We start from the raw sequence: 143,885 nt of genomic DNA, 5'->3' as shown, positions 1-143,885 counted from the left end.
GCTATTTTGAGATCTGAGAATTTTAGCCTCGAAATTTCTTTGCTTATTTTTTAAAATCTTTTTTTATTACTTGTATTTATTCCTGTTTCTTTTTATTAATTATTTTATTTATTTACATTTCAAGTGTTGTTCCCTTTCCAGGTCCCTCTTCCACAAGATCCCCAACCCCATCTCCCCTCCCCTTTGCCTGTAAGAGGGTACTCACCCACCCACCCATCCACTCCCACCTCACCTCTCTAGCATCTCCCTTCTCTAGGGCATAAAGCCTCCACAGTACCAAGCACATCCCCTCCTACTTAAGCCAGGAAAGACAGTCTTCTGCTACATATGTAGTGGGGACCACGGACCAGCCCATATATGATCTTTGGTTGGTAGCTTAGTCTCTGGGAGCCCTGAGGGGGTCCAGTTAGTTGATACTGATTCTTCCTATGGGGTTGCAATCCCCTTCAGCTCCTTCAATCCTTCCCCTAACTCTTCCATAGGAGTCCTGGAGCTCAGTCCAGTTGGCTGTAAGTATCTGCATCTGTCTCAATCAGGTGCTGGTAGAGCCTCTCAAAGAACAGCCATACCAAGCTCCTGTCTGCAAGCACAACATAGCATCAGCAGCAGTGTTGGGGTTTGGTGCCTGGATATGGGATGGATCCTGGGTTGGGATTGTCTCTGCATGGTCTTTCCTTTAGTCTCTGCTCTGTTTTTGTCCCTGCATTTTCTTTAAACAGCAACAATTCTGGGTCAAAAATTTTGAGATGGGTAGGTGGCCCCATTCCTCAACAGGGGGTCATGTCTACTTACTGGAGGTAGTCTCTTCAGGTTCCATCTCCCCACTGTTGTACGTACCATGTATGTCCTCACTCAGGATGATCTTTTCTAGTTCCATCTATTTGCCTGCAAAATTCATGATGTCCTCGTTTTTAATAGCTGAGTAGTATACTGTTGTGTAAGTAAAACACATTTTTTGTATCCATTCTTCAGTTGAAGGACCTCTGGGTTGTTTCCAGCTTCTGGCTATTAGAAATAAGACTGTTATGAACATAGTGGAGCAAGTGTCCTTGTGATATGGAAGAGAATCTCTTGGGTATATGCTCAGGAGCAGTAGGGCTGGGTCTTCAGGTAGAACTATTTCCAATTTTCTGAGGAGCCATTAGATTGATTTCCAGAGCGGTTGTACCAGTTTGCAATCCCACCAGCAATGGAGAGGTGTTCCTCTTTCTCCACATCCTCACCAGCATCTGCTGTTATCTGAGTTTTTTAATTTTATTTAATTTTATTTATGTATGTATTTATTTATTTACACTCCAGATTTTATTCCTCTCCCAGTCCACTCTCTGACTCTTCCACATCCCATACCCCTTCCCCTCCCCCTGTCTCCACGAGGATGTCCCACCACCCACCCAACCAGACCTCTGAACTCTCTGGGCCTCCAGTCTCTTGAGGATTAAGTGCATCTTCTCTGACTGAACCCAGACACCGCAGTCCTCTGCCGTATATGTGTTGGGGGCCTCATATCAGCTGGTGTATGCTGCCTGGTTGGTGGTCCAGTGTTTGAGAGATCTCAGGGGTCCAGGTTAATTGAGACTGCTGGTCCTCCTACAGGGTCACCTTACTCCTCAGCTTTCTTCAGCTTTTTCCTGATTCAAACACAGGGATCATCAGCTTCTGTCCATTGATTGGGTGTAAATATCTGCATCTGACTCTTTCAGCTGCTTGTTGAGTCTTTCAGAGGGCAGTCATGATAGGTCCTTTTGTGAAAGTTCGTAGCCTCAGTAATAGTGTTATGTCTTGTGGCCTCCCCTTGAGCTGGATCCCACTTTGGACCTGTTGCTGAACCTTCTTTTCCTCAGGCTTCTCTCCATTTCCATCCCTGAAGTTCTTTAATCTTAAACATTCTGATTCGTGTAAGGTGGCATCTTAAGGTTGTTTTGAGTTGCATTTCTCTGATGACTAAGCATATTGACCATTTCTTTAAGTGTTTCTCGGTCATTTGAGATTCCTCAGTTGAGAATTCTCTGTTTAGCTCTGTAGCCCACTTTTTAATTGTGTTGTTTGGTTTTCTGGAGTCTACCTTCTTGAGTTCTCAGTATATTTTGGATATTAGCCCTCTATTGGATGGCACATTAGGCTTTAACTTTATTTCTTCTGTCTCTATATCAATTTTATTAAATTTTCTATCTTTGCATGATCTGCAGTGGGTGAGCTCTGAGAAGCAAGGCTCCAAGAGACTTCATCCCAGGATTGCTTCTTGCAGCTGATATACCTTTCCTGTTACCATTACATACCCTAATGATTCCTGGGCATTAGCCTGCCCTGTTTATTATGTAGCCTTTAATTACTATAACAAGGAGTGGGCTAATTCTATTCTTTAGTCTAACTTTGTTATATTTTTCTAGTAAAACACCTCTTAAAACTTTTTTCCTAAGGTTGTTTGCATCAAATCAGAAATTCTATGAAATCATTAATTCATTTAAAGAGCATAAATTCACAAAAGATCATCTTTATGTTGATCTGTAGGAAGTCTGCTCAACAGGGCAGATCATGCAAAGATAGTGGGCTACCTTCAGGAAGGTTGCCTGCTAACCTTAGCCTTTCCTAGATGGCTCCTGACAGATACTAAAATAGCCAGAAATACAAGAAAAAGAAAATAATAAAAATGGAGGCCTTAAAGAAAAAATAGAAAAGATTATAATTGAAAAAATAGAAAATTTAATAAAATTGAGACAGAGACAGAAGAAATAAAGTTAAAGCCTAATGTGCCACCATATAATGAAAATCAGAAAATTCAGCTCAAGAATGTTAGAAAACCAACCTTAGCTTATGTGGTTATTGTACAACAAATGCCAACAGACAGTGGCAACCCTCAGAAAGAATTTATATGGCATGCCATAAAAAGGCTAGATTTCAAAAGTTACTATGTTGCAATTTTAATAGGAAAAATCTCTAAATTTTTTTTAAGCTGAACTGTCAAGTGTTTCACTTGTGACAAACAAGGTCATTGGAAAAGAGATTGTAGGCAAGGAGTTCCTAGAAGCATTTTTTTTTTCCTAGAGAAAATTAAAAAAGAAGACCCCAACCTTCTGGAATATGCAGAAGGTATGGCAAAAGCTAGCAATGGATTAGTCAATGTAGATCACCAGGGGGCAAACAAGGTAAGTCCTTGTCAAAAACTGCCTCAACAGGACATCAACCCACCCACAAAACTTCCCACCTAAAATTTATCCTATCTACAAGAAATGTAGGCACAGGGGATAGAGCAGAAACTAAGGAAATAGCCAACCAATAACTGGCCCAACTTGAGACCCATCTGATGGGTAAACACCAAGCCCTAACACTATTAATGATGCTTTGTTATGCTTGCAGACAGGAGTCTAGCAAGGTTGTCTTCTGAGAGACTTCACCTAGCAGATGACTCAGACAGATACAGACAAGCCAAACAGTGGATGGAGCTTGGGGCCTCTCGTGGAAGAATAGAAAGAAGGATTGTGGGCCCCAAAGGGGATAGGAACTCCATAAGAAGACCAACAGAGTCAACTAACCTGGACTCGTGGGGCTCTCAGAGACAGAATCACCAACCAAAGAACATACAGGGGCTGGACCTAGGTCTCCCCACATCTATGTAGCAGATGTGCAGCTTGGTCTTCATATGGGTCCCAAACAACTAGAGCAGGGGGCTATCCCAAAAGCTGTTGCCTGTACATTGGATGTGTTCTTCTAGCGGGGTTGCCTTGTCTGGCCTCAGTGTGAGAGGATGTACCTAGCTTTGCAGAGACTTGATGTACCAGGGTTGTAGGATACCCAGAGGGGCCCCAGTCGCTCAGAGGAGCAGGGGATTAGAGCACGGGGAAAGAAATGTGGGAGGGGTGACTGGAAGGGGGCAATGATCAGGATGTAAAATGAATGAGTAAAAAAAAAATATATTAATTTACAAAAACAGTCCCCAATATTAAATTCAAGTCAGCCATCTCAGATCAACAGCAGAGAAATTCATTCACAAAACAATTAAACAACACTGCTCTGGATATAAACACTAATAGCTCAGATATCAAGGCCAGAGCAACTTCAATAGATAAAACAGAAAACTCAGGAAAGTCCAGAAATCAAGTACTTTGGAAAACTGTTAAAAATAAGAGGCCAAAGTTATAGTCACAGTTAAATGGGATTAAGATTGAAAGCTTAATGGATACTGGAACAGATGTAAGAAAGAAATGCTTAACTAACAGAAATGGGTAAGAAAGACCTCCAGAGATGGATAGCATAGTGCTCTGTTAATTTTTTTTTTTTACATGCTAAAATTTGTTAGATTTGCTGATTCCTTCACATGGCAACAGACCTGAGACTAGCTAAGACATGAAAATGTCTCCAGCCAGAACTTCAGCTATGTGTGGCTGCCCCATGCCCACTTCTCCTTTGGGGTAACCAAGCCCATTGTGCTCTGAGCTGAGCTGGAGGGAGGGAAGCTTAACCAGGTGGGTGGGTGTAGGCAAGATATTGGAGGACAGTGAGTCTGCCAGCAAAGAAGACACACCCAGGAACAGCTTTGGAGGACTGGTTCAATTTATTGGGGGGTGGGGGGGCAACGGCTATTTAAACCTTTGTGGAGTGAGTGGAGGTTACTACAGTGAGTATACACCACTGGCTGGGGTCAGGGTACTGGGATGTCTCAACTATATTTATTGGTTACTTATCTATAACTGTAATAGAATACACTGGGAGACAAAAGACAATTTAGGGGAGAAAGGGTTTGTTTGGGTTATAGTCATTTATGGTGGGTAAAACATGGCCATGGGAGCAGAGGAGTTTAAGGTTGGCCTGGAATTCAGGAAGCATACAGAGTACAGAAAGTGAGTCCCAGCTGTAAAACCTCAAAGCCTGCCCAGAGCAACACAGTGCTCTAGAAATGCTTCACCTCTTATAGGTTCCACAATCTCAAATATCACCACCAGCTGGAGACCAGGTGTTTAAACATATCAGCCTATGGGGGACACTTCGTTTCAAACCACAACATATCCCAAATCCCATCATTTGAGATTGTGGTGGTCTGAAAGAAAATGGCCCACATAGAGCCACAGGAAAAGGTACTGTTAGAAGGTGTGGCCTTGTCCAGAAAAGGACACACTTGCAGAATAGTCGACTGATTATATCTGCCTAGACAGAGTAATCAGCCCTTAATAATTCTGCATCACTAAGGTCTGTCAGATAATTCTGGGCCAGAAGGTTGAAGATTTGATGCTCCAACGTTCGGTAGTATAGGGGCTTTCCAGGTGTTCAGCGGTCTCTATAAATTGGCTAAGTATTAGAAGCTTAGTGCTTCCCATAATTTCAGTTAACTCAGTCATTCTGGATTTCTGATGAGGTTGAAGACCTATAGTCTCATAGCCAATCCTGGCTATTTACTTCGAGAGAAAAGATCTGAGTGGATGGTTTTCAGCTGACATTCATTCTAAAGCCAAGAAAATAGCCAGGTTCAAAACTAAGTGTTTTAGTTAGGAGAGATGACAGAGTTTCTGGTTAGTCAACAAAATGATGGACTGGGTATTAGGACTATCTTGTACCTCACTGGTACAATTAGGAATAATTATGCTCTAGTTGTATTTTGAGAGAAAAGTTTTATTTTAACAGGAAGGGTGATATGTAGGAGGAGCTAAGGGGGAAGGAGTACCAAGAGGAAGAGATGGAGTAAGGAGAGGAGAAGATGAAGGAAAGGAGAAGCTAGGTGATGAGAGAGAGAAAGAGAGAGAAAGAGGTGGGGCATGGAGGCATATGTTCATGTGTCTCCACCAGTCAAAGATAGTTTATATATCTAGGTTGGGTATTGGGTTACACTTCTGATTGAGCATTACCAAACTTATAAAGCCTTTGATTAACATTTTAAAAAATTGTATAAAAGCAAAAAGGAAAAGGGGGCATGGGATAGGGGTTTTCTAGGGAGGGGAAATGGGGAAAGGGGATGGCATCTGAAATGTAAATAAGATATAAAATAAAAATTTAAAAAATGAAGGTGTGGCCTTGTTGAAGTGGTATGGCTTTGTTGGAGGAGGTGTGGCACTAGAGGTTGGGCTTTGAGGTCTCAGATGCATAAACCAGGTCTACTGTGGTTCATTTGCTCTACCTGCTGCCTGCTGATCCAGATATAAAACTCTCAGCAACTTCTCCAGCACCGTGTCTATTTGTCTGCACACTACCATACTCCACACTGTGAAACATCTGGAACTGTAAACCACCCCTGATTCAATGTTTTTCTTCATAAGAATTGCCATGGTCACAGTGTCTTTTTTTTTTTTTTTTTTTTTTACCAGTAATAGAAACCCTAATTAAGACAAAGATAACATTTTTCCTGGGTTTTGATGTAAAGTAGTGAAAATGTTATGTAAAATAATTGTTCCTAATTCCAAATTTATCCTCAATTATATTAGTATCTCTCATTTTTTCCAGGGACCAGGAGGATTGGGAGAAGAAAAATGACCATGCAGTGACATTTAGAAAGAATCTGTTTTGTGACTGTTCTGGGACTGATGTCAAAGTTTTAATTCCCTCTTAGAAAATCCTTGTATATCGATTTTGCTTCTTGTGACAAAAATAAGGGGGAGGGAAGTATGTAACTCAAGTTGGCCTAAAATTCACAATCCTCTTATCTCAGCCTCCCAAATATTAGATTTAGCTCCTACTGACCTGTTGAATATGCTGTGGAGATTGATTGGGATCTGAAGGCAGGGTTTTTCCCTCTTCATGATATACACACATACATACATACATACACACACACACACACACACAGAGAGAGAGAGAGAGAGAGAGAGAGAGAGAGAGAGAGAGAGAGAGACAGACAGACAGACAGACAGACAGACAGAGACAGAGAGAGGGAGGGAGCACATACACTCAGAGTATTGATGCAGTCACAAATCTCTGTCCTTTCACCTTCCCAGCTACTGTTTTTAACAAAATTTCAGTCATTTGATTTTACCAATGAAGACTTAGGAGCAAGATACTGGAGTGAAAAGCCTACTAGCTCAGAGAGGCAAAGAAAGCACCCAGCTGACCCTCCTCCACACCCAATGTCCCAAAAGTCAAAAGAAGCTCTCCTTCTCCAAGCCATCTCAAAAATCCATCAAACTGAATGTCCCTCCCTTCTACTTCCTGTGCATCTCTCTATTCATCCTCCTGACTCTCTCTTACTATCTATGTTTTTTTTCCTATGTTCACTCCCTCTCTACTGGTTGCTTCTCCACCTCTTGACCTATGGTTGACCTATGTTTTTTTTCCTATGTTCACTCTCTCTCTACTGGTTGCTTCTCCACCTCTTGACCTATGGTTGACTTTATTTAATCCCATTTACAATAAACAGAAAGCTCTTGAATTAAAGGTTTATGCTAGGGTTGAGCTACACTGCAATTAGAAACAGGCTTTTCCAGTAAACAACAAATTTTGAAGTTCAAAATGTGATCAAATATCCTACAACACCCAACTGTGTATAAAGCTGCCATTACACTTTGCCTCCCAGGCCCAAGCCCTTGGGTAGTAAGTAACTGCCAAGTCTTGCCCATGCATTTATTAAATGGATCCTTTTCACTACTGGCCATATTAGAGACCTAAGAGATCTCAACTTCAAATCACATAACAGAACTTTAATTTCATAATAATCTTTAGCTCCCTTAAGGATAAGGACCTGTTATACACGCTCTCTGCCCCTGCTAAACAACTGAGAGCCTTCTTCCTTTGAAGGGAATAATCTCAATCAGCTTCAGAGAGCTTAAGAGTCATGTTCATTTGTTTGCGCCTTCGATATCATAATAGTTCTGAACTATTATTCACATGTTTTAGAGTCAGGAACTCAGATGTATGAACAATTGTTTCCAAATTCACTCTGTCACAAACAGTAGCACAGAAGTTCATCCCCAGGTCTTTGGACTTGACTGCATGTTCCCTCTGTTCTTCCAAAATGACCTAATAGGGCCAAAAGTCAACATATACTTCTAAAAACCAGAAAATTCTGAAAACCAAAAGCCCTTTGACAAATCATTTTGTAGAAAAGCCTTATTTTTCACTTAGGTCACTTGTAACATTATTTTTTATTTTTAAAGTTTGCTGTAAACTGACATATGGTATTTATAACCCTTTAGCTCATTTTATATGCATAGTCACTTCTGTAGTTGAAATGTGGTTGGCATTATTACTCTAAAAAAAACTGACTTGGTCTTTATATACTTGGTCTCAGAAAAAAATTGAATCTAACAGTCCTGTGCTGATACCCTCAACAGATGCAGTGCAGCCCCTTAAGTCTCAGGTTGTAAACCAAAAGAGCAGGTGAGGTGAGAAAGAAAAGCAGCAGAAGAAACAGAAGGCTGGTGGTCATTAGGATCTATCCCAGAACCTACTAGCACACCTGGTAGTACTTGTTGACTTATCTGGTGACAATCCAAAGAGGAGGAAGAGGAGGAGGAGGAGGAGGAGGAGGAGGAGGAGGAGGAGGAGGAGGAGGAGGAGGAGGAGGAGGAGGAGGAGGAGGAGGAGGAGGAAGATACAGAAGCCACGCCCCTCCAAGCTTGATTCCCATTGACCCCTGATATTCTCCCTGATACTTGATCCCCTCAGTCTCTGACAATTTACTCCTGTGCTCTTCCTGGCAGCTCTGACTGGGGCTCTGGTCTGTACTCCTGAGTGTGGTACTGCTTAGCACTTCAATGTCCTCACAATACAGGGAGGCCTGGCCCCTGCCTGTCCAGCTTTCCTGCCTCCATGATTGCCTTCTGCTCATGGGTCTTCATATAAGGCCTCTTGGCTCCCACACAGGGAACCAACAACCCCTGGCCTCTGCCTGCTCCCTTGGCGTATGTTCCATCTTTCATCCTTTCATATCTATGTTCTAGCCACAAAGACTTGTTTTTGGTGCTTTGGTTCACAAACTATATCTGGGTAATTTGTTCCTACAGAAGGGTGTCCAGCCAAAGGATGGTGGAATCTAACCTATATTTTACTTGCAAAGCAGTTTATCTTTCCCCTTGTAGTAGTTTGAATAGGTGTGATCCTCCCCCCCCCCCCCAGTAGACTTATACATGTGAATGTTTGGCCCATAAAAAGTGGCACTATTAGGAGGTATGAACTTTTTGGAGAAAATGTGGAAGTAGGTTTTGTGGTCTCATGTATGCTCAAGCTCCACTTAACGTAAAACAGTCTCTCCTTCTGCTGCCTCCGAATCAGGGTACTCAGGAACTCTCAGTTCCTCCAGCACCATTTCTGACTGTATGCTACCATGCTTCCCACCTTAATGATAATGAACCTCTGAACTAAATAATGATACATAATGATAACTAAACCTCTGAAACTGTAAGCCAGCCACAACTAAGTGTTTTCCTTTATAAGAGTTTCCTTGGTCATGGCATCTTTTCAGAGCAATGGAAACATTAAGACACCTCCCAAGAGGAAAAGAGGCTTTCCTAACTGCACCCAGATTAGGTTAGTACCACCCTACTGGTCCTTAAACCCTAAAGCCTTGTTTCTTGCTCTTCTCTCTGCCTAGGACGTTCTTTCTCCCCCTGTTAGACCACCAATTCTTATTGTTACTTAGCCAATGATATTTTCATCTATCTGATCTCAGTTTATATATAACTGAAAACAAACCCTTCTATAAGAACACAGCTTATTTTATCATTGTCATGTTCTGCCTCATTTTTCCCTCATGACATCATCACACAAGTAACTGAATACTCTCCCTAATGAAATATGAGCACAATTAGAGGAAAGGGGCTCCCCATCCTTAGACACTGTATCTTCATCAACAAAAAAACAGATTTGCATAAACACTGTGTTGAAAGAATAGATATAATAAAAGTAGGGTCTCCGTTCCAGAAGCAACTTGGCACTGCCAATGGTCTCACACTGTCTATCTTCTGTCATAATGCTACAAAGGAGATTTAGCCTCTGGGAACAGGACTGAGCCCCAACAGAAATCTCAAAGAACCTTCACAAGCCAGAGAACTTGGGAAGAACAGTGTTTTAAGGAATACCTCCCTTCTCAGAGAGAAAGAGCCCACTTCAGAAAGCTACAGGCATTCAGTAGAAAACCTCAAAAAGTCATGGCAGACCCTCTGATGTCGCAGAAATGGATTGTTCAACCCTTTTCATCCATCAGCATCCTGAAAGCTACATCCTGGGAGGGGAGTAGATGGCAGCCTAAATGATCTGCATCAATCCTTCCTCTAACTTAATATCTATCTCTCTCTCTCTCTCTCTCTCTCTCTCTCTCTCTCTCTCTCTCTCTCTCTGTCGTTGCAAAAGATGTCCTCCTCAGACCTCACAGTGGCTGTTTCTGCCAAGGACTCAAGGCCTGAGAGTCCTCCTAGGCTCCTTGACCTCCATGCTAGGATGTGACAGTTGAAATGTATAAGAGAACCATCTGGGAAGGAGGCTGGGGTTCCACTCAGGATGATAATGGAGAAGCACAGGTAATAGAGTATAGCACAGATTGGAATTGAACAAGGATAAGGACAACACAAATAGGTAAAGCCAAGGAGAATCATAGCAGGTTTGCTGTGACAAAAAGAAAGAGAAGCATGAGATTAAATGATAACCGGTGGGCTAATGAGCCTGTTGGTATTAACACTTTCAATTGAAAACAACTCCCATAACTCCCAGTTCCTTCATGCAGTACCTAGAATCTAGCCTGTAGAGAACCACAGTATATAGAAATCCCATCCTCCTGAAGACAACAGAGTTTATGCCATATCACTTCTGTGTCAAACACCAAGCATATATCAGGTGTCTACGGGCCCTGATACTGCACCAAGAGCAAATAGAAGTTCTTAGAGTTTGTTAATATCAGTAACTTTGTGTGTTTATAGATAATGCTGATGAAGAGAGATTCAAACTCTAGCACTGTCTACTTCACCCCCGGAGGCAACTTAAGCAGTGACCTCCAGGGTGCAGAAAATGGAATCCTTAAGTAAGTCTCTGTCTTTACACCAGATCAAGAACTGAGGCAAATACTAGTAGTGGACCTACATAATACCACCACCCTGAGGGAAAAACCTAGAAGGATGTTTCACACTTATGGCCTTATTTGGATCACTGCAGATGTATTGGCTGTGATCATACTGGAGTAGGTCAGGCCCCTTATCCAATAGGACTAACCTTTCAAAAAGAGAGATTTGGAAACAACAACACCAAGAAGCTAATGTGAAAGTAAACAAAGTAAAAATCCATGTGACAACAAAGGCACAGGTAGAGCGGCACATCTCTAACTCAAGGAATTGCCAAAGCTTTCATACAGGTACTAGAGGTAAGAAGAAGAAAGAAAGATGCCTTCATTACAGAACTAAGGAATATAAAAAGGAGGTGCCTGGATTTTAGATATCTGTTCTTCAGACTTATGAAACAATAAATTTCTACTGTTTTAGGACAGTTAGTGGGTGGTACCTGTGGTGGTTAGAAGAAGAATGACCCCCATAGGTCCATAGGGAATGACAGTATCAGGAGGTGTAGCCTTTTGGGAATAGGTATGGCCTTGTTGGAGTTGTGTATCACTGTTGGGGCAGGCTTTGAGGTCTCAGTCAGTTCACTTCCTGCTGCCTGTGGATCAAGATGTAGGACTCTCAGCTCCTTCTCCAGCACCATGTTTGCCTGCATGCCACCATGCTTTCTGTCATGACAATAATAGACTAAACCTCCAAACTGCAAGTCATCCCCAGTTGAATGTTTATAAGAGTTGCCTTGGTAAGACAGCAGCTTTGAAGCAACCTGAACAAACTAGTAAACATTTTTATTTCAAAATTTATCCACTGCTTCTCCTAACTCCTGGTTAATGGGCACCCAAGGACTCCAACTCCCTTTAGCTTTAGCTCTGATGGAACGTTCTAAAACAGTAACTCCACTGAAAAGATGGCTTAAGAAAAAATTTTTCTGGGATGGGTCTCAGTCACTTTTGGAAAGTTCTCCCAACCCTCCAATTGATACACTTGACACGGGGCCTGCTCAGAGGCAAGAGAATGAAAAAGTTAACCTCAGGAAGTAGATATTCATACACATCATCAAAAACTATAGCCCTCTCATTCCACCTTACATTAGAACTATCTTGATGGTTGATACTGGGACATGGGAAGGAATAGGGAAACATGGTTGCCAATGCCAATCAGAGGATACCCTCACCTGCAGCTATTTGGCAATTGGCTGAAGTGTTGAGTTAGATCATCTTCTGGAATGGTGACATTCTAGTTTATGGTATAAGATGTTTCCTCTTTTGTGTAGATAACTTCCAGGACCCTACAAGGACTACTTCTGCCCAGGAGACTGTGGCCTGTTCATCTCTCAGATCATTCATGTCTGAACACAGAAAGAGTTAGCTGCAGGTAAGCCCAGAGATTAGAATAGGAGAAGGAAGTAAAAAGAAGGCAAATTATAGGAGGGAAAGCTTGAAGCTTTCCATAATGAAAGTAAAGCATTAAGGGGGCCTAATACTAGGGAATAAAGATTATTTCCAAGAGTAAATGCCTGGACTATGAGAAAGCCCATAGGAATAGTAGTAAGAAGACTTACAGTGTCTAAAATGAGTAGATAAAACAACTTAGAAGTTCTTGTCAATCCCCCTGCACATTAAAACATTATAGGCTTAAGGTAGACAGATACATAGTCGCACTACCATCGAAGATGAACCCTGACCTAGCTTCCTGATTGTATTTTTCATAGTCCCTTTCACATACCCTCTTCATAAGACACAGTGCAATGCCTACAATTTCACAAATGTTTCTGCTGGTCATTGTTCATCCATGGCCTGTCCCAGAATAACCTCCCTTGTTTTTTTTCCTCCATGAAGCACTATCCTTCCTGCTTTTTCTGTTACCAACCGATATAAGCCACAATCACCTTTCACCTGGATTTCTATAATTTTTTCTTAAATGGTCTCTAGTTTTCCATCTTTGCCTCTGCTCTGGACTACTAAACACAGCAGCCATTCTAAAATTACCACATATGTTGCCCTGAGAGCCCTCCACAAGGCCTTCCACATCACCTAGGAAAAAGACAGCTTTTCCAGTAACCTACCAAGTACATCAGAGCCCAGATGCCATTTCCTCGCTGGCTTGTAGCCGGTAGTGACCCCTTTCATTCTGCTCCATCTGCATTGTCTTCCTCACTCCTCCTAAGGCACATAGATCATGTTTCTGTCCCATGACTTGTTTTTTTCTTCTTCTTCCTAGAAAACTTCTCCCAGGTAGCTTGCTGGCTCACTCCTACGCGTCCCACAGATTCTGACTCACAAGTCACCTTTTAGTCAGAATCTTCTTGGTCAGCCTTTCAAAAATGTCAACTCTCCCGACATTTCCTACTTTATTTTTGTCCTTAGCATTTTCCCTGCCTATGCACTGTACAACTTACTCACTTTCTTTCTTTACTAGGAAGCAAGCATATGGAGACAGATATACCAGTCTGTTCTTTTACCATTGAATCCTCAGTGCTTAGAGCAGTGCCTGAAACATAATAGGCACTCAAGAAAGAAGGTGAGTATTGAATGATTCAGCCCATTCCACTCACCTCTCATCCCTTCCCTGATATGCAGCTCTTTAGAAGCAGGTCTGTGTGAAAGTCAGTCAATATGCCTAATGCCTGACAGTTGCAATATGCCTAATGCCTGCATTGAAAGAGACTCATGTAGATACCATCTACTGGTGTCACCTGAATTTCTCCCACCCAAATCCCTGTGCTGTCTCTACAATACCCCACACACTCCATGGACACTCCCTTCAAAAGAGAAAACTTCTAGGTAGGTGCCCACAAACCTCTTCTCTCTCTCTGTTCCCTCAGACCCAATGCCTTAGTCTCATCCCTTGCACTGCAACAAAACACACCAGCTACAATCTCTCTTCCACCTACCCAAATCTCCCATGGACTCCACAGACCATTCCCCCCCTAAACTCCTTCCCACAACGTCTCCCTGCATCTCCAACATCAGCAGGCATTACCTAAGAACACACCAGGGGACCTAGCCACACACAGCCATCACACACCTAAAATCCAGAAAGTAAACAGAGACCAAGAGCAAAAGAACCAAAAGACAAACCCAGAAACAGCACCTAGGACTATAATCATCCCAAACCCAGATACCATGATGCCAGCATAAAAACATAATCAATAGCAGTCAGAACAGTATGTTTCCACTAGAGCCCAGATATCCTACCACAGCAGGCCCTGAATATTCCAACACAGATAAGGCACAAAAAAAAAAAACGACCTTAAAACCAACTATATGAAGATGAGATAGGTCCTTAAGTAGGAAAAAAAAAAAAAAAAACCCTTAAAGAAATCCAGGAAAAGACAACAAAAAACTAGAGGAATAAATAAATCCCTTAAAGAAAGCCAAGAAAGAACAAACAAATAAAAGGAAACAAATAAAACTGTTCAAGACAGGAAAGTGGAAATAGACATAATAAAGAAAGCACAAACTAAGGGAATTCTGGAGATAAAGAAAATTTAGGAATTTGAACAGGAACTACAGAGGCAAGCTTCACCAACAGAATACACAAGATGGAAGAAAGAATCTCAGGCATTGAGAAGATACTATGGAACAAATGAATACATCACTCAAAGAAAATGTTAACTCTAAAACACTCTTGACACGAAACACCCAGGAAATCTGGCACACCAAACCTAAAGGAAAGACCAAACCTAACAGAAATAGGAGTAGAGAAAGGAGAAAATTCCAGCTGAAAAGCCCCAAAACTATTTTCAACAAAAATCACACACACACACACACACACACACACACACACACACACACACACACACAAATGTTCCTAACCTAAAGAAGAAGATGTTTATAAAGATACAAAAAGCATGCATAACACCAAATAGGTTGACTCAGAAAAGAAAGCCCCCTTGCCACACAATAATCTAAACATGCAATGTACAGAACAAAGAAAGAATATTAAACACTGCAAGGGAAAAGACTAAGTAACATATAAAGGGAGACCTATTGGAATTACATTATTTCTCAGTAGGGATTCTAAAGCCAAAAGGCTGGACATATGTGCTGCAGACTCTAAGAGACCACAGATACCAGCCCAGACTACCATCCCAGCAAAACTTTAGTCACTATAGGTGGAGGAAATAAGATATTCTATGATAAAGTCAAATTTAAACAATATCTACAAATCCATTTCTACAGAAAGAGCTAGAAAAAAAATTCCAACACAAGTAGGCTAACTACAACCATTAAAACACAGGAAATGAGCAATCTCACACTAGCAAAACCAAAACAACAGAAACACATACACACACTCACTCACTCATTCACACAAACACAACAACAAAATAACAAGAGTCAACAGTCATTGGTCACTGATATTTCTTAATATCAATGATCTCAATTCCCCAATATTTGCCCCGGCCCGCGGGGATTCGACGAGACCTTAGGGAAGGGGGCGAACGAATGAAAGGACAAGAGACACAAAGAATGAGAGCAAGTCTGGGTTCTGATCAAGCTCTGAAACTTTAATTTTGGGGGCAGGTTATAAAGACACAGCAAACCGGGAAGTTTGGGCGAGGGTCATTGCTTAGGGCTATCCTACTATGGAATCTTTATCGCCTTAGACCTTCCCACTGTCATAATCTTATCACCCTAGACCATCCCACTGTCATAATCAGCTCCAAGGAAATGCCAGACGTTCTTTAAGTTCCTGGGACCTGAGACCTGTGAATGTCCTTTCTTAACCTTGTACTGACTAGACTTTCTAAAACAGCAGGTAATTTCCTGGGTTTGGCTCCCGGCAAATATTAAAAAAAAAAAAAAGATTAACAGAATGAATGCAAAAATAAGAAACAATTCTTTGGCTGGATCCAAGAAACACACTGCAACATCAAGGAAAGATATTACCTCAGAGGAAAGAGTTGGGGGAAAGATATACCAACGAAACAGACCTAAGAAGCAAGCTGGCACTGCCTTTTTAATATCTAACAAAATAGGCTTCAAACCAAAATTAATCAAAAAAGATGGGGAAGGACACTATATACTCTGCAAAGGAAAAATGCACAAAGATAACATTTCAAATCTTAACATCTTTGCACCACATACAAAGGCACCCACTTTTATAAGAGAAATACTACTATAGCTTAAGTCATATATTGACCCTCACACACTGATAATGGGAAACTTAAGAACCTCATCTCATCATGGACAAGTCATCCAGACAAAAACTGAACAGAGAAATACTGAAGCTAACGGGTGCTATAAATCGATATTTTTACAGAACATTTTACCCAAACTCAAAATAATATACATTCTTCTCAGCACCTCATAGAACCCTTTCCAAAACTGACCATATACACAAAGCAAATCTCTAAAGGTAAAAGAAAATTAAAATAATCCCCTGCATCCTATCAGACCACCATGAATTAAAGCTGGATATCAACAACAGCAGAAACATCAGAAAGCTTACAAACTCATGGAAACTGAACAATTCTCTACTGACTGCATGAAAAATTTGTCAAGAAAGAAATAAAAAAAGAAATTAAAGACATTCTAGAATTCAATGAAAATGAATAAACAGCATACCCAAACTTGTGGAACAAAATGAAAGTGGTGCTAAGAAGAAAGTTTACAGCATTAAGTGCCTACATTCAAGGAGGAAAAAAGGAAACTGGGGAGATCTTACACTAGAAACTTAATAGCATACCTGAAAGTTCTAGAACAAAAAGAAGAAAATATACTCAAGAGGAGGAGACAGCAAGAAATAATCAAGATGAGGCTGAAATCAATAAAAATAGAAACAAAGAGAACAATACAAAGAATTAATGAAACCAATTCTCAAAGAATCACAATAGACAAATCCTTATCTAAACTAAAAGGTGGAGACAAAATATCCAAATTAACAAAATAAAAAATGAAAAGGGCGACATAACAGCAGACACCAAGGAAATCCAGAGAAATATAAGGACATACTTTAAAAACTTGTACTCCGCCAAATTGATAAATCTAAAAGAAATGGATACTTTGCTTGATAGGTACCGCTAACCAAAGTTAAATTACAATCAAATAAACAATTTAAGCCCATAAGCCTACGTGAAATAGAAAAGGTCATTAAAAGTCTACTAAGCAAAAAAACAAAAAACAAAAACAAACAAACAAACAAAAAAACAGGGCCAGATGGTTTTAAAGCAGAATTCTACCAGATTTTCAAAGAGCTAATGCCAATATTCTTCAATTTTTTTCCAGAGAACAGAAACAAAAGAAATATTTCCAATTCATTTTATAAGGCCACAGTCACCCTGATATTCAAACCACACAAAGACCCAACAAAGAAACAGAATCACAAACAATTTCCCTTATGAACATTGATACAAAGATACTCAGTAAAATACTTGCAAACCAAATCTAAGAACATGACAAAAAGAGCATCCACCATGATCAATTCAGCTTCATCCCAGAGATGCAAGGATGTTTCAATAACAAAAATCAGTCGATGTAATCTACCATCTAAACAAACTGAAAGAAAAAAATACATGTTCATCTCATTAGGTACAAAAAAGATCTTGGACAAAATCCAACACCCCTTCATGATAAAGGTCCTGGAGAGATTAGATATACAAAGGACATACCTAAACATAATAAAGGCAATTTATAGAAAGCCTATAGTCAACATCAAATCAAATGGAGAGAAGTTCAAAGCAATTCCATTAAAATCAACAAGACAAAGTGGTTTACCTTCTCCCTACCTATTCTTTTTTTTTTTTTTTTTCTGGTTTTTCAAGACAGGGTTTCTCTGTATAGCCCTGGCTGTCCTGGAACTCACTCTGTAGACCAGGCTGGCCTCGAACTCAGAAATCCACCTGCCTCTGCCTCCCAAGTTCTCCCTCCCTATTCAACACTGAAGTTTTAGCTAAAGCAATGAGAAAACTGGAAGAGATCAAGGAGAAACAAATTGGAAAGGAAGAGCAAAAGAATCATTTGCAGATTATATGATAATATACATAAATGACCTAAAAGTCAGGGAACTTTTACAGCTAATAAACAGTTTCAGTGAAGTGGCTGGATACCCCCTATGTACAAATGGCAAATGGGCTGAGAAAGAAATCAGTGAAGCTACACCTTTCACAATAGCCTCAGATAATATAAAATATCTTGTGGTAACTCTAGCCAAGCAAATGAAAAATTTGCATGGCGAAAATGTCCAGATTCAAAGAAAGAAATTGAAGAAGATATCAAAAGATGGGAAGATAGCTCAGGCTTATAGATAGACAGGATTAATATAATAAAAATGGCCATCCTACCAAAAGCAATCCACAGATTCAAGGCATTCTGCATCAAAATTTCAACACAATTCTTTATAGACCTTGAAAGGACAATTCTCAATTTCATATGTGTCTTAGTTAGAGTTTTACTGCTGTCAACAAACACCATGACCAAGGCAACTCTCATAAGGACAACATTTAATTGGGGCTGGTTTACAGGTTCAGAGGTTCAGTCTATTATCATCAAGGTAGAAACATGACAGCATCCAGGCAGGTATGGTGCAGGCAGAGCTGAGAGTTCACATCTTCATCTGAATGAAGGCTGTTAGCAGAATACTGACTTCCAGGCAGCTAGAATGAGGGTCTTAGGCCCACACTCACTTAGTAACACACCTACTCCAACAAGTCCACACCTCCTAACAGTGCCATTCCCTGGGCCAAGCGTATACAAACCTTCACAACATAGAAAAACAAAAAACTCAGGATAGCTAAAACAATCTTGAACAATAACAGAACTTCTGATTTCAGGTTGTGCTACAGAGCAATAGTAGTAGTCGTAGTTGTAGTCATAGTAGTAAAAAGACACACTGACCAAGGGAATGGAACCAAAGGCCCAGACATAAATCTACACACCTATGGACATCTGATTTTTAATAAAGAAGCCAGAAATACACAATGGAAAAAAAGAAAGCATCTTTAACAAATGGTGCTGATCTAACTGTATGTTATGGAGAAGAATGCAAACAGATCCATATTCATCACCCTGCACAAAACAGAAGCCAAAGTGGATCAAAGTTCACAACATAAAACAAGACACACTGAACTTGATAGAAAAGAAAGTTGAGAATAACCTTGAATGCATTGGCACAGAATACAACTTCCTGAACAGAACACTGATAGCACAGGCACTAAGATCAACAATTAATATATGAGACTTCATAAAACTGAAAATCTTCATAAGGCAAAGGAAAGCAGCAGCCTACAGAATATAAAAGGATTTTCACCAACTCCAGATCCAACTAGATAAGACTAGTATCAAAAATATAAAAAGAACTCCAGAACTAGATATCAAAAAAAACAAATAATCTAATATTAAAATGGGGTACAGATCTAAACAGAGAATTTTCAGTAGAGGAATCTCAAAAGTCTGAGAAACACTTAAGGAAATGTTCAACATCATTAGCCATCAGGAAAGTGCAGATCAAAACTACTTTGAGATTCCATCTTATACCTGTCAGAATGGCTAAGATCAATAACAGAAGTGGCAGCTCATGCTGGCAAGGATGTGGAACAAGGGGAACACTCCTCCATTGCTGGTTGGAATACAAACTTGTACAACCACTCTGAAAATCAATATGGCAGTTCCTCAGAAAACTGAGAATCAATCTACCTCAAAACTACCTTGGGTCATATACTCAAAGGATGCTGGATCCTACCACAAGGACACTTGTTCTGCCATGTTCATAGAGGCTTTATACACAATAGCCAGAAACTGGGAACAGCTTAAATGTCCCTCAACAGAGGAATGAATAAACAAAGTGTGGTACATTTACGTAATGGAGCATAACTCTGCTGTTTTTAAAAAAATAGCATCATGAAAATTGTAGGCAAATAGATGGAATTAGGGGAAAAAAATCATCCTAAATAGGTTACCTAGATCCCAAAAGACAAATATGGCTGGCGTGTATTCACTTATAAGTGGATAATAGCCACTGAGAAAATAATAACCAAGCTACAATCTGTAGACCCAGACAGTTTGTTTAAAAGGAGGAGGTCTACAGAAAGACAAACATAATTGGTCCCTAGCCCAGTTGTCATCAGAGAGGCTTCACCCAGCAACTGATAGAAACAGATGCAGAGACCCACAGCCAAACATTAGGTAGAGCTTGAGGAATCCTGAGGAAGAAGGGGAGGATAGAATGTAGGAGCCCGAGGAGTCAAGGACACCACAACACACACACACACAGAGAGAGAGAGAGAGAGAGAGAGAGAGAGAGAGAGAGAGAGAGAGACAGAGACAGAGACAGGGAGACAGGGAGACAGGGAGACAGGGAGACAGGGAGACAGGGAGACAGGGAGACAGGGAGACAGGGAGACAGGGAGACAGGGAGACAGGGAGACAGGGAGACAGGGAGACAGGGAGACAGGGAGACAGGGAGACAGGGAGACAGGGAGACAGGGAGACAGGGAGACAGGGAGACAGGGAGACAGGGAGACAGACAGGGAGACAGGGAGACAGGGAGACAGGGAGACAGGGAGACAGGGAGACAGGGAGACAGGGAGACGACAGGGAGACGGGAGACAGGGAGACAGGGAGACAGGGAGACAGGGAGACAGGGAGACAGGGAGACAGACAGAGAATATCAACCAAGCTGACCCTATAGGGGCTCCTTGGCTTGAATAAAAAATTTTAATGTGATGTAAAATAGTCAGGATTGTGGGTTGTTGTGTTTTCTCTTTACCCTCCAGCCATGCAGCAGATGCCCGATGAAGACAGGAAAACTGAAGCATCATTCCAAGTTCAGCACCTGCTTCTACAGCAGCCAACTTGCTAGTCTGTCCCCTGTGCTGACTTAACAGAAGAAAAACCATGATCTGAAAGATGCACAGCAGGACAGAGTCCGGGCAGAACTGATGAACTGATGACAAGCAGCCCTATGTCCCAATAGGACTGGAGAAAAGATAAGGGTTTCCAGGGTGAGCCAGGTGTCTTGCAGCTTCAGCTATCTTGTTAGATCCTGCCCTTCTCAGCAAAGGACCCCCAAGATGTGAAAGATACAAGATAGACTCACAGAGATAGTTATTGATAAGAGTGAATAAGAAAACTACATCTGAGAGTCCCCAGACCCTAAACTCAAATGCACCACTCCTAACAGTCCCTCAATTGGGCTCTTGCCACATAGAAAATATGGTCATTGAGTCTAGACCAGAGATTACAGGAATAATTGGGTAAAAGGATGTTCATCTCTTTATGTTTATCTAGTCCCTCTTCCTGACCTAAGCACACAGAAAAAGCAGAGGACCAGAAGGAAGAGATAAGAAGTAGGAAAGAGTGCCAAATTGAATATGATATTGAAGTTTTAAATAAAACTTAACTTAGTACATTCCTATGATATTATTGAAGACCAGAAATGGAGTTTCTAGGGAACAATTTTAAAGCCATGATTTGAGTAACATAAAACCAGTTCATACGTGGACCCATTGAATTCAAACTGTTAGATATATACACTAAATGCTTCTGACATTCATCCTTTCTGAGAATGACACCTCTCTGTAACTTTTTCAGAGAAAGCAAAATAGCAAGAGATGAATCACAAAGCCAATCAGAATGACCCATTCCCTGTAACAATAGCTGGTTAAAGTGTCACTCTAATGTGATGTGATTCTAGCTAATAAGACATAAACAAGTCACCATAAAACTTTTGAGAGCAGTATCTCTTGACTCTAAAAAGTTATACAGAGGCTGGGGATCTGTGGTGCTCACTAGTCAGCCAGTCTAGCCTAGCATATAAGCCTGAGATCTCAATGAGACACTGTCTCAAAAGAGAGCCTAAGTTTATTTGAGTGGCACAGCATATCTCTAGGATGGTTGAGGCCCGGGTTCAACCTCCAGTACAGGTAGAAAAATATAAAAGTAAAAGGTAGACCTGTTAGACAGCAGCCATAGCCCTCCCTAACTCACAGACCTCTGCAGTCTCCTATCTGCTTGTGAGAGCACTGGTTTGATGGGAGCATAAATGTTCCCATGCTCACAAGTAAGCACTAAAGAAACCAGGAATGTTAAACACATAGGGTCATCTCTTCCATGAAAGAGATGTATAACCTGTTCTCTGCACAGAAGGTTTGGAATGGAGGTAGCTAATAATTTAAGTGATTCTTGTGCTCTCTCTGTATAGTCAGGGACTTCGCCAGGCTCCCACAAGCAATGCTTGAGTCACTTAATAGACTAGGTGACCTCTGTGCTATCTGTATGGCCAGGGACTCCCCCCAAATTCCTACAACTAGGACTAGAAGTGGCTAACAATCTAAATGACATCTGTGCTCTCTGTATGATAACCATGAGACCACATCAGATCCTTCACCTGGCCCTTTATATAACACATGTAGCCTATCTTTAGAATTCATTTTCACAGAAGTAACATATACTTTGAGAAGGGGTTCGATATAATCATGTCTCCTTTTGCACATGGGATTGTGTTGCAACAGAAAACTTGATTCCAAATTGCACTGTACTTACTTACATGAGCCTAAAATAAACTGCCCAGTGTCATACTCTAGAAGTTTGAACCAACACCAGCTCTTGGATTTCCTTTTTGCCTCATGCAGATCATTACTCTGCTGGCAAACGCATTTGCAAAGACCTTCATACTGGCTGCTTGTTCTGAAGCTGTCCCTTCCAGATGTTGTGTCTTAGTTAGGGTTTTACTACTATGAACAGACACCATGACCAAGGCAACTCTTATAAAGGACAATATTTAATTGGAGCTAGCTTACAGGTTCGTTGATTCAATCCATTATTATTGGGAAAAAAAAAAAAAAAAAAAAAAAAACGGCAGTCCCGGGGCTGGTTCGCAGGGAAGTCCTCCATGGTCACAAGACAGCAGGCCACAATAGACACAAGGGAGTCCATGGGTTTCCAAGAGTTTATTGTTCATGGTGAATGTAGATAGCCTGGGTGTACCACCACCTTTCCCCTGACCCCTCCACCCTACCACCCACCCCCACCCTCACCCCACCCACCCCCCAACCCGTGTGAAACTCAGGGCAGACCTAAGTTAAATAGAGAGGGAGAGAGGGGGAAGGGTCTGGGGAAGAATGCTTAATTGTCTATGCCCTCTGGCCTTCAGGTATCTCATTAGTATGTAAATACTAATGAGATACCTGAAATACTAAATACTAATGAGGCTGAGGCCTGTAGCCACACCCTCTACCTGTGTCCTACATGACTGAACGGTGCAGGTTAAATGGAGATTAGACCCTGGGTTCTGGGGGCGTGGAGGAACACCTGCAATTTCTCACTTGGAGTCTCAGGGTTCCAGGCTCATGCCCACCCAAGAACCAAGATACCCTTCCATAGCCCGACACATTATCATCAAAAAAGGAGCATGGCAGTAACCAGGCAGGCATTGTGGGGGAGGAGTTTAGAATTCTGCATCTTGATCTGAAGACTACCAGAAAAAGACTTTGGATCACACTGGCCAGACTTAAGCATATATATGAGACCTCAAATCCCCACCTCCACAGTGACACACTTCCTCTAACAAGCCTATGTCTACTCTAATAAGGCCACATCTCCTAATTGTGCCACTTCTCATGGGCCAAGCATATTCAAACTACAACATGCTATTCCTCTTTATGCCCTTAGAGCTGCTTGTCTTTACCTACTGACACCAGGCATTGATGTCAACCATAGCCACTGAGACACATGATTCAGCCAGTGTGGTTTTGTCCTAATGCTAGTAATATTCAAGACAGCTTTCTTCCCATCACCTGCTCTAATCTCCATCCTGCTCCAACTTAACATCAGGACTAGGACAATATGTCAATACTTCCAACATTCTTTGTGTTCCTTTTTATCAGTAACATCCATGGAACTAACACTTATTTTTAACGTTTTGGTTAACTGGGTACCCTTATTTTAAGTCAACTTAACAAACTTTTATATATAATTTTTAACTATAATATCCCAGATTATCATATAAACAATTTCCCACACTTGAGAAGATTCCCTTATACTTCCTCCCATCAGAATTACAGCAAAGATACCCACTATTCTAACCTTAGTAACCATTAATTCTTTGTCTTTGAAGAACTCTGTATAAATTGAACCATATACAGTATGATCCTTGAGCCTAGCTTTGTTTCAATATTTTTCCTGTCACATTCTAAATAGCAATATTTGGAGCCAAATATTGTGCCAAATAACAATAGTTGGTTTTTTGTTTTGTTTTGTAATCTGTGTGGCATTCTATAGCTCTTTATTCTACTATTGGTAGATGTGTGGATTGTCTCCATTATAAGTAATTCTACTATAAACACTCTCATACCTATCTTCTTTATGTGTCATTTTCCTTGTGTCTATGTCCAGGAATATATACATAATTATAGAACAAAGGTATGTTTAGCTTTAATAGGTTTTTAATAGGTTTTCAAATTTTATAAAGTGTTCTACAATTCACACTCCCAGAAGCACACTAAGAACTCCAACTGCTCTACATCACCATGCTAACTTGATTTACTTGCTGGTCTTCATTCTGTCCATTCAGAATGATATGGTAGGCTCTAACTACAGGATTAGCATGATTTTTCCCCAATGTGCATTAATGTTAAGGAGCTGCAATGGGCTAAATGTTGAAATCTGAGCTCCTAGATGGTGACATCTGAAGCCTCTGGTAGATGGTGATTTGTACCTATTATCAAAGATACTCCACCCTGTTTCTACCATGGAAAAACAGTGAGAATCTGACTTTAAAATACACAATGGGAGCAATGGAGCATTTTCAGGACTTAGAAGACATCTAATCTACCTGCGTGTGATCCCCAACATACAGAACTGAGAGAGGTTTCTGTGTACAAGCCAGCTAATTGTGGTATTTTTGCTATAAAAATCTAATCAGACTAAGTGGGCAACTCTTGACATGTTATTAATGTTATTAATGACTTTATTTTTTTCCTTTGGCTGGGGTATAGCTCAGTGATAGAGTACTTGCTCAGCATACATGTGACTCTGGGTTTTAATTTTAGCAAGGGGGGCAAAACATACACACACACATATACATCATATACATCATATACATGTGCATATACATATATCCAGAATCGTCCCATCTCTCTCCTTTCCTCACCCTCTCTAACAGGTACTCTGAATCCCAAAATCATTGTCAGGAAAGAAATATTTACTGAGAAGCTACTCCTCCTCCCATCTTGGATAATATTCCTCAACACTTGCCATGGATGCTAAGTCTTAAATTCCTGGGCTACATCTAGGTGAAGAGAAAAAACGTTCAAATGCACAGTATGGCTAATTCTGATGTGTATTGTAGTGTGAGAATAGCCATTTTTGGCTGTGAAGTTTTTATTCCTGGCCCAGGGGATGTTAATCTTGGTAGAATCCTGAGAAACCATCTAGATCCCTTTCTCTTTGAAAAGAAGGAGACTGAGGCTCAGAGGCAGGAAGCAGTGGACCAAGACCAAACAGCACAGTAGTAGACCAGGGCCACATGGTGCAGTAGTAGCACAGCATGTGTGCCAAGCTGTCTGCTTCCTCCTTTCATTCCTTAGTGCTTTCACATCTCTGAGATTCTTCTCTCTTTATCTCTCAGTCTCAGAATTCATTGAGAGGGGCCTCACTGACTTAGTTAGAAACTAAGTAATATGCATCACCAGAAACAGGCAGCTCTGTTGTATGTTCTCCACAGAAGCCACTGGTCTTCCTCACATCTAGCCTCTTGATGGTCACCTTTGTAAAAAAAAAAAAAAAAAAAAAAAGCTCGTATTTATACAATATGAGAATTGTGAGGATAATGGGGGCCATCTGGCCAAAGTTGGCTATCTTGAATATAAAGAACTTCTGTGACCTCTTTTCTCAGAAACAAGTTACAGGAGTAGCTAACCGAGTTTCCCCGTATCTTACTCCTTAACCAAGCATACAGGGCTGATCCTGAGCTCTTGGAGGGACAGAGTAGGAAGTATGAACATAGAAGGACTTACTAGGAGTCTTAAGAGCAAAATTTAGCAAATAAATACAGAACACCAGTTAAATGTCATCTCAGACATATTTGAGACATACTTATGTCTTATGCAGTATTGAGATATTTACACTAAAAAATTCGTTGCCAATATTAAGTTTGCATCTAACTAGGTTTCTTACACTGTATTTGATATCCTATGTAGCACATAGAGACAGCTCTGCTGTGCCTGAGCTGCAGCTGCAGCACCTACTTTCAATATGTTCTAGTTGAAAAACTTATATGTTGAATGTCTTTCAGAGGTTCTGGACCAGGCACACACACACACATACTAAGGAGCTTCTTCCTTGGGGAATTATATTCCCAAAGGGAGAGCTTTAAATAAGCAAAATGATTCATTCAACAAATGCAGACTGGAATATCTAGCAAGTATTAAATTCTGTGCTAAATACATTGAGATGAAAGGATAAACTAACAATGGTTCCTGTACTGAAAACTGACCAACAAGGCCAGTAAGAGTCAAATCATATAATTATAGTAAAACTGGATAAGTGTTAGACAATAAAGGCTATAAAGCTAGGGCCCAAATGACTCTATTTGCCATTCTATCCTCCAAAGTTTGCAGATGGCTAGTACTCAATAAATAGTAGTGGGCCATGATAATGAAAAAGAAAGATACCACCAAGATACTGTGGGGTCAGATGACTCGCTAAGGAAGACAAAATGATGAGGGGAATGGTTAAAAATCAGCAGAAAAGTCTATTCGAGGGCAGGATGTAGAAATACCCCAGGCAGATAGACAGGAGAGCCTTCTTGACAAAGCAATAGCATGAACCTAGCACTAAAAGGAAGAGGGACTATCTCGCAGAAGTCGGGGATAGAGTAGAAAATATAGAGGGCCAAGATGTCTAAACTTTATCTCTAGAGGCTTTCACACAAAAAAGTGACATGACCTCCAGGAGATCTCTCCAGCATTAATGTGGAAGATAGACTATCATGTAGGACAGAAGAGAAGAAACTACTACCATAGCCTAGCTTGGCAATGATAGATTTTTAAATGTATTAGGGAATATGTCTGTGGATGCCCCATGGACTCTCTATGAATGTCTTCACCTGTCCCCTTCTGTTTGTAACTTCCATAGTCCATGGTATGATTAATGCTGGTGAGAAGGAGAAATCAGGCAGGAAAGGGAGGTGAGAGGCAGCCCAAAACAAACTTCCTTCACTACCTCATCTTACCTAAGGAAACCTCAGATGTAGCAAGAGGAGGACAAGAATGAGGCCCTGGAGCTTCCTCTCCAAAGAGGGAAAACGCATGCTGGTTGGCACAGCCCAAGCTCTCCTTGCTCTGAAGGCTGGACTTTATCCTGTGCCAGCAAGCATGCACCTGAGAGATGTCTTGGGATACAGCAGACTTTTCTTGTCTGGAGATGATCCAGAGGCAGGTTTCACAGACATCATCAAAACCTCTGATGAAGAAAGAAACTAGTTCAATTCCTAAGCCAGAATGGGACATTAATCCTAGGTTTATCCCCCATCTCCTTTCCAGAGGCTTCCTCAGACATCCTACTAGTCTATTTAGGGTCATTAGACTCTGAAGGCAGAATTAAAGTGGTCTACTTTAAATAGACTTTTTAAAACTTACACACACACACACACACACACACACATGTCAGAGCATTAGTGGTGCATTTTCAAGATGTGTTCAGGATCAGGCAGATCTCTGTGGGCCAGAAACCAGCCTGGTCTACCTAGTGAGTTCCAAGCCAAGGCAATTTGATAAACCCTGTTTCAAAAAAAGAAAAATACAAATATATAATAGATAGATGGATAGATAGATAGATAGATAGATAGATAGATAGATAGATAGATGATGGAAAATTAATTGGAAAGAGAAAAGGAACCCTCAGGAAGAAAAGGAACCAAAGAAGGTAATATGTAGTATCATAATAAAGCCCTTTATTTTTCGGAGTAAATCTACACTAATGAAGGAAAACACACATACAAATATGTGCTTGGTAGAAGCCACCTCCTGGCTGAAATATGAATTTCTTGATTAATAAGCAACTTCTCAAATATTATTAATCAAATGAGACATCCTATGTAAGCAAACCCAGAACACAACCTAGCAGGTGGAATTCCTGTACCTGCCTCACTCCTTCATTCCTGAACTGATGAGGAGGTTTGTCTGCACCCTGGAGGATCATCTGGTCTTTCCTTAATTCAGTCACATGAGCAATATTATCTGGACCCAAAAATGAGCCAGCTGCTAGAGAGGTGCTGGAGAAACCATGGCAAGAAAAGCAAGAATAATCCCAGCATCACAGACAATTCACTTTTCTGAAGGAAACAGATAACAATTAAATAATCAGATGGGAAACTGTAAAAATAATACCAGTAATAAGTAACATTAAGGAAAAGAGACCACTCAGGAAGTTATCCCAAAGGTACAAAGAGATGGCACCTGGGGCTGGCACACCATGGCAGTAGCTAGGCCAAAGGGAAGGCTGAGGGCCTTACTTTCTTGCCAACTCATTTCCCAGAAACACCAATTCCCAAAACCCAATGTAGTCTGAATGGAAATTGGAGGGGAAGCCTGGCTTGTTTCCTGGTCTAATCTCCAACTATTGTCCAGCATCCTTACCCCAAAATAAATAAAGCCCCAGCCAGACTGCTACTCCAGCATTCTACACAGCTTCCCAGGGAAAGCTGACATTGCTCCAGTGCCACCATGAAATTCTTCACTGTCCTGCTATTTGCCAGCCTTGCTGCCACCTCTCTAGCTGTTCTGCCTGGTAAGTGTGCCTTTCTTTCTGCTCTTCTTAGTCTCCTACAGGCCATGGGGCCGTCAGATAAACAACATCACCACCATTATAGAGAGATGATAAGAAATGGAATGAAAAAGCCACAGAGCTGGAAGTGGGTGTGAAGACATATATCCCCTGAATTCAGGAACCTGGAAAACCAAGACTATGGTTTTCAAAGGCTAGATTGAACCCATAACAGGGCAGACTATCAGTCAACAGAGATTCTGTTAGATTCTATCACCAGAGGCTGGTTTAGCACAAGCCAAGTAAAGTCACTGCTTTAGACCTCCTTAACTCCCTTGGTACAATGAGAGCAAGATGCACACACCACATTTCATAACACTCACTCTGTACCATATAGTTCCAGGAACTTAGAATACACTAATAGGTTACATAAAAACCTCTGTCATCATTGAAATTTCATTAGAGGAAAAAGAAAAAAGTAAACATACTGAAAAGCTTACACGGTATTTTAGAAATACTGAGGGAAGTGTAGAGAAGAGAAGCATAAGGGACTAGCTAGGCAAGGTGGTGCACACTGCCATTTCTAAAACTCAGGAAGCAGAAGCAGGGGAGTCATGCACATTCCAGGCCAACTAGAACTACCAAGAAAAACACTATCTAAAGCAAACAAACAACAAAGAGGTTGAGGAAGCTGCAATGGGGTGACCACAAATGACCAGTTCACATGTTTACTATCTTGAGATCTCTGGAGATTTTATCTTCTCTCCTCAGGGTCCAAAGATGAACTCTACATGAAGACTCAGCCCACAGATGCCAGTAAGTCTCATGAGAGCATCTGCCAATTGTTGGTAGCAAAAGACTAGAAAGTAACTAATGTTAGGAGAAAGTAAGCAAACAGTCCTTCCTCCTGTTGGCCTTAATTCTTCCTGCTGTACTGATGTGCCATAGATCTGGGGGGCAGGAACCTTTTGTACAGCACTCATGCTATATAGTCATTAGAAATTGGAATGGGGACTCACACCCAAGTGCTGGCAGCTCACTCAGAGATGGGGGGGGTCTCTTCAGTTATAGGCACTGCACCACACAGCCCAAAAAACTTAAACATTGATGGATTCAGTTTTGTAGATTAACTGTAAACATGGTTTAATCATGAGCTAACTTCCCAGATTAACCCAGGAGAAGTCTGAGAAACTAAAGGAGAAAAACACTTGACATTCAGAAGGAAGAACCAAGGTTAAGAAGCTCCTCCTCATATAAACCAAGCAAAGGGAGAGGTGTTTGCAAATGTCTCTTAATTGAGAAGGGGGATTTTTTTTTTTTTTTTTTTTGGCATTAGAAATCTAATCCATGCCTTTGAGGAGCTCAGGGATATGAATGCTAGCATAGGACCCCAATGCCACTATAAATCAGTTAGGCAATAACTCAACACTAATGGACCAAGTGAAGGGACATTGTTTCTCCCAGATTTCTTTGCCCCCTCATTCCCTACATGTTCTTGGTTCCAGCTGCCCAGTCCACTCCCACCAGCCACACCAGCAAGGAGAGTAGTTCCAGTAAGGACCTTTCTAAGGAGCCTTCCATCTTTGGAGAAGAGCCAACTTCCAAAGATACTGTGGTGATAGAATCTACCAAACCAGAGAGTCAAGAGGCCCAGGACGGGCTCAGGAGTGGGTCATCTCTGTTGGAAGAGACCACAAGACCCACCACCTCAGCTGGTATGAGCCAGGGAAGAAGGGAAATGTCTAGGGTATAAGCAGAGGAAGGCAGACAGTAGCTTGTATAGATAGGAGCCTCTGCAAAGGAAAAAGAAGTCCTAGAAGGACAAATTTTAAGTATAAACCAACTGCCAGCACTGCAGGAAGCTATTGGGGTGGGAGTATGGAGGTGTGAATGGGAACGCACCATAACTGGACATTTCTATTTTCAAATTACAGCAACCACCTCAGAGGAAAAACTGATCAAGTCAAGCCAGACAGCAGAGAAAGAACTGGGTAAAATAATTAAAGGATTAATAAATGGTACGGAAGACATAATCCCTGATGCCAATGGTACTATGAAGCCATGAAGACAAAAAAAAAAATGCCTAACCACTAAGTCCCCTGCTAGGTGGTGCCTTCATCACCCACGTTCTGCTCATCTGACCACCACCTCTTGGTCTGCCCTTTAATGTATTACATTAAAGTATTGCAACCTAAACCCAGCTCTCTGGTGACTTTGTCAGGCCTGGGAAGGGAAGGGGAACACCTTCACTCTACTGGGATTCCTTTTTAGCTACCCTATCCTTTTAGATCCAAACGTCTCACCTCCTCAGCTTACAAGCCTGGTCAAGTCTCCCCATCCAAAACATCCTCTGCAAAAACTTGATCCTTGTCATCCTTCTGCTCCTCCAATATAGTCAACCTCCATTCCTACTCACCCACTGTAGTCTGCCTGCTCCCACACACCAGCCCATTATAGTTGCTCTCCCAAAGGCCACATACAACAACAGGCCTCATGGCTGTTTCTTAGTTCTGACTTTTCTACTCTATCCCTGAAAGGCAGGAAACAACTATCTCCTCTAGAATCTTCGCACTAATTTTCTTGGCATTGCCACTCTTGATTATTCAATCTCCCTGTTCTTTTTCTGAACTGTTTGGTATCTAATCCTAGGTCCCATCATGCACTCTCTTTGCCCTCACCTCTCTTCAGGATTCCCACAGCCTCATCTGTCAGGACTTCTCATTAACCCACACAGCTAACATCCACCAAGTGCCTGTCAGACCTGCCTACCTAATTTGTTCTGACTTCCCTGCAACCCTAAGCAGTTTCCACTGTGAATGCATATAAAGCATGGAGAAATGAAACACGGGAAAAGAAGACTGCCTATGAAAGACTAGGAAGGAGGGGCATCTCTACTCTTCAGCATCCTACCCCCAGCCCACAAGAAAGAAATCTCAGGAGATTAACGGAACAACTAAGCTGCTGCAATGCAGGGTTGGCACTCTTTTGACTGAGAAAGATCTGGAAGAAATCTGCTCAAATCTGAAACCCCATAAAAATCACCTCTTTCCCTTCTGGCTTTCCTCCAGAGTAGGAAGATCTTTCTTCTAGCTTCCTAATACTCCGAAGTATCTCAGCTGTAACTATCTACCAAATAAGACAGAAGGACCAACCCAGAGTCTTCCTGATGCCAAAGTTTATGATATGGCAACTGTGCCAATAAACCCGAAATGTGTAGCTTCCTGGATAAAAGACCTCAGGATAAGAGACTTTCCAATCTCTACAGTCCACTCACTGTATCCCCGCTGACTCCCTGAATCACAGAGTCAAAGCTGAAAAAGCTACTAACAAGCAAGACTTTATCTGGACCACTCCTTCCCCCTCTTGTACTCCTGTGAGGAAGGGATGCATAGAAGGAAAAGGCCCCCACACAGAGTAGCCTCTTCTTTTCCTGTAAGCCTGCAGGATGGATGAAAAGAATAGTGTCGCGGCCCGTACTGCCCGGCTTTGTGGGCCAAAATGTTGCGGCCTGCTCCACTCCACGCTTGGCAGCCACTGTGTCTTGGCCCAAGCTGCCGCTCCGGTCCGAGGGTCAGGGTCTAGCGAGAGAGAGAGAGAGAGAGAGAGAGAGAGAGAGAGAGAGAGAGAGAGGATAAAGGGGAAGAGATGCGAAGAATGGAGACAAGACAGAGATTCTGATCAAGTCTCAAGTCTCATACTAAGTCTCGTTTATTGAAGGGAATTCTGAGGTATTTATACACTTTTGCCACGTGCCTTGTAGGTGTTGATATGACATAAGCCTTACAGGCGTCTATAGCGTGGATAGCACGTGCACTGTGCACCTTGCAGGCGTGGATAGCACGTGTGCCTTACAGGCATATATGGCCTGGATAGCACGTGGACAGCACGTGAACTGCATGCCTTGCAGGCGTGGCTACCACGTGGGCCTTGAAGCTGGGAGCAGTAAACAGCAACACAAAATATGTGGGATATCAGAGTGTGCTTCAGCTGTTGTAGGCTATTGAAAACCAAATCTCTTATCAGGATATATGGTTCCAGATGGCTGCAAAGATAATCTAGCCGCTTTCTGCTAAAAGTCGGCTCCCAACAGAATAGCATCAGAGCAATGCCCACTTTCAATGTTTGGCAATTTGTGATCAAATATCTAAGAAAACGACCCATTGGTCTAGTTCTATTTCTGAATGCTTTGTGTGTATTTACTCATTTAATCTGTTTTTAAAATTAGTTGTTATCCCTACTTTCATTTGGAAAAAGTGAATAAAGATTCTTATCCCCATGCTTTGTATCCTCCTGGAATCATTTATAGAGCCAGGTAACTGTGAGCCCCAAGGCCTCTGAAATAGCTCTAAATAGGACAGGAATTGACTCCAGAAATGTACAGTGCTTTAGACTCTTCTGCCTCCGCCTCCGCCTCCGCCTCCGCCTCCGCCTCCGCCTCCGCCTCCGCCTCCGCCTCCGCCTCCGCCTCATCAGTTAGTAGCTTTACTCAACACTTATAAAACAAGCCCTATGTAGCAGAAATAAAACAGCAAACAGTTCAACACTAGTGACCCAAAAACCCCTAAAATTTAGTATAAGCCCCCTTTTAATTTCAAAAGAAACAAAGAACAGAATTCAAATATACCCTCTTTTAAACTAAAACACAGCTGCTCAACCAGAGGCCACACCAGCACTTAGAAGTCCAAAAAGGCCACCCACCCATGAACCTCCACAGCTCTCTCAGTGATTCCCACCCTATCCTCAGTCCCCTCTCCTCTTCACCCTGTCTCAGATCCCAGTTCAATCAGAGACCCTTTGTTCAACCAGAAGCCACTCTGGCTGCTAGAAGTCAGCCCCCAATTCAGGTTGAAAGCCCCTGCTCAGTAACAGGCCACACTTGTCAGAAGACCAGAGAAGAAACAAAACAACAACAAGAAAAACAGGAACGAACAAACAAAAAGAAACATCCAACAAAGACAAACTCAGAAATCAGCACCTAGACCTATAATCACCTGAAATCCAAATGCATAGACACCAGCATAGAAACACAATCAGCAACAGGCAAGGCAGTATATTACCACTATAGCCATCCTACTACCACAAGCCCTGAATATTCAAACATAGATGAGGCACACAAAAAAGACCTTAAAACTATCATATGAAGATGAGCTAGGTCCTTAAATAGGAAATTAATAAATCCCTTAAAGAAATCCAGGAAAAGACAAACAAAAAACTAGAGGAATAAATAAATCCCTTAAAGAAAGCCAAGAAAGAACAAACAAATAAAAGGAAACAAATAAAACTGTTCAAGACAGGAAAGTGGAAATAGACATAATAAAGAAAGCACAAACTAAGGGAATTCTGGAGATAAAGAAAATTTAGGAATTTGAACAGGAACTACAGAGGCAAGCTTCACCAACAGAATACACAAGATGGAAGAAAGAATCTCAGGCATTGAGAGGATACTATGGAACAAATGAATACATCACTCAAAGAAAATGTTAACTCTAAAACACTCTTGACACGAAACACCCAGGAAATCTGGCACACCAAACCTAAAGGAAAGACCAAACCTAACAGAAATAGGAGTAGAGAAAGGAGAAAATTCCAGCTGAAAAGCCCCAAAACTATTTTCAACAAAATCACACACAAAAAAAAGTTCCTAACCTAAAGATGTTTATAAAGGTACAAAAAGCATACACAACACCAAATAGGTTGACTCAGAAGAAAAAGTCCCCTTGCCACACAATAATCTAAACACAGATAATAATAATAATCTAAATGCACAGAATAATAATCTAAATGCACAGAACAAAGAAAGAATATTAAACACTGCAAGAGAAAAGACTATGTAACATATAAAGGAAGACGTAGTGGAATTACATCTGGTTTCTCAATGGAGACTCTAAAACCAAAAGGGCCTGAACATATGTGCTACAGACTCTAAGAGACCACAGATGCCAGCCCAGACTACTATCGCAGAAAAACTTTCAGTCACCATAGATGGAGAAAATAAGATATTTCATGATAAAGCCAAATTTAAACATTTATCTACAAAGCCAGCCCTACATAAGGTACTAAAAGAAAAACTTCAACCCAAGGAGGTTAACTAAACCCATGAAGACACAGGAAATAAATAATCTCACACCAACAAAACCAAAAGAAGAAAAGCATACACGCGCACACACACCAACAACAGTAGCAAAATAACAGGAATTAACAATCATTGATATATCTAAATACCAATGGACTCAGCTCCCCAATAAAAAGACATCGATTAACACAGTGGATGTGAAAACAGAATCTATCCCTCAGTTGCATACAAGAAACATAACTCAACATCAAAAATAGAAGTTACCTCAGACTAAAGGGCTAGAAAAAGATTTTCCAAGCAAATTAACCTAAGAAGTAAGCTGTTGCAGCCATTTAAAAAACTAACTAGATGGAGAAGGACAATTCATACTCCTCGAAGGAAAAATTCACAAAGATGACCTTTCAATTCTTACCCCAAATGCAATGGCACCTATGTTTGTAAAAGAAACATTACTAAAGCTTAAATCACATGCTAACCCTCACACACTGATAATAGAAAACTGAAATACCCTACTCTCATCATGGACAGGTCATCCCAGACAAAAAGTAAAAAAAGAAAAACTATAGCTAACAGGTGTTATAAATCAAATGGACCCAACATATTTTTACAGAACATTTCACCCAAACTCAAAAGAATATAACTTTCTCTCAGCACCTCATAGAACTTTCCCTAAAATTGACCACATACTCAGACACAAAACAAATTTCAACAGATCAAAGAAAGTAGAAATAACTCCCTGCATCCTATCAGACGACTATGAATTAATGCTGGATTTCAACAACAAAAAGCTTACAAACTCATAGAAACTGAATGACTACTGGGTAGGGTAGAAGTAAAGAAATTAAAGTATTCCTAGAATCCAATGAAAATGGATTCTAGTACCCCAAACAATGTAAGTAATAGTAGAAGTTGGGGTACACAAAGTACCCCAAACAATGTAAGTAATACTAGAAGGAAAATTTGTAGCATTAACATGCCTACATGAAAAAAACTGGAGAGATCTCATACTAGCAAATTAACACCACACTTGAAAGCTCTAGAACAGAAAGAAGCAACCACACCCAAGAGGAATAAACAGCAGGAAATAATCAAGCTGAGGCTGAAATCAATAAAGTAGAAACTAAGAGAATACAAAAAAATTAATGAACCAAAGAGTTGGTTAGAGTCTACTAACTCGAGGACAGAGAGCCGGGCAGTGGTGGTTCACACCTTTAATCCCAGCACTTGGGAGGCAGAGGCAGGAGGATTTCTGAGTTCAAGGCCAGCCTGGTCTACAGAGTGAGTTCCAGGACAGCCAGGGCTATACAGAGAAACCCTGTCTCGAAAAAAGAAAGGGGGAGGGGGAGTTGGAGAGATAACTCAGTGGATAAGAGCACTGACTGCTCTTCCAGAGGTCCTGAGTTCAATTCCCAACAACTACATGGTGACTCAAAACCATCTGTAATGGGATCTGATGCCTTCTTCTGGTGAGTCTGAAGACAGCGACAGTGACAGTGACAGTGTACTCATATAAATACAATAAATAAATCTTAAAAAAAAAGAAGAAGAAGAAAGAGAAATCCATATTAGCAAAATCAAAACTGAAAGGGGACATAACAAACAGTGAGGAAATCCAAAGACTCACTAGGTTATACTTCAAAAACCTATATTCCACCAAATTGGAAAATCTAAAAAAATGGATAATTTTTTTCTGTACCACTTACCAAAATAAAATCAAGATCAGATAAACAATTTTAAAAAGCCTATAACCCCTCAAAAAAATGGATGTCATTAAAAACAGCACAGAGCCAGACAGTTTTAGCACAGAATTCTACCAGACTTTCAGACTTTCAAAGAAAAGCTAATGCCAATACTCCTCAAATTATTCCACAAAATAGAAACAGAGGGAACATTGCCCAGTTCATTTTATGAGGCTACAGTCACTCTGATATCAAAACCATACAAAGACTCAACAAAGAATTACAAAGAATTCAACAAAGAATTTTCCTTATGAACATAGATGCAAAAATGCTCACAAACCAAATCCAAGAACACATCAAAAAGATAATCCACCATGATCAAGTAGGCTTCATTACAGAGATTCAGAGATGGTTAAACATATGAAAATAAGTCTGTGTAATCCATCATATAAACAAACTGAAAGAACACACAGGATCATCTTATCAGATGCAGAAAAGGCCTTTGACAAAATCCAACACCCCTTCATGATAAAAGACCTGGAGAGATTAGAGATGCAAGGGATATACCTAAACATAATAAAGGCAATTTACAGCCTATAGCCAACAGCAAATTAAATGAAGAGAAACTCAAAGCAATTCTACTAAAATCAGTAGAAAAACTAAGCTGTCTACTCCCTCCATAAGGAGATCAAGGAGATACAAATTGGAAAGGAACAAGTCAAAGTATCTTTATTTGCAGATGATATGGTAGTATACATAAATGACCCCAAAAATTCTACCAGGGAACTCCTACAGCTGATAAACACCTTCAGCAAAGTGCCTGCATTAAAGAGTAACTCAAAAAAAATCAGTAGTCATCCTGTATACAAATGGCAAACAGGCTAAGAAAGAAATCATGGAAACAACACTTTTCACAATAGCTACAAATAATATAAAATATATCTTAGGGTAACTCTAACCAAGAAAGTAAAAGATTTTGGCTTATGAGTCCAGATTAGAAAATAGAAATTGAAGAAGAGATCAGAAGATAGAAGGATCACCCGGGATCATGTATTAGTAGGATTAATATAATAAAAATGGCCATTCTACCAAAAGTAATTTACAGATTCAATACATTCTTCATCAAAATTTTCTGTTTTTGCTTTTTTATTCAATATTTTATTTATTTACATTTCAGATGTTATCACCTTTCCCCATTCCCTGCCCCCATCAATCCCCTATCCCATCCTTCTTGTTCCTTTTTTGCTTTTATACCATTTAAATTTCATGCAAGCATTAAGGTCAGTTCTAGGTTGAGGAACTAGCAATACAATGGATGCAAATAGTCAAGGAACAAGAAAGACAATAAATCCAGATAGTCAAAGAACACACAGGACAATAAACAGAGTCCCGTGATCACTATTTCTAAGGGTTTATCAGAATGACCAAAATATTGGAGCCTACTTTCCTGTCCTAGCCCAAAGTCATTTTTATGCCTGAAGCCTACTTCTTTGTTCTAGCTTAAGATTTAGATTCCTGCCTGTAATTACTTCTTCACTTGGAAGGCGGGATCTGGACATTTTCAGAGACATATTTGGAAGTTATCTGTAGTTCTCTATGATGTTATAATAGCAAGAGATAAAGTTGGGACAAGATCTGGATTTCAAACAAGGGTTAGTTCATGTGTTAAGGCTCTTATAATTGTCGAGCTAAAATTGGTTTTACCTATTCTACAGTATTTATTGTAAGTTGCACTGACCATATACTTTCTAATTGTATTAGTGTGTTAAAACCTAGCATGCCTGTATGGGGGTCTATCGACCAGCTTTTGTCTTACTGCCCTGAATATTAGAAAACTTTGATTCTCTGAAAAAAGCTTGAAAGTTCTGGAAGAACAACCTAAGACAGGCTCAGTCTTGTTAAGGAAATAAAAAAGGGAGAGAGGTGGAGAGCCTTTGGGGCTGCTCAGAAAGAAGCTGACATGGGCCAAGGACAAGGAAGTAGGCTTCAAGCAGGAATCTGACATTAGACTAGAACAAAGAAGTAATTTCAGGTAGGAGTCTAAATCATAGGCTACAACAAAGAAGTAATCTCAGGCAGGAATCTAAATATTAGGCCAGAACAAAGAAGTAATTTCAGACAGGATTCTAAATTTTAGACTAGAACAAGGAAGTAGGCTTCAGACATGAAAATGACCTTGGGCTAGGATAGGGAAGTAGGCTCAGATACTTTGGTCATCCTGATAAGCCCTTAGAAACAGTGATCACAGGAATGTTCACATAACTGGGTTTAATACCTTGCTTTTTCTTTGACTATTTGTATTTATTGTCTTGTTTGTTCCTTGACTATTTGCATCTATTGTATTGCTAAAACCTCAACCTAGAACTGACCTTATTATATGCATGTAATCAAAATGGTATAAAAGCATAAAGGGAGAGGGGGTATAGGTTAGGGGGTTCTAGGGAGGGAAAATGGGAAATGGGGATGACATCTGTATTGTAAATAAATAAAATATCCAATTAAAAAAAAACAAAAAAAGACACTTGCAGGGTATTTGGCATAATTCTAACACCTCTCTGGATGTTTTAACTTTGCATAGTGAGATTATAAACTTAAAGAATGCTGTTCTGCTGAGCTTTGATGCTGCAGATAATGCTGGTAAAATTATCTATGGCTTGAGGTCAGTATTTCCATTTTGGTCAAACCTCAAGAATGGCATATATAGCTTTATCAGGCTAGACCCTTTTGTCCTGGGAATACGTGTATTCCTGCCCATCATGTTAAAGCTTGTCTCTAACTACATCAACAGGTTGGCAGCCAAAGTAAAAGAATGACTTGAAACTGAAAATGGAACCCCAGAGCTATCAATTTAACAGGCTGGCAAGACAAGGACAGGTAAGATTCTATACAGAGCCTTACCAATCTAAGACAGAAGTGCATTGCTTTTGATAATGCATATTCCACAATGGGTAAGGAAGGCATTCTTGTCAGAACAACCTAAGACAGGTTCAGTCTGGTTTATGCAATAAAAAAGGAAGAGATGTGGAGAGCTTTCAGGGCTGCCTGGCAGGAATCTGACATTAGGCTAGAAAAAAGAAGTAATGTCAGGCAGAAATCTAAATCCTAGGATACATGAAAATTCTAACACAATTCTTTACAGACCTTGAAAGGACAATTCTTAACTTCATAAGGAGGTGAAAAGGATAGCTAAAACAATGTTGAACAATAACAAAACTTCTGGAGGTATCACCATCCCTGATTTCAAATTGTCCTACAGAGTTATAACAAGAAAAACCACATTGTATTGGCACAAAAACAGACATGTTGGCTAAAGAAATCAAATTGAAAACCCATACATAAATCCATACAGCAACAGACACCTGATTTGTGATAAAGAAGCCAGAAATACCCAATGGAAAAAAGAAATCACCAATAAATGGTGCTGATCTAACTGGATGTCTGCATGGAGAAGAGTGCAAATAGATCCGTATCATCACCCTGCACAAAACTCAAATGCAAGTGGATCAAAGACCTTAATATAAAACCATATACACTGATCCAACAGAAAGAGAAAGTGAAAGATAACCTTGAATGCATTGGCACAGGAGACAACTTCCTGAAGAAAAAAATGATAGCACAGGCACTAAGATCCACAATTAATAAGTGAAGACAAAGAACACTGTCAATATGGCAAAACAGCAGCCTATAGAAGGGAAAAGATTTTCATCAACTTCACATCTGATAGAGGACTAATATCCAAAATGATGGCACAAAACTTGTGGGAGAGGCCAACCAATGACTGGTCTAATTTGAGGCCCACATCACAAGCAGGAGCCCATGCCTCTGTCCAAATGACCAGGAGTGGATGGCCCAGAGACCTAGAGTAGAGCCAAATACAATTGGCTAGATAAATAAATATCAATAAAAAGACTCCTAGTGATGTCCTATACTCATAGATTAGTGTCTAGTCCAGTTGTCATCAGAAAGGGTTACTTCAGCAGCTGATGGTTGCAGATGCAGAGACCCACAGCCAAACATTAAGTGGAGACAGAGCCCAGATTGGAGGTCTCCATTGGCCTTCAGAGCTTGGAAACCCTGGTGTAAAAGGAGGGAGAAGAATTATGAGAACCAGAGAGGCAAAGGACACTTAGAGATCATGAAACCTGAACTCAACTAAGCAGCATCCATGGGGCTCACAGAGACAAACCAGCAATATGAAGCCTAAGTGAGTCTGTTCTAGGTCCCGCACATATATGTTATAGTTGTTAGCTTGGTATTTGGGGAGGGACTCCTGATACTAGGAATAGAGGTGCCTCTGATTCTTTTGCCTGCTCTTAGGACCCTTCTCCTTCTACTGGGTTGCTTCACCCAGCCTTGGTATGAGGTTTTGTGTTTGGTCTTATTATATCTTGTTGTGTCATGTTTAATAGATGTCCTTGAAGACCTGCTATTTTCCTGGGGAAGACCAGTGTAGAGTAGATCTGAGGGGGTGACTAGGAGGAGTGGAAGGAGGGGAAGCTGTGGTCGGGATGTATTATATAGAAGAATAAATTAATTTTTAATTAAAATATGCCAGGCAGTGGTAGTGCATTCATTTAATCCCAGCACTTGGGAGGCAGAGGCAGGTAGATCTCTATGAGATTTTAGGTCAGTCTGGTCTATAGAGCAAGTTCCAGGACAGCCAAAGCTACACAGAGAATCCTTGTCTTGAATAATTAACTAATTAATTAATTAATTAATTAAAATACAAGGAAATTAAATTACAAAATTTCCCCATCTCCTAATTTCTTATTCTCCTAACTGCTTATTCTTAGCTAAAGAGTTTTACTGTAGAGAGATTAGGTATGGCCAGTCTTTGAAACCTCTCCTTTCTTAAGAGCAGCTCACACATGCTCCAGCCCTCACCACTCCCAGGCTTATTTGCCCACTCAACTTGAAAGACTCTGTGATTTCCTTGTATGGGCATAAAAGAAAATTTCCACATTGTCATAGATGTTAAGTAGTCGGGATTCAAAGAAAAAGAGTAAATACACTCTCAAATTTAAGCTTCCAAAGGCAAAGTAGAGACAGATGCCCCAGCTTCTCCTCGTCCTACCTGAGACAGCATACCAGAATGCTAAGGTACTACTGGACCAGATGAGTTGAGACCTCACAGACCTGAGTTGAGAAAAAGAATTTGCTCAGGTAGAAGGCCTATCCCCAAAGACAGAAGACTGGCTTCACTTAATTCAAATAATCTATCAGTCCATCTTTCTTCCAAGTCAGAGCAGCAAGGGTACATGAGATACAGTGGCACCAACTCCACACCACAAAATTCAGTATGTTCTCATGTCCCAAGGTAACCACGTACCCTGAACTACCTTCAAGAGGTTTTGGGTATAAGGGCAGAGGTGTCAAGGAAATCTTTAATATACTTCAAGGTGCAAGATCACAATGTTTTAAAAGGAAGAGCCATAGCACCCCTTGAGTGGCTGCAAGGAAGCCTGAAGCCACACTTCTGTGAGGTTTGCATGCCTCTGCATGCTCCTCCTGCAGTTATCATGGCTGCTCAAGGGCTTAGGTTAGGAATCTGTCTTAATTAGCCTGGCAGTTAAAATGGGCAAGCCGATAGAAAGTATCTCAAGACCGCCTTCTCGTGTATATTAAACATGTGCAGAAGATCCAAGCTCAGCAAAAATCATCTTGCTTGTACCAGAAGCTATGGGGCAGAAATGAGGTAGTATGAGGGAAGAGAGAGCCTTGGCTTGCTCAGTGAGGGGCCCTCTCTCAGCTTTAACAGCTTTTAAGCATTTTTTTATCACGTGAACCAAACCTGTAGGGGTAAAATTCTTCTGAAGAGAGGCTGTTTGGGGTATGACTTTACACTGGGAAGGAAAAGCAAGCACATTGACTCATCTGTGTCCTCATGGTGTCTACAAGATTGAATGTTTCTTTCCCCTTAGTTCTAATGTAAGTATAACTTGATCTGTTTAGTGACAAATTCTCTTTAGAAGGAGTTTTATTTTCTTTATAACTATGTGGTATGTTTTCTCAGAGCATGGGCAATATCCCTTTAAAAATTTAACCGTCCTCTACAACTTATCCAATAATGGAGCTTGGTCACTAAGCCTCTCCATTTCCTCACTCTGTGCTAGTGACTGCCGGTTTTTTAGGTCCATGCTCCCTCTAGTGGCCTCCCTCGATGCTACATGGTTATTAAATCTGAATTCGTCTTCCTTAATTTAGTAAGGAATATCCTAATGGCTTCTAGTTTCACCCTTAAAAGTATCTAGGCATGAGTATCCTTCTTGTTGTTGTTGTTGTTGTTGTTGTTGTTGTTGTTGTTGTTGTTGCTGCTGCTGCTGCTGCTGCTGCTGCTGCTGCTGCTGCTGCTGCTGTTGTTGTTGTTGTTATTTTAGTCACCATCACAGGTATCTAAGAACTCAAACTCTCGCTCAAGAAAATATTGTCTTTTGTATCTGGACATGTAGCTCAGTGATAGCTCACCCACCTGACAAGGCCTTTAGCTATAGCCCTAGTACAAAGAGAAGGAAAGCAGAGAGTAAGGGAAGGCATGAAAGGGGAGAAGTAAAGAGGGGAAGGTATGAGAGCTAAAGTTAACCTATAAGCTCCACTTGCCCAAGAACAGATAACTTCCTGAAATGCTGAGAACATCCCTCCACAGTTCATTCTAAGGTCCTAAAAAGCAGTTCAAACTACAGTCTCAGTCTGCCACTGTGTCTCCACATGGAGTTGGGGCAATTGTATTTCAGCCTCAGCTTCATTTGTATAGCTGTACCTCAAAAACCTTTAGAGCCTTTGCTATCAAAATATACAGGAGTCCCAGGTCCTAAGTACTGTCTTTCACCATTGAGGCTACAGGGAGGCTCATGGCATATCATCTTCCACACTTGAGCCCAGCCAATGGAGAAACACTAGAGAATGATAGCAGAAAGAAGGCAAGGCATTCATTTTCTTAATGGCCAGAAGATTATCAACAAGCCACAGTGCCCCCAAACTCTCTGGTACTATAAAACTGGCAAATGCCACTGAGATCCAAAAGGACCTCTTTACTCTCCTCCTGCATAAGCCACTAATCAAAGAATCAAACAGCAGAGAGGAGGCAAAGAGAGGGGAGGGGACCCCCATCCAAGCCTTCACCCTCTTCACCAAAGGCAGAAAGACATGATGCAAAGCTATTGAGGGGTACAGCCGTTAAGGCACCAACTCCATCCCCCATGAAATGCAGCCTCATAAAGCTAACAACCATTCCTCTGCCCAGCTGTCATAGCACTGCAGCCTGCAGGAGGTGGCAGTCATCGGAGAAAAAAGCCTTTCATCTCATATTAGTTTCTAATTACCACAGACTTGTTGGCTTAAAACAACACATATTTATTATCTTTCAGCTCTACAGTTCCTAAGCCCCTGATGGGTCTCACTGGGGTGAAATCAGTGAGCTCCTACAGAACTACATCCCTGTTTCAAGGACCATCTGCTTCCTGGCACTTTCCAGCTCTGAGTGGCCACCCACAATGCTTGGCCCAAGGCTTCTATTGCCATCAATCCAGCTGTCTCCTGTCTCCTTCATGTACATTGAAGGACCCATGGGATTATTTCACCCATCTGGATGATAGAAGACAGTCTCCTTATTTATTTTTAAGAGCAGCTGATTGGCAACCTAGTTCCATCTGCAGTCTTGATTCCCCATTGCCCATGGAACCTAGCAGTCACAGGATCTGTAATGAAGACATCACACTGGGGCCACTGATTGTTCTGCTCACATATATCCTGCTCCTTTGAGATTTACCTGAGATGTCTGAGCCATCTATGCAGATGCTCAAAGTTACACAGTGTCCTGATGACTGAGTGAGGTACACTACTGTATCTTGCCTCTGATATTGACACCAGTCACCACCAGGAGGACAAAGTCAAAGCCTCAAGAAATACCTATTGTCCAGACTCTATCTGGTTCTGCCAGTCCTCAGACCCACCCAGTCTTCAGCCACATCCCTTCCACTTTCTTGTGCCCTCTTAAGATTGCTGGGGAAATGGCTTTAAGTTCCCAGATAACATTTTAGGATTCCCTGAGAATTCTACAACTCCTGCAGCTGCTCAAGTGAAAACTGCTTCCTCTTTTAACCACAGGATAACTCAGGGCACAAAGTTGGGAAGAGATGTTCTTTGTGCTCCCATTACTGTTTTAAACTAAGTCTTCTTCCTTCAAAGTCTCTCTTCCATGAAGCCTAGACCACAGCTTCTCCTCTTTGCTGATGGTCTCAGTACCTTGTCTTCTTCCCTGTGTTCCTGTCATTCTGGTAGCCTTCACCATTTGTACAGATGGCTTCTCCAGTGCCCAGGCTGCTCAAGTCTTTGACTTCTGTAGCTCCACCTGTGCTGCTGCAAAAACCCTCAGAACCTTAAATTCAAGGATCTTGCATTCTGTCCACAGCCTCCTGCCCTTCCATCACCATTACTCTGTCTGTCCACAATAAGTCTGACCTGATCCTGACCTCCAATACACTGGCCCTGCCATTTTTCCCATACAGCTGGTAACTGTATTTCCCCAGCTTTCTTGTAGTTCATTGTTGCCATGTTGCTAGGTGTTAGCCCATAGGAGATAAGCACATGTTAAGACAATGTAATAAATGTGAAATTTTCCCATCAGCTCATGTATTTGAATAGTTGGTTCCCAGCTGGTAGTGCTGTTTTGAACGATTTGTGGAGCCTTTAGGAAGTGGAAGCTGGCTGAAGGAGGTGATTCACTAGGAAATGGTATTAGGGTTTTATAGCCTGGCCCTGCTTCCTCTCTGCTCTCTGCTTCTTGTTCCACTAATATGAGAGGAAGTAGGGTTCTACTGCAAACCCCTGCCACCACTGACTCAGCTGTCCCCATGCTTCCCCCTCTGTGATGGACTGTATCCCCTTACATTCCAAGCCAACTTGGTATTAGGAAGTAGGGACAAAGAACTAAGATTAGGACCTGAGACTTGGTACTATGAACTAGGGACTTGGAACTTGGACTGGGAACTAGGGACTTGGAGAGAAGAGAGACTGAAGAATAAACAGGATTGAATCACACTCTGTGCATCTCCATTCTTCGCATCCGTCCTCACTCTCTCTCTTGCTGAACCCCGACCCACAGACCAGAGCAGCTTGGGGCAGTGTGGTCTCTAACAATTTAGCCCCCAAGGCTTTTGGCAGTGCAGGTTCCAACTTTGACAGAGCAGTCTGTGACATTTTGGCCCCCAAGCGTGGGGCAGAGTGGTTCTCAACAGCCAGTGAGCACAGGGATCCTCCTGTTTCATCTTCCCCTGTACTGAAATTACAAGTGTGCACCACCACACTCGGCCTCTTACACAGGTGCAGGGGATCAAATTCACATCTTCATGATTGCTCAACAAGCAGTTTACCCCTAAGTGATCTCCCCAGACCTCCTTAAGTTGTTCTCTTCTGTTATTTATTTGCTCACAGCAATAAGAAAAGTAACAGGCAGACTATAATTTGTTCCCTTGACAGATAAGGAACCTGTCTTCCTGTCCTTTCTAAACCATCCAACCACCTGAGTTGAAGAAAAGGTGAGATCTGGAGCAGCTATGTTGAGACACACAATGGAAGAGAAAAATTCATAACTGTATGACAGCATAAATTAGAATTGATGGGATTTTTTAATGAGAACACAAAGTTCAGAGCTTGGGGAGGTGGGCAGATCTGAGAGAAGTTAAGGGAGGAGTTGGAGTGGATAGTTAAAATACATAGTATGAAATTCTCAACAAATTAAAAATATTATTAAAGATTCGTAAGATAGAAAGTCCTGAACTTTATGGAGATGCCATCTTACCCTTGTCCAGCTTCTAGTCTTCTTGTGCTATAGTATGGTGACTCCATTGCTTCCTCTGAACTTCATATTCTTGTGCACCTCATCTTCCTATTTTACTATCACTACACCATCCTCAAGCTACACACTGAGGAATCATCATGATTTCTCCCTTTCTTCCAGTTCCACACCAGTGTTTGTTACCTAACCTAACGCTGGTACTTCCACTTTTCCTCTTCTGATCCATCCTCCATTCAGTATTGGACAGGCAATCTTTTCAAAGTGCATATAAGATCATATCAGCCAGACTACTGATTTAAAAGTGCTGCCCACTTGCAGTTCAGAATATGTAAACTCTTTACCAGGCATTGTCTGGTTCCCAGCCTCCTCTGTTACCACTCTCCTCAGAAATATATTCTACCTATTTCAGCATCCTTTGTGGGCTTTGGACACATCATCATTTTTCCAGCTCAAGTCTCCAGTTCATATAATTATTTTAATTATTTTTTTATTTTATGCATATAGGTATTTCCTGCATGTATGTCTGTGCATCATGTGCATGCAGTGCCCTTAGAGGCCAAAAGAGGGCATTGTATACCCTGAGTCTGAGTTATAGATAGTTGTGAACTACCATGTAGATGCTGGGGGTTGAATCCAGATCCTGTAGGAAGAGCAACCAGTGCTCTTAATTGCTAAGCCTCTCTCCAGCCCCATAAGTGAGGTTGATGGTATGATGGTGAGCATACGCCTTCCGAAACATTCTCACTGCTGTTTGCATAGCTGCCATCCTCTCATCCTTCCAGGCTCAGCTCAGATGCTCTGCTCTTGGAGAAAGCCTCCCTGGCTACCTTATTCTTCATCAACTCACAAGTTGTTTTTGTCACCACGTGTTTATCTACCACCCCTGAACTTGCTGTGCTTCGAATCATCTCATTTGTATATTTGTTACCTAGGTTGTACATGTTTTACCACAAAAAAACAAACAAACAAAAAAATCTCTGTTCTATGGAACCTGGGAATTAACCAATTGTCCCTACTCACTACTTTCCTCCTGTACCTTGAGTCCTGATTATATGGCGCAGCTGGAATTCAATGGATTGATTAGAATTGAATTATTGAGTGAAATGAGTAAGTGGAGAGACAGACGATGAATCAGCTGTTCCTTTCCCAACAAACAAGGAACAAAAAGAGGCTTTAAGTGTTCACTAGTTCACCAGTGATGAGGAAGAGATAAGGTTCTCTCCTTTAAAGTGACCATAAAGAAAGATGGCAGATAAGGGCCTCTCAGGGTAACTGGGAAGAATTGAGAAGGCCTCTGTACTTGACTCAAGCTTCTGAAGGGTTAGAGGAAAGATGAAAAAGAAAACTGCCTGCCCAGAGACTGCAGTGTCTGAAGTCCAGCCACAGTAAGAAAACCTGAAGTTATGTTTCAGGAGGGCTTCTCAATGTTTGTGTGTATGGGGTGGATTCGGGGTTTTATAAAGTCATGCAATCTTCCCCCACTTTCAAACTTTTGTTGTAGAATACAGAGTTCCATGTGGGGCAGGAGGAAGAGTGGGACACTCCCACAGACCTGCACAACAGCAGACCCTTCCCTGACAGGAGACAAGACAACTATTTATTCATATGACCTGGCCCTGGGCTCAAAAATTACTGATTCTACCCACTGCTGGCTCATTCTCTCCTTCAGTGGATTCAGGATCTTTTACCCATTCACCATAGTTTTCGAACCACTCGGGATCCCAAAGCAGGGTCCAAGTTAGAAGGAGCTACCCTCGCTGTCCTATCACCCAGCTTCTGCTTTGGCACTTCCAGCTAGAGGTCTCTTCAGCACAGGCAAGATGCTCCAGGCTGTGGTAGCTCCTGTGAGCAAGTCCCCTCTGAGCCATGCTGAAACTCTCTCCTTCTAACTTGTATCACTTCAGTCTCCTAGAAAGCACAAAAGATTTGGTTTGAAATACCTGAAAGTAATTATTATCTCTTGAATAATAAGTGCTCTGTTTGGCAAACTCTTAATAGGAACAGTGCTGAAATTTTTGTGAGCCTTATCTCATGTGATACCTGCAACAGTGCTAGGATGTAGGAATTATTATCCCATTCAACAGATAAAGAGATGAGCTCAGAAAAGCAAATCGCCGGCCCAAGGTCACTCAGCTACTAGAATAATCAGGATTGTCCTAGAGCCAGTCTGACTCCACAAAATGTCTACATTCATCCCATTCATTAAAATCCAGCCTCCTAAAGCTGAGTCTCCTTCTGTACCCGATAAACATCGTATCTAAGTGTCTCTGCTCCAAATTCAATAAAACCCTGTGACCACAGAGCCTTAGAGCCTCCTCCCTGGTACTGGAAAATGATCACTTTCCACAGCTTTCTGACTGTACCCCAGTCTCCCCTCAGCCTTCCACACAGCTCCAGAGGCCCCAGGTGTCTGTCTTCCCTTTTCCACCTTCCTTGCTATGGTTCATTTTCCTCATCTCCTAGGATTCTCTCAAACTACCTCCCTCTTATTCTCACATTCTTCTTCCCCCAAATCCTATTCATTTGAAAAAGAAGGAAGAAAGGAAACTACAATTTGTCCTCCTTTGAAAACTTAAGCAGGTTCTTCAGCTGCACTATCCTCAGTATTCTCAGACCTCTTGTTTCTTTCTACCCCGACACAGCAGTTGCTGTTGCAGATCTCATTGCCTGTTCTCAGGGCTCCCTCCTCAGACTGGATTCACCAGGGATATAAGGGTGGCTTCCACCTCTGCACCCCTCACAATGTGGGTGCTAAGTAAGCAGCTGTCAGTGTCAGATGTGGACTGATTCACTTTAGGTACTTTAAGTAGAAGTATGATTACACTTCAGAAATCAGGAAGCAACACCAGGGAACCCTCTGAGATTCCAAGAGTTGAGCCTACACCCACCCTTGAGACACCTGATTTCCTGAGACTGGATAAAACAACCCCCTCCCCAACCCAACAAGAGGGAGATCATGCCTAGCACTGGAAATCTAGCCAGATACCTAGGGTTAGGGAAGTCATGGATCTTAGAGGAGAATCTACAGCCATCACTTTACTAAACCAGCACAATCCATAACCACATTTTAATTATATATCTTTATACCGTCAGACAAGTGTAGTTCCCACCCCTGATCAGTGAAGTACTCTTAGCAACAAAGACCACTGTAGAAAATAACAACTGATTAAATGTGGAGTTGTGGAGCCGAGCCCTAACTTATACAACACATCTCCTACACCTAAGGTTCATGGTACATTTTGGAAGAAAGAGGGCACAGAATGATTTTAAGAGCCTGAGAAACAAAACTGTGCTGTGATGTCAGGGAAGCTACAACCACAAAGTCTCATCAACATAGCTGTCTAAACAAAGGCCTCGTTGATTCTGGGCCTGCAGTGAGGCACTGCACATTAGCAGGAGTATGTGGGCAGAACACAAGGGAAACTGTAATAGAAGGATCCAGAGCAAGATGTAGCCCCCAAGGGCATGTCACAGAGACCTACCCTGACCAGGCCTCACCTTCCAAGCTTCATCACTTCCCAAGAGTATATTCATATATTTTTAGACTTATGTGTATGGCTGTTGAGGTTTGGTCTTTTGCTATCTATTGTAATGTTAAGTGTGGGCCCCCACGACCTGGTTGTCCCAGATAGGAGAGAATCTAAGCATACACCTTGGCCCCAAGTTGTTTCTTGTTGGTAAACAAGGATGCCAACAGCCAATAGAGGAGAACAATGAGGAGAGGAGAAGCCACATGTATTAGGAGTCAAGAGAATGTGTCCCTGAGGACTAGCCAATTGGAGTTAGGAGCAGCCCAGATGAAACACAGTAAGTAATAACTCAGGGTATCGATAGGAAAGTAGATTCTAATAGCATAGAAGCTAGGCAGCTGCCCAGCTATTGGGCCGTTTAAGGCTTATTGTAAATATAGAGGTTGTGTGTGTTTTTTATCTGAGAATAAAATGGTATGAGGTGGGGTAGAAACCCTGGGCCAGGACTTAATCATTTCTACAACATATAGGTATTTGTCTGTGTACCACGCACATGCCTAATTCCCACAGAGACTAGAAGAGGGAATCATCCCTTGGAACTGACGTTACAGATGTCAGTAAGCTGTTCTGTGGGTGCTGGGAATCAACCCTAGCTCCTCTGCAAGAGCAACAGGTGCTCTTAACTGCTGAGTCATCTCTCTAGGCCCTCTGTTCACATTTTGAACACATCAGTGGATTAAACCATTGGTTAGTTCAGAGACCCCTCACAGATACACCCTGATGTGGTCACAACTCAGCCAAGGCAACAATCTAGATCAGCTATCACAGACAGCAAACTGCTGTAGAAGAGACATCAAAGAAAGGACCCAAATCATCACATGGAGAGATAAAGGGAATTTTAAAAATTAGTTCCCAGGTGCCTCAGCCAGATCAAGACTGTTGGGGTGAAGTGGGGTGTCTCAGTAGAAGAGAGGGGCATTTGTGAGAAAGAACAGCATTCCAGCCCCATCCCTTTCCTCACCCCTTACTCTAAATCTCATGAGACACTGGTACCCATTTTCCCCAGAGCTGAATATGTAGCCCCTGGGAAAGTGTTCTGGAGCCTGGGTGCTAACAGAAGCTTAGGAGAGAGAGGAGGAACTGCAGCCTGGGAAACAGCTACTGGCTCTCAGAGTTTGTCTAGCAAGGTGAGAATGAGATCGAGCCTCTAGTAGAGAGGCACAGGGCCCCTCATAGGTCTGTCTCAGGCCCATTGCAATAGGGGCTGCCTCTAGGGACAAGGGATCCTAGGCTGAAGCATCCTCTTTGAGACCTGAGACCTAGCCCAAGCCCATCAGGGTCCTGAGCACTTCTGGGTACAGAATAGAGACCCAGAGTCACTAGCCTCCTGGGCCATCCTGAGCACAGGTACAGCATATAAGATGGCTGTCCAGATGCTGGCCAGCCCATGTTCCATCAGGCCTTTCTTTGGCTGTGACAGGCTGAATGCATGTTCCCTTAGAACCTCAGAATGGGAACTAAGTTGCTGATGTTGTTATTGGTTGAGTGTCCAAGTAAAATTGCCTTGAATTTAAGGTGGGCTATGTCCCTATAAGAGGAGAGGACACATAGAGACACACAAGAGGGAAGCAGGCACATAAAGACAGTTGCAGTAACTGAAGCTGTACTGTCATAAGTCAAGAACATCTGGAAGTTGCTGGGAAAGGTAGGAGGTGCTCTTCTCTAGCACCAGGTACTTCTGACTCCTTGACCTGAAACCTCTAGACTCCAGAACTGAGGATGAATTCCCACCATTGTAAGCCCACCTCCCCCAGCTAGTTGTACACTGTCACAAATACTCTAGGAAACAATGAAGCCATGTCTCTTCAGCCACAGCAGAATGCAGGATGGCTAACCCTGGGAAAAATGCAGAGCTGGACTGGGCTTCAGAGCTCTCTGACATGCTTTAACTTTCAAATGACCCCTTCTACAGCCACTCTCCCCTGCTGAGAGCCCCAGGAGAAAAGCTGACATCTGCTTCCCTAGCCACCTACAACAACACACCAGAACCCAGGGGTGCCTTGGCCTCCCTACTCCTGGTAACCTACCCTCATTCTGTCCTATGGCTAGGGAATTTTCCATCATCCCATCTCTAAGTCAAAGTCATTATATTTAATCATTAACAGGGTGTGTGTTAATTAGTAGGGTAGGATGATCACCCATGTTGATGAGGACACAGCTGGACACTAAGAACAGCTGATCTGACAAGCATGGGGAGAAGCAGAACCTAACTGAAAGAGGCAGGGATGTCCTCCTGACATCCCTCTGAATTCTGAAAGCATCAATAGCCCCTTCCTCTGCCCTGCTTTGGCGAGCATGTAATGGATGTAACCCATTTGGGGACTCCATCAGCCCAATCCTTTCTATGTAACAGGATTGCCTGTTGTTAAGCCAGTTTTAACACTGAGGAAATTGAGAGTTTGAAAAGCTAAGCAACTTATTTAAGGTCACAGACACTAAAGGATAGAGCTAGCATTTGAGCCCAGATAGACCTTCAAGCTGAAGGGACCTGAGTATGGAAGGGAAAAGCATAGTAGCCATGAGAAGCCCAAGGTCATACTGACCTCTCTCTCTCTCTCTCTCTCTCTCTCTCTCTCTCTCTCTCTCTCTCTCTCTCTCTGTCTCTCTCTCTTTCTCCCTTCCCCCTCCCTCCTGTTACCCTCCTCCCCTGTGTGTGTCTCTTTCTCTCTCTCTCTTTTTCCCTTCTCCCTCCCTCCTGTTACCCTTCTCCCCCTCCCCTCTGTGTGTGTGTGTGTGTGTGTGTGTGTGTGTGTGTGTGTGTGTGTGTGTGTCCCCTCTGGGCATTACAGCATCTTGTTCCTCTGTTTTTGTGACACTCCAGACTGATAGTAGTGGCCACCCATCACCAGCTGGCACTTAGGCTGACTGAAAGAGGCCCAGATACAGACAGACAGCGAATCTGTTTTGAGTTCTGCTATGCCTGCAGCACTTAGTGTAGTGCCTGGCATGTATACATGTTTGTTGAAAGGATTAATTCAACCTGTAAGAGAGTTATGGTTAATAGCTACTACGGGTTGGTCTTCTGATAAAGACCATCTGGGAGCCATGTATTTCAAGAAGTCATCTAGGTTATGCTCTGCCATTGGCCTCTAGCTTGCTGCAGCAAGGGCTAGCACTGATGTGATGTCAGTCCCTAGGTTGAATGCTTCTGGTCTCTAGCCTAAGGATTTGAATGGCTACTCCTAAGTGTCTTCTACTTCAACCAGTGTTCACCATGGTTAGCGGAACAGTAAAGCACTTTGAAAGAGAGTGAATTGAATGAGCAGTGCCAGCACCATTCCCAAGAGCACCAGCTACAGACTGCCACCAGTACCTGGCAGAATTGCAGTGACAGGGCTTCTCACAGGCAAATGGGCCTTCACAAGCTCCCTCTTGCAGCTCATCACAGAGACCATGCATCCATGCCAATGGGGCTTTTGGGCCTCCAATGGGTTCTAGAAATATCTCCAGTGGAGAGGTCTTCTAGATGTGGGAAGCCTGCAGGATTATAGTCTCAAAAATGATACCCAGTACTCTTCTCAAACATCCTTGCTTTATAGGACTAGATCCCTAACAACTCTGGAATTTTCCAAAAGAGCAAAGTCACTCCGTAGGTCAGAAGCCACAGTGAGGATGTTCAGAGCATATGGTACAAGCTCTGAAGTGGTTCCAAAAGAGGTTCTAGAAAGGCTTAAGAAATAGCAGCACCTAGCATGAGCACATAGCTTCCCAAGGAACCATGCAGATGGGCTTGTTGCTCCTTTGGGGGTTAAAAGCAGCTGCTAGCCTTTCCTCTGCAGAACTGTGCAAGCAAGTGTGTACAAACAACTGTGCGGACAAGTGTGTGAGCATTGTGTACCTCACCCCCCAGGAATGTACTCTGCTGCCAGGGAGTCTGAAGGCTGAAGACAAGGTCCTCCCTGCTCTCACCCTGGCCCTGCGACTTCCTGGCTGAGGCTTGCTCACCTTGGACAGAACATTAGAACAGGAAGACAACTGCAGGCTGCAGGCTGTCTTGACTCCCAAGGAGGAGCAGAGTGATCCCAGAGCCATCCAGAGCATTGGTAGCTGAGGAACGTTTTGAACTTAACCTCCCAAATTCCAGCCTAGGTGACCCCATCTCTCTATGGCACCCTGGTTGGCCATTCTGAGACTTAGTTGTGGGGATTAGTGAAATGAACACTGAAGTTAATGGAGCAAGGAGGGTAGATTAGCAAAAAACAAGGTGCAGTCCATTAACCTGGAAGACTGCACAAGCAGCAGGGAGTGGGTCATTAGGTAATGGCATCACCAAGTCACATCCCTATAACTTTAAATATTCATAAGCCATAAGTATGCCCTAGAGTAGCTATGAGTCTACCACCTGGGCTGCAGCAGAGGGGTGACCACTTGAGCACTGTTCACATAGACACATTTGAGAAGGGAAAGAAACAGGCCCACTCTTCCTCAGCGAGGAGCCCTCTCTAGGCAAGCACAGGCCTCTGCAACTCTCCAGCCCTGTGTGTGCAATCCTTATGCTTCCCACATGCTTAGCAGGGGCTCATAGCTACTCACTCAGCTCAAGACATAAATAAAGGTCAAAACAATATGCACACACTTTCACAGTCACCACTCCACTTGGCCTGCAGAGACTGTGCTGGGACCCATTCTACCTCCTTCCTGCCAACCAGCCCTTCATCCTTGTGGTGACCAGGGAGCTCTCTTCCCACAGGCTCTCTTCTCTAACCACCAGCCCTCCCCAGCTGCTCCCAAGACCCCTCTTTTCATCTCCTCTAGGTCTCTCTTGGTCCCCCACTTAGCCTGGAACTTTCAGATCAAGGGAAGTCAAAATCTGGAGGTTGAGAAGGAAACCCCAGGGCTAAAATTTGAGAGAAATAAAGGAACATGGAAAAAAATCTAAGCAAACTGGACTATCCCATAATAGTGGGATCTCATAACAGCCCAAACAGAGAAACCCAGGAGTCTTGCCCTCCCCGCAGCATTACATTAGATGTGGCCTGCCTCCGTGTTGGGCCCCTTGCTCCATGGATCCTCAGCTATGAGACATGGAAGTTCTAACACTGCAAAGGAGATGGAGGCTGAGCTCCTGAATCAGGGGTGGGTATTGTGCCTTCAGGCCATCTAGGCCTGCCCAAGAGGACAGAGAATGACCCTCTTTAGAAGCAGTGTGCCCCTAAGTGTCTGTGTGGGAGGGAGAAGCAAAGAGAAGAAAAATAAGGCCCCAGCCCTAAGGTGCCCAGTGCCTGTCTGCTCTGTCTCCCATGTTATTTTGATTTACCACCTCTCCCTGAACCCCACGCTGGGACGTGGGTACACAGACATCGGATCAAGGGACACTGAACATTTTCCCTACTACCCAAACAGAGCAAAAAGGCTAGGAGAAGCATTCCCAGAGTCCCATTACTTCAACTAACAAATGTAGGAGCCACTGGCTAGAATCTTCAGGGCTGCTGAGTGGCTGCAACCTGGCCTTGCCCGGGAGAAAGCTGAGCCTGTCTGCTGTGTAAAAGGATCCCTAGAGGAGGAAGGGCGTGAGGGTGGGGCTATTTTTGGAGGGAAGAGGGGAAGGGGCCATGGAAAGCAGACCAGAGGATCCCAGACTGAGGTTTAAAGCTGCTCTCTAGAGTGGGGGATGGCCAAGGCCCCATTCCCGTAGAGCCAGGCTTAAACCTGAATGGACCCTGCCCTCTGTTCAGTTTAAGATTACAAAGAAAGAATCTCCTAGCCCTGCCATACACAGGCATACTCCTCCAGCACCACAGGCTTTCTCCTTCTCTATCTCAGTCCCACTGTGCCTCCTAAATCCACCAGAAACCCTCCCCAGTGCCCAGCACCCACCTCTCTCTGCCCAGTGACCCTAACCCTAGTATAGGGCACTTCAGTTCCTATGAATATCCTGTTGCCCTCACTGGTTAGTACTGAGTAGCTTGTTGATCCCATACCAACCCAGTAAGTTCTTCTAGTAGTCTAACTTCCATGCCAATAGTCACAGCAGAGCATGGCAGAGCATTTTCATTGTCCTGCCAACAGTGAAAGTGAACACCAGCCATCTGTAAACAGGCCACCCCTGCTGGGGTGTCTTCCTCCACTCCTCCTCCCCATCCCTGTAATCCCCTTACAGGCCTTTCACCTACTTTGCAGCACCACAATGTAACAAGCAGAAACTGAAATCTATTTCACAAGCAGGATTAGCTTTCACCTCCATGGCTTCTTCTTTGCCCTAAATGGCTCTCTCTCCCCAGGCCCTTGGTCCACTCACACTCCAGAGAGTCTTACTCTAGAGACTCTCTGAGGCCTTCCCCTCTTCTCTCTCCTGTCCAGAGTGTTCCTTGAACAGTAGCCAAAGCTCGCACCTGTCAAAATTTTCACATCCACTCTAGTATTTGGCCTCAAGGGGAAGTTCCCTCCTAGTCTAACTTTAATCCCTCCTGCTGTGTACCTAAATTTCCTTTCAATCTTTTCTCTTTGTGAAATCTCCTTTAGATCATAAACATAATTTACCTCTGGAGCTGTGCCCTTCCTTTTTTCCAGACCCTGAAACCTGCCCTCGCTTGAAGAAGTTCTTGATAACATCTTTCCACACCTACCCCTTACCCAGAATTCTAGGATACCTGGAAGCCGGACCGCGGGTGGATTAGGACAGAGACCCACCCGTGTCTGGCTCCTTAGCTCGAGGGGCAGGGACCCGCGCAACCGCCAGCGCAGCCACGACGGGGTTAAGGCTCGGGACTGGGGGAGGAGGGGGCCGGGAGGGACGGTGACGAGCCAATCCGCAGCAACACAGTCCCCAAGCGGAGCAGGGCGCGCCTAGCCAGGAGCTGCGAGCCGAGTGCCGGGCTGGGGCCGGGGCCGGAGCGCAGCGGAGAGGGAGCGCGCCCGCCCCAGCCCGAGGTCCCCTGCCGCCGGGCCGGGCGCCATGGAGCCCGACAACAGCCCACGGAAGATCCAGTTTACGGTGCCGCTGCTGGAGCCGCACCTGGACCCGGAGGCGGCCGAGCAGGTACAGACAGGGCGGGGCAGCGGGACTCGACGAAGGACTGGGAACCTGGCCGTGGGACCTGAATCCCTGCCTCGCCCCAGCGCCGCGCAGCACCTCTTCGGGAACACACTCTCCCAGTTTATGGGGGTCTCCATACCCTCCCCCAACAGCAGAGCCACGCCTCGTCACCAGTACGGGTCCCTATGCCGGGTGTCTCCAAGAGCGTCGTCCACTCCCTGCCCAACCATGGGGACACGACCCATCCTCCGCCACTAGTGACCGTACATCCCCTCAAACCCAGTCAACCCCCAGAGTTTCCCGGCTAGGCATCGCTGAGCTGAAGGGTACCGCCGGGAAGGTGCGCAGGGCGGGGGGGCGACGAGTGGGCAGAAGAGACAGGTCTCCTCCCCTCCGAGTCATTTGCACCTGGGCTTTGAGTGTAGCACCCAAAGGGATGAGGACAGCTATAAAGGAGCTTTGGGGCGAGGGCGGGGAGGGGGGGTGTCTGCAAGCTGATGTTCCCTTCTGCAAGTCGGAGCACGTGGGACCTGGGTATAACTCTGCCCTATGGAGTAGGGAGTGGGGGGTGAGATGCGGGGCGCAGTGCGGCGGCGTACTGGAGCGTCTGGGCCTGGGGTCCAAGCTTAGCCACGAGCAAGCCACCAAGAAAGCTTGGCTCACCGGGTGGGAGTGCAGGGCCCTGGCCCAGCCTCCTGGCCTGGCCTATTTTTAGCTCTGAGCAGCCTGGCAGAGGCGGCAGTGTGTGAGTGAGCAGTGTGTGTCAGCGTCAGTGAGCGTATGGAAGGGGCTAGTACTATCTGCAGCCCGTCTTCTTTTGCATTCCCTGGCATGTGGAGACAATCAGTCCCCAAGAGCATCCAGCTCCCCAGGACTCCTGCCCCCAGCCACTCACTGTCAACCTCTCCACCTGAAAGAATCAGACCTCTGGGGATGGGCAGGAAAAAAGAGGTTTCCACGTTGCTAGAGCTGATTCATAGAATTGGATGAGGATGAAAAGGGACCCAGCAGGTGTGCTCTTTGAAACTTCTGCTTCTCAGATCCAGGGAGAGCCAGGTACCCCGGCTTCTCCTTTCCCTACCTGGGGACCAAGGGACTGGAGAGGGTGTGTTGAGACCTCACACACCTGAGATGAGGAGAATGAGGAACGTTTCTGTGGGCTCAAGAAATATGCCTATGCTCAGAGACAGCAGATTGGCTATGATGACTTTTGAACTAGGAAAGCAGGCCCAGTCGGAGTCAGAGGTTGAGACCTGCCTGCCACTGGCAGGCAAGACCTGACACCTGCTTCTGTTTGGTGTTGAAGGGGGATGGAGGAGGGCAGGCCAGCTGATTCACAGAGCTGGAAACAAGGGAGCACATGGGGGCACATGGCAGTGTTGGGGAGCCAAAGTGAGAATAAAGCTGGGATACTGCTCTTTTCTAATCTTCAGAAATACTTGGGCCTGAAAGTTTGCCCCAGTCCTTCCTGCTGTTACCAAGCCTGTAGGCAAAAGCTCCAAGCTTAACAGGAGCTCCTACCCCAACTTCCATGGGGTGGGAGTGGGAGGGTGAAAAAAGAGTGGGAAGCTAAGTGTACAGCAGAGAGTGGGGGCTGCCCTCCACCACAACCTTCATATGTCCTTGAGAGCTAGGTGAGGTAGGGGCAGAAACAGAAAAGAGCCATCTCTCTTGGGATCCAGAGAGTCTGGCTCCTGCCTCTTGCCTCTTGCCTCTTTGCCTCCTGCCTCCTGCCTCCTGCCTCCTGCCTCCTCCTGCCTCCTCCTGCCTCCTCCTGCCTCCTCCTGCCTCCTCCTGCCTCCTCCTGCCTCCTCCTGCCTCCTCCTGCCTCCTCCTGCCTCCTCCTGCCTCCTCCTGCCTCCTCCTGCCTCCTCCTGCCTCCTCCTGCCTCCTCCTGCCTCCTCCTGCCTCCTCCTGCCTCCTGCCTCCTGCCTCCTGCCTCCTGCCTCCTGCCTCCTGCCTCCTGCCAACACCTAACAACTCAGAGTGCTTCAAATCCCTGTCTGTGGTAGGGGGTGAGGGCTCTATTAAGTAAGATAAGTAAGGGCCTGTCCAACCTCAGAGTCCTGCTGACCTTCGGTCATGGGATCCTTGGGTTCCCAATACATCAAGCCACTAATCCTCCTTCCATAGTCTCAGTCACTTCCACTCCTCTCCAGTGACCACCCCACTCCCCACAACCACCCCCCCAAAAAGAAAGAAGGGGTCAAACCCTACCAAAGGGGTGGTCTCACATACATGAAGCAACAAAGTATCTTGTACCAGGAACAGCCAGAGACATTTCACATTTAATATTCACACACACACACACACAGAGGAATCTGGCTCTGCTGGGACCTTGAAATGTCACTAAAAGCAGATGCCACTAGTTTCCCCTGAAGCAAGAAGTCACTCCGTTCCATTCGTGCTGTTTCTTTCTTTGGAAAGAGCCCCCTCTGTGGCTCAAACAACCCCTCCTACTATCCCCACTTTCTAGTCACCTCCAGCCACCACTGCCAGTGGTGATGATGCCAAGAGACAGATATGAACAGATCTGAATCTGATCAGTTGGGTCCTGACTGGACCCTGCTTCCCTAGGACTGCTAGCTTCACCTACTCACAGCCCTGAAAGAGCAGAAGGAGCTCCACCTGTGTGGGGCCACTCTCTTCCAAACCTTCCCCAGAAAAGGGAAAAACTACACATCCCAAAAGTCTGTAGAATTCAGCAACTATTGGCTTAACAGATAGCAGGACAAGAAGAAAACCAGCAGCAGAAAGGGGGATCAGTTGGAACTCTAGCCATAGATCAGCTTCATATGCTCATTTCCCCTGGGGCTGGCCAGGATTCCATCCAGAACCCCTCCTCAGGTCCTGTTCACTATTGGGACCACTTCCCCTATTCCCTGACCAATTAAAAAGCCATTGTGTCTGAGGCTAGTGAAACCTTACAGTATTGAGGGACTGTGGTGGCCAGAGAAGTGGTGCACTCAGCCCTTCCTTCATGGTGGTTGAACCTGAGGGAAGCCTTCTGCAGACAGGTACACAGAGGGTTAATGTCTGCTTCTGGGGTAGAATGGAGGCTGAGGGAAAGCCCTCTAACCTCTCATGTTATTTCTGACCATTGATCCAGGATGGACAGAAGGACAAAGGCCAGAAATCAATGTGCAGAGTGGACAGAGTTTCTGAAAGGAGAGCTGGAGAGGACAAGGATAGGGCGCAGAGGCAGGACAAGGAAAGGACTATGTAGACAGCCTGGGTAGTGTCTCCAAGAACAGCTCACCCCAAAAGAAAAGAATGGGCCAACGGTACTCCAGAGTTACCAGACACCTTTTGAGGGATGTGCAGAGTCTGCCTGGGAGGTATTCCTAGAAAACTTGACCTCTTATTCTTCCTCCCCTAACCCAGATTCGGAGGCGCCGCCCCACCCCTGCCACACTTGTGCTAACCAGTGACCAGTCGTCCCCAGGTAACCCCTTGTTAGAGGGTTTGAGTGCTAGAAAGGAAGGGCAGACCTCAGTAGCAGAGATCCCCCATGATGGCTCAGCAAGCTTTATTTTGCTTTTAGAAAGATGGAGGTCTGCTAGGAGGGGAGGGGACAACCTGATTCCTATGCCCCCAGGAATTAGGATGGTCAACTTAGTGCAGGTTGCTGTGACAACAGCCTTGTAGGTTTCTCCAGCAACTGAGATGCCATTATCCCCACTCCAAATGCAGTGACAGCTGTGAGGGGGAGAGACTGTCTCCACTATCTAGCATCAGGTCCCCAGAGGGTGAGGTTAGAAACAGCTCAGGGAACAGCTGGAACCCTGGTCACCAGAGTCCCCACCAGGGTCTGGGGATACAACAATGTCTTAGAGAATGTGAGAGGAGCTTGGTAGGTGTAAAGAAGTGACCATGCTGGTCTGAAATTGGGGATGCCAAAGTCTCCAGCTCTCCCCACCCCAACTTTCATAAATGATGCACATCTATGGACCCTGACCAGAACAAGTTTGCTAGTCTCTCTCAAGGAGCCCTGCTCCTGTGAAATCTCAGCACTGGCCTGGGGGTGAAAGAATGACTGGAAGGGAAAAGAGACCTGGATACTGCAGAGGAGGAAAAAATTCAGAAGGACCACACATTTGCCTTCACAAACTTCAGGGCCTGAGGCCAGGATGCAGGCTTAGCCTGGTCACAGGGTCCAGCCTGTTTTGAAAAAGCCAAGCCATAGTACAGGGGAATCCAGAGAGGACAGGGACAGTTCAGGACAGAAGTAACTACTGTGTGCCTTCATCTTAAGTACTCAGGTCTTTAGGAAATCTCTGGGTTTCCTGCTCTTATCACTGTTTTCCCCCCTTTTCCCCCAGAAATAGATGAAGACCGGATCCCCAACCCACTTCTCAAGGTGAGCTGGCCCCTACCATTCAGCCCAGCACTCAAAAGCCAAACTCTCATTCTCCAGATCTGGGGTGAATCTCAGTAAAAGAGAGCACCACTTAGCATATACAGACTCTGAGTTAGCACCCCAGAAACCAAAGCAAAAACCTTGTTCCTCACCAGTAGGGTGATATCCTCTTTGATGTCTTCTTCTATGCACCCCCAAAGGTATGTGGCCCCCCAGTCTCCAAGCTCAGCCTGGTAGAAGCAGCTAAGAAACAAGAATTTTTTCTCACTCCTAAAACCCACCTGCCCTAATCTCTAATCCAAAATCATGCCAAAGCAGAGGAGAAGGGTGGGAAGAGCTGGCATCCATCCAGGTTCTGTGTCCTTCACAGTCCACCTTGTCAATGTCTCCACGGCAACGGAAGAAGATGACAAGGACCACACCCACCATGAAAGGTTTGGCATCCCCTTCCCAATTTTGCCTCTGGCTGAAACTGGAGAGTAGATCTAATAACCCTTTTCAGGGAGTCCTTGGGAGGTTACTGGGTGGGTCTACCTTTATTTGAGTTGCTATGTGAAGGAGGCTCCTGTGGCCTTGATGAAGCTGGTCCCTGGACCAAGCCAGAATACCACCTCCTATGATAAATAGTATATGCAACCTCATCAGCACAGCACATGCAAGGTACTATATTCCGAGTCCAAATTGAGGCTTCTCTCCTGCCCCTAGGGAGACCACAGGTCCTAGTACATTAGGAGTGTCTTCTGCACTGAAAGGCTCTTCCCCTTCATTTGCCTTTGAGAAGACATTATGCTCCTGCCTTCATCTCTCCCTATTGCCCAGGAAATGTTCCTCCATATTTAGAACCCAGTTCATGGGAAATTAAAGCACCCAGAAACATGCACAGACCCAGTGGTGGGACTAGTGAATTTGGGAGACCTCCCACAGGAGATTTTAGGCAGATATATCCAATGTTTCCTCCCTTTCTCTATGTCTCCAGAGCTCCAGACAATGGTTGAACATCACCTAGGGCAACAGAAGCAAGGGGAAGAACCTGAGGGAGCCACTGAGAGCACAGGGAACCAGGAGTCCTGCCCATCTGGGATCCCAGACACAGGCTCAGCGTCAAGGCAAGATGCCTCTGGGACAGCACAAAGTATGTACAATCCTGGGAGGGCACCAGAATGCAGTTCCCCAGCCTTGCAGGAAGACATATTTACCCACTGGGGTACGGGGAGGAGTCACAGCCTGGGAGGGATGGAATAATAGCTAAAAGCCCAGTCAAGGACACGGATATATTCCATACATCACATATTTGACACACTTTGTCTTATCACCTTAGACCCCAGAGATCCTGCTGTGGCTGGAAAAGGAGAGAAAACCCACCAGACTTAGATCAGTACTTGACCCTGTATCGGAGCCAGGACTACAATCCTGCCTCCACCACTGGCCACTTTACCAGCAGAGCTAACGTCTATTTCGATAGAGTTGCTTTGGAGTCTTCCAATGAGTGTGACTCAACACCTGACACGTACAAAGCCTGCCATACAAGGAATGTGGTGCTGGTGGTGCTAACCCATAGCCACATCCCCTTCCCCCAGATGCATTCCAAAATTCAGACCATTTCCAATTGTGTAAAAGTGATACAGTACACACATTTCATGTTACGTAACATGCCCAGCAGAGCATCCTGTAAGTAAGCATACTCTCTTCCTACAGTCCAGTGAGTGATCTCTAACTGGGATAGGTAACAGAATTGCCTCCTATCAGTTCTTGTCATGCTTAGCATCGCTTGAGTTTAAACTCTAATTTTTATTTATTTATTTGTTTGTTTGTTTGCTTGCTTGCTTTTTAGGGTTTGGGGGGTTCCTTTTGTTTTTACTTTTCAATCTCTGGTTACAGGGGGAAAATAGTGAATCTATCATAGTAACTGTGATCAGAGAAACCCCAGATGGCAAGGTAGATCTGCTCCCAATGGGTCTTGGGCCCCTTCTCAGCAGCTACACACCTTTATAAGGGCTGGCTCTCCCTCCACCACCCATTTTCCCTCCCTAGAGCCTGCAGAATCCAACCCCAAGACTCAGGAGCAGTGTGGAATGGAACCCAGCACAGAGGACCCTTCAGCCCACATGCTACCACTGGATTCCCGGGGAGCCAGCTTGGTAAGCCTTTTGGGATGGGCTTTAGGGCCTTCAAAAGAGTGGGCTGTAGGAGCTAGTATTTGGAAACAAATGTGTAGACAAAGGATCCACTTTATTTAGTCAGTAAAAGCTAGCCTTTGTGCTAAGAGATGCCCTCTGACAAAGAGAAGAGGGATTAGGTGACTACAGAAAGGATCAAATGGAAAGTTTGTTGTGTAGACCTCTGGAACAGGTGACAGAAGTAGACTTAATTTTATTTTTTTAATGAAGGGCAGTTGGAACCAAAGTATTATGGGCCTAGAAGAGAATGGGCTCAGACTGAGGTCCACAGCAGGACTGCCTCAGAAGGTGGATAGCTGGGCTGACCAGAAAGAAGAATGAGTCTATGGCCTTTCAGTCACCTCCTCTTTCCTCCCTCGAAACAGGTCTGACAGAAGTTGGCATCCAGGGATCGCCACTGCAGTGTGGAAATTCATGGACACTGGACGTTTCTTAATCTCTTGTTTTTAAAAGCGATAAATTTGGTGTTAGGTCCTTGGTGCTTTTCTTCTTTCCAGCCTGGGGATTCCTTCCTCCCCCAGCTCTTGTCTGCACCCCACAGCCCCCACCCTCAGGACCAACTAAGGAAGGAAATGGGAGACTGACAAAAGTCTAGCCTCTACTAGCATAAAGAAAAATAGGTGTCTGGAAGTAGGGGGTCACCTCAAGGCTTTCCTTTCTTACTGTGGAAAGTTCTGCCCACATAGCAGGGCAACCTACTTGGAGACTGCAGCTCAAAAGCAGGTACCCAGACCAGTGAGGGCTTGCTATAGTGCTATCTGCTGGACATAAATGGGAAGTGCATCTTGTCCCTAGATCCCTGAAATTGTTTGGCCTCCAATTGTGTGGCCACTGTTCCTTGTTCTAACCTAACACAAAGACTGTCAGAAAACACAGTAGCTACAAACCCAAAGGGCCACCCCTCCCATTGTCCCATCTGCTAAGGTCAGGGCAAAACTAACACCGTGCACAAATCTGAGACCATTAGTCTCTGATCCTAGCCAGGCTTCTGCTGCTGATTCTGATTTTCCCAAAGAACTAAAGAGATGAAGGGAGAAGGCAAGCTTCTTTCACCCCCTTTTCTTCAGCAGTACCACACATCTGAAAATAGCACAGACTGGTCAGTGGACTGTGTGCTCCCCCAGATAGGCTTCACTTGAATTCCCCTCCAGCAATCATGGAGGATACCATGGCAGAGTTCTGTCCAGCTTAGAAGATAACTATAAAAGACACATGAGAGAACTTCTACCTAATGAACACCACACACAGCTAGCTTGTCTCCCTTCTTTATTTATCTCTGGCTATAGCAGGGGCCTGGGAGACCAAGAGCATGGGGGAGTCACATGCAGTTCAGAGTGGCAGGTCTAATGACCATGGAGATGGACTTCACAAGAACAGGGCCCACTGTACAAATGCATGTATTTACAAGAGAGGAGGAGGCAGTCACCTGGACTTGGCCTTATCTGGGGTGAGGTGGGGCAAGGAGCCTGAGAACAGAAAGAGGCTTTACCTGGCTGCACTCGCTCTGGGTGCTCCAAGTTGCAACCGCCCTGAGCCCCTTCCCATCTGCCTTCCACCCACCAGGGGCCCAGGGGAGAGGAATCTCTTAGTGGGCCAGTTTTGGGAGAAGGAAGGCAGGAAGGGCCTGCACTGTGACAACATGGATTACTGGGTAATACTTCACCCTGCTTGCACTGGGGCTAGCTGTTCTCTCCTTCCTTTGCTCATAAGATACATCCTGAAAGAAGACCTCAGAGCATTTACAGACATTGGTCGGATGAGGGCTTTCTAGTTCCTAGGGACAGGAAGGAGGCAAAGGGCCAAAAACCCAGCTAGAGCAGGTAACAAGCCCCTCAAGCCCAGACCATCCCCAAGTTCTTAAGGACTCCAGGAAAGACTTTCCTCTGACAGAATCCCAATGGCTCCTCTCCTCTCCCAGCCACTGTCTAGGCACAGGAGAGGGAGAATTTGCGAGGGAATGGGGCTGAAGAAGTGCAAGTATGGGGTCAAGAGGATGTCCCCCTCTTCATCCTAGGAAGGAACTTGAAGGGACACCTGCTCTTCCCATGTAGGGCTTTGAAAACTGCCAGCTTCCTGTCCTATTCTGGCCCTTTTTCAGGGAAGAGAAGGAAAACCCAGACCTGCCAGCTAAGATCTGGGGTGGGGGACTGAGGGAACCCCCAAAATGTATTGCTTAGAAACTTGGAGGCAAGAAGGATGGGGAGGGCCCAGGGGGCTGGCATCTCTGACCCTCCCCTCCAAACTGTAGGAAGCCTACAGGGAGCTTACTCCTCCCAAGTGGCCACCTGGCCAAGGAGGGAGTCCAGAGGCAAGGGTTGGGCACAGTGACCACTGGGGGCCTGTGGGTGGGGAGGGGCCCTTCCCACACCCCACCCGCTCCAACATTTGGCTCTCAGATGGGATGTCTCTACCACAACCAACACACTCCCTTGGAGCAGATGGGGGAACCAGTCCTGATGGATAGTGCTAATGACATCGAAGACTTTGAACTCAGTGAGGACCTAGAGAAAGAAGGAGACACTTCAGAGTTCTGTTCTAGAATTTCATCTCTAACCTGACCTTCCTTCTCCAAATTCCACCCAGTCCTCCCTTGATCTCTAGTTGGGTGCTAATGCCCTTCAAAAGCATGGCAGCCAATGGTATAAGCTAGGCTGAAATAGAAATCGCATTCATTCACCTGCCCTCACTGAGCCTTGTGCCCAGACTGGTGCCTATTTCCTAATCTCACAATCCTGGTGCATGTGTCACCCTGCCTGTACTGTCTTGGCCTTTATCCCTTCAAGAAAGGTCTGTGGAACCAAAGAAGATGGTAGAAGCCCCTTGCTTCCCACCCACACCCTGGCTTAGTCTTACGCCTCCAATTCTCTGCTTTACTGCCTCAAAAGAGGACAGCCTCCTGTTGAGTGGAGCCCAGAGATGAGCCACCTGAAGCCAGACTGGCTTGGCTAACCTCCTGCCTCCCAGCTCACCTGGCCAGCCCCCAGTTCCCTAATCCAGATTCCCATTCTGGTTGTGCTCATCTTCTGCAGGGGAGGATGGGGCTTCTTCCTCACAGGGGGACAGTTCATCAATGGACATCTGGTTGGTGATGCCTACAGAGGGTTCCAAGAAATCTGATATTAGGCCAAGAAGTTGTTTCTCTAGAACCAAAGGTGTATGTGAAGAAAATAAGAGAACTAACCTTCATCTACCACCTGCCTCAACTGAGCTACCTATACCCACCCCGCATAAAACAATCACAGCCCTTGCACACATTGCAGCCAGCATCACCAAGTTACCCAGATCTCTAGGGACACCATTTGGAGACAGCCACAGAATACAAGGGGTCCAACCATGATGTGCGCAAAGTCTGGGGGCTTAGAATACCATGGCTGTCCCTATCATCTCTCCAGCTCTCATTCTAGAACAGCATGAATCATTCAAAGAGTCAGCCTTTCCTGTGGCTTCCTATTTTAGCCTGACTGGTTCCATTCCCAACTACAGGAGCTAAGGAGTTTCCTGGGACTTAACAAAAAGGGGACTGCTATTGCTCTGCCAGCCAGTCCTAGAATGTTCACACACATGCATACATAACAGCACCCACCACTCGCTGCCCGTTCCTTCCACTTCTGTTTGTTCTCTTGAATGTACTTGGTCCAGGTGGAGCGGAAACTGACCACATCAGGGTTGGGGTCTCCTACGTCCACATCTAAAGAAGGCTGGCGCCACTGGAAGCTAGGAACAAGACCCCATACACACACCCAATTCCAGATATAAGACCCAGCCCTCTTCAGAGCCTACTTCTTAACCCTCAGTATAGAGATAAAAGATCAGTAAGAGGCTGAGGGGTCAGAGTTCTCTTTTCCCTCTTCTAAATACCCCCAAATCCTTGTCTCTCATCCCACAACTGCATCCTTCCCTCTCCACACTTTTTTCTCCTGGTAGAAGAAAAACAAAAAACAGTATTATCTGAAAGACAGCATAGACCTTTAAAAGGAAAACTAATTTTGGAAGCCTAGGTATAAGTCACACCCTTCTAGTCCTATCCTTTTGTGACACACAGAGGGGCTCTCAAACCTACAGAAGTCCACCTCCCTCACACCTTCTAGCCTGTGTCTCTTCTCATAAAGGTATCCCCTCTGCATTCAATAAGCCAGGACACATGGTTACCCCAGCCAGTCACCTGGGCTGACTTTTAGACTTGGAATCATCATCTGTCAAGGGCTGGACACTCTTTTCTGCCACATCAGTCAGCACAGAGAAGGTGGGCTCCACAATGAAGTCAATGAAACCTGCAGGAAGTGCTCAGTCAACAAAGATGTCTCACTTGGAGAGCAAGGCAGAGGTGAGAGGGAGCATGACCGTGAGCCGCAGCTGCAAGTGACAAAGCCTAGAAAAATGACTTGAAGGAAGAGCCTTCCCATTGGGGACAACTTGGAGAGGAGATCCCAGAAAGATCCTAGATCCTTCTCCTTTGTCACAGAGCCCCCCATCTACCCCTTTGTCCTTGCCTCAGAAAGAAGAACAGTTTGGGGAGTCGGAGGCTTGGAACAAGCCTGGCCAGGCCCAGATGTCTCCCTTCCTCTTCCCCTCAGACTCACCTATCTGGGACTGGGCCACCAATGTGGAAGTGCGATCACAGAGTGGAGAGAAGGGCAGGCCCAGCTCTGCTTCCTTGTCACCCTAGGAAAAGAGTATGGATACCTCAGGGTTGGAAGGTCTGGGGAGATGAGTGGCTGCAATGGGAGAAAAGAATGCTGCCCCTATGACCTGAAAATGAGGATGCATAGCAAAACCCAGAATCTAGCTGGGCTGATAAAGACTTGACCCCACAGGCTTGGGATCCATTCAAGAGTGAAAGGTGGGAAGCTTGCAGAACACAGGGTAGGAAGGTTCTGCTGACAGGGTTACCTGGCGGAAGAACTCTTCCATTAGGGCCTTGGTCCAGCGGCTATGGACTGACCACTGCTTAGTTGGGTGGCTGATGTCAGCAGCATGAAGCAGAAGAGATAGGGCCTTGGACTTGTCAATCCTGGTTAGGAGAAGTGTTAAAAAGAGAAAGAAACTGATCTAGGAAAAGGAAACCTTGGCCATTCCCCAACTTCCAGTCACATACATACATACATACATACATACATACATACATACATACATACACACACACATACACACACACACCCCTTTCCACATAACTCTAAATAGCCTACACACATGTATACTCATCTGTATGTACAGATGTAGAAGCACAGATAAGAACCTCAGAAGCCAAGCTCTTAGAATCAAAGGACATGAATTTGACTCCCTCTCATATCTACCACCCACTAGTTGTAAGACACTAAGTAAATTACTGAAAATGCCATAATTCATTTTCTTCAAGCCAAAAGTAAAAAGCTACACATTGAGTGGTTGTGAGAATTAAATGACTTATAACAAGTATTTCAAAGTGTCTGACACATAATGTGTACCCAGTCATGTTACTTACAATGATAATCATGGTTCTTGCTGTTAACCACCCCCATCAATGTCCCATGGTGACCCCATAGTCTCTATTCAGGACACCATACATACAGGTCAACACACACCTCCAGAGCACCAAGTCCATTCTTGATTACACACACTTATCTATTCCCAGTCATTTCTAAACAGCATTAGATAGAATTATAACATTTTTTGTTCTTTTTTAACCTCACACAACTCTCCCAGCGGCCTTTAGAATAGGAGCTAGTGTGGAGAAAGGCACTTCACTGTTACCATTTCAGACAAGGACATGTCCAAAAAGATTTATTGTATTTCCCAACATTCCAGAGTAATCCTATCCTGCAACTACAATAAAAGCCCCATCCAGGCTCCTGGCCAATACCCTCCATCAGACCAGTTAGACACAAATCTAAGGCCGCATTCACAAACACCACACACACACTTACCCGTGTACACTCAGATGAGTGCCTGGAGTCAGGAGAGTCTCTGAACCCAGGTAAGAACCCAGGCGCACCACTGCCCATTGTACCCTGATTCACAAGGCCCTCTCTGCCCTACTTCCCGCCATGCACTACCTCTCCAGCTGCTGCAGGGCTGTCTTCATAGACTTCACTTGCTGGAAGTGGCAGGACATGTCTGTGGCCAACACCATCTCAATGACCAGGGCCCTCAGCTCTCTAAGTGTACAAACAGAGACCAGTCCTTTCAGCAAAGGGTAGGACTAAAGGATAGGGGAAGGAAGAAGGCTGGGATAAGGTTTCAGGGATGCCACATGCTGGCCTGTGCTCACACAAATTCATCCTTGGTGAGATTGATAAAAATGTTCATCTCATCATCCTGCATCATTCGAAAAACAGAGCTGATGTGGTGATTCTCCAGCACCGATCGGTCATTGTACAGGATGGCGCATTCCGACCTGTGAAGCTGTATGTCATGCCCAGCCCCCTATACAGGGCTCCTCTGGCAGCTTTGGCCCCTCCTGCTCCTGCCATGCCCCATTGCTCACTTGGTCTGGATGTGGAAGCTGTTGGTTGTGCCTGTGTGCTCATAGTCATGGATGGCTGCAGCAAAGATGATGGCCAAGACCTCAATCTCTGACAAGCAGTGCTAGGGGAAGAGGAAGAGAATGAAGTAGGCCCAGCACTCTGCCAATCACTCCCAGACACCTTCCTCACTCCACCATCATCAAAGCTAGTCATATGTTTCAACTCTCAGAATGGCCAGGGACTTTCCTCTGTCCTCACCAGTCAAATGCCCACTACATCCTATGGTGTGTCCCCAGCAGTGCCCAGGAAGTGTGGTACATGTGGGAATTCTCTGGAGGAAGTGGATGTAATTTGACTCTGAAGGTGTTGGAATTCCAGGAAGCAGGATGAGGAAAGGGGCACTGAAAGAGTAGGCATGGCTTCCTAGTTCTAGATCCACAGGTCCTGAACAGCAGGAACATGGCCAGGCACCTACCACCATGCCTGTGCGAAGCAGGAAGCAATGGACAGTCTGGGTCACATCAGCTGCGTGGATCTGGTTGTGGTAAGGATTCTTATATTTCCCGTAGCCTGTCTCCAAGGCCTCTAGAAAACTCATCAGAAACACTGTGGGAATCTGTAGGAGGAATGATGACATCAAGGATCCACAAAAGTAATGAGACAAGCAATTCCAGCGTTCTTTACAAGGTAGTCAGGTGTGATGATGCTCACCTGTAATCCCAGCACTTGGCTGAGGCAAAAGGTTTGCAAATTCCAGGCCACAGTGGGCTATCCAGGGAGACCTCTACCTCACTTCATCCACCCACCCTCCCCAAAAAGAATTGGGAGTGGCCCAAAGAACTAGCACTGGCTCTGCTAGTTCAACTGCTGGTTCAGATTCAGGCTCTACCACCTACAGCCTGTATGACCTTGGATAATCCACAAGCTTTCCTGTGCCTTCCTAATTGCAAAATAAAGATACTACTACCACCCTGGGATTTAATGAGAAAAAGTTCAAGGCATTTAGTAAGTACTCTCTGAAGAGTATCTATAATTATTATTTCCATGGAGATTTCTAAGGAAAGGAAAGAAAGCCTCCCTCCTACCTTCCAACCACCTGTACCACCCCCAAGTCTAATGCAATGGAGAAAAACTCAGAAACAAAGGAAGACTAAGATGAGCTACAGAGCACCCTTGTAGCAGATATGGAGCACCTGTTCCTCTGAGAATTCCTCCCTGACCACCTCCACCCCACATACGTCAACAGGCAGCCCACCAGGCCCACAGCATTTACACCCATGTACACATACCTCAAGAGCTAGAGCTCTATCCATTCACTCTCAGTTCTGTCCCTGCCTTTATATGCCCTTGGGATATCTCTGCCTCCTTCAAGAGGATCAAGGCTCCTTGAGAGCAAAGCTAATCTTCACCTGAGACCAGGAAGGGATCCAGAGCTCTGCAGGTGAGCTTCAGAGTGACAATGGACAAAGATGTGCCACTAGTCAGACCGGAGCATCCCCCACCCTTACCCCTGGAGGGCTGTGCCCCAAATTCAGGGAATTTTAAAGGACTGTTTCCATGACAACTGCCCTTGCTTTTGCGTTGCCATGGTGTCCCTAGAGGGAAGGAAAAATAGGGGGGAACAAGAAAGGAAGAGACCATGGAGCCTGGGAAGGAAGTCTGACCAGGATGCAGTAGACATCCCTATTGCCAACAGTTGTGAAGCAGTCAGGCAGGCTAGCTAAAGCCAACCCACTGCAGCTACTCTTGGGGCCCCATAAACCTAGCCCTTCCACATATAGAGGGAGTTAGGAAAAAGCTGGTGTCTGAAGTACATCTGAGAACTACATATCGAAACTGGAGCTGTGAAAGGTAGCCTAAGGAGACAGAGCTGGAGTGGACAAGGAAAGTTCAAGAGGCCAGGCCTCATGAAGCCCCAGAGGAGAACCCAGCCGAGCAGCTCAGTCAGAAGAGGTAGAGTCAAAGGTCAGGGAGAGCCTGCATGGGCAATGTTCCAGTGAAGTAAGAGAAGACTGTTAGGAGGACACCCCCACCTTTACTACGCAGCCCACACTGAAATCTGCTACTTCACCTTCTACATCCATTGCCACCTCAGGCGCCGCCCCATACCCTAGAGCCAGTTGTCAACCGTTCACACTCCTCTTCCAGAGGTGAGTTCCAAAGTGTTTGTTCCTAGCCCAATCCCCCCCCCCCCCCAGTGCTGTTCCCACCAGATGAAAGACCTGGAGCAGACTTCTATCCAGATTGTCTTCCTCTCTGCCAAGCACACAGTCCTTCCCAGTTCTTCCCAGAGCTAGTCTACTCCAGACAATCCCCAGCACAGACCAGAGCTGGAGACAGAGTAGTCGGGTTTGTATTCTGGCCCCTCCCTTCCCCCTAGAGAACAAATGGGGAGACTCTAATCCCAAAGGATGACAGCACTGGGCTCTAGACCTCCAGAGTCCACAGACAGGAGCAGAAAGGGAGACAGTGGCAGCCAGCTCAAAGGGGACAGGCCAGGAAGGAAAAGGAGCAGTATTCCAAGCTAACTATTTGCAAGCTGGTACCTCAGGAACAAGTGAGTGAAGGAAGAAGTCAGATTACAGCAGTTTCAGGGGAGGCAAGAATGGGATGGGCCCGGGGGTATGTGGGGGGGACATCCCCAACACAAGGACAGGGTGAGGAAGCTATGGAATCTACCCATTGGGAATCTTTTAGAACTGGACAGAGAGGAGTGGGGAGTCCTGCCTGGAGGTAGAGGTAGGACACTGCCAAACCTTGAAGCGGCTGATGAGGCTATGCCGAGTCAGCAACTCGAAAACAATAGTCCTCAGAGCGTGGTCATCAGCTGCCCGGTTCAAGGAAAAGACATCAAAGCACCAGAGGTCCAGGTTCTGTGGAAAAACAACAGACTAGGCAGGAAAGCTCCCCTCCAAATCTCCCTTATGATGGCAGGCTCAGTTAGACTTCTAGGTGTACTTCCCAATGAAGCAAGAAAGCAAATGTGGTTACGTGGGTCTCCTTCAACCCAGGTGTTTCTCAGTACCAGAGAAACAAGAAAACAAAGGTTTGCCTCTTGGGTAAGCAAAAGGTGTCCAGAAGAACATAGAAATAGTAGTTAAAAGGGAAGTTTAAAAAAATTGTACCACTAACAGAATATCTGGTAGTCTCAATGGTTACTTCAACCCCCAACCTTCTCCTCTTTCCCAAAAACCCAGGGGTCACCTTGAGACAGTTGTGGACTGCAGTAGAATACGTGGGGCCCACAGAGGTATATGTTCTCCGGAACATCCTGAGAAAGAACATAGAAAAATCAGGAACAATGTAGAGAGGAGAAATTTGGCCAACTGGGGCTATGGGAATAAGTCTCAGGGTAGGTAGGGTCATGAAAGATCAGGATGGCTGGGGCAGAGGGTACACACAATAGAGGTCAGGGAGGTTGAGAATGGGCAAACCTCACCGCTCCACAAAGATCCCAGCCTGCACAGCATGCACAATGCTTCGGAACTTGGGTTTCTCTTCTGCCCTGCGACCTTTGGCTCGGGTCTGCTGGGTGAAGGTGGAGGCCAGCCAGTCTCGAACCTCTGAAGGCACAGCATCTGACCGAAGTTCCCGAAGCTCATCTTCAGTGTCCAGGATTTGCCTGAGAACCAGGAGGAAAGTCACAGCTTGAGACCCTGCACCCAGTCATATCCACTTAGTGAGTCTTCCCCTCCATCCTCACCTTTTCTTTCTTTTACTACAACTCTTTGTCTCTATCTCCCTATGGAACATCTAAGGCAGTGAGATCACTATGGACATGACTTAGCCAAAGATAAAACACCATCTTCCAGGGATGCTCGGGACAACATAGTCCATTAGAAATAAACTTCAAGGTTCACATATGAAATTTAGATTTTTTTTTCTAGATGTGGTGGAGGCAGGAGGACCAGGAGTTCAAGGCAAACATTAGCTATACAGCAAGGTCAAGGCCAACCTGGGTAACATGAAGCCATGTCTCAAACAAACAAAAAACAACAACAACAAATTTTTAATTATTCTAGTAGCTACCTTAAAATGGTAGGAAGAAACTGGTAAGCAGCTTAAGAGATGGCTCTGTCATTAAGAACACTTGCTATTCTTGCAAAGGACCAGGGTTCAGTTCCCAGAACCCATATCGGGCAGTTTACAACTATCTGTAACTCCAGTTCCAGAAGATCCCACACCCTCTCTGGCCTCTGTGTTGGTACCAGGCATGCATGTGGTGGTGTCCATACATCCATGCAGGCCTTCACATGTACAAGTAAAATTAATATAAATAACTTTTTAAAACTAAAGAAAATGAATGTTTTAAAACTGGTGGAATGTTTAATGACCAACTTTATTTAAGATAATCCATCCAAAATATTGTTTCAAGAAAAAACTAAACATATAATGAATAGATGACATATTTTGTGTTCTTTTTTTTTCTATCTTTAACACCCAGCATATAATTTACAGACATATTTCAATGCATCCTTGTATAATACAAGTACTCAGTAGCCAAATAGAGCCAGAGTCGTCCCTCCTGGCCAACACAGGTCTAAAGAGGTATTACACGTGGGTGAAGTTAGAACTAGATGGTCTCTAGGGTCCCTTCCATCCCTGAAGCCATCACTGTTTTTACCTTTGTATTTCCCAGTACTAGGGATCAGGCCAGAGTGTCAGGAATGTGAAGCAAATACTCCACCCGAGCTCCACCCAAGCCCTTTCCAGGCAGTGTCTATCTGGGCATCTCTCTGCCTCTTTATCTCTGCCCTATTCTCTTTGTCTGCCCCTGTCACACAGCCCTCATGCCAGCTCTGCTCTACTCCCTCTCTGGAGCTCTGCCTATCTAACGTCTTCCGTCTCCATCTGCATGCCTCTCTCACCTTGTCTCATCAATGTAGACAGCTTCCAGCAGGGAAGCTGTGTATTCCAGATTTTTCTTCAGCTCTTCGATGTTAACCTCCCCATTCTCCAACTGCTTCACCATGTAGCGCAGCCTGCAGGGTATGGGTGCAGATGTCGAGCTTAAACACTACAGCCCATTGGGGGTTCCCCCATTAGGGGTCACTTTGCAGAAACACCTTCAGTCTTCTGAGATGTTAATAGTTCTAATATTAATGACAACAGAAGTCAGTGTTTTTCATGCCAGGCTATGGTGTCTACCTATAAGTTAATAAACCCCCACAGTTTTAGTCTAGGCAGGTGGCAGCCCCAGGAGAAAACGTTTCTGGAGATGATTTGTTTCACAGCCTCAATACTTCCCTAGGAGAGATGGCTTTGGGATCAACACCAATCAAAACAGTCCCCAGGATCCTTTCATTATCTTGGTCAAGACAGGGAGGGGGACACATCCACAGCCCCTCAATCCTGGCAAGGATGGCAAAGGCACAGAACAAAGACCAATCTGAATGCTTTTGCCTGGCCTCACTCCACGCAGGCAGAGCTAATGGATTATGATTCCAGAATCCATCAACCAGAACAAAGCAAGTTAACCCCTGGCTGTCCAGGCTCATGTCACAGATAGCCTCATGCCCTGTCTCTGGCCCAGCCAAAGTTTTACCCTTGCAAAATGGTAGGGTGAAGCCAGGTTCTCATTTATCTGACGCCTTCCCCAAGGGGACAATCCCTTCACACTTTGCAGCTTTGAATTCTGGGGGTCATTAATTAACTGAGAGGTTTCTAGGAAGTCTAGCTGCTAGCATTCTGTCTAAACCCCACCCCCACAGTTACCTGGCAACAGCCAGGTAGGCCTGGCCCACTATAAAAGGGACTGCTTGCCCCCTCCTCTCTCTCTTGCCTCTTGCTTCTCCCTGTCCCATCACCCCTTCCTCCTTCCCTTCCCCCACTCCACGTGCTCATGGCCGGCCTCTATTCCTTTACTCTTCTATTCTCTCTCTCTCTCTCTCTCTCTCTCTCTCTCTCTCTCTCTCTCTCTCTCTCTCTGCCTCTACTACCCTCCTGGCTCCCCTCCCCATGCCCTGAATAAACTCTATTCTATACTATACCGGTGTGTGGCTGATCCCTCAGGGGGAAGGGATGCCTCTGCATGGGCCCACTGAGACATCCCCTTCCCCCATACCTCTCCACACACCCACAGAACATACTCTCTTTATCTCTTTATCTTTTTATAAACACATCACTAGCAAAAGCAGCTCAGAGTTGCAAATGATACTTTGGCTCTAGATGGTGATTTTGAAGAAAGGAATCACCACCCTCCCAACATCCACTTTTTTTATACACAGGCTCTCCCATACAGGTTGGGTAAGAAAGTAGCTAGGACAATTTCCCACTGAAAGGGGCTTCAGCCATCCAAGGTCACACTGTGAGTCAGGGAGGAAAAGAGAATGAGTCAGGGACCAGAGGCTGAAATTAGCATCAATTCCCAGGGATTGGGGGGGGGGGGGGAGGGGAGGAGGGAGAACAATTGCATTCCTGAACAGAATGGGCTATAGAAACCTGGGGTCTCAGCAGCTTTGGAATAGGAGCTCAAAACAGCTAGCCCCAGAAATATCACCAGCCAAGACTCACCTCAGAGCCCAGCAGTCCTGGCCCACATGTCTGAGAGTAAATAGGGCAGAAGGGAAAGGGGCCAGTCTGAGGGTGAGGAGCTGGAATGAGGAGTCCCTGTGCCTCCTGAGTAGGCTCCTGCCCACCTCATTACCCATGCCTCACTGGTTCCATGTAGAAACAGTCAGTTGTCTGACAAGGAGGATAGGCTTAGGAAAGCTCAGTCCACTCCTGCTACATAAGGGAAAGAGAAACAGAAAAGGGACTAGACATCTTGGAAGGCTTTCCCAGCCAAATAAACAAGAAAGGGCCAATAGTCAGAAACTGCCAGAAAATCACAGAACAAAAAGGTACACTCTTTGGGCCCAGACAGGGCCTCCCTCTCTACTTAGTCGTGGTAACTGGGCGGCTTTGGAATAGGCACACACAAAACAGAAAGAAAGGCCTCTTCTACAGCCTGTGATTCAGTTTTCCTCATATTAACTCTTACCTTAATCTGCTACTTCACTTACCCGCCCCTTTCAACCAAAAACCCTGACCCCAGCATTCAATGCCCACCACTGTCTTTTCCAACCAAACTAGGGAAAGGCAGGGTCTGGCTCCCAAGTGAACAGCCACACCCATGGCTTCTCATTTGCATTCATTTGCATAACTGCTAACAATGCAGCCAGCTCTACATTTTGAAAATGTTTTCTCCTGTTGTATCTCATTTTATCCTCACAATGGGCCAAAGAGAGAGAAAGGTGGGGAAAGGATTGCAAACCACATTTCCAATGCACAAACCCAATTCCTTGACATGGTTTACCACACTGTAGTCTTTAAAGCCAAAATCCCAGGTTCAAAGCTCACTTCCTGAGATATACCCTTGGACAGGTCACTAATTCTTAATCAATATGTATTAAAATGTGACCTGGAGATAAAACAAAAATAAAATGTGGCCAGGAGACATTGGAGAGATAGCTCAGTGGATGAGTGCTTAGCTCCTTTCCAGAGGACCTGAGTTTAGTTCCTAACACACTTGTTCTTTCAGCTCCAGAGGATTTAACACCCTCTGCTGGCCTCCACAGGTACCCACACACATTTGGTATACACATACCATGCACAAAATCATACACACATACACATAAAAGCAAATTTTTTTTAAAAGGCAGTCTAAGCTAGGCAGTAGTGTAGTGCATGCCTGAATTCCCAGCACTCAGGAGGAAGAGTCAGGTAAATTTCTGAGTTCAAGGCCAGGCTTGTCTACAGAGTGAGTTCCAGGACAGCCAGGGCTTCACAGAGAAACCCTATCTCAACACCCATTCCCAGATAGATAGATAGATAGATAGATAGATAGATAGATAGATAGATAAAAGTGGTCTGGAGACAGCAGATACCACCAATATCACCTTGGATCATAGTTCTAAATTAGTAGATTCTAAACCTCACTGCACATTTGCTAGACCAAAGAGGAAGGCATGCATTTTTAAAATTTATTACATTTTTAAAATGTATTATTAGTGTGTGTGTGTGTGTGTGTGTGTGTGTGTGTGACATGTGTATAAGGTAGAGGACAATTTGTGTACTCCATTCTCTCCTTTGACCATCACGTGAGTTATGGGGACTGAAGTCAGGTCATCAGGTTTGCTCCAGAAGCTCTTTACCCCCTGAGCCACTTACCATTTCCTTGTCACTGGCTCCCACTCTGCCCCAACCACAGTCCTTTAAATCCAGCAAGCACTTGCCTGTTCAATCCCAGCCCAAGAGAAGAAATCCATTTTAAATGGAGATGACAGAAAATGCTAGTGACTATACAATTTAAAACCTCATTTGATGTGTGTGAGCAGGCATCTTAGGAAATAAGGAAGTGCCTTTAGCCTAAGATCACAGGACTTGTCAGTTTCAGGTTGGCAAGGCCAACAACTCACACTAAAGTTAAGGGGACCTACTTATGTCCCGACACATTGGTGGTATTAGGACAGCTCAAGTCTGACAGTGTAATTAGCATGTTGAGAGACACAGAACATTGCACCACATCTTCAGCCAGTACCACCTTAAGTGTTCTGTTCTCTGGACCTGTCAGTGAGCTACAGGGCATGGCAATTATCAATGTGGTACAAACAGTGCCTGGTTTACTTGGTCTCCATAATTAGAGTTCATCAACTAGAGGAGATTTGGGAAGACTAATTAGGTGAAAGGCCACCTGCCAGAGCTTACAAAATGACACTACCCAACCAGGCTTCTGACTTTAAACAGCCTATTCAAGTTCTACCATCTTTGGCTGCTAGGAGCTTCTGTGGAAGTCTGAACAAAACATGATCCAGACACCAGAAAGGCATGGAGAGGAAGAAGAAAGATTAAAGAGTAAAGTTGATAAACAAGAAATTCAAGAAAAGGAGCTGGACTCAAGCAACTGAGAGGTGCTGAACTGCACCTTCCTAAAGCCAAATCTCTCTCTCTCTATCTCTCTCTCTCTCTCTCTCTCTCTCTCTCTCTCTCTCACACACACACACACACACACACACACACACACACACACACACACCATTTGCTAAGCAGCAAGGCTTCTTTTATCTCAAAGTCCTTCAAAGAGAAGACTTCCTGTGACTTACTAGCTATAGAAAGTCCTTTTCTTCACCTATGACACTTCTAGTCCAGCCCTCTGTTTCAGATCTCAGAGAGCCTGACCCTGAAAAGCCCCTTCCCTTAAGAAGAGATTCAACACTGACCAGCCCTTATCAAACTTCCAGGAAAACTGAAGTTTCCCAGGATTCCTGCCACTCCCAGCTATACTCGTTTCACCATCACTTTCTTCCTTCTTTACTTTTAGTGCCCTCCAATCTTGACCCTGGCAGGCCCCAGTCTTCCCTAACTCTAGTTGGAAGACTCTGGAAACAATAGCCCTAACACAGAGAAGACTGTAGCCCCCACCAGCCCATCTCTACAGATCACTATGTGACAGGCCATCTGGGGATTTCCAAAGCTGTCTGCCACTATTTCCAAGACTGCCACAAAGTCCCCTGTAGACAGGGGGCTTAGAAAAAGACTGCCTCAAGGTGGGGGGGAGATAAACAAAAGGTTGGGGTATAGTAGCTCAGCGGTGAAGCTCTTACCTAACAACCTAACATGTACAAGCCCCTGTGCTCCCCTCCGGTATTGTGGGAAAAAAAAAAAAAAAAAAAAAAGTTCTGGCATAATAGTTCATACCTGTAATCTCAACACTTGGGAAGCAGAAACAGAACACCATGAGTTCAAGGCCAATCTGGCCTACAGAGTAGGGGGAGAGAAGAGAGAGATGAGGGCTGGGGGCTGGGGGCTGGGGGCTGGGGGCTGGGGATACAGGCATATAAGATCTTAAGGATGCCAGGGATCAGAAAGAACAGAGAGAACCCCTGTGAAAATACCTGTCATAGTCAAGCAGAAATAGCAGAGAGATATGGAAATAGGAGATATGATAAATAACGGAGAAATGGAAATATGAGAGTTCACAAGCAACCTGTCCTCACTCCTGTGCCCCTCCTCCTGTCCCCCTTCCTGCCCTCCCCTCTCCTCCCTGGCCCCTCTTCTTTCCCCTATCTTGTCTTTTACTCCCCTCTCCTCCTGCCCCTTCTCCCCTCTCCCTGGCACCTACCTGAGGATGGGGCCCTGGAGGTGACTCCTTTGGACAGGAACAGGGTTTGCCATGGAAATCAAAGTTCCCTACTTCAAAGTATTAAAAGGCTGACCCCAGGGCACAAGGGCCCCTACTGGGGAACAACTCCCTCTTGAACCCCCAACTTCCTCTTCCAGATCCCAGCAAAACTGAGAAACTGACCAGAGAGCACTTTGTGAACAGGGAACAGAAAGGGCCTGGCTAGAAGGGTGATGAGACAGAGACCTAGCCCACAGGAACTGGGTGAGAGGCTGCGGGAAAAGTTTCACATCTGAATCAGACTGAAAACAAGAATCTGCTGTCAGAAGAGTCCCAGAAAGGCCAGAAATAGCACAGGCCAGCCCCTTGTTCTAAGGAGGTGGGGCTCCTCTTTGGGAAAAAAGGGATTAGCAGGCAATGTCCGGAGGCAGGGACAGGGAACCATCCAGAATCACAGAAAAGTCTATAGTAGGAGTGGAAGGGGCCCAGCCAGAGACCATAGGAGCTAAGCAGGCCCAGCTCCTACAAATTCGGGCTTCTTCTAGGGCCATTCTTCCAGGAACCTTAGCGCACCTGAGAGAATGCTCAAGGCAGGAGGGGCCCACAGAATTGCTTGCACTTGGGAAGGGTCTTGCAGAAGTTAGAGGCCAGAGAAGGCTCACTGTCAGAAAAGTGCACCCCACTACATAGTGAATGAAAAGTCGGGGGTGGGGGTGAGGGGACTTGTTCAAACAAAGAGAATGGAGGAGGTGGACGGGGACTGGAAGAAAACAACAACCAAAAACAAAACAAAACACGAGCCTGGACAAATTACTCCTAGCCCTGATTTTCTCATCTTACATACGGAGACTGGGGGACACCGTGATTTAACCAGAATGAGGTTAACACTGGTCAGAAGTGAAGGAGAGATGACTTATCCTGGGAGGGGCGAAATAAGGCTCCCAGGAGACCTTGAGGACCAAGACCCCTCTTTCCCCTCCTGACATCCGGCAGGAAAGAGCCAGAGCCTGGCCTTTTCATCGCCAAGTGGACTATGCACACAACCCTAACAGCTTCCGGATTGGCTGCAAGATGACATCACCAATACAAGCTCATTGGGGCTATGATTGGTCCCCTGGGGTTGGGGCGGAGCTAAGAAGGAGGTAGGAGGGTTGAAACCGTATCCTCAAATCTAGGGTCTTTCTATAGGCGAGAAATGAGAGAAAGGGCTCACAGGGACTAGTGGGGGCGGGGGGGGGGGGGAGAGAGAGAGAAAAGAAACAGCCCCAGAGCCTGGGTTTTATAACCGGGTCTTTTCCCTCCTTCCCTACCGCTCAGAAGCAGAAAAATAAAAAAGACTGTCACTGTGCCAAGGCCTTAAAGGAGTATAAACAAACGAAGTTTAAGGACCTGCTATTTCTCAGAGGCTCTGAGCGGTGGGACAAATGGAAGTGAACTGCAGACTGAGTGGCAGAGGTTAAAGACCCACAGTTGCTCCCTAGAGGAATGGTGGCCAAGAAGGAAGAGGAAAGGGGACCTACCACTCTCTGCGCCCACTGCTTTTGCCCTCCCTACCACGGCCACCAGCTGCTTAGTGCTCTCAGAAAGGAAGGATTAGACTCAGCATCAGAGTCTCTGGCCAAGCCATTTGGCTTGTTTTTCCATGCTGACTGCGAAGGACGGGTGAGAGAGGAGCAGGTGACAGCCAGCTGCACTCAGTCCCAAACAGCAGCATCCAAGCTGTGCTAGCTCTCCTGCCTGCAGCCCTGCTCTGCTAATCTCAACTTTCCCACTGAGAGGTAGACATTAATTTAAACTGGAAATCCTTAAAGAGGCTATCTCAGCATCCTTCTGCTCTCTTGTTCAACAGCAGCAAAGATGTCTGGACAAATGACTGCTCGCTCTATACAATATGCTGTGTCACGTACTCCAGCCTGTGATTATAGACAGTTCCTAATAAGGAGAGATTTAGGGGTAAAATCACCATCCATTTCCTGTGGTGGGAGGATTCGTACATTCATCCACACCCTGAACTGAAGCCTGAATCCACACTTACCTCTAACTGAGCTAAGTCATCTGGATAGGAGGAAGGACGGAGATATAAAGACACCACAAGAAGTCCAGTGTCAGTTTCCCTTCAGCTCTTTTATATATTTTTATTAATGTTTATGTTAATATAAAAAGTTACAAGTTTCATATGGCACTTCCAAACATGTGTCAATCTGCTTTGCTTTTGTTTTGGTTGTTTTTTTGTTTTTGTTTTTGTTTTTTTGGTTTTGGTTTTGTTTTGTTTTGGTTTTGGTTTTTTTTTTTTTTTTTTTTTTGGTTTGGGTCTGTTGTTGTTGTTTAATGTTGAGGTTTTATTAGGTTTTCTTTTGTTGTTGTTGTTTGATTGTTTGTCCATGACAGGGGTCTGTCTCTATAGCTCAGTAACTCATGACGTAGCCTCAAACTTACGAACTTCTTTGCTTTCCAAGTGCTGAGATTAACATGTGCTACCACACCTGGCTTTATGCTCTGCTCTGATTCGCCCTCTCCTCCACTGCTCTCTCCCATCCTTCTTGACTCTTCTTGCTAGGCCCTCTTCCCCTCCAAATCCCCTCCCCATCTGTTTTCATGTCCTGTGTATTCCATCGCTCTCTTCCACTCTCCTCCTTTAAGGTCTCTCCCTCCCCTCTTACAATACCCATTTGTAGTTCCATTACCCCTCGAGTTTAATAGAGGTAGAAAAAGCTGAAACACAGGACCTCCTTGTCCTGACCACACCCAACTTTCTCCCCGGGTGTATCAAGGACTAATTATTAGCAAAGAGGACAAAAATTGGTTCTGGTCAGATAAAAGGAGAGGAGAGGGGAAGGGGTAGTATTGGGGAAGAGATTATCTAGCTAATTTCAAGGATCCAAAAATCATAGAAACTGGAAATGAATAAACAAGGATATCAGCTAACTCTCGTTTTTAAATGACTTGAGTAAAACTCAGGAGAATTTATTTGCCTTGCTTTTGCTGACTGTGTAGGACCATGGGAAAATCTCTCTGAGTTCTAGTTTCCATGTTTAAATCTGGTTAACAATACACGCTTTCCAGATATCTATTGAGAACCTGAGTTACAAGAGCACTTTGGGAACTATACAGTGGTAGATCCATCCACAAGGTTATTGCATTACTCCAATCCTTTAGTTAGTTTTCAAATATTCATTGAGAGGCTTTCATAAACAAAGACCCAGATGCCCACTAGTGCCCAGGACCCAATTTTCTCATGCAGTCATCAAATGGAACCTGAACTATGCATGGAAAACCTCTAGTCTCTCCAAGTGTCTAGGGCTTTTCTCTTTCCCCTGTAAGTCTACAAGAGCTGGGCGGCAGCAGAAGCAGAGGCAGAGATCCTGTAGAGCATGGGGCTGCAGAATCCAAGAGCAACCAGAACTTTGCCACACATTCCCCTTGCTCCCTGGTTCCCATTGCTATCTGAGCAACCCTAGTTCTGGCAGCTGGCTGGGCAGAGTGGCGGGGGTGGCTCCATAGATAAAAATAGCCCCCCTAGTGGCAGAATTCTGATGCTGTTCTGGAAGATGGCAGACCTCAGGTTGACATAGTAGTCATGGCAGCCATAGGAGATCTCTAGGCACTGAACAGAGAAGGCAGTGAAGAAGATGTACTGTCAATACTTGCCCATCCTGGTAGACGGTACTGTTGCTGAGTTAGACAGAAGCCCAAAAGAGCAAAAGGAGATGAGATAAAAGTGTAGAAGGCCCTGAAAAGCAAACAGGGAAAGAAATTTGGGAGGTGCTACAGAAGATGGCCAGGAAAAACACTGAGGCACAGAGTGACGAGGTCTGTTTCTACCTTGCCAGTGTATGAACACAACTCCCCAGTCCCCTAACTAGAAGCCATTTCTAACAGTTGTTCCTAGCAACAGCCCCAGCACAGCACAGACTGTGCTGTGGAAAGAAACAATTTAAGCAGTTCCAGCTTTAGATCAGACTATACGAACCTAACTGTCCCAGTGCCTGAGTAGATATAGCACACAAATATACTACCTCTCCCTCAGACTCCAGCCCTTGACAAAGGGAGTAATTGGGAAAGGTTGGCAATAGCACAAAGTGAAGAAAGATGAGAGAGAAGGTGCCCAGACATCCAAAAGAATGCTTCTCCAGATCATGTGTTCATTTGTCCCTCTCCTTGCACTGTGGGGTCTCCCTGCACTTATTGACTACCTCCACAAACCACCCCACTAGTCCTCTAGACCATATCCCAGCAGATGTCTCCAGCAGATGTTCTGCTTCTAGGGGACCAACCAGATGCTCAAAGCAATCTAAGATGGGTAAGAGCTGGAAATCTGGCAAGAATGACTGTGGGTATGTGGAGCAGAGGAAGGCTGGGTCAGCAGGACTGCAAATTGGTCCCAGTATTTCCCCCATCCTATCAACTAGCACTAGGAATCATTTGCTTCCTCTATAGCCCATGTTGCTCTTGAATTCAGGGCCTGGCACTGCAGGCAGTAGGGAAGCAGGGTATCTTGGCCTTGATTCCCAGGTTCTTCCTTTCTGACTAACTCACTGCTTCTCCCAAATCAGCATTTACCAGGTCTTAATAGAAGATGGTAGCTTCCTTTTTCCTAACCTCTGTGAATTTCCCAAGACATTCTCCTACATATCTACCCTCAATACTTTCTGCAGCAATCAAAACAACAGCCAACTTTGTTGACATTTCAAAGGCAAGCAAAGGAGATATTACACATCTTCCAGGTTGGAATTCCTAAAGCTCCAGCTTGGTGCAGATGCTCCAGGCTCTGAAACTTGGCAAGTGTGCTCACTCAGCTCAGGCTGAAGGGAGTTTCCAAACAAGGTGGACATAGAGGACAGAACTAGGGAACAGATGCCAGGATAGGTGTTGGATGGTTGATAAAGAAGGGAGTGGGAAGCTGAGAACATAGAAGGAAAGGGGAATCTTCATAGGCCCTAGATTCTGTCTGTAAAAGGTTCCCCAGGCAGCTGACCCAGAAGCCCCACTCCTTTCCCAGCCTAAACAATGCCAATACCAGCTGGCAGCCTCATGGCCCACTGCAGCCACTGTAACTATTTGCAAATCTGACTTTGCATTGCAGTTGTGCGTTCAACTGACCTGAGAACCCACTCAGCCAAAAGCAACCCTAAATACTCCTGACTCTTCTCCCAGCCCTATCCACAGGCATCTCTGGATATACCTTGGCCTTCCTCTCTGACAAACTCCATCAATGTCCCTCTAGGGATTGCTAAGATACCATGTGCTGAAGCAGAATCTTAACCTTATGTTTTCTTCACAACCAGGAATAAGAACCACAGTTAGAGCAGGAGCTGAGGGATGAGAGAGTGCAGAATCTACTGCAACAACAGAGGAAAGATGGCTAACAAACACCACTTGGGGAGGCCTACAATGAATGCTTAACAACCACTTTTCTTCTTACCACAACAAGACCTCCTCCCCCTATCCAGCCCATCTCAGCTCCTCCCAGAACTCTCTCCCAGCTCTCTTGGACCAGCTGTCTTCCCTCCTTAGGGGACAATGTTTATATCTAACAACTCTCAGCCTTCCTAGTATCTTACCTCCACCCCACCTGCTGCCCTCATTTTATGCCTCATTCTCTGAAGCTGTCCTGAAGAGAGTGGGAAAATAGCTACTCAACTTTCATACCTGAGAAAACCAGCCCCTTGAGATTCAAAGGCAATTACTTGGCTTCTTCCCTGGAGGAGCTGAGAGGATGAGGTCACTGGTCAGGCAAAAGAGAGGCCCTGCAGAAAGCAGGAGTTGAAGCTGGACTCTGAAGAAGGCCCCAAAGGGTGTCTTGCAGCCAACTTGCCCCACTGTCACCACAGCAACACCTAGATGATGGAAGCCTCCCCAGAGTTTCCCTGGATCCCAGCCAGGAACGAGGATGAGTAGGAGGCTGAAAGCATGAGAGGGTAAGTGAAGACAAAAGGGACAAAGAAGTTAAGTAGGATATAGGAAAGGAGGAAAAAATAGTGTAGGAAAGAAGGGAAACCCAAGAAAGATAGGGGCAAAGAGGCAAAGGGGGAAGATGGTGTGAGTCAAAGAGAAAGAAGGAAGAGGACAGAGGCCTTAGAGACTTCCTCGACCATTCCTTTGCTGACTCAAAGACAGGTAAAACCTCTTTTCAGGGTTTGATACTGGCTGGCTGGCTGGCTGGCTAGTTGGTCTTCTGATTTTAGAGACAGAGTCTCATGTAGCCCAAGCTGGCCTTAAATTCTCCCAAGTGCTTAGATCGTGGGTATGCAGTACACCTGGTTTCAAGATTTTCTTTTCCTCCATTCTAGTCTGAGAGGGAATGAAAGGGGAAAGGTCTAGAGAAGTCCAGGCTTTTTTTCTAACTGGGTCCACCTGGCCTTCCAGGCCTATTGCAAACCCAACCTCTTCACCTTCTTCTGGGCAAAAATGACAAGTGCACCCAGGCAGTGGTGGCGCACGCCTTTAATCCCAGCACTTGGGAGGCAGAGGCAGGCAGATTTCTGAGACCAGTCTGGTCTACAGAGTGAGTTCCAGGACACAGCCAAGGCTAACAGAGAAACCCTGTCTCGAAAAACCAAAAAAAAAAAAAAAAAAAAACCCAAGTGCAACCTCATGTAGAACCACCTTGTCTCCCCAGCCTGCTTCCTGGGGCTCTTGGGCAAGCATAATAGTATTGGGGTTCTAAAGGAATTATAGAGTCCTTCTAAAATAAAAAGTAGATGAAATACAAAATTAAAGTAGACATGGGGTAAAAGAGGGAGACTATGGAAACTAAGGAAGAGGAATTCCCTGAGCCATGGCTGAGAATGTAGGAAGAGGAGCTGACCCAAGAGTGGGAACTCCCTTCCCCACCCGGGTTCTCCACAGGTCCAGGTAGCTGAGGGAGATGATCAGCCTGATGATATTACTCCAAGCCAAGTATTTAGGATGAATGTGAAAGGGGGAAGGGTTGCTTCCCATGCTGACCTTTGCTCAGAACTACGATTGTTTCATCTTTGTCCTGTCCAGCCATTAGGACTAGGTAACAAAGACTCCTGTTTCCCTTTCACAGTAACCCACACCCTTCACTGTGTGTCCTCCCTGCAGCCCCATCAGCCTCTCGTTCACTGAGCTCAGACACAGGTCCTCACCCCTCCCATGAAATCACTCATCAGCGAGACTCTACCAAATCATGCTCCAGTTAGCTTGGTATTCCATGGTCCTGCCTCCTGAATCTTCATCTTTTTCTTCCATCCAGTCATTAGTCCCCCATTCATTCCTTCACAAAGCAAGCTCCCCCATGCTGAAAGATCTCCAGACTTTATCATTTAAAGTCCCCTTCATATGAATAATATCAAAAAACAGAGACTGAAAGTTCAAGATCACACAGCACAGGATTGTAAGAGTAGGAATCTGAGCCTAAACTCATCTCCTGATATACTCTCTGCTCTTCAGCTGTCACCAGTCTCTACATACCTATTCGGACCAGACATGTGGAAAGATCTCTCTCTCTCTCTCTCTCTCTCTCTCTCTATATATATATATATATATATATATATATATATATATATATATATATATATATAAATTTGAGTTGGCCTGTCTCTGGGCCTCTCCCCGTCTTACTGCAGAATTTCCCCTCCTGCTACATCCCAGATACCACTCAGTCCTCATTTACACAGTGCTGTGAAGGAAGTAGAGATGGGAAATGCCTGGTGAGAAAGGAGATATAAAAACCAAGAAGGAGAGATTCCCTGGGTGATAGCTATAAATGAAGGAGAGAGGGCTTGTTCAGAGAAGACAGAAAAACAAAAACAAACAAACAAAACCACCTCACACTGAAGTCTAAGAGACCTGGTGCTCCTGTTCTCCAGGGGTGGGAGGAGCCACAGTTTATCCTGCAATCTCCACAGCAGCTCCACAGCTATATGCAGGGAATGGGTGAATGACAGCAGGATTTACAATACCAGTAAGAGCCACATAAGGTTACTGGATGGGGCATATACAACATGAGAACCAATGGCAGAATCAATCAATGAGAGTCTGGATCTAATCCCTCAGCTTCCTCCTGCTGTCCTCTGGGTCTCCCTCAGGATTGCCAAAATATATGAATGTGTCACAAATACCTACAAAAGATCACGCATACATCATATCCCATTACCAAATGCTCACTCACATGCACTTATACATCATCTCATCCATGCCTACAATCATATAAGGCATTCAGGTAAGAGCATACCTTCCCAGAATATTAATTGTCGAGCACACCATTCCTAACCAAAAAAAAAAAAAAAAAAAAAAAAAGGACATCGTCACTGAGCTGTGCTTCCAGAGTGCGTCACCCTCTACCCAGACTTATAGGTATACATGTTTCACACTCATAATCTCAGTCTCTTGTTCACACGAAACGCAGCTTTTAGATCTCTGTAACTCATTCAGTTCCTGACTCTGATCTGAGGTCCTGCCCCTGAAAACACAGCAACCATACCATCTCCCTTTCTTCTACCTCCATTTCCTGCTCACCCCTCCCTTCTGTGTGGAGGTAAACACACACACTACAGAGTCAGCAACAGAACTGGATTCCATGACTTCACCCACACATAATTAATTCCTTTCTTTCTTCATTCCCTTATAATAGTATTTCTTAAGAGCCTGTTTTGTTCAAGGTGCCACATGAAACTCAGATGAAACAAAGATAAGCAAAAATCACTTCAAACTCCTCCTTGTTCTAGACTCAGCTGTTACGACCTTGAACCTCCGGGGTCCTGAGAATGAGCAGGGGAGAGAAAAGAGAAGAAGATTGTGCCTACACTGTCCCATACAGAGAAGAAATTTTTATCTGTAAAATGTAAAATCCTGAGAGAAACTAGGGCAGGGATGAGAGTGACGCTTGTATGCCCTGGGAGACAGAATCCACATCTTTGTTTTCATTTGTGTATGACCCCCAAAAGAAAGACTTGGGCAAAAACACAGAGTGGCAGAATTTTACCTCTTTTATAACAAGATGAGAAAAGGTTTGCCTCCCCAACTCTCCATGAGGGCAGGAAGCATATTCACTTTATCCAGCAATACAAGCCTAGTATTCTACATGCCTTGATCGAGACACCCAGATTGATCTTGAATGAATGAATGAATGAATGAATGAGCAACTGCAGCAAACCAATCAGGGTTTTTCTTGATTCAAAACAGATCCTGAAAATTCTTTCTACATCTAGTTCTAGTATCTTTCCCCATAGTCCCAAATGCCCTCTGGTCTTAGATAAGGGTGGACAGCCAAGTCAAATTGTTCTTACTCAGCTGGAGATGTTGAAATCAACATGACTAGTCCCTCATTTTCAGACTGCATTTCTCAGCCTCTTTATTTATGAATCTCCTGAGTTAGAATTTTTTTCTTTCTAGCTAGAAGTAAAATCCCACTGCTGGAGCCTTCCCTAGTTCATATAGCCCCAGATTCTTAGTTGATCCTCAACAGGGTTCTAGTATGAGGAATGGGATTCCTGGATGTTCTTTTCAACAAGAAACTACCCTGAACAATTGGATTAGTGGAGGTTTTGTGTCCAGAGGCAAAAGCACCCTAAAAGTCTGTATTCTAGATTAGAACTTTAAAGGGGGTTGGGGGTAGGATATGTTGTGTTTAGGAACCAAGATACATACAGAAGATTCAGATATGTAGAAATCCCATCTGTCTCCATTTCCATTCAGTGCCCAGACCTGAGACAGTCATGTCTACCTCCCTGTTTCCAGACTAAATAACCTCTTTTACCCTCACCCATGAGAGAGAAGGGAGGCTCCATTTCCATTTTAGGGAATTCCTCCTTTCTCACCTCTTTAGAAACAATGACTAGAGTGCTGGAAAACTCCTCCCACCTGGAAGGAAGGAAGGAAGGAAGGAAGGAAGGAAGGAAGGAAGGAAGGGAAAGGGAAGGGAAGGGAAGGGAAGGGAAGGGAAGGGAAGGGAAGGGAAGAAAGAAAGACCCAGAAATCCTTCTTCAGGTTGTCAAAGCCTTCTCAGTATTCAAACAAAGCAAATCCAGAAAGCTGTCAATCTGGGCTCTACCTTTAAATCTTTCTCTGCCTTGAGAAAATGAGACTGAGAATCCACTCCTAGGGATGAATAATCAGCTAGCTAGTATTTCTTAGGACCAGCTTGCTGAAGTGAGATAGACCAAAGTCATCTAACCAGTGAGGTTACTAATCCTTGCCCACCATGTAAGGCCATTTCAACAAAGGCACTATGGAAACCTCCACTGCTTTCTCTCTCCAGAGTTCAGTACCACCTCTGGAGTTCTCTTTTCTCACACCAAAGAGGGGAAAAGTCATTAATTTTCAGGAAATATTTATTTTTGTTTGGCTAGAAAAGTGTGGAGGGTGATGGAAATGGGGAAACCCATTCTATTACATGGCCCTGCTACCTAAAATGGGAGCCAAGAGAATGTATGATCAGCCATTAGTGCTGTCCTGAAACGCTGGAATTCTGTCTGTAGCCCCTGATTCCTCATCTTTCTTCTCAGCTACTTCCTCACCTGACACTCTCTCCTCAGCTTAGTTACCATTGGCAAAGCATCCTTTTCTATCAAGACCCACTCAACAAAAATCAGTTCAATCCGGTTTTCCATTTCTTCATCCTAGAACTCATTCCAAGGTTGCGCTTCACAGAATCCAGAAAATTGCATTGGCCAGAGGCAGCAAAGGAGGGGAACAAAGGAGCACATTTGGACTCCAAGCCTTATTGCTCACTGTGCCTCACCCCACCCCCACCCCCCAGGCCTCTGTAAGCAGCAAGCACACAAATCAGATTCACCTGCCCAATATAAAGCCATCAGCTCATCACGGTTGGTAAAATACTTGAAGAACAAGACAGACATGGGCATCTGTCCACTTTCTACCTCCATCCCTCCCTTTGTCAGAACCCAGAAAGGAAAGGCTTGCTACTGAGGGAACTGGAGAAGAACAGGGTTCAGGAATGGTTACCATTTTGTTTCCTGTCTATCCCCTCTTTTCCTAGAGCTGTAGGGAATCTCCTAGGTAGATTTGCATCTTTTCTTATCTCCTGATTAAGAGTCAACAGACTGTAGAGATTACCCAACGGCACCTGCCTGGAAGGTAAACATGGTACATAACCCAATCCTATTCTGCTTTGAGGGGCAGGAAGAAAACTTCCTTTTCTCCCTCAGAATGGTGCATGAAACACCTGAGTTTGTCCTCTCCTCTTTTAATCCGAGCCATTGTGGGACTCTAGTTCCACAATAAGGAAAGAAGCTTACATGTGCTTGGAGATCCTGAGAAATCCTATATAAATAAAAAGGCTTTGATTAAGCCAATTACGTCGTTCCTGTCAATCAATCAGTCTTCTTCACTATCACCCCCTCCTCTAGCTCCCAGGTGAAGGTTCCACCCACTCCTCCAGACCATTTAATATGCAATTTCCAGACACCAAAGCAGATGATCTTCTTAAGTGCAGGGCATCCTCATCCTGCTCCCTGTGGGATATAGGAGGAAGAACTACCAATCCCAAAGAAGACACATAGAACCCACAGGTTGGCACAAGTATCTCTGTGCACTAGATCTGCATCCGTGTGCAAGCACTCTTCACACCTCTGTGACCATGAACACTCGTGCACACTGCATGTGATGGGTCTCACATCTGCACACCCCTGCACATGGATATGTGTGAGTCAGCCTGGCACCTCCTGAATGCTGCCTGTCTGCAGTCCTGTCACACTACACATACAGTGTGCTGCCTCTTCGCACTGCTGCGTGTGTCAGCCTGTCACCCAAAGAGCCATAAACACAAGCACAAGCTTTGTAACTCCTAAACCCGCTCTAACCAACAGGCTTGTTCTACAGATGCCCCACACATGTGACCTGGACAAGGATGTCAGGGCCATGTTTCCTCGCACCTGCCAACATGTGTGCCCAAGAGAATCTACCTGCCTGGCTCCAGTTGCAGCACCACATACACGCAGAAAGAGAGTTCGGCCCCCCAACCCCATTTCCCCCCACCACCCCACCACCACCACAGACTCACAGAGACCGTAGCTTAATCCACATTTTCTTGCTGGGGGCTGACTTCAGCTCCAGGGGTGACGGGCAATCCGACTCCAGCATCTCTGGAGGACTGCGGGGGGACAGCTCCATGCTCAGCCACTGTCTAGGGAACAGAAGGAGGAGACAGCCCCTCTGCTCAGCGTCGACCCCTTACCAAGAGACCCTCGCCCCTCATTCTAGACCTTTCCCACCTGCGGCTGGCGTGGACCAGCCAGGCCGGTGTGTTTGGGCTCGGCCCAAGCTAGCAAGCAGGGCTGCAGTTCCTGCGGCTGCTTTCTCACGCTACCCGGCCGAGCTCTGGGCTCCAGCTTCCAGCTCTCCGCGCCGCTGCCGCCGCCGCCGCCGCTACCTCCGCCACCGCCGCCGTGCGCTGCTACAGCCGCCTCCTCGCCTCCCTCCTCCTCCGCCGGCCAGGGCCCCCTCCCTCCTCTCCCCTCCCTGCTCCTCGACCCGCCCGCCGGTCTGCCGCGCAGTGCAGCCACTCCTCCCCCTCGCCTAGGAGCGCAGGGAGCCTAGGGGTGCATACACTCAGGAGCACCCAAGGGCGAGCGCGCGCACAGGCGCCCGGCACGAGTGGCTGCTGCGTGTGCCCTTGTGCGGGGGGGGGGGGGGGGGGCGGGGAGAGGGGTAGTGCGTGTTGACAGCGCGCGCGGGCGGCCCGCAGGACTTTGTGTGGATGGTGGGGTGGTTCCCCCTGGGTGTGTTCAGAGTTTCTGTGAATGCGCGCATGTGGTCCCAAGATTCCACGCGTGGCTGGTTGCCCGCGTATCTTCGGTGGTCCTTCTTTCGCCATGGAGTACCAGACCGTGGGTGGAGTGAAGCCACAAACCTCAGAACCTAGCCAGGCCAACCCCCACACGCCACGCTCTTGTCTTTGAAAGGAAAAGTTCTGGTGGCTCTGAGCAAAGCTGGCATCCCACAGCTGGCCTCAGCTCCCACAACCGGGTCTTCCGGACCTGCCTCAGTCGCCTGCCCCACAGTGCCTCCTGCCACCCGCCTAGAGGGAATTTCTACGTATTTTAAAGCTCTGCAAACCAAGCAGCCCCCATGCCTTCCTTAACTACCCAGTAACTGCACACAGCCAGGAAAGCAAGCCTGATAGCTAGCCTGGCCTGCAGGCCTGCAGTCATTCCAGCTCACTTCATTTTATTCTGCCTTCAGAGAAAGAAATGAAAGGGCTAAAGGCCCAGTGTAGAACACCCTCTCTGCTGAATAAACATTTTGTGAAACAAGGAAGTAGAATTTGAACTCAAGACTGTGTAACAGGGCAAAACCTCTTCCATTCAACTGTGTCCTACCATGGGAACCAGTTCTGTTTCTCTGTTCTCTGAATGAACACCTACTTTGGCACTATAGAAACTCTCATGCAATCTGCAAATAGAAATGGATTCACTGACTGCTGGTTTTCTAACAAGCCACTAATCCAGGGTTCCAAAATGTAAATTTTCATTTAAGAACTCTGGGGTTTGGAAGGAGGGGTGATCAGGAGGAAACATATATTCTAAACTATGGAGTGGAGGCTCCTCTTTTCTCAGGCGAAGGAGGAGAAAGGATCACAGGAGAATTGCTAGACTCCCTTTGTGTAAAAACTGCAAGAGAAGCAGTCACCGGGAAACACAGAGGCAGGAGGCTACAGCAGAGTTGAAGATAGAGCCAAAAGTGACAAGTATCTTGGGACCTTGCATTCCATCAATCTAACTTCAACAAACATCACTGTTCCCTCCTCTCCAGAGGAGCAGTCACAGACCAGAGACCTCAGCATCTGAGACCCTATCACTTTTGCACAACATAGTTTACAAAATTTGTGAGCCAGTTCCCTTATCAACTGAAGAAGAGATTGGCTGCAAACTACACAAGAATTGTGAGTTAGGATTAGAGTTAAAATGCTCTAACTCAAAAATTTCATTAGAACTAAGGAGTTTCCCAACATAGGCTGTTCAACTAGAGTTGAAAGGGAAGAAGGGTTCCAGGGTATACTTTCAACATTTCAACACAACAATTTCAACATGTCAACACAATGGCATGCCCAGCTCTCCTAGGCTCCCAACTCCTCACCCTTTTAAGAAAGGGGTCATTTATAGAATCTCCCTTTCCATTTAACAAGAAAAGTGTGCCCAGAAGAAATAACACAGTCCCACAGAGATAGCCTGTAAGTCAAAGCCAAGACTATTGGGGCCTTTTCCACCCTTTGGCTTTCACTTTCTTTGGTCACTTGTTCTGGTATTCAGCTTCACCCTCTTCCCTCTGAAGTGCTGAAGTACAATCACATGTCAGTTTTATGAACTCCTAAAGAGATCAGAATATGAAGGTATTCTTGTCCCATTTGAGGAGTCAAAAAAAGCTATTCTCTCCCTGTCTTTTCCACCTCTCCTCTCCTACCATACCTTTCCTAGGCTTTCTCCCCAGCCTCATTTCCCTCTTTCCTGTTCAGGTTCTGCTGAAGTGCCCTGCCCATACCCCTTGGAAAGTCTGCCTCCTCACACACATTGCCCCACAATCCCTTCCAACAAGCTCAGAGTTTGATAAAGACCAAAAGTGATGCTTTGGCAGCAGGTGACGGATGGATGTGATCTGCCTCCTACAGAAATGCTATTTAAAGGGACAGCCCCACAATCCTCTCTCTCCAAAGTGACAAAGAAAAGCCTGCTCTTCAGTCTCTACCATGCTGCAAACTCAGCTCAAGTTAACTTCTGACTTCCCCAATCTGCAACCTGGCCTGCAGCTCCTGCTTCCTATTCAGGTGGGAGGGAGAACACTTGACAATTCACTGAGGTGTGGGGGCTGAGGGGGGACTCATCTTTACCTCCTCTGATGACAGGTACTTGGGAGAGGCAAGAGGCCTTGTGGGGAGGAGGGCTAGAAGAACATTCTTCCCCCAACAACGTGAGCACATTTCAGCCATGTGCCAGCCTCTTCACAAAGTCAAACTTTGTGAGGGAAGAATTAACTGGTAGCAGGGTCTTAAGATTAAGAAAGTTGGTCCTTAGCTGAGACTGCCCTTGCTTCAGGATCTAGTGTTCAGGCCACATTTGTTTCCTTCTTGTAAAATGTCAGAGGGAACCCCGACTTTCCTCTTCTGGATCTTAGGTTGCACCTCGAGGCTACCCTCTTTACCTGCTTCCTAGATAGAACATAGCAGAAGAAGCAGCATCCCTGCTGTCCAAACCAAGGACAGCCGCTCAGCAAGCATCTCCCTCCAGGCCTGGTAGAGGAATAATTCCATCTCACTACTGCAAGGAAGCTAATGGGGACTTAATGAAAACACTACATTAATGAAAATACTGAGGCTAGAACCAACTCTGTCTGCAAGTCAGAGCAATTAGGGTCAGCATCACTTCTCAGTTCTTTGGGGGTCTAAGTTAAATGAGGAATCTCAGAACAAAAACAGTCCATAGTTGACTGTGTCCTAGGCTGTAAGAAGTCAGAGATCCTCCTCATTAAGGAAGCAAGTACCGGAAATGCTGATGCATCCTGTTTTTTCCTGCATCCCTTCACTTCTGGTCATTCACCTTTCATTCCTGCTCATAAAGGTAGTGGCATCCTTACCTCTCCTGTTCGCTCTTTCTACAGTTTTCTGAATTCTATACAGAGGCACCCTGTCAGACAGAAAGTCCAGGACTAAGCATCAGACTTGGGTTCCAGTTCAGTATAACACATGGCCTGATTAAGTTATTTATTGTCATTAAGTCATTTATTGTCACTGGATATTTCCTGACCTGCAATATGGAAGCCTTCCCTGTCTAGTTTGCAAAATGACTGTAAGCATGGAAAAATGATATGAAAAAGTATAGGTGGTAGATAAATGTGTGGGCATAATTACACGTCTGTGAAAGGAGATTATGTCAAATTGCAAAATTTTAGCAGTGGAAAACAAATCTGTTGATGTGGGTGGGTTGCAAGGGAAATGGGGGTGATTATAAAATCTGTGTGGTAATAGAGTTAGTTACTCTGTGTCTTGACTGTCACAGATATACAAGCTTGCACATGGTAGTGCTGAATATACATACACAGAGAACCAGTGTAAGTAAAACTGCAATGCCTAAGTGAGACCAGTGAGTTATACTAATGCCCCATTATCCTGGTTGTATTATGAAATGTTACCATTGAGTGAAATTGTGTGAGGGTAGACAACAGGGTCTCCCTGTATTATTTCTTACAAGTACATGTAAATCTTGATTTTTTTTTAAATTAACAAAAGGACATTGTCCCTACCTTTGTCGCCTACCTCTCTAGCTATCCTCTGTGAAGTTTTTTTGTAAATGATTCTCCATGCACATGAAGCGTCTCTATGCCCCCTCAAGAAGAAGAGCCAAAAGAGATACAAGAGTGTAGAGTCAGCAGGGTGTAATGGTCTATGCCTAGAATCCCACCACTTGGGAGCCTGATGCAGGAGGATTATAAATTTGAGGTTAGCCTGAACTACATAACAAGACCTTGAATCAAGAGAAAAGAGAAGATATATCATTGACCAGATATCCCTGAGCCTTTCTCTCCTCATCAGCTGTGCTTGTGGTGTCAGCTGGTCTGACAATGAGCCACCCCTTTGTACACAACGTCCTCTTCATAGGAAGGAAGGAAGGAAGGAAGGAAGGAAGGAAGGAAGGGAGGAAGGAAGGAAGGGCAATTAACTGAGCATGAAGCTAGAATCTCTGTTGCATATATCCTAGAGAGCAGATAGTTGTTACTAACAAAAATGTTTGGTTGATTATGTGTATCAAGTGAAAGAAGTATTGACTAACCCCCAGGTCTGAAGAAATAAAAAGCAAACATCCATACACAATCCCAAAACAGCTATCAAATTGGTTTAATGAAAGCTGGATGGTTTTGCTAAAAGCCAACAATTGCTTCCTTTTCATAATGGAAGCATGGACATGACCCTAATTAATCAACTGGCTAATTATGTTTTCCCATTCCCACTATGCTGGGTCTGTGACACATATGATCTGTTACTCCAGCCCTCCCTGCAATGACTGTGTGAATGAAGGATGGGGTTAACTGCGTTCTGCCATGGAGTTACTAAACCCAGTTAGTGCTATCTTAAATGCCCCAGGCTCTGTGACACTTGAAATTCTAATTAGTGCAGAAAATGGCTAAGTTGAAACAGCTTGTACTCCCTCAAGGATCCTACTCTTGGGCCCTCTGACCTAATGAGGTATGTGAAATTTAAGATCTATAAGAGAAGTCCCTGCCTGGAGCAACAGCTGTACTCAGGCTGACAAGGGGATTAGAGGTTAAGTTAGTCCCACCCATTAGGAGGTAGAATACCCCCCTAATGGTATAGGAGGGAAAACCCACATGAGTCTGTTTCACTTGGCTGTCAGATGATCTGGATTGTCCCTCTCTGTTCTGGGCTGTGGAGACACACAAGGAAAAATAGGCAGGGTGAGAACAAGGGAGATACACTTTTTACCCACAGTAGGTAGGAGAGTAAGCTGGCCATGATACCTTTGGAGGACACTTTCCCCTTGCCCCAGTGGAGAACAGAGTGAAGGTGAGATGGACCAAGAGCCCTTAGAAGAGAAGTGGGTTCCTGTGTTGTCCTGCTGCAGAAGGAGCAGGCTGGATGTTTGCTGGACACATTTGGAAAAGGAAAAAAGGAGATAATCGTCCTAATGAATGTGCAGGAGACAATAGCAGCTCCAGCGGGAGGATTATAAGCTCATTATGGTTTAATATGATGATTGATCATCTCTGCCCACCAACATTATCCTAGAATAGTGATGAAGGTCGGATAGACCCATGCCTGTCAGAGCTCAAGCTGGAGTCACCAGAAGATACACAATATGCTTATAAGTCACTGTTTTTTTTTTTTTTTTCATGGTTAAAAATTCATACATGTGGTTCACACTCCTTTATCTATAAATTGTCCTCCATGGCCTCTGCCTGTCCCACTTATCCATGATTCCTCAGCCCTGGATATTCCTCCTTATCCCTTTCAGTTGTGGGGCCTGATCTGTCTCTCCCTGGTACCCTCTCATTCTTCTCCCCTTTTAAAGAAATGGCTGCAACTTTCACTGCAGTATGGCTCTTGGCATCTCCAAAGGGCCCTTCAGTGGGAACTGGCTGACAGACGGTTCAGGTAGAAGGCCCGGGAAACCTCCCGATAGGCGTTGCGTAGTAGAACGTAAGGGAAACAGGACTCCAGCATGTCCAGGGTCAAGAAGGGTGACTCCTCCACCACCTGAAACATAGAGCCAAAGGGTGAGGACTCCCAGAAGTTATCTGTGACAACAATTTTCATCATACAGGTCCTAGGCCCTTTGTAGCTCTGAGAGTTCAAAGTAAGCAGATCTGACTCACTCTTTCCCTACACTGGCTCTTGATCTGGCTCCCCAAGGCAGTGTCCTCCTGGGCTCCATTTCAATGGCCCATCCTCTCCATCAGGGATAATGTAAAGGGCACAGAAACAGAAGGCAAGGGAAAAGAAAAACAAACAAACCATTTTCCTAGAGTCTCTCCTGTTCTGGATACTAAATCACATGTGGGCAGCATAGGCTCAAGCAAAAACAGACAGTAGTGCTCACTCATCTCAAAGCTTTCTTTACAGCCAGAGAAACAGTTACCACAGCAGGCCGGGGTGGGGAAGGTGAGTGGGAGTGGAGGGGGTAAAACCACACGGGCCCTCTTACACTGGGCTTCGGGTTCCTCCCTCCCCCAGCAGAGCACCTGGGGAGCAGTAAGGATGCTACATAAAGGACCAGGCATGATTAATTAGTTTAATTAGAAGCTTTTATGCTATGGCAATCCCAGCAGTGCCCATAGCTAAACAGAAGATAGATCGGATGCCTAGATAAGACTAAGGGCAATAGTAAGGCTGTGAGAATGGGCAGAGATGCCATATGCTCAAAACAGCAGCACAGCCTAGGGTTGAGCTGGGTTTCCATCAGGGTGGAAGAAGCAGGGTGTATTTCTTTAGAATTGGTTCACTCAAGAAATCATGTTCCAGAGTGGAGTCCCACATCCTCTGGCAATTCACACAGTGGGCCCTCCCCAATATGTCTGGTACTTCGAATTCTACAGATCCACTAAGGAAAGAAAATCTACCATATCTGGTATCAACTGTTTCTACCTCTCTCCAAAGACGCTTCAAGTTTTACATCGGTAAGATTTTGCTGTTTGCAAACACATTCACACAGTCTGCACAAAATGGCCTCAAAAGAGCAGCAACATAGCCTGGAGGAAAGAAAATCCTCTGTCAAAACTACAGCCCCAGTCAGATGTTGTGACTCATGCCTACCATCCTGACTCAAGGCTGAGGCAGAAAAAGTATCATGAGATTGAGGCCAACCTGGGCCACATATTGAGTGTCAGGCTATCCAAGGCTGCATAGTAAACCTTGTCTAAAATAATAAATTGTTCAATTAATTTACTTAAAATAAAAATTAAGATTAAAAAAATAACTAACAAAAATAAACTCTGAAGTCCCAAGCCAAAGTCCAGTAATAGAGGGAGTTCCTTGCTTACTGAGATTTCCAACCCTCAGGTAGCAGATGCAGTCAGGTACAGAGAAACCGGTGACAGCTTCAGAAAAGAGCCACTAGTCCATGGTTTCCTATTCTCTGTGGCACTGAGAACAGCCCTATACTGGAGGCCCAGAGACCTCCAGTATAGGGCTGTTTGGGTTCTAGTCCCAAATCAGCCTATATATCCTGAATCTCATTCTGCTCTTCCACCATTTCTCTACTATCAACCTTTCAGTCTCAGGATATGGTGTGGCTATGACATCTAAGTTCTTGCTTCTGAGAGCCATCTCTTTCCCCAGGAACACATGCCAGGAACAGGCTGTCAACCCTGGGGTGGGCCATGCTCAGGTTGGACAGTGAAAACAAGAAGACCCCAGGGAGGAAAGTGCTGGCCAGATTGTGGGATTACACAAATAGCCTTTTAACTCAGAACACAGTGCCTTCCCTGCAATCATCTCCAATTTCTCTGTGGAAACATTTGCATTTAAATTGCTTTGCAGCAGCTAGTCCCTCAATCTTCACCTCAGCAAAAAGTGCCTGGTCCTGGCTCTGCTCCTACCAGGGCTACCAGGGACAGGAACCTACCTATCTTTTAGGGCAGGCTTGGAGGTGGAGATCATGGCACAGGAGGTGGGGCTAAAAGTCAATTCACAACACACTTTGTACTTTCCAGAGGAAATAGAGGCACACTTAAGCCGTCCTGAAACAAAAATGAGCAGCACGCAGACTGCTCCATTTATCGAGTGCTTGAAGTCTACAATGCACTTCTTCAAATGTCTCCTAACTCTAACCATGCCATTGTGGATAGAGTACCATGCTGTTGCTGGGCATGAAGACAAACATTCAGGCAGGGATATTCTGAGTGCAGGTCAGACTGAGCAACACTATAAAACTGTCTCAGAAAGAAAGAGAAAAAGACAGAAAGGAAGGAAGAAAGGACAGACAGAAGGAAAGGAGAAGGAGGAAGAGGGAGGGAGGGAGGGAGGGAGGGAGGGAGGGAGAGAGAGAGAGAGAGAGAGAGAGAGAGAGAGAGAGAGAGAGAGAACCAAATGCAGTGTTTGCCTAGCATCCTTCCTGGAGCCCTCACACACCATACACATATGTACACACTTCAAGTTCATTCTTCTCCCCCTCCCCCACCATAATATCCAGGCCAGGTGTAGGGGTCCAGGCCAAGGGGATAGAGTTCTAACAGGGAGGGCGAATTGCCTCTGCTGCTGCTGCCTCTGCCTGTGTCTCTGCTGTTGGTACCCAGTCACTCCCAGGTGCTGCACCTGTCCCTGTGCGCTGAGCCGAGCCGGTCTGGGCTGGGCCAGTGAGATAACAGCTAGCTAGCAAGCAGATCTCTTCCCAAGTGTTACAGCTCTTGCAACAGAAACTCCCAGACATCGGGATGATTCTCGAACCTTTTTACTTCTCCCAAATAGAGCTCTTACATACAGTTTTGGGGTGGGTCAGGGTCTGGCAATAGATAACCCCTATTGGCTTGGTCTGAGAGCTTAGACCTCATCTACATGTGGGAGAGCCTGGGGCACTATTCCTAAGTAACTGATGGCCATAGACCTCTATGTGGGAGGGGCTGTGGAGGGTTGAAACTAAGTGAAGGAACCAGGGGTTCAGGAGCAAAGCAGAACACCTTCCATCCCATTAGGGTCCGGGGTTCAAGGCCTGTGCCCGACCAGGAGCCCAGCTGCTTTTCACAGCCCACCACCCCACAAGTAGGCCTTTTTCTCACTGAGACATAGATATCACTCAAGGCCTCAGTCTTTAAAGAAGGGAGCCAGAAGGGTCAAGTCCCAGGAATGCCTGTGCCTCTATTTCTAAGACCACATACCACATTAAGTTAAATTTAAAAATAAACTGGGTATGGTGATATATACCTGTAATAATAACATTCTAGAGGTAGAAACAAGAGAACCAGAAAATCAAGATCATCCATGGTTATATATCAAGTTCAAGACCAGCATGGGACACATGAGAACGAATAAATAAATAAATAAATCTATTTTGTCATACTTTCAAAATATACCTTGTATATTCATTGAAGTCTAAGACTGAGCTAAGAATGCTTAGACTGGGGCTGGAAAAATGGCTCCACAGTTAGAAGCACTAAAGTTTCTTCCAGAGAACCTGGGTTCAATACTCAGCACCCACAAGGCAGTTCACAACTGTCTGTAACTCCAAGATCTGACATCCTCACACAGACATACAGGCAAAATGCCAATGCATGTAAAATAAAAATAAATAAATAGGGAAAAAGAATGAATGAATGAATGAATGAATGAATGAAAGAAAGAGAGAGAGGGGGAGGGAGAGAGAAAGAAAGAAAGAAAGAAAGAAAGAGAAAAGAAAAGAAAAGAAAAGAAAAGAAAGAAAGAGAAAAGAAAAGAAAAGAAAAGAAAAGAAAAGAAAAGAAAGAGAAAAAGAATGCTTAGGCTTGGGCCAGAGAGCTAGCTCAGCTGGTAAAGGCACTAAAGACCTGAGTTTGATCTCTAGGACCCACATGGTAGAAGGAGAGAATTAACTCCTGCAAGTTGCCCTCAGAGCACACATGCACCACAGCATGGACATATACACACACAAATGAGTGTAAATTTTTTTAACTCTTAGACTTATCAGAGTTCTATAGCCTAACAAAACAAAAGAATAACTCAGTTTTAGTCAAGTCCCTCTTCTCTTTTCACTCCATTTGAAGAGTTTTGTACACGCACAGACGTCTCTACCTGAACATCTCAGCTACAGCCATATATCTTTGGGTAGCACAGCTACATCCATTGTCTACCCCAGCAGGGTGGGCTGGAGAACTCTAATACCATACAAACCTTGAGTGGGTCCTCTGAGTTGGGGCACATCTTCTCCCACTAGGCCAGAGAAGAGTAAGGTGGGGATGAAAGGTGGTAAGAAAAGGGTAAGGGCAGGGCCTCTAGACAGACCCAGCAGACCTACCTGCCCAACCTGAAGGATTAGACTATCAGATAAAAACAGTGAGTAAATATGTTGAAGAGGAAAACAAAGCCATAAGGAAAGCACTTTAAAAAGTCAACTGAGTCAGAGCTCCAGGAACTTTCTGCCAAATTAAAGGTAAGCACACAGCTTGAAAAGCAAGGGAATGTGCGTGAACTGCCTGATTCATGGATTTACCAAGCTCCCTGCCTTATAACCAAAATTAATTTCTTCCTGTGATCCCCATACCTAAACCACTTTAAGTCCTCTCTGTATTGTTCTCTTCATAGTATCCTTGAAGACAAGAAATACACTGGTAGGAAGTTGTCAGAGAAAACCAAAAACATACTGAACAGCTATACAAAAAGGACATTGCTGCCCTCCTCCAGGTCAAACTCAGGAACACTGCAAGACAAGGGACCCATGAGTTAAGGGCAAGAGACATCTCATTGTGCCAGAAGTCCTTGAATGTTCTGCTCTGGGATCACAGGATAAGCCTAGAATGCTCACCAAAATATGAACACAGATCCAGAGGAACCAGGAGAACTTAAATTCTTAGTTAATGTTTTGATTGATAATATGGCAGGAACCCAAAGACCCTAAAAAGGAGTCTCTGCTGGCCCTTCCTCTCCATTCCCAGACCATCTTAAACAAGATACATACCAAGCGCATAAGCAGAGAAATGGATTCACGATTTCTGGTTTTGAGCTTGTCAGTCTCCTGGCCCAGCTGTAAGAGGCTGACAGAGGCCACCTGCAGAGGAAGCATTTATAAAGAAACAGATTTTTATGGAGGTCAGAATAGAACAGCCCCAGGCTACAGGAACTTAAGAAAAGATCAAGGAGGAGCCTTAAGAAGTGCTAGGCTGTTCTTGAAAGCTCATGGTGGGAAAGTATCAGGTCCCTAGGTTTGAGAGACACACATTGCCTGCATAGCAAAATAAATCCCAATGGCTTAGCCTGTCAGTGCAGACAAAAGGAAATCATCAAATGCCAGGAAAGAGGGCACAAGGGGCAGGGCAGAACCTAGAACAAAGGCTGGTAATACTGTGCACCAAGAGATTAACCTCCTCTCCTCAGCATCCTCTAGATGCCTCTGCCATCAGACTGTTTACAGCTGACTCTGTACCCCAACACCAAGGATGAACCTCTGATTCAAATAGTGGTCTTAGAATTCTCCTATCATCTCCCAAGAGGCTGTCACCTCCATTCACTGCCAGGCCTCAAACAGGTCAAGGAAATAGTTAGAAGCGTGAATCACGTAGACCAGACCCAGGTGACCTGAACTTAGCAACCAAACAAGGCACAAAGGAACAAAGAAATAGAGTTGGGGATCTCTTTTCTTGGAGATCTTGTGGAAGTCATTCTGCTTTACTTTTAAAATGGTTAGAGCTCATTCTGTCTAGTTGGTTGTCCCAGCTTAAACAGAGGCACTCTAACCAACTTAATGTACCTGGCATGTACTTTTCAGAATAAGGATATATAATTCCTGGAAAAAAAAGTCACCTGCTCTTTCCTTTTGAAAGGAAAAAGATAAGGCCATGCTTATTAACTCAAGACCATGCTTCACAAAGGAAGATGCTCCCCATTGCTGAGAACGCTCAGGCAGGGTGAGGGTAATGACCAGAATGTACAGACAGGAATCCAGAGTAGAAAACTCTAGGACCTCTTTCAACTATGGAAGGAAATTATTTATTCTATGTTTTTCCAGGGGCAAAACAAATATCAATGATAATACTTACATGGAGTCAAACTTTGACTTAAAATATTTTCTATGACTTTCAAACAAAATCTACACAAACAAAATCAAACAAAATCTACTCTGGCTGTAAACTCCAGGCCTTGGAAACCCAGTCTAGGTGTTCTCAAAGTAAGATCCTAAGATGAAGCCCACTCGCTGGGAATGCTAATATTTCATGATTTAAACCTAAGCTTGAAAACTGGTGAATGACAGTAGAGTAGGAAGGGCCCTTAGAGAGTATGAAACTCAGCATCACTATGACTTTAATGTATCTCTGATTTCCTGGAAACCAAATTAGAAACATGAGGCTGGGCCTCACTCTGTCTTCTAATTCAGGAGGTCTGGGGTAGCGATCAGGAGTCTATTTTAACAAACTCCTTAGGATATTCTGATGTGCACCAGCATGATGAATCACAGTTTAATCTCTTTAGTTTATAAATGAGAAAACTGAGCCCTCAAAAGTTTGTCTGTCTAGAGATCAGAGGACTTGACAATGGCAAAACTCAGATTTTCTCATTGTCCATATAATCTCCCCAAATATCTGGACAGACGCTGAAGTCCCAGTTGTCAGGAAAGGTAAAGTCCTCCATTCTTCCTGCAAGAATGACATGGGAGGTTAGACTCTACAGAAGATGAAGTCGAGCCACTTCTACTTACCACCAGAAATTCCTTGAGGTGTGTTTCAATGTTCTTGTTGTACAGAGTGAAGAGAGCAGCAGACACCTGGATGATGGCTTTGGTCAAACAATGAATGTTGTTGTTGTAGCCTAGGTTAGCATGGAGGGAGGAAGGACAAAGAGAATGACAAAATGAACAGCCCAGGCTGGCCCTAACTGAAAAATATCTCTCTCTCTTTTTCTGTGTCTCTTTGTCTCTGTCTCTGTTTCTGTCTGTGTCTCTGCCTCTTTCTCTCCTTCTCTCCTTCTCTCCTTCCCCTCCCCCCACAGGCTAGACTCCCCTAATTGACACCAAAATAACTAGTTGTCATTTGAGGACTAGAAGAAGTATACTCCTATGGCATTTTATTGGAGTAAATTTTATGCACACATTCTCAAGTGCTTTATGAAACAGAAATTTACACCTTTAAAGAAGTCTGTATGTTCCACGTAACTTATCTTTATTCTACCTCCCTCTCCAGCAGAAATCTGAATAGCACTGATCCTTCAAATCTGCATCTTACTTACCATCTTTCTCAATGCTGAAGAAGGAAGAAGGGTCAGTGGCAAGGAGTGGGAGGGAAACAGCAAGAAAGATCAAGAGTAGGCATGCTACCTTATACTCTTCTTCAGGGGATGAGTTATCTGAGAAAAAAGAAAAGTAAGTTCAGCAAACTAGAATTATCTCCTACAGGGTCCTACTTCACAGAAGCATACTCACATGAAAAAGTACCTCTAATATGATTTAGTATCTGTTGTAGACAAGTTAGAAGTGACTAAAGGAGACAGAAGGAATACCCAATTACAGTGAGGCTCAAATCCTAGAGCCCTACCCATGCCTATGGCAGAGCAAAACTCCCATCAAGAGCTCTGCTGACAGGCATCCTAGGATACCTGTCAGCTTCTTCAAAAGCTAGAGAGGCACAGAAGAGATAAATTCTCACTGATCAAGAGAGAAGAAAATGGATGAATCTGGCAAATTTGAAGAGTTTAATGCCAATCCTTAGATTCAGGTCTCTTTGAGTTATATATAACAATAAATGGGCCAATCAAGGAAGCATGTAATGGAATATGTAAGAGTGGGCCTGGGAAACGACTGGAAGGTGCACAGGATCACTGTGAAGAACTTGGATGTCATTCCACACAACTTAGTGTGAGATCATCTGCTATCTAGAGTTGTTCTCTCATTGATTTATTTGCATGAATCTTATTTCCCCAACCACAACATAAGTTCCCTGAGCAGTTGCTGAACAAGAGATTTTCGCTTAGAACTGTCTTCTTCAGCTTGATCAAAAGAACCTAAGTCACCTCTGTGAGCATCTTCTGAAGGTTAGGGACTACACTCTGTCTTACATCCCATCTTATATCATCTAAATTCACATCCCAAAACAAAGCCTTTAATTTGACATTTCACCTGCCCAAAGTGGGGCACAAGCCCTTCCTTGCCCATTTCCATCTTACCAGCTTTCAGATTGGCAATGGCAGCTACCAAGGCTGGGTCAATGTCACAGCTCACCCCTGCAGCACACGCCAGCTCAAAGACACTCAGGGTGACCTGATAGAGAACAAAATCCTGATAGAGAACAAAAATCCTGGGGAGAAATTCTAGCATTGGAGAGGTAGTTGGCCAAAGCTACCAGCAGCCAGGTCATGGTGTTTTAACTTATGATTTACTATTATTTTTCTAGTCTTCTCATAGTTTTCTATAGCCTGCAAAGGGCAAAAATGCTTTTTGGAGCTATGGAAATGGCTGTCAATAAAATGTTTATTGCACAAGCATGAGGATCTGAGTCTGAATCCCAGCACCCACATAAAAAAAGTTGTGCATGTTAGTGTACATTTATAACCCTAGTTCTGGGTCCAGAGTGGAGAGACAGACTGATCCTGGAGTTCACTAGCCAGTTGGCCTAACCTAACCATATCAATGAGGTACCAGTTCAATGAAAGATCCTATCTCACAAGATAAGGTGGAAAAAAATCAAGGACACACATGTACATGCATCCATACACTCAAATGCACAAACACACATGAATACACACACGCACTGCTTAGCATTCAAGGAAAACCTTATTTTCCTAAATGCTTCATTTAATCAGTGCAGCCAAGGTTACTTATTCACTTGTCCCAAATTACCTCTTCCTTTCTTTCAAGCTTTGGTCCAGGTCCTTTCAATCTCTAACATTGTTCCCTCTTCTCTGTTTACATCTAAGTTATCAAGCTTAATTCGAGTCTTGTAGGCCTCCCTGAGTCCATCCAAACTCATCTCTCCTTCCTTTCCTGTTTTATTGACCAAGCACATATCATACGCAGCACCTGGTATTAGCTGTCTTTTCAGAGTGGAAGCAAAACAGGTGGCTTCTTCCCAGAGTCTACATTTTTAAACATCCTGTGGCATAGTAAAGGGAGAAGACATTTTGGAAGTGAGATAGATCTTGACTCAAATCTTTCCACCACCACTTAGTCACTGTGTCTAAAGTCAGTGTGTTTTAATCTCATTGAGCCTCAGGATTCTCCTCTGTAGAGATGCAACAATGATACTTATAGCAGGTTATTCGTGTTAGTCTTGGTGACTAACAGAATTATGCCATCCCTCTTCTCCCTTTGCTGCAACCAGATCTTTGCACTTTTCTTCATCTTCCTAGTGTTTCACCTAGGGCTGAGAATATATCCAAGACATCTATAAAGGCTGACTGATTGATACCTGGATCTCTCGTTCACTGTATTCAGAATTGAGTTCTCAGGGTGTAACTCAAATCATGACCCCCATCCCAAACACTTAGACTTCTTTTGAAAGTTTGGTTTTCTGTTTTTGTTTTTTTAAAGCACATCTTTTGCACAAATGCCCCACAGATGTTATAGCAACACACTTTGTAAATAGTACCAATACAGAAGCCACCTTCTGCTCAGCCCTTTATTTAAATCCCTTAGACAAGCCTGCCTGTGGTTACAGGCCAAGCAGATCAGAAACATAGTAAGTGATGTGTGGTACTGAAGGAAGAAAGGGATGGTCAACAAGTCTCATTTTCCCTTCCTCTACTCCACCTCTGACACAATAGAGACTTTCCTCCAGGTCATACCCTTTTTCTACTCGTCTGCCTATATTCTCAAGCAAGCTGAGCCTAAAAATCAGAACTGTCCAGATGATGTGAGCTGGACAAACTCCTGACAAGATGGAGCACTCAGACTGATCATCAGCAATTACTGGAAACCAGAGCTATGCATCAAATCAAAACCTTCTAAAAGAGGTGGCAAACTCATTCAAGTGTCACCCATCACCTGACCCCCAAGTGATCTGGGGCAGAAAAAGGAGGAAACTCCATAAGTGTTTTGATTCCCAAGTAAAGAAGTTCTGAACACTGTACTTTAATTCTTCCTGCTCACCACTTCAGACCTCTTTCCTTTAAAGGAATCAATCATAAGAGAAATGGCCTGTTCATTATACCAGAAGGAACTTGTCCCCGGGATTTAGCTGTATTTCCTGAATAACACATTTGTTTGTACTAGAGGATTCAAAAGACAAGCTAATTCCAAGGGTGGAGGGAGTAGACAGTTAACTCCATTTGTCTGCAGAAGCGCTCTCTCTTTCTCTCTCTCTCTCTCTCTCTCTCTCTCTCTCTCTCTCTCTTTCTTTCTCTCTCTTTCTCTCTCTCTCTCTTTCTCTGTTTCTCAAACTCTCCTTCTCCTATGCCCCACGGGTTCCTGAAACAGATGTTAGGACAGATGTTAGGAAGACTGAAAGTTTAAGAACTGAGAGGAGAAAAGGCTGAGGCTAGGGTACCTCTGAAGTAGGTAGGGTGGGTGAGAAAGTAAGGAACAAATCTTACAATTGTACTCCTAAGGAGGGGCTCTGCTTCCAAGGAACTTGGCATCTGCTTTGCATGTTGCTCATCTCAAGTGAAAACCTATAGATACTACTCCAGATCTTACCTGTCTCCCCACATAAATGTTTCACCGAGTCTCTCAAGGCTCTTTCTTCTGCACCCCATATGGCTCCCTGGCTCTGTCCTCCTCTCTTTTCTTCTCCCTCTCTGTCTCCCTCTCCCCTCTCCCTCTCTGTCTCTCTCTCCCTCTCAAGTTCTGCCTGACCTGTTTCCTCACTCAAGTCCCAACTCTTTTTCCTGTAGAATTCTTCAGAGCTCCTTATAAGATACTACAACCTTTATCTTCACTAAGTCATCTCCAAGTTGCACTCCTACCTTAATGTCTGTGTCTGGGGTGACAAACTCCTTCAGGCACTCAATGGGGCCCATGAGAAAGGGACAGTGGGCAGAAAAAACCTAGAGAAAGAAAAGATGAGTGAATCCAAAAACAGATCAAAACTGACAGAAGGGGGACTCGACTTAAGAAGCCAGGATTCCAATCCCCATCCCCCAGGCCTGGAAGCTCTCTAAGCTCGTGGATCTGAAGGACCTCTGCCAAGCTCAGTCACCTCCCCATCCATGCTCAAAATGATTCATGTAAACTCTATCTGCAGAGAGGCCTAGGGTTTTGCAATAACCTTCCCCACTCACCTCCTGAAGTCCCTCTTGGGCCATGGCCCTAAAACTGAGAATAACCCCGATGATGGTCATTCGTTTCAGCACATTTTCAGCCCCTGAAGAGAAAGTGAGTTGTGAGAAAATAGAACAAGAGAGAATGGTGATTACTTTTGCTTTTCCAAGCCCTGCCTAACCCCCAAGATCCTCAAAGCCCCCAACATTCACAGTGTCTCCCTTGTAGTTCCTTTAGGAAGGTGTTTACCTGTCAGCTGGGGCAGCAAAGATGCCATCAATTCTGGCTTGCTGAAGTTGGATCTGATCTGAACCAGTATATCCATGTTTTCCACCACCAGCTTCTGCAGTTGAAGAAAACAGAGGCATACAGCAGGGAAAGAAAACAGCAACACTCTGTCTTCCAGCTCCCACGGTGCCAAGGCAAGACCTTTCCCAGGCCCCTGCCATACTACCTACCTTCAGTTCCACAATCTGAGATGTCACATGCCACATCAGGTTTTCACTCAGGAACTTCATGCCATAGGGGCCAAGAATTTCAGCCAAGGCTCGCATCTCTGGAATAGAATTTCAAAGGGGACACAAGTCTTTGAATATTTAAAATGTTGTCTAGGAAAAAAAGAATATGGGCAGCTGGGGAGGGGGGATCTCTAGTCCTACATACAGATGGCAGGTCTGTCTCTGCCTCTGGGACAATATCCACACTTCCCACTGGTACCTATAACATGACTCACCTCATGTGATGATAGCCATTTTCTTCTTTAAAAAAGAAAAAAAAAAAAAAAACAAAATTTATGTGTCTGTGTGCCTGAATGTATGTGCACCATGAGTATGAATTCCCACAGAGGCCAGAAGAGGACATCAGATCCCATGAAGCCAGAGTTGTAGACTGTTGTGGGTATTCAAACCCAACCAAGCTCCGGTCCTCCAGAGGAGTAGCTGGTTCTCTTAACTGCTGAGTTATCTTTCCAGGCCCCCATTAATTTCTTATATGAACCTGCACTTCCCAGTCCATTTTTCTGGGTGTTACTATTGTTGTCCTAGCTAAATTTGCTTTATTAGATGTGAGGCCTCAGAAAAGTCACTAAACCTCTCAGAGCCTCTTTGTTCCCCTGTAATGTGAAAAGAAATTATGAATTCCTCAGAGTCGATGGAAGCATAAAAAACTTCAATGATAAACACTGTAGAAAACTTGGTCCAGATGAAAAAGGGGTATCTTATGTGGTTATCAAAAGCCCTATGCGGTGTGAAGCAGAGGTACTCCACCATGGCTTTACAGGCAATGGGATTAGGTGCTTGACCAAGGTAAGTTGATCATATCAGAGGGATGTCCAGAAACCCAGGGCAAAGCCCCCCATCCCTGCAGAGACAATGCTTGTGCATCCGGGGTCTCATTTCTCAAACTTCTGGTATTTAATATCTTACTGGCCCAGTTTCCCCTTGAATTGCCTTTTCTTTTTCACAATCAGCAAACATTCCCCAGAGTCTCAGTTCTTTTTTGCTTTAAATTATTTATTCTTCCAAATCTAGGCTTGCCCCTAAGGCTTTATTACTCCCACCCAGCCTGCTTTTGCCCTTTCTGAGTTAAATCAAACTTGCCTGGGGGAATCCCAGGTTGAAAATCCTAGTGGCAAGCTCAGATGGAAGAGGCTCTGGCTGTGATCTTTGGCTATGGACCATTCCAGCAAGGGAAACCATAAGAGATCAGAAGTAACAGGAGAGCAACGAAAGAAAGACATGTTCAACATCATTAATCAGAATTCAGAAAGGAAGGGAAACTGGGGTTCCTAGCTGCAGTCTTTGAAGGAAGAACCAGTTGATGCCATCCACCTTCATTAATTACAAAGGAAATAGCTTTGGTCACTGCAGCTAATGGGATGCCTGGTCCAAAGTAAATACTAGACATTTATAGAGTCACCAATTTACAACCACAGGACTAAGCTGAGAATTGTAAAAGGATTTTACAATTAACTAGCCACCTTAGAAAGCTAACACTGCTGCCTGGGGGGGAAAGGGTCAAAATTGCCTTCTCTGAAACTAATGAAGAGGCAGCAGGCTGGTATACTGAGTGGATCTGCAAAACCCTCTACTTCAGCCATTGCTACCCCCAGTTAGTAACCCTATGGCATCCTTTTCTTCTTATCTATCTATTTTTGAAGTAACATTGCCCCATCACCATGGCAACCCAGACAAATTGGGGTGGGGGTGGCAGAAGGGTGAATGTGCACTGCCTCCCGCTGCTTGTCAGTTGTCAGCAAGACCTAAAGCAGGTTTTAGAGGCTGCCTACAGCTTGTGGGTAGAGCTGTTGAAAGGGGGCATCTAAAACCTGCAGCAGGCAAAGTATAGTCTGTTTACAGATAGAATGCAGGAAATAAAGAGGCAGAGATGGAAAACAGAGTTATGTTCTTTGATTTCCTTGTCATCCCCAGGAAAGGAGAATGAAGAAGTCTGAGCCGTGGAACACCACCGCCTATCCTAGGTCCCATGAACAATCCATCATTTACATGGAGGTGCAAGAAAAAGAAATATATTAGGATCCTTCACTAATTCTCAGTTGGTACCACAAGTATTGAGAAGGAATTACATGGCTTCAAGCCCTCTTTTAAGAAGGAATGGCTTTCCAACTCACCATTACCTCCCTTATCTGCGCGCGCGCGCACACACACACACACATTTGACTATACGAGTTGAAATCCCACCATTTATGGATGTGCGACCTCAGCACCTCCCCACTTCTCAGTACCTCAGAGTGTTCATCTGGAAAATATGGATAGCAAGAGGAGTTGCCTCAAGGCTGTTGTGTGGCTTGAATTCTATGTGTAAGCACTTAAAACTTGGCCCACAGTAATGTCTTTCACCATCTCATCAAGGAAGAAGGCTCCAGCACATCAGATCACCACTTAATAAGTCCCCCATAAGAATGTCTTTCCTCAAACTTTAAATCTGTCACCATTCTTTAAGAATAAATCCCTCCACTGACTAGTGAGCCTGACTAACTCCTAAACCTCTCTCCTTTTCTCTCTTCACCTTCAGCCCCAAGTTACTTCTCAGTCCTGGACCTTGCTTCAGAATCTCTTTTTATGTGTCCCTAAAGTTGAGCAGAGTTCAGCAGAGACACCAAGAGAAGCACCGAATAGGCCTCTGGGAAAGCAGGAGGAATTAGGCCAAGGTACTGTTGAAGCACAAAGTTCAGCTCTGTGGCAAGGAGACCAGGGCCCTGGGCTCACCAGAGATGTCCGAGAACTCCTCAGCACTGAAGTTCTGCTCCCCATCTCGGGGAAGGCTGATGAAGGCCTGCATGGCTGGGGAGAGGACAATGGCTCCACTGCTCGCCTGTCTGAGGAGACTTTCTAGGTACCTGTGGAGCAGGAGGGGAGGTCAGGGAAGCATAAGTTAGCATCCAGTCATTTCTGCCACCACCACGATGGAGTCAGGGAGAAACCCTGCTAGGGGCTAAAGTGAAGAAGAAAGACTGAAAGAAGGCAATATAGCAATCTATTTAACACCCTCAAGTGGTTGGATCAGAAGCAGATGTGATTCCACATGGCCTCCATTCCATAGGTATGCCACCATGCCTTCAATATGGTGTCATGTAGTGCCAGCCTTCAGCTCTGCTTTCTTTCAACAACTTTGCTCTTACCCTCTCTGTCAGGTAAGACAGGCTCACACTGGCATTTTTTAAAGCATTAACTGGGTTCCTCTGAAATACACCTAAGCTATATCCTCTCCATAAAAAGGCTAGACTAAGGACCCAGAATCCCAGAATCCAGTCTCAAATCAAACCTCTGGCTGATAGGAGCACACATCACCCAGTCTTCAAATCTTCCCTCCTAACCTCTGAAGAAGTCAGAGGATCTGGCTCCAGCAGTATCTGCAGACAAAGGCCTACCAACTGCAGTACTCACCTAGATACCTACCAGTTCTGAGTTTGTATTTTACAGCACCATGGGCTAACCACCAGTGAGCCAAACTCAGCTTCCAATCAGTTCCCCCCCACCCCCATTAATTACTATTGGTTGTCAAATTTTAAAATTGAAAATTTACATTAAAAAATAACTTAGTGCAGCACAATTGAGTGGGAACTAAAAGGTAGCGCTCTCTGTGAGAGAGGCAATCCTATTACTATAGATGCTCAAAGCCCTAGCCTAGCTGGTAAAGTACACCTACCTAACCAGGCTGGCCCCTTCCCAGTATCCCGATAAGCTGATAGTAGATTTAAAGCGCCACCCAGTGGCTTGGGGAGGGAAAAATCTATCTCTTGGCTCTAAAAATGTGCTTTCCAAGAGGGCCCCTTTCCCTGTTCAGAACAATCTACTGGACTTGACACAGCCTTGGCTGAGAATGAGGCAGTGTGCAGGAGGGAGAAAGCAAAAAGGAGAAATAAGAATGTCAGAAAGAAGTGACAGAGTCCTTTTCAACAGAAAAAATAAGAATCCAGAAAAGGAAAGTTAAGTATTAGACATTAAGAGGAACAAGGTCAAAGAGCTGCAGGGTTGAGGTATAGAGAGTGATGTAAAAGCTAGAACAGCAGAGGATCCAGGTCTGCCTTTCATGTTGCTGTCATTCACAAACAAAAACAAACCTCCTTTGCAGGTTCAGAGAGATGTTGCAGGTTAAAAATGCTTGATCATGAAGACCTACTATGCAAGGAAAAAGTACTAGTAGAGGTGAGACAATGGGAAGAAAGAACACTGACCAGTTTGTGTAGAGAGTGGTGACAGTCTGCTCGCCACAGGAGTCCAGCGGCTGTGTCTGCTGTAGGAGGGCATTGCGAACAATTCTGGAAGCATCTGCGCCCAAAAACTGTGCCAATGACTGAATGAAACTGATGTATGCTTTGACTCCTGCCAACAGCTCAGAAGGCCTAAGGATCTCCTGGGTTGTGGCATTGTAACCAGCCAAAGTCACGATGGCTCTAAATGACAAAAGCCTTATTAATTACAAATATATTAACAAAAACAGAAACAACTGGACATTCCTGGTGCTACACATATTATCTCATTTAAACCCCACAGCAACCCACTAAGGTAGGCACTATTATCCCTATTTTGTGGATAATAAAACTAAGTAAATCACTTGCTGAAGATTACAGAGCTGGCCAGTGGCAGCTTGGACTTGTGTCCACTGACATTTGATTCCTAACCATTTCTCTCTCTGGAGAAATTAGATCAGCTGGTAAAAGACCTGAGTTTCCAAATGCCATCTAACTCTAAGGAAAGAATTAGTCCCAACTTTTCCCAAGAATGAAAAAACATCCTTAGAAATCCTTGGAGATACAATGCAGTCCCTGGTTCTCATAAATGCTAGACCAGATAGAGTACTGAAGCTACATCCTCAAGAGAAGACAGAATATATGTCTGCTGCCACATACAGTCAAGTGTACAGTATATTCCTTCCTCAGGGCTAAGCTTTCCTGTTAAAGCCAGTCCTTTGACTTACAGCTTTTTCTTTGTTTTGTTTTTTTAAGGTAAACATTCAGGGTAGAACATACCCTTCAAGGTATATCCCTCATTTGCACCTTAGTATACATGAGTTCCTCAAATTTTTCCTAAGCTGAGAGATATTTGGAAGTCTTTGTTTAGTTGCCATTTTGTCAAAATGTTTATGGCAGGACTTCAGGAAGCTCTATTCCCACAAATGAATGGGAAAATTTTAGAACCATGGGTACCACTTAAAGGAAAATAACATATAAAAAAAGATGAGAAGCAGGCCTAATCAATATTGGAACTTTTAGCCAGTTGTGGTGGCACACACCTGTGATACCAGCATTCAGAGCAGGAAAGTAGGAGGGTTATGATCTAAAGTCTATCCTGGACTACATACTGCTTAGAGAAGTTCTGTCTCAAAAAGGAGTAAGGTAGAAGCTAACAACCATCCCTAACTCCAGTTCCAGAGAACTCAACATCCTCTTCTGGTATCCAAAGACACCAAATATGTGTGCGATGCACAGATACACATGCAAGCAAAACACCCCCACACATAAAAATTTTTTTTCCATTAATTTTTTTAAAGCTAAAACCTTTAGACAAACCCTGGAGCTTTTTGGAATAATGACCCTGTGAAGCAAGAATCAGAGATTCCAGGAAACTAAGGATCACACCCTTACTGCTTCAGGGCCTGGAAAACACCACAGCTGCTGAAGGTGTGCATGGGTAATTATCACACCATCACCTCCTTGACATCGTGTGTGCAACAAAAGCACTTCCTCCTCTAGAGTTAATGTGTACAGAACAAAAACAAACTAATTTTACTTCACCCAGGCAAAACCCTAAATATGCAGAAAAATAAATCTGCATCTCTCACAGCCAAAACACAACTTATAACTGGTCGCCTGCTTCTGTTCTCATTCATGCTGATAAAGCCAGAGCAAACTGTGAACACATATCTTATTACAGCAAAGGCTGCATGTCTAGATTTGGCCCAGTCCTTACAGTATTCTGCACAGTTCCTCCACTGCAGTCTAACCTCATGTCCCACCCAGCTCACTCGGGTTCTCTTTCTGCCACCACTCTGCCTCCTTGTTCCTTGAACATGTCTCCATCTCAGCTTTGGAAATAGTGGTTATTCTGTGTACAATGATTGTTCCCAGACAGTCACATACCATACCTGGCTTTATAGTTCCTTCATCGGTTCATTCAAATGTCATTTTTTTCAAGGTGGACACCATGAACATACTATATAAAACTACATCAACTCCTTAGCATACATACACTTCCTATGACATCTCCCTTCCCTGATTTATCTTTCTATTTAGTTTATCACTAACCTGACATATGTGCTGCTCTCTTATTTTGTTAGTCTGTCTCCCCTACTACAAGGTAAACTTCATGGAGCAGGGCTATGTTTCGTATGCTACTTTATCAACAACCTCTAGAATGGCCCTGACATAGTAGGTGTTCAATAAATACATGTTAAATTAATTGCTTGTATTCAAAGACAAAACGCAAAAGGACAATGAATTAGCCATAATCACTCCTCTCATCCCCCTAACTACAGTGCCTCAGACATAAGTAGTATCTTCCTTCTTCAGAAAACAATGGAATAAGGGGCAAAGTACAGGAAAGGAATTTATTTAACTAAGGCTTATTATATGGCAGGAACTTTGCACTCACAGTAATCTGTATTTGTCTACTAACCCTCAATTTCAGGTCATTCTCCATGATCTACAAGGTAAATATAATTATCCTGGACTTAATAGGAAGGAAACTGACTAAGATAAGTTAAATAATCTGCTCCATTGTTATAGCTAATGGCCAGGATGTGGGCACAGTACTGCAGGATGCAACGACTCTGTACTCTTCCCCCCCCCCCCCCCTTTTAGAGTCTTGTATACTCAGGCTGGCCTAGAATTCTCTAGGTAACCAAGGATGACCTTAAGCTCCTGATATTCCAGCCTCTATCTCCCAATTGCTGGCCTCTCTGCTCACTCTACCAAACAAGGGAGATAGACCAGCTGCTCATTAAAATCTATAAGAATAAGGCTTCTTTTTTTCTTTCCCACAGAGGTGCTTGGAACCAGACTGTATCAGAGTCTCTAGCCTGTGACATGACTACCAGGATGGAACGAACAGAGCCACACTGAAGATTGCCACAGAATACAAACATGGGCCAGAGAGTGCTACCTGTTGAGCCTGGCCTCCAGGTGGCTGCTGAGATACTCAGATGGGAAGATGGTGTGTTCAAACACAGAGAAACTGTGCACGTGATTCATTGCCAGTGCCAATTCAGTCAAATTTAGATGTAGTTTGTCCATGCTGAAAGGAAAAAAGGAATTTGATTATGGTGCTGGGCTGGTGCTGTCTATTGGCATCTGGAAAGGAAATGCCAGGCCATGTTGTTGGAAGCCCTGCCCTCTGGAGAGACACTCAGCCTAGAATGGTACACACTGATGTTCTTCAAAAGCAAAGTAGGAAATTCACCTAGGTGTTTTTTTGTATCTATCAATCCCCTACTTCCCCCTGCCCCATATCACATTCCCTCTTTGCCTTTTCTCCCTCCTTTGATACAGCACCATTTGGCTCTAAGGAGCCAGATCCTCACTTAGTGACAAGGCTGCGGTTCTTCCGGTGACTCTCTGCTCCTGGCTTGTCCTTCTCAGGCTCTCCTTTCCTGGGAGTCTGCCTCTGCTTCATGGACTTCTTGTTCTTGGCTTTGCTGATGGTGGTGGCACAGTGCTTAGGTAGAAGCTTTGGAAGAGACGTGGTCATTGCTAACAGCTGAGAGAAGGTTCCTCCATCATCTGCTCCTCTCCCCACCCATTTAACTTCTCTTTCTCTAATGGGGACCTTTTTAGAATGTTCTCACCTCTTCCAGTGTTCATAAATATTTCCCTATGTATCCTCAAGCTCTGAGATACCAGTGTCTTTAAAGGATAAAAGCACAGCTACCCCACCCACATCTGAGGTCTTTCCTAACAGAAAAATCTAAGGGAAAACAGAGCCAAAACTCCACTTACCTTGTAGGGTCCCAAAGTGAGGAAACAATACTTTTTGCTATTTAAACTTATCATCTCACCAGCTATACCACTTCTTGTTCTGTCTACTGCCCGGACTACCAAATTCTCAAAGTTCACATGTGTTCAGAATTCTTTCCTTGTTTCTTCTTTTTCTTAAGCGTGTGTGTGTGTGTGTGTGTGTGTGTGTGTGTGTGTGTGTTGCTAACTAGCTCAAACATCAATCCTCCATCTCTCCTTTCTCCGTGTAGCCCTACAGAAAATACAAGTCATTACTTGACACTCAAGTTGCTTTAGGGAATCACTATGGAACTGCTTTTAGAACAGGTAAGAGCCACACAAGAAAATTCATTTTTGTAATCACACTTCCTATTCTTAATTATAATATAATTATAATATAATATAAATATAATCAATAATTATTTACTCAAAATGTTAACTCTGAAGGGCCAACACTCACTTGCTTACAACAGTTCTGTGCACAAATAATTACTCACTCACGGCTTAGTCACTCCTGATACAGCACTGAGTAAACCTATTTACCATGCATGTAGTAGGTATTTGTAGAGTATGATGAATACAGCTGTAAGTGTCCTCACTTGCGTGTCTTCTGTGCATAAATTACTTGCATTTTTAATCACATATTTGTATTTTTCTTACCCACACTGGGACATTCCCAAAGACAGGGATCATGTACATCCCTTCTTAGTCTTCACTCCAAACTGTTAGCCTAAGAGGTTTGTGTCCATCAAGCTTCACACAACACAAGTGCTAACACTTATTGCCTGCTGTATATACCAAATATTTCCTGTATGCTATTTCATTTAATCCTTATTATGACTCTGTGGGGGGAAAAGGGTATTTTATCCTTACTTGATACATAAGACAATGAAAAGGCTTCCTCATACCAATAACTGTTTATCTGTACTCACACACTTATTCTACACACACACACACACACACCTTATTTCCTCTCCTACAAAAGTTGCTACTATTCTGACTCAAACCCAGGAAGGGTGAGTAGTCTGGGAAATTCAAGGTTCCAGAGACAAGAACAAAACTAACTTCTTATTCCTGATTTTCTGAAATGTAGGCTGATCTAATCATTACCAGGTGCTATGAGTCAATAAAGGGAGGAAGACCAGAAAAAAAAAAAAAATAGAAGACAAGAAAGTAACCCTGGAGATCAGCACTAGAGTGCTTGAAAATGTCCAGTTAGTTGTAGACTGGTATGCTGATGACAGAAAGATTAGATAAGATAGATCTGGGACCATTGTTCCAAGCATGTGAGCACCATGCAAAGAAGACAAAGGTTGTCTCCCAAAACTCTCCAAATGGAACACAGATTTTAATGGACTTTAACTGCTCAGGTAAAAGTGTTTTCAGGTGTTTCTATCCACTAAGTGTATCCAACCTACCACAACAGATCATGTGCAACCAAAGATAAAACAAAATCACAAACATTAAGGCGTGTGTGTGCATGCGTGCACACGCATGTGTGTGTGTGCGTGCGTGCATGTGTGTCATTTTGCATTTTGTAACTCAGTTATGGAGTTCTCCAGCATGAACTTTGTCGATGGCCACCTCAGGTCACAATGTCAAAAGGTTGTGCATTGTGATTCTGATCCCAAGAGATTATTTGAAGTGACTATACTGATAGAGGAGTCCTGTCATAAACCAAAGTTCACAAAAGCCTTAGCCCTACTTAAGAAATGGAGAATCTGACCTTCAAGAAAGAAACAAGGGTAGCCTCAGGAAAAGGCACTGAAGGTAAGAAAAGAGACTGAACCAGGATGTAGAAATACCTGTTCATTCAGGTTCCGCTGTTCAGCACATATCTCAAGCACACAGTTGCTGGTCTGCTTGGCCAGCTCTTCCAGGAAGGAGTTGCAGTGGTGAAGGCCATGGTTCTTCAGGTGAGGGTACTGTGGAGAGGACCAGAAAGAAACACATCATATAAAGGACACATCCCCCTTCCCACACTGCTCTTGCTCCTTGCCTGAGTCATTCTCCTCTAAGAAAAAAGGAACAAACCAGAGAGGCTATAATCTATATCAAACTGAGATGTTTGGGACTTATTCTTGTTCCCTTCTCAGGATCAAAACCAATCTCTAGAACTATATTTTGAGACATAGAGAAGAGACAGGACTAGAGATATGTTAGAGCTTGAAAGTCAGAATATCAACCTCCTCTGGGCACATTTCATGAATGCAGTGGACAAAATGAGCACAAATCAGAGGGAAGGCGATGGTGTAGCGAAGCATGGTTGGTTCCTCCAGGGTCGTAGCAAACATCTTCTCAAAGGTACGGAGATGAAAGCTGTAGAGAAAGAAAAAGACTAAAAACCAGGGTTTATAACCAGACTCTTTCAACAATTTTCTTCTTTCTATTTGCCACTCCCTCCTCCTTTCTATCCTAGAGGTAGAAGTAAACCAAAGAACCTTTTCAGAGTCTTGCAATGGCTTTCAGAGCAGTGCAATGACAGCCTTACCTCTCCTGAACAAAATTCACAGTTCCTCCCTGTTAGTCATCACCTGATTCAGGCCATCCTCTCTAATTCAGTAGTTCCAAATTCACATTTCCTCAAAATATGACATTAGAGCTCCAGAAAACTTGGATGAATCGCATGAGACTTGCCTTTCCTTCGTAAGTATTATGTTTATGCGAGTGATAATTCTCCATTTCTATAGACTGCAAAGAGCAGACATGAACATCATGTTTTGTTCTTTTCTTGTTTTTTTTTGGGGGGGGGGATTGGTGGGTTTTGTTTGTTTGCTTGTTTCGATCCTTCAAGGAGTAAAGTTACACATTACAGTGATCAACTGATTATTGCCAAGTGTCATCTGTTGAAAATAGATGAGTATTCATTCTTCAACAGCCCTATTCTCCAGCTCTCTCAATTATTTCTTAATTTCCCAACACTAAACTTCCACAACATTCATGTTTCCTTTATTTTACTTTGGGTTTTTGAGACAGGTTTTTACTTCATAGCTTGGGACTCACTAGATAGCCTAGGCTGGCCTAAAACTCAGCAATCCTCCTACTGCAGGATCTCAAGTACTCATGTTTCTTTGGTTTTTAGGACAGTCTCTTTGAGGTCCATTCTTTTCTTCAGCTCATTAAGAAGCCAAGAATGACCTTGAATTCCTAATCCTACTGTCCTTACCTTCCAAGTGCTGAGATTATAAATGTGACAACACACTTGGTTTCCAGGCTTTTAAATCTGAATGTCATAGCTGGGAAGATGGCTTGGTATTTAAGAGCATTTACTGCTCTTTGAGAGTCCCCAGTACTCATATCAGGTGGCTCACAACCACCTATATAACTCCAGCTCCAAGGGATCCAGCACCTTCCTTTGTCCTTTGTGGGTACCCACACACAAGTGGCATACACACAGAGAGACATACATTAATACCCATAAATGAGTATAAACATTTAAATTATAGTATCCTAAGAATTTAAAATAACAACAACAACAAAAAAAAACTAAAGAAGTTTATAAGAGAACATGGACGCATACCTTCAATCCCAGCACTCAGAAGGCAGAAGCAGACAGATCTCTATGAGTCAATCAGAGTGAGTTCCAAGACACATGAGACAGAGAGAGAGAGAGAGAGAGAGAGAGAGAGAGAGAGAAAGACAGAGACACAGAGACAGAGAGAGATATCAAGTGGACTGGTGATGAAATCAGAAACAGGACACACCAGAAAGTAGAAAGGTCAGAGGTTTCCACCAGCATTTTCTCTACTGAGTCCAACATCTGGGAGTGAAAGATGATGAGGTTCATGACCTTGGCTAGGTCAGGGTTCTCATGCAGGTGCAACGGTGCCTTTGCCACGCTGGTATACGCCTGTGATTGGAGTTGGGAAGAGTAGAGAAAACAAGACAAATGAGATGAAGCTGCGCCTTGAGGCTATAATCTGATCTGGGTGTGTTGTATCTTGTCTAGTCAGCAGTTTTCAAGGATTACTTATTCTCTGCGATTAAGAAATTAAAAATGGTGGAGAGACTCGTGGAAGAATCTGAGAATGGAGACCACCACTGAATGAGAGCCTTACCTGTAGGCGAAACCAATCCAGCCTTAATCCAGAAAAGTCAAATTTCTCTTCATTATCAACTATAAAAACAGAAATGTAAAAGAAAATGATAAAAACAGTACCAAGCACCTGGCTGCACAGGATGGCAGCCTCTTCAGAGTTCTCTTATCTAGGGCTCTGGCTGACAGACCAGTTTTCCAGGAAATCTGTGTCAGCCTCCCACTACTCACCTTGCTTGAGATTCAGAGAGGACAGCGTACTAACAAATGAGGACATAATGACAGACTCCTCTTCAGGACACACAGACAGGTTCTGAAAAAAAAAAAAGTAGAAGGTGCAGTCAGTGCTCAAGGTTCATAGGATGAAAAATGCAACCACAGGCTCAGTCAGTATGTGAAGGTAGAAGGAACTGCTGGCCACCCAAAACAGAAAGACTCAAGCAAGGAACAGAAGAGCTACCTAGGATCCCTGCCATGAGACATGCCACTTCTGCTCATTTTTCTTTCCTCTTGCTTAGAGGGAAGAAATCTGCTGAGATTATTCATCTGTAGTGTATAGCAGCTTCTTGACACCCAAACTACAGACATTCAGCCACAGTTGCTCCAGAAGGAAAAGTTACCAGGAATCATGCTGGGATCTCCAAGATGTCATCAGTGGAACATACCTGAATGATGTCACTAAGCACAAGGACATCAAATCTGGCCAGGTACTGAAGGTGGTACTGCTGAATCACTTTGATGTGTCTTCTGACCAGAGCCCTGATCTCCTCCAACAGGAACAGAAGCTCTGCAATGTTCCTGTAAAGATGAGGACAGAGACAGACAGACATCAATAGAACTGTGAGGGGAGACACACAGCCATTCAGGGCAGGGACTGAGATGCCCCTAGATCATGTGACACCTTCCTGTCCCCCTTCTCCCAGTCTATGGACAAGGTTAAGTAAATACTAACGAGTCAGCATAGTCTTCAGGTGTCTTAGTCTTGGTGACATTTTCTGTATGGCGAACCAGCCAAGTGACCTCATCACGAATGAAAGACAGAGCCATGAAAGCAAAAAGGGCCTAAGAGAGGACAAAGACTATTAGAATTTTCTACTTAAAAAGATTTCCTACTTAAAAAACAATTAAAAAAAAATTTAGTGTGCGAACATAGCTTATGGTAGAGTACTCACCTCTCAGGCAAAAATCTCTGGGTTCAATGCCCAGAACAGGGAAAAAGAACAGGGGTATTAAGCACAGAAAAAAAAACTGTTGAAATAATCTGTATGTGGATATAATTGTGCAGCCACACCAATGGCATCTGGAAACAAGCACGAAGGCACACAGAAAGCTGAACCATGTGACACAGACACACACATGTTGCCCCTGGCTCACAGTCAATACCCCTTCCTCCTCACAAAATTAAATTTTAGAAATACTTAATGGGTATTTATATAGCTTAAAACAGAAAGCAAGCTCTGTCATCAATTAGTTTGCACTCAAATAGAAGATACGCCAAATATGCAAATAGCTGTTAGATGGCATGCTATCTATGATGTTGCCAAGGGAAAACAAAGAACATTTGGAATCTTGGAGAGTCACGGAATCAGCACACATACACATACAAATTGATCACAAGAGACTCAGAAATAAACATGAGAGATGTTTCCACTGGTGAAGTGTTTGCCATGAAAGCATGAGGATCTCAGTTCAGTCACCAGAACCCATGAAAAAAAGAAGACATGCACAGAGGCATGCACTTGTAATTCCAACACTCAGGAGGCAAAGGCTTTCAGATTCCTGAACTCACTGGTCAGTCAGCCTTGCCTAATACATGAGCCTCAGGCCAGTGAGAGACTCTGTCTCATCAGAACAAGGTGAAAAGCCTCTGAAGAACAGGACCTGAGATTATCCTCTGGCCTTCAGACTCATATATGCTAACATGCATGAGCACACACACACACACATGTGAATTAGAGCGGATGGCCTGAATCAGGTGATGACTGACAGGGAGGAACTGGGCTTTTTGTTCAAAAAAGGGAAGGCTGTCATCGAGTTGTTCTGAAATGACTCGCACATACGCATGAAGGGGTTTTGAAATGCAGTGTCTCATGAGTGCTAGCTCACCACACACACACATAGTCATTGGTCATCATCCCTCCCCCAACGTTTCTCTTGCCTTAGGACCCAGCAGGCCCGGCTCATCATTTAACACAGTCTCCAACTCCTTCACAGCTGTCCTCAGAAACTGCCGGCGTTGACAGTGAAACTGTCCACTGAGGAAGGAAAGTGTAGAGAAATATTGCCTTTCCCTCCCTCACAAGTTCCCCAGAAGTAGTGCAGAAGACAGAGGCACTTGGGGGGGAGGGGGCGAGGGGGAGGAGTGTGAGGCAGAAGGAAGGCTCAGCGCTAAACTCAGACTCAGAGAGAAGATACAAACATCTGTGGGGCTGCAGGAAGTCCCTGGGATGAGCCCAGTCTATATAGAGATTCCTATCCCAGCCCCTCCAGGCCCACATCCCACCTTTACCTGTTTGTAATGGCATGTTCCTTGCTCTCCTTGATATCTGCCACTCGCTTACTGTACCTGAGGATTGACAGACCAAGCACAGTAGGGTGTCATGCTATCTGTTGGTTAAGTACAGGCACCCTAACTAGCAGGGTTCTCACCCATTCTTCTCACACTATGCAAACAAGGCCATCCTGCTCTATGTAAGCTGCATTCTCAAAAGACAATCACTACAGGAGCCAAGCCAGGTTACCATAATGCATGCCTGTCATCACAGCACTCAGGAGGCAGAGCAGGAGGATCGTGAGTTAAAGGCCAACCAGGGAGACATCCAGAGAATCTATCAAAAGACAAGGAAAATAAAGGGGTTTCGGAGAAGAAAAAAGGAGAAACATAAAGAAAGGGGGGAAAAGAGAAGAGACAAAGAAAAAGGAAAGGAAACAGTACACTACTGTGGGAAGGTCATGACTTGCAGTGCTCAGTTGGCTCTGATGATGAAGGTCAGGTCCTTCTCACACTGGATAGTACTGGATACTTTCCAATCAACTACTCTTCCAGATTTGATTGGGATGAGGAAGGGAATGACAAACAACCACCTCCCCACTCCCACCCCTGCTTACTACAGGACCTATCTCCCTACCCACCCACTCTTCCCAGTGTTTAGCTCACCAGTTATCTATCACTTTTTATCCCTCCCTCTCTGCAGGTTTATTGCCTCTCTCAACAAACAATTCGGACTTCCGGAGATCCTCACTTGATCCAGAGCTCCACCCATTCTCCCCACACCAGCAGCTCCTCCAAAGATACACTCCTTTTCCCTCCTCACCTCTCACTGACCCTTCCTGTCTCATAAGGCCTTCAACACTGCACAATCCATTCCTCTGAGGTCAATGTGAACTCTTGAATCACCAAATTAAATAACCTTTTTTATTACTGTGGTTCATCTGCAGTGTTTGATCCTATCTTTTTGCTAATAGAGACCTGCCCCCAGAACCCCACACTAAGTGGCCTCTGCTCCTGCTCCTGCTGTCTTCATTCATTCTGTCAGCTGCTGTCATCCACGGCACTAGAGAGATTCTGTAACCTCTCATTTCCCTTCTCCAAGCCTCTCCTTTACTGAACTTAGCATAAAAATTAAAAACACTTAGAGGTGAAAACTATCTTAATTAAATCAGGATTCAACTCTATAGCACCGCTAATGGATAATTATTTCAACTTCCATCCAGTACAGGAGACAGACACAAGATTAAGAGTAAAAAAAAAAAAAAAGCTAGAATTATTTCATATTACTACCTCTCATTAACTGAGGGACTGAGCCCCTGTCTTTTCATTTACATATATACAAACATACATACATGTATGATGTATTATATGTATGTACTATATATAAATAAATAAATAAAGTATACCTAAGTTATTGTAAAGATCAAATCACATCATTTATGTCAAAGAACTTCTTGAACTATAAATTACACATATTGGCTGCTGTCCTTACTGTTAGGAGCTTCTCATAACACTAGAGAACTTCATACATACACATCGCTATTTCCTGTGACCTATGTTTTAAAGATGCAATTCTCTCAACCCTGGAAATGAATTCTTACTACATTCTTGTTTCTTTGTTCTTTTATTTTGTTCTTTTAAATGCTTCTTTTTTTCTTCTTAGCATTTTTTTTAAAAAATCTATATATTTATTTGTGAAGTTGGAGTGTGCATGTGCCTCACACATAGAGGTCAGAGGACAATATTTAAGAGAAGGTTTTCTCCTTGCACCCTGTAGTTTCCAAGGATGGAACTCAGGTTGTCAGGCCTGGTGACAAGTGCCTTCACCTGTTTCAGCCCTTGGCAATTTTTTTAAAGAAATAATACTACTCAGTTATTGAGGAACTAGTATTCTCCTTACTGTGTTTTGTTTTTGTTTTAGAGGAGGGTGTTGTTTTGTTTCTTTTCAGTGCAGAGGACGACACTGCAGGGTCTTGCACATGTTAGTAAACATTCTGCCTCTAAGCCATAGTTCTACCCTTAATATATCGTGAATAAGACAATCAGAAGGGGGCAAAATTTGGTAAAAATCTATTATTAAAATATAGGCTGGATGATATATAGGCTAGGGATTAGCTCAGCGGTGCTATAGCCTAACACATACAGAGCCCTGGGTTTGATCCCTAGCTTGGGGGTCAGAGGAGAGTAAGAAAATTTGAAGTGCATCATCCTCCACATCTGAGAACTTATGTTACAAAAACATTTGAATATGTTCACAAAAAATACGTTAATAAATATTCTCTAAAGCATTGTTTAACTTGGGAGGCTGAAGCAGGGAATCTCCCTGTGTTTGAGGCCAGCCTAATCTGTACAGCAAGTTCCAGAATAGCCAGCACTACATAGAAAGACACTAACTCAAAAAAATTGTTTAAAATTATCTTTTCAAATGAAAACAGTTCAATTGTCCATCACCAGCAAATTAAAGCATGCACAAGTCTACTGTTCAAGCTTGGTGACCTCTGATCCATCCTGGAGCACAGGTAAAGGTAGCAGGAGAAAGTAGACTCCACAAAGCTGTCTTCTGACTTCCATTGTGCGAACCCCTACATACACACACACACACACACACACACACACACACATCATATGCACACACACACATATGCACACGGGCATACATCATATACACATACACACATCATATACATATACACACACAAATATCCACACATAATTATAGGCACACATACATCAGGTACACATACATTATATGCAAATAAACACAAAACTATATTTAATTTTTAAAAATTATAGAAAATTCACACCCTATATGGCACATCTTTAATTCCAGGATTTAGGAGGCAAAGGCAGGTAGATTTCTGTCTGTTCAATATCAGACTAGTCTACATAGGGAGTTTCAGACCCACCAGAGATGAATCTCTGGTTGATCTTTGAGGTAGTGAGATCCTACCTCAAAAAGTATGTGGAGGGGAGATAAATAATGTTATAAACACAATGAATTGTTCAGTTGCTTTTACTTATTTTTATGTTTTGGGGTGTCCTAACCACATGTACATCTGTATTCTGAATGTGTGTGTGTTACCCAAGGAGACCAGAAAATGAGTCAGAGACCATGAAACTGGAGTTACAGATGGTTTTGAGCTACCATATAGGTTCTGAGAATTAAACCCGGGCTCTCTGGAAGAGCAGCCAGTGCTCTTAATCACTGAGCCATCTCTCCAACCCCTAAATTATTAAAGAAGAAGAAGAAGAAGAAGAAGAAGAAGAAGAAGAAGAAGAAGAAGAAGAAGAAGAAGAAGAAGAAGAAGAAGAAGAAGAAGAAAAAGCCTCAGCCAGGTGTCATGGTTCATGCTTGAATCCTAGCATTCAGAAACCAAGACAGGAAGATTGCAACAAGTTTGAGTCTAGCCTGAGCTACAAAGCCACACCTGTCACAAACAAACAACAAAAAAGAGAAAATGTTTCTATAAACTGATATTTAAAGATATCTGAGATATAGTAATAAATAAATCTGAGGATATAATGTAGACTGTAGAACCAATGCTTTTCTATAACTTTCTTACATAAGGTTGAAAACACGTGCATACTTCTCTATATGCACCCTCGTATATGTGTGTGTGTGTGTGTGTGTGTGTGTCCGCGCACGAGCCCACAAGTGCATGTAAACCTGGGTAGTCTGATCTCTCTCTCTCAATTCCATACCTTCCTCCTTCTTCTTGGAACTTGATTCTACCTTCAGAATGACTATCTCCCGTTTACTTCTAAGCCTGTCAAAATCAGCTTTCAACCTCACCACTCACAGGACACAAAGGTGACCTCTGTAGCCAAAGCCAATGAACTTCTCCAACCCTAGTTTTGTTTGTTCTTGTCACATTGCCTAGCATATGCTAAGAGTCCTTCCTTCTTACCATGCTTTCTTCCACTGGCTTGGCTTTTCTCCTCAAAGTTTGTCATGGGTTTTCCCACCTTTGACTGGCCCTTAACTATCAATGTTCTCAAAACATTGGTCCCTGCTCTTCTTAAACAATCACACAAATTCTTGGGGCTTTGATTAGCATACCGACAGTTGTCATCCTGTGCAGGTAGCATGTCTAGTTACTGAGTCACACAGTTAGGAGGACTGACATACCTAGCCTGTATGCCTTACAGACATTTCCAGTTCAGTTTGTTCAAAAACTAAATCCACAGGACTCAGCAGTTAAGAGCACTTGCTGCTCTTGCAAAGGATCTGGTTTGGGGTTCTACCCCCAACACGGATGCTCACAACCAACTCCAACTCCAGTTCCAGAGGATCCAACACTATCTTCTGGCCTCCATGGGCACTGCACACACATGGTACACAGGAACATATGCAACAAAACATTCATACAAACAAAATAAAAATAAACTAAAAGTCTAAAATTAAGAAATCACAGTCTTTCCCCACATTTACTGTAGCTCTCATGCCTCTACCCTAAGGAATACCAGATGCCATTCCAGAGATCTTGACATCCTCAATTTTTCCTAATTTACTAAATTAATCCCTGCCTCTAGCTTTGCCCATCTAATCTTTTTCCCCTGGAGCAGTAATCTTCTCTAAAATGCAAATCTGATCCTTTCAACTGCCTCGTTTGAATTCATTCAATGACTCCTGATCCTCTTGAGCACAAATTCAAACTCTAAGGCAGAGCTTATGATATTCCAATTCACTGCTCAAAAACCAGCTTTCACGGCCCTGCCTTTGTAGCCCAAGCTGTCCAACTTGAACCTCTGAGCATCTGTTCTTTTGTCTCAAAAGTTATGAACTTCAAGGTAAGTGTGGTGGCAAACACCTTTTAACCCCAGCATTCAGGAGGCATGAGTTTGAGGTTAACCTGGTCTACACAGTGAGTTCCAGCACATCCAGTGCTACAAAGAACGCGCCCCCCCCCCCATCTTCAAAATTGAGAGAGAAGGGGGGGTTGAGGGTAGAGGAGAGCTGAGGGTTTTTGCTAAAACTGTTTAACTCATGTCTGCCTATCTCCCATTTTTTTAGAGCCTGAAAAGCCAATGCAAATACCTTTAATGCCCTTCCTGCTTACACAACACTTTGTGTTTCAACCCCCTACTCAATCATAACAGTTTACCTGTTTTCCAACAATTTGTAAATTTTCTTTTTCTTTTTCTTTTTCTTTTTTTTTCTTTTTTCTTTTTTTTTTTTTTTTTTTTTTTTTTTTTTTTTGGTTTTGGTTTTTTCGAGACAGGGTTTCTCTGTGTAGCCCTGGCTGTCTTGGAACTAACTCTGTAGACCAGGCTGGCCTTGAACTCAGAAATCCTCCTGCCTCTGCCTCCCAAGTGCTGGGATTAAAGGCGTGCGCCACCACACACACACACACACACACACACACACACACACACACACACACCCTGCGTAAATTTTCTTTTTTAAGCTCAAGAACCAAGACAGGCAAGTGGTAATTCTCAGAAGCTACAGAGAGGAAAGACAATAAGAGGAAGAGAAAAAGCCACACCATTTGAATTAGAACAGAAATCAGACACATAGTAGACAAGCAACCTCAAAGCAAAAAGTAGTAAGAGTAAACTTCAGGGAAAGACTAAGGAAGCCCAAAATGTTAGGGAAAGCACAGTTAAAATGGAAAAGAAAAGGTTATGCTTTTCTGAGTAATTCAGTATCTGCTACTTCTTATTTTAATAAGGTTTCACACTGTAGCCCACATTGATCCTCCTGCCTTAGATGCTATGCTGAGTCCTGGGATTACCAAACTCAGTTTGATACATTTTTTAAAAAAAATCAAGTGCATGATACAATGTAACAGATCTTTTCCCACATATTTTGCATACATCAGAACAATATGAGGTCATAGAGAGATACATTTTCATACATTTTCATTTTTGTTTGGTTTGGTGTTTTGTTTGTACCTACTTAATTTTGTTTTGGTTTTTGAGATAGGATCTCATGAGGCCCAGACTGGCCTGGAACTCACTGTGGAACAAGCTAAGGCTGACTTTGAACTCCTGGTCCTCCTGCCTCCACCTCCCTGAGTGCTGGGATTATAATGGTACGCCACCACAATCAGAAGGGAGGTACTACTTTATCCATATTTTACAGATAAGGAAATTGATCCAATGGCATGGAGAAGTTAGGTAACCTACCCAGAATCACAAAGCTAATAAGTGGCTCAGCTTGAATAAAAACTAGGCAGTCTGGCCTCACAATAACTTAATAATCTCTCTTTCCCTAAAATCTAGTGAGGCACCAACAAAGAGTAGATGTCTGGTAAATACTTCAAAGTTAGAATTAATCCCTACCACTGATACTTTGAGGAAAGAGATATTGATGAGCTATAACTCCCAAAAGATCAGCTCACCCTTTTAAACCACTGAACAGGTCCTCGGTGACCTTGTGCACCTGCAGCACATCTTCCCGGATGAGGGTGATGTACAGGGAACCCTCCAGACACAGCTTCCACAGCTTTTGGCACTGGCTGTTGGAGTTGAGGCACCCATGGCAAAGAAGAAACCCAACTGTAAATGGGTAAGAACAAGAGAAGGCTTTTAGGCAGTGTACTCCTGGGAATGCTGCCATGCCCTTTCCCAGCTGCTCCTATAACTCACTTATGATCCATCGCTCCATCACTTCCACTGACAGATATTCACAGGCCATCTATAAGAAGACAGGCAGAGAGGGTCAAGGCTTAGGACTTCTAAAGAAAGGACAGAGCCAGCGAGATGACTCAACAGGTAAAGAAACCTGCTTCCAACCTGAGTTTAATATCCAGAACCCACATGGTAAAGGGGCAGAAACTAACCCCTAAAAGTTGTCCTCTGATTCCTGTACTTGGGCTCATCAACATTCAATACAAAATAAATAAATAAACGTGTAATAAAAAATTAAATTAAAAAACAGAGCATGCACAAGGCCCAGATAAAAATCTCTAGCACTAAAAACAAACAAAAATAACATTTCACACCTAGCATGCACAAGGCCCAGGTAAAAATCTCTAGCACTAAAAACAAACAAAAATAACATTTCTTTTACTAGACTGGATTAAGACACTTTGATGAGACACAGCTAGGAAAGCTACCATGAAAGAAATGAGGCACTGGAAGAGAACTAAGAAGCAAAGGCCATAGCTGAGGAAAAAAAAACAAGGTTGGGCTGGAAGTAAGAGCAAATAAATATATAACATAACACCTCATCAACACTGAGATACTTTCAAAAAGTTTCAACCCAAAATCTCATAATTTCTTTCTCCATTGTGTTCTTTAATCACATTTGAAGTGTGAACATTCATTTGGAACTTATTAATGACCTCTGTGTACACATCCATGTATGTATACATTCCTGTGTGTACATGTTCATACATATTTATGTAGAAACTAGAGCTGGACATCACCTGTATTCCTCAATCACTCTCCACTTTTTATTTCTGAGACAGAGTCTCTCACTGAACCCAGAGCTCATGGCTAATTGGTTTAGCTCCAAAGTTATGTATGCCTGTCTTTACTCTCTGGTGCTATTTACAGACACGTGACACTATGTCCAGCTTTTATACAATTGCTAGGAATCTGAACTCAGGTCTTCACAACTGCATAGCAATCACCCCTATACCTCACCTCTCCCCCATATACTTATATTATTTTGGATCTTTTGAGACAAGTTCTTGCTATACAGTCTTGGCTGGGCCCAAATGTGTGGCAATTCTCTCATTTCTGACTGCCAAGTTCTGAAATAACAGGAATGTACCGCCATGCTCTGCCACCCATGACACGTCTTCATTTCAGGACTATAAATTCTTCAAGGGAAAATGTCAATCCCATCATGTCTGAATATCAACATTTATTAGTTAACTGACTCCTAATGTAAATTCCTATATATGGCTAATGACTCCATTCTTTTTTTGTTTGGGGTTTTGAATCTTAATGACTCCATTTCTTTTTTTGTTTGGGTTTTGAATCAGAGTCTTACCATAGCCTTGGCTGGCCTCATACTTGCTACATAAGCAGGACTGGCTGTGGACACCTAACAGTCCTCTTGCCTCAGTCTTCCAAGTGAAAAGGTCATAAGCATACATGCTACCACACCCTACTGACTTGGTTTTATCCCTTTGTTAATTCAGGTACAAACTAACCCTGGTCCAATCAGAAGCTCAACCTAGAGGCAGGCCCTAGGCAGAGAAGAATGCTAAAGCAACCTGAGGGCTGATGTTTCCCAAAAGAAGCACCTTCCAGAGAGAAGACCTTGGCAGAGAATATCTCTCCTAACAGAAGGAAAGGTGAACTCACTGTGTCTGAATTAGCAGGGTTAATCATGGCCGGAGGGCTGCTGATGAGGCTTAGAAGCTGGGCACTACGCCACTGCTCAGCTCCCTGGTTCCTCCGAACAAAGAGGAAGTGCAGAGAGAGCAGGGCTCCACTCACAGCCTGTGGGAAAAGGCAAAAAAATCCTAATGTCAGAGATGAATATGAATGCTTCTGCTTGAATGATTCTCCTCTCTCTCTCTCTCTCTCTCTCTCTCTCTCTCTCTCTCTCTCTCTCAGGGAGCTCACCTTTGTGTGAGGTCCAAATTCTTCTGTCAGCTTCTTCAGAGGATGGTCATACTCTAGTACCATCTGGCCCAGGCGAGCAAAACTAGGGTCACTGGAGGGAAGCAGAAGAGGGAGGAGTTATGGATCATTCCACACATAGGTTATGTCAAGGATAACGCATATGTGTACATAGGCTGGCATTCCCTACCCCCTACAAAGACAGGTATGTTAACCTATGAATTACATACACTGATGCCCAACTGTAGACATACAGAGCTATGGTTAGAAATAGCCACACTTAGACAGGTCCATGGTAGTTTCTTCCTTGTTAAGCTCCCCAGACAGGGATGGATGCATAATAGCTACTCTATACCTTTGATATTTGCATATCAAATATGCCTGCACCTATATCTCTGACAATCCCAAAGTTTATCTATTAGCTAAAGCTTATGCCAAGACATCCATGTAGACATGGTTGGTTGAGAATGCCCATCACATAGGACACCATGCTATGTCTCACTCGCATCTTCCCAGTCTTCATTTCTCACTCTTTAAATACTCACATTGCATTAATGAATGGAAGACAGAATTACATATAATCCAACATCTATTTCTTTTTGGCTTCCAATTATCCTTAATGTGTATTATCTTACATTTTTACCTCTAGTGGCTTAACCTTACTGGTATTAGTTCTAAATACTAAAAAGAATTGTCTTTGCCTTTTATAATAACCTGAAAAGCAAAGTGGAAGCCAGTCCTGGATTATAAATAGGTCAAAGATAATACTGAATGGATAATCTACTGGAAGAGATTCAATAGTTAACTAGATGTGAAAGTGTATTTTATTTTGCCTAGGATACCACATGAATTATAGACTCTCCTATGAGAATCAAGTTCCTTTGTCTCCATATACTCCTTGCAGCACAGGTGAGGTTCTTAACCTCCTCCTAACTCACCTGTGCCCATGCAGCATCTCATGGGCACAGTTGTACATGCCAATGAGTATCCTGCGGTCCTCAATCCGTGACAGGAGTAAAATGACTGAGGTGTAAGTCACAATCAAGTCCAGGTAGCTCCGAGTGAAGTCAAAGTTGAGATTCTACAAGGAAAATACATAGGAATCCCAAGATTGATGTGGCCAATTAATCTGGACCACTCCCAACTTCTCCAACCGTTACAGTTCTAAACAGACCCAATGTCTACTAAAAGTAGGAACCAACAGTATTAGTTTTCAGAAGAAATTTTGAAAAAAGGTCAGGAGCTAAATATGAGCTCAAGATGCAGGAGAGCCTAGTACATTGACACTAGCCTCTGACACTAGTCACTGATCACAGCTACCCAGGGGACTGAGGCAGGAAAATTACAAGCTCAAGGCCAGCTCAGACTACAGAGTAAGTTTAAGGCAAGCTTGGACAACTTAGTGAGATCCTGTCACAAAATAAAAAAGTTTAGACAGGCATGGTATCACACACCCTTAAATCCAGTACTCGGGAGGCAGAGGCAGGTGGATTTCTGAGTTAGAGGCCAGACTGGTCTACAGAGCAAGTTCCAGGACAGCCAGGGTTATATAGATAAACTGTCTTGCAAAACCAACAGAAGAAGGAAGGAGGGAGGAATGTGAAACAGAAAGAGAGGGGGTGTTAATTTTACAACTAGGAATCTAAGTCAGTAGTAGAGCTCTTACCTAGAATACAGGAGGCCCTAGTTTCAAAGCCCAGTGCCAAAAAAAAAAAAAAAAAAAAAAAAATACAAAGAAGCTAGGGAATAAAGTACTATTGGAGGATTAAAGGATATGAAATAAAAATACTTCTGTGTAATTTTGTGTTATTTAAATAACATTGATGATCTGCTTGCCCTTTAACAGCATTTAACGTTAGCACATTTTTTTAAAAAAGAATTACAGTACCTAGGTGGGTAAAAAGCACTTGTTGCTAAGCCTGACTAACCTAAGTCTGACCTCTGGAACCCACATGGTAGAAAGAGAAAACTCATCCACGAGTTGTCCTCTAACTTCCACACATGTGCTATAGCACATGAATACACACACCACACCACCCACATACACACAATAAATAAATACATATTTTAATTAACAATAAGAGAACTGTAGCCCTGAGAAGGAACAAATGAAACAGTCATTTGTCCAACCCTGCCCCATTCTCCCTTTCCTCAGTTTACACCTGTACTTTTCCTTAATTCTCTTCTAGTACAGAAAAACATTACAAAGGCTCTTACGATATCAAAATGACACTGGCAGGCATCGATGGTGTTGAGAAGTTCATATACATGATCCTGCGAATAGAAGTGAAGAAGAAAATGAGTAAGAAGAAAGTAATGTGAGCTACCAAGCTGTGGAATGAAGTAGCTTCTTCCCCAGAGGTTCTGGGGATCACCTTAAGGTTTTGTTCAAAAGAGGAAGACATTCCTTCTCACAAACATCAGTGGCCCCTGTTAGACTACCTGCTGGTGCCACAGGCCACAGGCTCAAGGCATTGATGTTCATGTACATAACCTGACTTACAGTCCCTGAGCCCCATTTCCCCACAAGGTGATATAAAACAACTTTTTAAAGTTTGGCATTAAAAAAATAAAATAAAATTGACACTCTTTTCTAAAGAACAAAAGAAGACTTTGAAAGTTCTCCATGCAAAGCCGTGATAGTGTTTAGAATACAGAAATGCTAATTATACTAATTTGATTACAATACACTATGTACATATATCAAATGATTATACTATATCCCAGACATGTGCATAATGCACACCAATTATTTAAAAATTGGAAATCTCAAAAACATAAAATGTATTCTTACCATCTGTTCCAGTGAAATGAAAAACACATCCCTGTAAAGATTTGTACTTGACTTATACAAACTAGCTCAAATCCAGAAGCAAGCCACCAACCAGGATATAAATAATTCTATTGTATCCATACAGTAGAATGGTCCTCAGCAAAAATAAGTAGTAAATCATTATTGTATGACACAATATAGATGAATTTCAAAACACAAGATAATACATGCTGATCAGATTCCATTTACCTGAATCTTTAGAAAATAGACATCATTCTAGACACCAGCTTAACAGTTGCCTGGGACCCCCTGGTGCAGGATAACTGACAATTCTGTTGGTCCTCAACTTCCAACTTGTTAGGGACTGCCTCTTGGCTTTTTGTGTTTATATTTGTTTGTTTGTTTGTTTGTTTGTTGTGGGGTTTTGTTTTGTTGTTGATGTTTTTGAAACAAAAATCTTACCACATAGCCTCTACTAGTCTGAAACTCAATATGTAAATCAGGCTGGTTTCAAACTTACAGAGATCTGTCTGTGCTAGAATTAAAGGCATAAACCCCACACCTGGCTGGGACCACCTCTCATTTGCTGCTGTATACACCAAGCTTCCAGGCATTGTCCTGACTCTGTCTCCAACTCACCATAGGAATACCAGGATCAAAGACACACTATGGTATATATGGGCTTTACTTGGGTTCTGGGGATCTGAACTTAGGTCCTCATACTTTTATGGTAAGCAATTTACCCACTAAGTCATCCTCCCTCCCCTATTGAAAATAAATTATGTGTATATGTGTGTGCCTGAGTATATATATCACACCATGTGTGTGCAGGTGCCTGTGAAGGTCAGAAAGAATGTTGAATCTGGCTGGGCAGTGGTGGCACACGCCTTTGATCCCAGCACTTGGGAGGCAGAAGCAGGTGGATTTCTGAGTCTGAGGCCAGCCTGATCTACAGAGTGAGTTCCAGGACAGCCAGAGCTACACAGAGAAACCCTGTCTCAAAAAACCAAAAATAAATAAATAAATAAATAAATAAATAAATAAATAAATAATGTTGAATCCCTGAAACTGAAGTTATAAATACTGGGAACCAAACCCAGGTCCTCTGAAAGAGCAGCAAGTGCTCTTAACCACTGATCCATCTCTCTAGCCCTTTCCATCTCCAGTTTTTAAAAACACTCATAATCCCACCATTCAGAATATACCATTCTGTATATGCATATTTATCTATGTAAATATACATTTTAAAGACCAATTACATCTTAAGATGTACTGTAGTTTTCTCTTATCATTAAACAATATGTAAAGAATGTTTTTGCATGTCAACTAATGCAAATATATGTTATCATATTTAACAACTGCATAATATTTATTTACTTATTGTGAGCTTTTAGCTGAATATTTTTATTGGCTATATCAATTATCACACTGACACTATTATAAACAATACATCAGAGTAGATTCTTATACATGTATCACTGCACTTCTGTTTCCTTAAGACAAGTTGTAGACGCATAATTATTCCATTAATTTTTCAATTATGAACGGCATCATCAATTTGCATATTAGAATGCTGTATGAAATGATTTTTAATGTTTCCTTAACTTCCAAAAAGCAGTAACAAAATGTCACTTATTCACTATAGCTACTAAGAGCTTTGAACAACAAGACAAATCCAAACTGAACATATTCTGAACAACTTTCTTGGAATCTTCCAAAGGTCAGGTCATAAAAGACAAAGACAAGAATTATTATAACAAGAAAATGCAAATATGGGCTCTGTATTAGCCAATAATAGAATATTACATTCCCTCAGCATGATAATTGTACTAGAATTACATAAGAAAATATTCCTGTTCTTAACAGATGCATACTAAAATATTTTGGGAAAGGAATGTCATGATGTCTGCAAATAAGGAAAATGGTTTAGAGGAAAAGTAAGTGACAAGCAATATGGCAAATTATTGACAATTACAAGATCCAGAAAAAAAAAAGCAGCATTTATTATGCAAGTTGACTATCCCTGAACCAAAATGTTTAGGAACAAAAGTGTCTCATGTCTTGGATAGTTCAAATATTGAAATGTTTATGTGTATATATAAAATATCTTGGGGATGGAAAACAAATCTAAACACAAAATTCATGTATGTTTTATGAACATCTCATGAACATAGCTTGTGTGGATTTAAATGAGATTATCATTAAAGATGTGATCTCTCAGTTTCCTGGTTCTTCCCTGCAACGCCACACCTCCTTTGTTCTAGAGAATTCTCCCTCTAGAACAATATCTTCTATACATCCCCCCAGTCAGAGTGTCTTCTCATACATCAGAAAAGTAACAAATACATGACTTTAAGATAATTTTATGCAATTTTTGTAGTCTTGTACGTTGACTGTAACTGGTCACATAGGTCACACTTACAGCAGTCATATCAACACTCAAGAAGTTTCAGATTTTAGAGTATTCCAGAGTTCAAAACTTCAGATTAGAGATAAGCAACCAGTACTACCTTTACTTTTTGTAGTGTGAGAGGGCAGTTCACACAGGTTCTTACTATGTAAACCAGGCTGACCTCAGACTCAAAAGACCTGTCTGCCTCTGCTTCTCAAGTGTTGGGTTTAAGGGTGTGTAGCATCATGTCAGATTTACATTGGGAAATTTTTACTATATTTAAAATAAAATATGGGAGGAAATACTAATGCTAATAGTGGCCTATATAGAAACCTCCTATCACTCAACAACAAAAATTAAACAGAACTGGTTCAAAAATGTACAAAGAAGTTGAAGGAGGTATTTCTCCAAAAATATATATAAAAGTCCAATTAAAAAAATAAAAGATACTCTGTATCAACAATTAGCAGGACATAAATTACAATAACAATGAGGCAAGTGTATGGCTGAGTGGTAGAATTTTGCATGGTATTTGTGAGATCTTAGGTTTAATACTCACTCTGAAAAACAAAAAACAACAGTTATTAATCAGAATATTGATAAATTGTATCCCTTGTGTACTATTAGTAGTCAATTAAATGGTACAGCCACTACAGAAGAAGGAGGAAGAGGAAGAAGATGAGGGGGAGAAGGAGGAGGAGGATGAGGAAGAGGAGAAGGGGGAAGAGGGGGAGAGGAGGAGGAAGGGGGGAGGAGGAAGAAGAGAAGAAGACAAGATAGTCACCAACTCCTCCTGAAGTTGTCCTCTGACTCCATGCACAGGACATGACTCATGCACACTCACATTCACACACACCATACACACATGACAATAATAAATGAATTCTAAAAAAATTACCCATAATCTAATAGTTCCTCTTATGCATATATCAAAAAAGAATTAAAATCAAGATCTGAAAAGCAGCTGAACACCAAGATCATTGCACTAGTCACAACAGCTAAAACATGGAGGCAACCCAAGTGTTCACTCACTAATGAAAAACTAGTGAAGCAAAGTAGAGTATAACCACAGAATGGAATGTTGTTTAGCTTCTAAAGGAGGAAATTCTCCAATATTCTAACACATGGATAAACCTTAGCATATCCTACTAAGTTATACAGGTCAATCACAAAAATACAAAAGGTACCACTTATACAAAACAGCATACTTAAAATCATACAAATGGAAATAGAATGGTCACCAAGGGCCACAGGAGAAGAAGAATGAGAAACTGTTGTTTAAAGGGTGGAAAACGTCAGTTTTACAACATGAAAAGACAAGACTGCATCATGAATACATTTAATATCACTGAACCATATACTTAAAATGGTTAGGACAGTAAATTTTATGGTATGTATACTACAATAAAAACTGAAAAGGAGACCAGGGAAGCGGCTCAACAAGGTGGAAACAGAAAACCAAGTCTTGAAGTTTGTTCTCTGACCTTCATGCATATGCCATGACACATACACATTCACACTCATGAGCACACATACCACACACACCATTTACACCTGTGGGTAAATGCATTAGCCTCACAAGTCTGTTGATCCAACCTCTATTCCTTGAACCCACAGATGTAGTGGCACATGTCTGTAATCCCAGCACTCCAACAGCAAGATAGGAGGCAGACACAGCAGACTTTATGGAACGTTCATGAGCCAGTGAGCTTGGTTTACAAAGCGCAGTAACAGAAATAATAATAGGACCTGCAAGGAGAGAACCAATCTCCAAAAGTTATCCTCTGACCTTCACACACACTTCTTGACATATACATGCCTGCAAGTGCACATACAACACACATAGATAAATACATTTTTTTTAAAAAAAATTTTGAGAAAACTATGACTCAGTAAACTGAAGCCAGCCATAATCCATCACCAAATATATTTAATTTTGGTACGTGTTGTATAATGTCTAAATGTGTTGTATAGTATCTAAATGCTTAGTGTGACTGTATTAATACTATTGATTTACGTTTATATTTTGTTTTGTTGTTTGTTTCTAAAACAGGATTTTGTGTAACCCAGGCTAGCCTAGAACTCAATATGTAGCTGAAGCTGACTTTGAACTTCTGATTCTCTTGCCTTTCCTCCTAGGTGCTGGGACTATAGATTCATGCCACCGACCACATCCACCTTACATATCTCTTGAAGTAATATGGTAAACAGGGTATTTCATATACCATTTATTAACACTTCAACTTAGACATTATTGAATACTAGTGCCTTTCTCCTTTTCTTTCAAGAACCTACAATAAGCAACATTAATAAATACCTACTAAAAAGGATCAACCTCTGAAGCTCATGTTAACCCTGGCTACAGAGGACTCACCCTAAATTCCATGACATCCACAAATGACTGGTAGTAGTTAGTGAGGAATCTAATTATCTCAGCTTTTTCACGATGCACTGGTCCTAAATGTTGCTGAAAGAAACACAAATCAAACAAGACATGTAAAAATGTAAAAAGCAATTGATCCAAGTAACTAAAAACTAGGAGTAATACCCTATCATAGCTTAACCACTGAGCCATCTCAACCAATCATTAGCATGGAAAATTTAATCATTCTTTAATGGATGAACATGCTGGGGAGGGATCAATAGCTCACCAGCATTCTCCAGTCTCTGAACAGAAATTTTCTATCAGGATTGGATGGCCAAATGTGATTCTGACTACAATCAGAAGGCTAACTGAAAGATTTTCAGTTTCATTTCAGTGAAGACATTTACTATGTAAATCAATAGGAAAAGAAGCAGAGTATAAAGATACTGAGTATAGAGAGAGAGATCTAGGGATGACACAGGACAGGAGTACTGTGTTGCAGACAGAAGTACAGGATATGACAGTGGATGCCTAGCATCCAACAGCAAAGAAACATGGTGTAGATATCAAGAGCTACAGTAACAGATGTGCCCGGCAAGGCTGGTAGAGCTGCTTCTTTGTAAGTACCAGTGTTCTCATGAACCTGGCTGTCAAGACTATGCCCCAGCTCACCATGGGAGACTCCCATCTGAGCTTAAAACCCTCAATGCCTGAAGTCCAGAGTCTGAGCCTAGGAAACTAGAGATGGCTATACTTGACAAAGTGGAGAGTCTGCAATAAACTGCCATGCAAGAATAAGGTTACAGAAAGGAGGGAAATGAGCCCAAATTCTCACCGTGCTGTTTCGGACATCTATGTTGGGAAACTTCTTGTTGATGTACTTGAGACATGATTCCATGGACTTCTCCAGTAAGAAAGGTGGTTTGGATTTTGGATCTGAACAGGTCTACATAGACAAAAATGAAATTAAACCACCATACTATGTTTCCATTTAGATACATGCCTTTGGCTACATCATTCACTTCCATTATCTCTCTTAGAAATGGCAGTCTGAGATTTTATTATAAAAGCTTGAGGGTAAGTGAGAAACAAGTTCGTTCCAGACAGTAAACCAACACTCCTAACATGGTGTCTTGTCTCAACAGAGGCTTGGCTCTAACACAGAGAGGAAGCTGCTTCCCCACCCCTTCCCTAAAGCCGGAAGTAGTGAGAAAAGTAGCTGATCACAAGTTGGACTTTATATAAAGCTCAGGGTCCCAAGAGACTTTACAAAGGACATGACAGAAGCCATATTCCTGGTGCTTTACTACAAAATGCACAAAGGTCCCTTCCCACAAGTCCCTTCTTTCTCTTCCTGAACAGTCTCACAATTACCCACCTTTACCCTGTTTCCTACAGATGCCCAGTCCCTGGCTCACCTCTTGGCATCACCTTTACCCAGTTTCATAGTTACTCTTCTAAGCACATACACACAGCATTCACAGCCCCCAAAGTACCTTAGAAAACACCACTTCCTTAAATTTTCCCCCTCTTAAGGAAATAATTACACATACACACGAACACACACACACACAAAAGGTTTTGCCAGAAACACAACCTGAAAGCTCAAAAACTAGAGGAATTGGCAATAAATAAACCCCAAGTTCTAGACCCCCAGACCCTTAATCAAATCACTCACAACACAAATATTCTCCTTCCCACCCCACCCTCAGTCGTAGGGGAAAGATGATGCTCTCAAAAAGGCAAGAATCATACCTAGAAAGGACAAGCCTTAAAAAGAATCCTCCCTCTAGCTCCCCAAACTGTGGGAACCATATCGTCTAAGTGACTGAAAGCCACTTAAAGCAATGGAGAAAAAGAGGGGGCTTGACTATTGGGACTGCAGGCCTCCAAGCTCCTGACATGATTTGCTAGAATAACCTTCTTGCTTACCTTCTTGATGTTGTACATGCGGATGAGAACTCCTTGGCCTCGGTCATTCAGGATCGTGAGTTTCTCTGCTAATTTATGCTGGTAGGCAGAGGTCAAAGACATGATGACCACCGAGAGAGAGGAGCATCCGGATAGGAAGACCCAATTGCCCCAAATATTCTCAGCCTGGCTGGCAACACCCTCTGTGTAGAAGGACTCAGCCTGGTTGTGCACCCGGCTTCCGGTTGCTTCTGTAATTGGCTCATGGAGGATGGCTCACAGGCCTTCAGAGCCCTCTTGTGCTTCCTCTTGCACCCTCAGCAGAGGAGACTTCCTCTTTCTGGTTGTGCAGTACTTTGGTAAGAAGTGGGCGGAAGCTGAGGAAAGGAACAGGTTTTCAAGGCTCCTCCCAATGCAGCACCAACTTTCTGGCCTTCCACCTCCCCAAATGTCTCAGACAAAGCATACACCAAATGAATATCTACTACCAGCCCCATACACTCTACACTTACCCTTTTATATCCCAGTCAAGAATGCCTGTTATTTTCTACTCATCCTTAGGCCCCAGCATCCTTTAGGACCCTGGTCTCTTTCTAACTATTCCATTCAATGACATGTTCCCTATATTTTATGTATAAACATAAAACATAAACATATATTATATACATATGTATATAATATATATGTATTATATACATATGTATATATGTTTATGTTTTATGTTTATATATATGTATATAATAAACACACATACACATGGTCACAAGGGTTGAAAAAGGGTCTTGTAAACCCCAGGCTATATTCAATCCATCTCCTTATGTAATTGAGGATAAGTTTGAACCTCTGACCTCCTACTTCTACCTCCAGAGTGCTGGGATTAGCTTCCTTGTTATATTTTTAAGCATATGCTTTTTCTCTCTCCCACCCACATCACATGCTCCTTCCTAATGATAGGTATGATATCTAATATTGATATTCTTTTTAGTATCTAGTACAGTAATTCTGTGAGCATGATCCAGCAGTAACAGCAGCACTTGGAAACTTGTTAATACTACAAACAATAAAGCAAAATGTTTTAAAAGAAACTTACTAGACATACAAATTCTTTGACTTCACTCAAGAACTACTGAACACAAAATCTTTTTTGAGATTTATTTATTTATTTATCTATTTATATTATGGCATGCAGGTATACATGCAGATAGAGCACTCATACATTAAATAAATAAATAAATAACCTGTTTTGAAAAATCAAAGATATAATACTAATAACTTATTGAAGTATTAAGAGTAAGTTGATAAAAAAAATAAGCCCCATGATGAAGAGCCAAATTAATCAGCAAGAAAATGTAAAGAGAATATCTTACGTTCTGTATAGATTAATCACCTGTCAATCAAAAAGGCAATGGCCAATAGCTTAGGCAAGAAATAAAGGTGGGACATCCGAGAGGAGAAAGGATTCTGGGATAGAGCCAGGTGCAGGAAGATCCAACCAAGAAGATACAAGAAGACGGATGCATAGTACCTGAGCACAGGTAACCAGCACTTGGGAGGCAGAGGCATGTGGATTTCTGAGTTCGAGGCCAGCCTGGTCTACAGAGTGAGTTCCAAGACAGCCAGGGCTACACGAAGAAACCTTGTCTCCAAAAACCAAAAAAAAAAAAAAAAAAAAAAAACTCACTCTGTAGACCAGGCTGGCCTCGAACTCAGAAATCCACATGCCTCTGCCTCCCAAGTGCTGGGATTAAAGGTGTGCGCCACCACTGCCCGGCCAAACTCTTAATGTAGTTCAGTACAATTAGCTGAGCCTTACAATTTATTGTCTGAGTGCCGAGGTTCT

The 143,885-nt window shown here is 43.8% G+C and overlaps 4 protein-coding genes across 7 annotated transcripts; 2 read left to right on the top strand and 2 right to left on the bottom strand.

Moving 5' to 3' along the window:
• The first annotated feature begins 28,575 nt into the window (after nt 1-28,575).
• LOC117719149 (glycosylation-dependent cell adhesion molecule 1-like) lies at nt 28,576-30,847 on the top strand. Its single transcript, XM_034517269.2, has 4 exons — nt 28,576-28,687; nt 29,435-29,479; nt 30,169-30,378; nt 30,598-30,847. Exons 1-4 carry the CDS (start codon nt 28,624-28,626, stop codon nt 30,726-30,728), a joined length of 450 nt encoding a protein of 149 aa, XP_034373160.1. The 5' UTR covers nt 28,576-28,623; the 3' UTR covers nt 30,729-30,847.
• A 25,679-nt stretch (nt 30,848-56,526) lies between these two features.
• Nucleotides 56,527-63,725, top strand: Ppp1r1a (protein phosphatase 1 regulatory inhibitor subunit 1A). 2 transcript variants are annotated; one of them, XM_034516259.2, is made up of 7 exons: nt 56,532-56,717; nt 60,099-60,159; nt 61,037-61,074; nt 61,445-61,508; nt 62,051-62,206; nt 63,106-63,212; nt 63,617-63,725. In XM_034516259.2, exons 1-7 carry the CDS (start codon nt 56,634-56,636, stop codon nt 63,620-63,622), a joined length of 516 nt encoding a protein of 171 aa, XP_034372150.1. In that variant the 5' UTR covers nt 56,532-56,633; the 3' UTR covers nt 63,623-63,725. The 2 variants fall into 2 exon arrangements, with proteins under 2 accessions (XP_076768315.1, XP_034372150.1); XM_076912200.1 differs by lacking the exons at nt 63,106-63,212; nt 63,617-63,725 and adding an exon at nt 62,953-63,099 and having other exon boundaries at nt 56,527-56,717.
• A 775-nt stretch (nt 63,726-64,500) lies between these two features.
• Nucleotides 64,501-92,225, bottom strand: Pde1b (phosphodiesterase 1B). Of its 3 annotated transcripts, XM_034516256.2 has the most exons (16): nt 91,997-92,225; nt 91,786-91,908; nt 74,563-74,676; nt 73,134-73,316; nt 72,899-72,965; nt 72,451-72,567; nt 70,170-70,310; nt 69,715-69,815; nt 69,499-69,624; nt 69,284-69,385; nt 68,142-68,262; nt 67,832-67,913; nt 67,414-67,522; nt 66,835-66,965; nt 66,221-66,343; nt 64,501-65,752 (listed from the first exon to the last, which is right to left on the bottom strand). In XM_034516256.2, the coding sequence occupies exons 2-15, from the start codon at nt 91,893-91,895 to the stop codon at nt 66,240-66,242; spliced, it is 1,608 nt and encodes a 535-aa protein (XP_034372147.1). In that variant the 5' UTR covers nt 91,896-91,908; nt 91,997-92,225; the 3' UTR covers nt 64,501-65,752; nt 66,221-66,239. The 3 variants fall into 3 exon arrangements, with proteins under 3 accessions (XP_034372147.1, XP_034372148.1, XP_034372149.1); XM_034516257.2 differs by lacking the exons at nt 91,786-91,908; nt 91,997-92,225 and adding an exon at nt 79,797-80,857; XM_034516258.2 differs by lacking the exons at nt 91,786-91,908; nt 91,997-92,225 and adding an exon at nt 76,208-76,226.
• A 5,396-nt stretch (nt 92,226-97,621) lies between these two features.
• Nckap1l (NCK associated protein 1 like) lies at nt 97,622-142,285 on the bottom strand. Its single transcript, XM_034516514.3, has 31 exons — nt 142,067-142,285; nt 140,970-141,080; nt 140,144-140,236; nt 134,822-134,878; nt 133,543-133,685; nt 132,608-132,698; nt 132,344-132,481; nt 130,673-130,721; nt 130,426-130,582; nt 124,097-124,153; nt 123,746-123,842; nt 122,540-122,649; nt 122,253-122,385; nt 121,819-121,900; nt 121,610-121,668; nt 121,256-121,401; nt 119,738-119,870; nt 119,357-119,476; nt 117,140-117,285; nt 116,722-116,853; nt 113,796-114,014; nt 112,327-112,457; nt 109,558-109,655; nt 109,349-109,442; nt 109,120-109,202; nt 108,805-108,885; nt 106,069-106,162; nt 105,136-105,252; nt 104,609-104,718; nt 102,875-102,964; nt 97,622-97,986 (listed from the first exon to the last, which is right to left on the bottom strand). The coding sequence occupies exons 1-31, from the start codon at nt 142,166-142,168 to the stop codon at nt 97,855-97,857; spliced, it is 3,405 nt and encodes a 1,134-aa protein (XP_034372405.1). The 5' UTR covers nt 142,169-142,285; the 3' UTR covers nt 97,622-97,854.
• Nucleotides 142,286-143,885: the final 1,600 nt, after the last annotated feature.

This window comes from Arvicanthis niloticus, chromosome 13, assembly GCF_011762505.2.
Source record: "Arvicanthis niloticus isolate mArvNil1 chromosome 13, mArvNil1.pat.X, whole genome shotgun sequence".
In the NCBI taxonomy this organism is placed as follows: domain Eukaryota; kingdom Metazoa; phylum Chordata; class Mammalia; order Rodentia; family Muridae; genus Arvicanthis; species Arvicanthis niloticus.
The sequence above is the reverse complement of the archived record's forward strand: the minus strand, read 5'-3'. Positions and strand labels throughout refer to the sequence as shown.

What these genes read in the sequence shown, in the direction of transcription:
- LOC117719149 (XM_034517269.2), top strand. Translation starts at nt 28,624, where the DNA reads ATGAAATTCTTCACTGTCCTGCTATTTGCCAGCCTTGCTGCCACCTCT. An exon ending in GACTCAGCCCACAGATGCCA is followed by an intron (nt 29,480 to 30,168) that starts GTAAGTCTCATG and finishes TCTTGGTTCCAG; the next exon opens with CTGCCCAGTCCACTCCCACC. An exon ending in AAGACCCACCACCTCAGCTG is followed by an intron (nt 30,379 to 30,597) that starts GTATGAGCCAGG and finishes TTCAAATTACAG; the next exon opens with CAACCACCTCAGAGGAAAAA.
- Ppp1r1a (XM_034516259.2), top strand. Translation starts at nt 56,634, where the DNA reads ATGGAGCCCGACAACAGCCCACGGAAGATCCAGTTTACGGTGCCGCTG. An exon ending in ACCCGGAGGCGGCCGAGCAG is followed by an intron (nt 56,718 to 60,098) that starts GTACAGACAGGG and finishes CCCCTAACCCAG; the next exon opens with ATTCGGAGGCGCCGCCCCAC. An exon ending in CAGTGACCAGTCGTCCCCAG is followed by an intron (nt 60,160 to 61,036) that starts GTAACCCCTTGT and finishes CTTTTCCCCCAG; the next exon opens with AAATAGATGAAGACCGGATC.
- Pde1b (XM_034516256.2), bottom strand. Translation starts at nt 91,895, where the DNA reads ATGGAGCTGTCCCCCCGCAGTCCTCCAGAGATGCTGGAGTCGGATTGC. An exon ending in CTCACCAAGGATGAATTTGT is followed by an intron (nt 69,386 to 69,498) that starts GTGAGCACAGGC and finishes TTGTACACTTAG; the next exon opens with AGAGCTGAGGGCCCTGGTCA. An exon ending in GCCCTGCAGCAGCTGGAGAG is followed by an intron (nt 68,263 to 69,283) that starts GTAGTGCATGGC and finishes TCTCCTAACCAG; the next exon opens with GATTGACAAGTCCAAGGCCC.
- Nckap1l (XM_034516514.3), bottom strand. Translation starts at nt 142,168, where the DNA reads ATGTCTTTGACCTCTGCCTACCAGCATAAATTAGCAGAGAAACTCACG. An exon ending in AATTTGGACCTCACACAAAG is followed by an intron (nt 132,482 to 132,607) that starts GTGAGCTCCCTG and finishes CTTTTCCCACAG; the next exon opens with GCTGTGAGTGGAGCCCTGCT. An exon ending in CTGTTCAGTGGTTTAAAAGG is followed by an intron (nt 124,154 to 130,425) that starts GTGAGCTGATCT and finishes GTCAATCCTCAG; the next exon opens with GTACAGTAAGCGAGTGGCAG.